General features: G+C 38.6%; 1 protein-coding gene across 5 annotated transcripts; it reads left to right on the forward strand.

Moving 5' to 3' along the window:
- Positions 1–19,938: 19,938 nt before the first annotated feature.
- On the forward strand, positions 19,939–111,975 carry epha3 (eph receptor A3). Of its 5 annotated transcripts, none has more exons than XM_076875164.1 (18): positions 19,939–20,108; positions 27,555–27,619; positions 36,656–37,316; positions 70,591–70,746; positions 75,953–76,312; positions 80,273–80,397; positions 85,511–85,673; positions 86,346–86,451; positions 87,191–87,255; positions 88,431–88,556; positions 91,602–91,787; positions 95,195–95,256; positions 97,292–97,501; positions 100,204–100,353; positions 100,590–100,783; positions 104,958–105,113; positions 107,159–107,272; positions 108,541–111,975. In XM_076875164.1, the coding sequence occupies exons 1-17, from the start codon at positions 20,015–20,017 to the stop codon at positions 107,238–107,240; spliced, it is 2,961 nt and encodes a 986-aa protein (XP_076731279.1). In that variant the 5' UTR covers positions 19,939–20,014; the 3' UTR covers positions 107,241–107,272; positions 108,541–111,975. The 5 variants fall into 5 exon arrangements, with proteins under 5 accessions (XP_076731279.1, XP_076731280.1, XP_004555622.1 ...); XM_076875165.1 differs by having other exon boundaries at positions 107,162–107,272; XM_004555565.5 differs by lacking the exon at positions 107,159–107,272.
- The last annotated feature ends 32,204 nt before the right edge of the window (positions 111,976–144,179 follow it).

Consider the following 144,179-nt stretch of genomic DNA (forward strand, 5'->3'; position numbering starts at 1 on the left):
AATCCTTGTGTCCACAACCCAAATATTACTTTCTGTTTATCCTATGGATTATAAACTGCAGATAATTAGAGATAACAAGCTTGCTTATAGAGTCTGTCAGTGTTGCTTCTATCACCGGGCAATGGTGCCATTAACCTTTCCATTTCAAATGTGAATATTTGTTTTTGTCTTAGACAAAAATGGGAAACTCAAGAAAAATATTATATATATTTTTTTTTTACTTAAGTGCTTACACCAGTTCCATTCATTTTAAACAATATATTCTTTCGAATTCTCTTTGGTTTGCCTGCTAATTAAAAGTCTCGGCGGTGTCTCTAAAGAATAAAGAAAGACAAGTGGACACACATACTTACTCACATGTGCAATCTCCTGTTAAAGAAATAGTTAGACAGGCGTAAAGTAACAACAATAATAATAAAATATGAAATTAAACTGCAATATCCAGCATGGATATAAAGACCGTTTACATGAACTTTAAGGGTTTGCACAAACTGCTTTTAAAAGTTAGAGAAGTACTTGGAAACTGGCAAAAAATAAAGCTAATTTATCTGTAATTTTCACTCTAAAAAAATGAGATTTATCACTTAAATCAAGTTTAGGTTGTATTTTGTTTAGATTTGAAAATAGCAAACAACACGTTATTTACCATATTCAGTAATATATGTTTGAACTGTCAAAAATACATGTAATTTCAACAAAATTCAGCCAACACAGGTTCTCATATTTGCAGCTGCATCAGACACAAGAGATGCTTTTATGTGTTAAACACTGAGCAGTGTTCTTCTCTCATGCTTCCCACTTGCCCCTCAGCAACAGATCCACATGCAGGCACGAAAGCTGGACTAATGTAGGTCTAATTGCAGCACTGGAGCCCTGAATCATCTCTTAGAATGTTTTTCAGAAAACCTAATCGTGTGGACAGGCAGAGTGAACTAATTATCTGCATGCTGTTTTCCCAGCCAAAGCTTGTAATTTAGCAGCAATTGACCTCCTGCAGTCTGCCAGCAAATGAAAACATGTAGGCCAGTCTGCTAACGAAGGGCCCGAAGACCCCAGGGTTTCTCCGGACCCTGCTCTGCACCGTGGACACAGAACCCCTCACTTCAGTTCCAATTTACTTCTTCACCACCTCCAGGGGAGACTTCATCGTCCTCACGCTGTGTAATGACTTAACGTGTCTGGAGCAGAGGAAAGGCCTGTTGGGAGAACAACTCAATACTGTGATTGTCTGGAAAACAGGATGTACTCCTTTCCAAGGTGGTTCACTGATGGCATGTGGCCTTAATGACTTTAGCTGAAGCGAAGACTAGCCGGTTAGGTTTTAAAGTTTTACAAATATTGATCCTTTTAGAGTAGATTTGACTGGCTGTGTGAGAAGGTACAATTGTAAAATACAACCTAAAGTCAAGAAATCACAGCACTGCTTTTGATTTTTTGAAAAGTGATCAAAGAAAAAGAAAGAAAAATAAATATAAACACCTCAGTCATTGTTTATCCACTACTTTATATCTGCAGAAAATGTTTGTCCATATGATTCTTATTGTGATATTTATCGAGTCTAAGAGGTTTTAGCTTTTCAGTTAATTATTTCTTGAAATAAGTACAAAGACAATAACATAAAAATCTGCAATAATGAAGTTGCACCGGGCATATGCCTTTGATGCACACACCAAAGTCTGCTTAAAACATGGCCCAAGGCTGTTACTGGGTGACATGAGTCATTGTTTCTTTCCTCACACAGCATTGTTGCTGTGCTTTGGCCATGTTGTGTAGACAACGTTGCACGATCCGTGTACTAACAACTGCCAAATTATGTAGAGTCAGCTAACTGGATACAGTACCAGCATTATAATATAGTGGGTGCTCTTCCAGCATAAAATCTAATGGGCTATTGAGAGGGGTAAGCAACAAGAATACTAATGAGCACAAACAGGACATCACAACACAAAAGTAGGAATGAGGCCTACGAAACTTGGCTTATACAAGCAAATACTCTCACTACTTATAATTTCACTTTAGAATACAATTTAGAGAATAAAATATAGGTTGGGACGGATTTTATAAGGCTTTAAAATGTATAATAGGTAATCGAATTCTTGTAATATATAGGAACAAGAAACATTTTTCGCCTCTTTGGTTTGAGATCACATGATTTACTCAACCAGATTCCAACTCATCAGTCTGAAAAGTACTTTGATTGCATTGCAGGTATTTTTTTTTTTTTACTGATGTACAGTGCTAAAGAAAGTTATAAGATCACCTGTCATTAAAACAAGAAGACAATTTTCTTTCAAAACTTTAAATTATTGAATTCACTAAACAGAAATCACATTTTTCACGATTTGAGCCAGCACACTGGAAATGTCAGAAATTAATCAAGCACACCATTTAATAAGTTTGTGTTATTTTAGGCTTGCACCCCTTACATTGGGCGGTGGTCTAATAATTTTTTTTAAGCACTGTATGCCTTTGAACTGCTGCCTGGTGAAATGTCTACAGCACAAATATGTTTTGATGCATTTATCTGCATTTGAGAACATAGACTATTCATGTAAATAGCCGTAAATGCCAGTTACAGTTCCACTGCCAGCAGTAAATGTCTAAGCCATAACAGAATCCAAACATGTTTGATTGATAAGGTTATGCTTTGGTTGAGTTGCTGACTTTTTTTTTTGGTTTTACTATTTCTTCAAACATCTAAAGCTATGAGCCATGTGTTCCCATCTTGGAAATTTGAACAATTTGGGGTAAAACAAAATGCAATTTAAAGGTTTACATTTCATGTTAATATTTTCATTATTTTAATATAAATGTAATAGTAATAATAATTTAATATTTAATTAAATTTAATATTAAATATGTTTTTTGTATGTTTGGAAGTAGAGTGAGCAGAACAAAACACTGTAACTCTACTAATATTTAAGACATAAGACAGCTGAATAGCTGATATTGTCTGAAAACTCAGGTGAGTTGATGGGTTACTCCTCATTTAAACTTGCATGCGGCAGCAAGACGTGGCTTTCTTCCAAATTTTTTCCTCCTGAGGTCCAAGATAAAGCCATAATAATTGTAAACCCTCCCCAAAAATAGCATCTCGTCGTAAAAGTCATGTTTGTGTCTCCCTTGAAGTGATTTGTGCTTTTTCGTGCACTTTATGCCTTATATGTAGAGTTTAACTTCATTACTTGTAGCGGTTGCTTAAGTAAACAAGGTTCTTTTTATTAAGAATGAATAACTGCACCACCGTTATGTGCTAATGTGTTTATATATCTGTGTTTGCTGTGAGGGGTGAGTAAGTTCACCACAGACACGTGGTCAATGGTACAGTTACTGTTACTACATTTTATTACAGGCAGTTTGCAATGCCAGTAACTGGCTGACACGAGAGACATCTGTCATCAACATGCAGAACAATAATAACAATGAAGGATTCATGAATAACCTTCAGACTGGAGAAAGTCATTCAAAGTCAAAGTCATTAATATGGCTCCAATCCCCTGTTTCTAATTAAAATCAAAGGATTTCTGCAGTTTTGTGACTGTAATTCTGGCAACACTCAATTACTGTATTCTGTTCATTTCTTTGGAACCATTAAAAGATACCCACCCTGTTTTATTGAAAATTTCTTTCTCGTCGTTTATCCATTATTTGTTGATTTCATACATTTCTGAGCTTTGAAGCCAATATACAGCCCCCCAGATGTTCCTTTTTGTGCACCAATAAAGTGGCTAAAACCCCTTCCTGACCAAAAGTAGGAAATTCTTTCTTTTTAAGTGATGGAGTCATACATACACTTTTAACCATCTGCCTATTATTTTATCATGTTGAATTAAATGTAAGCAGGTTACAGATAAAGTAAGGGTCAAGCCTTGTGTCACTTTACATATTGGTGTAACTTCACACAAAATATGTAATGCAATGCGATAACATGCAAAGTGATTTTCCGATGTATGAATGCTTTCCATATGTTATTTCATGTTGCGTACAGTGAAAACAATATCAGGTATCTTTTAATACCTTTTATGTTTTTGAAATTAATTTCATGAATCCCTATATCCCAACAGCATCAGTGAATGCACGAGTTATAAAACTAAATAGCTGTTTTTTTGTTATTCAAAAAAATATATATATGGTAAGCCAGTTTAGGGATAGTTGTGAAATTGATTTAACATCTGCTTACAAAGCACCTGTGGAATAATGTTTTCATTTATGTTAGTATATGCTATGGTTTATGGGAGCAGTTTATTTTATTTTATTTTTCAACAGGTGCTTGTTTTATCTATAAAGGACACTCTAAAAGAAGTGAAAAACCAAAACGGTGAAGTTGTGCAGGACAGCATAACACTGAGTTAGAGAAGGCCTCTACACGATTCAAGTAACAATTCTAAATATATTGTAAAAATAGTGCTCATAACTGTAAGACTTTCAAGGATATTAGCATACATCGACAGTGCTGTACTGCAACCATTATCATACTACTTCCTTTTTAATTGCTTATCCCAAGGTCTTATCATAATAAACAATATGATGTACAGACCATCGTTCACATTTATAATTTAACAGTCTGGAGTTAAAAGCATCAAATAGCAGTTCACATTCTACAGTTTTAATCTGCCTCCCTATAGCTTTGCAATGTGAGGACGAATGTGGATCGGTCTGTTTACTTCTGCACCGTCTCTGACCAAAACACCTCTTGAATGTTGCAAGTAACTGTCAGTAAAACAATGTTTATTTGCAGCATTTCCCACGAAAGTCATTGTTCATCATCCGCTGCTCAAAGTAAACATTTGTACACTGAAGTGAGACTCACGCTGAAGCAAACTGTACAAAGTACGGCACGCTGGTATTGTAATCAGAGGATGTAGCTGCATCCTTGTCAACCTGCGGACATATTCCTTATGTTTGCTCAGCTTCCGCTGTATAGAGCTGCCAGTCCTGATTAGTTCTGATTGGTTTCATTTGTTCCTCGGTGTTTAGACATCAATCACAGCACTTCCTTTCCTGAGATTCAGTAATCTCGGCTGCCTCCCAGCAGCAGAGATTCTGGTTATATTTCGTGTGTGAATCTGTCTGTGCATGTCTGTGTATATGCTTGGTTTGTAACCGTGCTGGTGGTCTGGTGTAAATCTATAGGTGATCAGAGAGAAACAAACAGAACATAAATGGCTATGAGGGGTGAAGGTGGGAGTCTGCGTGTTCTTAGTGGAAAGATGTCTAAATTTTGGCCCACTGTTCTGGCAGTATGCCTGCATATGTTTGAGCTTGCAAGATTTCAGCCAGCATGTCAGTTTTTCCATATGTTAAGCTAAATACCAGCCAGCTATATCCAAGAGGCTGTCATTGATTGGTATTACAGTGACTGTCATCTGATGAGCTAAACAGGAATTGATTAAAAAATGTGTCTATAAACTTGTTAGACATTTACTAATATAATTGTTACTATAGTGGTGATGTGGAGTTGTAAATTGAGTGTCAGATTTCTACTCTAACATCAATATAAGCACTGAAAATTACTCCTGCTGAAACAAAAAAATCTAACTAACATATTCAAGCATATTTTTTTCAGAACTTCAAGTTTACTTGGATTGATCCAATATTTGTGTGAAACCCAAAGAAGATATCAGAGTAACTCTGTGGCTGTTTATCCTTGAACAGGCAACACTCTGGCTGCCCTGATTGCTGTTATTTTGGAATGGGAAAAATGGCAATGCCCTTCCTTGGATGGCCCACAGTATGATTTATTACTTTGTTAAGAAGCAAAATAATCCTTCTTGAAGTTCTCGGCTCCCACTCAATACCTTGAAAGAAGGAGGGATGGGGTGTTAGGATGCAACTTTTGGCAAAACAAAGGGCGTGATTTTCCATGAAAGCCTGAGGAATGGTGAGGTGGGAGGCTGGCAGAAAAATAAAATAAAATGCAGCAGTAGTGTATTAAAGTGAGATCTCTGACGTGCAGCTGAATTCTTCAACTTGGCAAGGCTTGGAATGGCCTTGACTTTGAAGGATAGGAGGCAGTGAGGGAAGGAAGTGAAGAAAGACAGGACAAACCATGTGTGGAAAAAGGGGATGGTATTACCCTTCTTCGTTTAACCAAACAGGTCAACTGAGGACTTTTTTTTTTTTTTCGCTCAGTGCAATTACAATGCTGTTCTCTGTGAAACTGCCCGTGTGGTTCTGGCCCTGGCATACTCTCCAATGGATGGGAGGAAATAAAGGATGGGAGGACAGTGTAAGTATAACACTGGGTTGGCAAATTGAGCAGAATCTAAGTGGTGCCTGAGTACTCTGGCAGACAGCATGGCACCTCTAATCACATTGAATCAATCCTCTGTAGAAAGCCCAAGCCAACATCACTACCAAACTCCACCAGTCTCTCACCAGTGTTGTGCATGAGAGGGCTAGTTGAAGCTAAATGGGACTTCCCATGATACAGTAAGGACCGCCCCATTTTTCACTCGCCATGCATTTATGTGCCACTATTACATGCCATTACTGCATTTTCTTCTCTCTCCCATAGTGTGCATCTAGTCTTTTTCTCTTTATGTCCTTCTTTTTTCTCTTCTCTTACTGCAGGCCCATCTAAAGTTGTGATCATCACAGCCTCCAAAGCTCAAAACTGGTTACTAATGTTTTGATTATGCTATAATGGTATTCAAATCTTTTGACTTTGTTAGAATAAGCACACTGTGTTCCATGTACAACAATGTTTTCAGTTGTTGTAGCGTTCACATTTTATAACGGATTTTATATTATATTTATATAGTAAGTAACACATTTTTGAATAGCAGACCTACTTTTATGGTTTCCTTTTCTTGTGTGAATCCTATTTCTTTTTGCCAAAAATCAAGGTGTTTGGATTGTAAACCTTTCAGTTATAAACAAACCCTGGTAAGTGCCTCTCACACATGACATCTCCCTGTAAGAATGTATCTCATACACTATTAGTCTATTAGTCCAGCTGATAGCAATCAGAGGACTATCTTAAGTTTAAAAAAAAATCTTGTCAGAGTAGTTGTAACTTTGTAAAACAACATCTTTGTTGGCATGTCAACTCATTTGAAATTAGCGAAACATTGTTTTATGTGTTAATGCCATCCCTTGTTAGGCACTCCACTGACCTGAGATAATGACTAAAGAAAGGCACCAATAGTCGTGTGCATTGTTGCACAGATTGCGAAAGAAAAGAGCACATTTGGCTTAAGGCCAGCCCCAATTAATGACAGCAGGTCTGCTGAGAAGTTACAAGAAAATAGTCATTTGGAAGCAAAGTAATGGATGCCATGATGCTAAGCTTGTGTGTCAGAGAAATTGTGCCACTGGGCCTGTGTCACAACGCTTAAGTCTGTCTAACATGCATGTGTGTGTATATTAGCTTGTGTATACACGCAAGCCAGAGACATCATGCAAATTCAGTGCACTGTGTCCTGACACTGACATGAGATACATTCAGCATTCTGCATGTTTTTGTTTTAGTGCTTGCCCTTCTCTGTTGTTACCCTCTGAACCAACAGTGATGCAATGTTGCCCTTTGGGATTATAACAGGATTTTTACAGTATGTTCACTTAAGCAAACTAGGTATGCTATACACAAGGAAGGTGCTTGCACAATTTTCACATGGGAAAAGTGTGCAAATAATTTGTGTGATGGGAATAGTGCTATGATTATTGGGCCAAGTCCATAAAGACTTGCTGCTTGTCAAGCAAAATTGGAAGCAAAAGTTGGAAGTACAATTACTTAAATTACTTTGACAAAGTAGATTTATGTGTGTGTACTGAGCACATAAGACTTAAACACAGGCCTTAATAAATCTGATTTGAATCATTTAATGCTGAGGCTGAATTTTTATCCATATTTAAGTAAAGTTTATTTACCCACTAATGTTTATATAACCTCTTACCAAATCTAAACATCTAACCTGTGCACTGATTTGGAGGTAAGCTAATTAACTGTAGCCACTGAATTTCAAGCCTACAACAAGCCTAACAAACATTACCTCACTAGTTCTGAATGTGGCCTCAGTCACACAGGCCTAGTGACCTATCTGCAACCAACTGACAACCAGGAATGTCTGTGCACTTTTGAGAGGTTGCTGGCAGTCACTATGAAATCAACTACTAAAGCCCCATTCACACAGGCATAGTGACCAATGGCAATCATTAGCACCTAGGGAAAAGCGTCTAGCCCGTGAAAAGTTGGTGAGTGCTAGGAGTCATTAGCATGAAACTAGTTGCAAAGAGATGCATTTGGTCACAAATAAAGCAATCATGAGAAGGTTTTTGATGTAGCGCCTCTTTGCAACTGATTCCATCATTCTTTATAAGGTGACAGCAACCTCCAGCAACCACACACAAATGGTCAGTGTTGTCACGTTTTAATGGCACAAATAGTTCTTTATATTATTTTTGTGTTGCATAAAAAAAAACCATCAAGATTTTAGTCACCATATTGAAATCTGTGGAAAGCTGTCAGAGTGTTTTTTATATATTCATGATTGATTATTTTTTACTGGGCAAATACTGGGCAGTTGTGGCTCAGGAGGTTGCCTAGTCCACTTGCCCAAGTGTCCTTGGGCAAGATACTGAATCCAAAGTTGCCCCTAATGTATCCATCGGAGTTTGAATGTGTAAGTGTTGAGTTAAAAAAATGGCTTGGGCATAGAAAGGTGGGTGTATGAATGTGTGTGTAAATGAGGCTTGTGCTAAAAAAGTGCTTAAACTTCTTAAAGCGCTACATCAGTAGAAGTTTATTGATCATAGGCGTACGCAGCAAAGATCCAAATACCTTTTACACTGAAGTTGTTCTTAATTTTATGTAATTTAATTTACTGTGGACACCAGTAGTGCTTGGTTTTGACCATCACAAAAAGGGATCAAATTCTAAAATTTTAAGTCACTAAACTAATCACTTGTGATATTTTTTCAAAGAAGAAGAGGAGTGGAAAGCTGTCTTCCAACGGAAACCACCTTTAGTCATTGTCGGTTTCCTATCCCTGTGCATGTTCAGTAAGACATTTGGACAAGTGAAAACAAGTATGTTACAACACAATTAACTCCTCACATTTCAGTTAACAATTGAGCATAATTAACATGTCAAGAATACATCATGGTACAGCACAACTCCAAATTTTGGATCCTCACTTCTGACCTGACTATTCGCATTTCAAAAGCACTCCTTTCTAACTGCTTACCTATACAGGCATCTAATCATCCATAGAACCATAGAATGCAAAGCAAAAAATATCTCCTAATTGGGCACAGTTGCTTCATTTTTCATGTTTGTTTTTGCTTTGCAATTAGGAGCATTTCAGCTGCCAGTTGGACTGTATACTGTGTTTTTGAGGATGAGTACATGCTTCATAATTTGAATCACAGTGTATTGCAATCATCCATATATTAGAATGGATCAAACACCCTCTCCTCCCTAGAATTTCAGATATGCAAGAATAATTCATTTATGCATTCATCCGAATGAAATGAAAAACTCAAAATACCCATGATAAGCAGCTAGCTCTCAAGAAAGAGAGAGAAAGTTGTATGATTATTCTTTTCACAGAAATATTTGTAGCACCGTAGGAGGTTGGAGCCAGAAATATGCGTGTTGATAAATTTCTATGATGAGATTCAGAAACAGCTGGCTGCGCAGGGTAATTTTCTGGTTTGTTGTCTTCTCAATACTTCCCGCACTCTCTCACATGAGGTGAACGCGCACACGCTCACTCTTACACACACACATAGATATGATGCAGAAGAGAGGCGAACAAGACAAGAGAGGCACGTTGAAGTTCTCCAAAGTCCATACATGGATTCCTTCAGTGGTTTAGCTTGAAGCTATCTTGAAGCAATGTCCTGCAAAATACTCTAATCCAGGCAAATTGATGTAATCTCGGTTTTTTCTTTGTAGAGGAAAAGATGAGCCGGAGACACTTAGTCAGAGAAGCGGTGTAGGCTAAAGACAGTCAGGCCACACCTCAAGCCAGGCCAGAAACCAGACGCTAAATCACAAAGATTTGCTCAAACTCGTATTCAGCCACTGAGTGTGCTTGTTAGCAAAAGCTTGCGAATCCTTCCCCAGAATCATTTCAAAACGACTTAAACAAGACAGGAAGAGCATCAGACACGTTTTACATGAAAGAGTCACGACTGATGACTGATGAAGGTTTTCCCACTCAGTTCTCTGGTTAAATGTGCTACAAATACATTGCGCTGTTTCGTGTGTGTCATAAAGCAAAGGAGCATAATGACACAGAGTCCATTACACACGGTATTTAGAGATTAGACTAACATTGTGGTTTTGTGGCTTGAGTTGTGCTGATGGTAACCATGTGTTTCCAGAGGACATACATACTTTGACTGTGCTGACAAATAATACACTAATGCTTGCCAGCATACCTGTTCCATGATGAAGTGCCATGTGGGTTTTACGGGAACAGGCTCGGTTATGATCAGCAAAGCTAAGAGCCTTTGCCTATACTTTACTGTAGCTTTCAATAATGCCTAAATGCTTTCATGTGTCAGAACCTTTGGCAGATCATTTATTTCTTCAAAACACAAATCTGGCAAACAAATTGGTTCAAATTTCGAGAAAAGAAAATACACTGATTAGGCTTTGTTTTCAAGAGCTTAAGCTTAGAAATTCTTAGTGCAGGCACATTGAACTGGTTGTATTTAATATCTTAGAAGTGTTATTGTATAGCTAGAAAAGCATGAAAACATTCAACTCACTTGCTGTGGGAAAGCAATACGATGTGTTAATAATCATACATGGCTGTTTTTATCTGAGTGTGCAACTTAATTTGATGAGTCAGCAATGTGTAATCATGGATGTGACAACCTCTTATTATGAGTTGAGGTGATTATTTTCAACCGAACAAACACAATCACCCCCAGTCCGAGAAGCACACCAATTATTCACTTGCTCACATCAGCAGCTCAGCATCACTTTCCCTCAAACGTTTTACTTTTGAGTTCTGTGGCAGAGTTTTGCTTGCTTACGCATGAACAACTGCAGTTTCTATAAAGCTTTTAATGATCCATAACTGCCCTGTAAATGTGTGTTTATAGCTGCATTCAAAGCCCCATCCAGTATGTAAAAGGTGGAGGTTTTGCACTTTTTCGGTCAACAGCGTAGCCAAAGGCAGTATTAAATCTCATAGCTTGTTAAAGTTGTTAGATGATAAGAAAAGTTTATCTTTGCTTCTGTGAAATACCATACATACTGATTCACTGTTAAAGTGAAATATATTGTGGTTAAGAAGTTTGACTAATGAATAACTATATTGTACGAAATGTCTAGCTGGGTTTCCAGTGGGCTTGTAATTTGCATTTTATGCATAGTAGCACACTCAAGAGTGTTGCCACAAACAAAACAACATTCCCGTGAGACCTCGAGTAAGAACTTAGCCCGGACATTCATAATGTTTCAACACAGGGTCTTAGTAACGCAGTTGGGATTAAATTTGTAGCTGTGCACCACACCCATAGGCTTGGTTTTCACCAGGCGTGCCAAATTGTTACAGCTCCACAGGCAAGACTAGAAGCAGATGACAGAAACTAGGGTAGTTTAGGTCTACGGCCTTGGAAAAAGGTGTTATTATTAGGATTTTCACTTTACATTCGGTTCTGTTTTAGCTTTGGCTAGGACTCATCTGTCAAAGGGCACATTAATTTTGATGCCATTCTGTATCTGCAGCACTTTCTTCTGTGTCAGACCCCTGTTCATTTTCTTTACACGCCTAAATCAACCTTCAGTGTAAATGTTCAGTCTGCAAGAGTGTAATTTGATGAATAAGTGCTGAAATAATCATATTAATGTGATGTAATTAGGACTCACGTGACACTGTTCAGTGTCACTCAGTGCTCCAGCTGTCTTGCTTTTTGGCTCAACAGCTTGAACTGTTGTTCAGGTAACCTTATAAGCAGCCATGATTAATTAGAAAGGAACACCTCATTTTGTAGCTTTGGCAGGATTCAAGCAACACGTGTGTGTGTGTGTGTGTGTGTGTGTGTGTGTGTGTGTGTGTGTGTGTGTGTGTGTGTGTGTGTGTGTGTGCATCTGTGTATCTTCACAAGACTTAAAACCAATAGACTTGCACGATTCACCCATCTTTGTTTTTACTGATGTGAAATGTTTACTTTAACTGTGGATCACTGTGTCTTTTACATGTTTATGGTGTGCAAATATTCAGAGACACTTTGTGCCTTTGCATTTATATATACATACACGCATGTTTGAGTATTAAAAATAAAAAGCGCAGCAACAGTCTAGACCAGACCTTCCCAAAGTGTGGGGCCCGCTCCCCCTAGCCATTGCAGGGGGCGCGGTATGAAAAGGGAAAAAAACAAAAAAACAAGGCTTGGACACTGCTAGCACGGGGCGCTCACACAAACGCAAAGCAGGAGATGAAGCATAGTTGAATATGTTTCCAAACCAACTTCATTCTAAGCCAAAGACTAGAAAATATGGTGAAGCATATTTTCCCTTTGGTTTCACCTGCACAAGTGCCAAGGTAGGTCTCTTCTGCATAATTGGTTTTCCCTTGGTCGGGAGCACACGCTGGGCTCTCCAAATCACGGGCAAAAAGTATCCCACATTCTTGATTTTTAGTTCACAAACACTTGTAATGACTAACTACTCCTGACATTTTGGAGATGTTAGCTCTTTACACAGTAAAGTTACAGCGGGATACAAATAATATCAGGCTGATCCTGCCATGATTTGTTCCTCCGGTTCAAATCACAGACAAACAGTATCCCACAGCTGTTTATGTTTTTAAACCCATTTTGCACAGAGAGGCATTTTTTGAAAAATGTATTGATAGCAATGTTGAATATTATTACACAGGAAAAAAAACAATTGCACCTAAAGTAATTACATCGTGATGCCTCAGCCTTTCTAAATGGAGGGACAGTAACTGCCCATGTTTATGTAAGCATGTAAAACCTGAAGATAGAGACAAAATACTGTTAATCTGACTATCTGCCATTCTGCAGTTCATCTCATGTAAACAATAACACGGCGCACAGCGTGACGTGAAAAAGGCACATACCTTTGACGTTGCGTGACGAACTCTGTATTCCTCGTCCACACCTAAAGGCAAAAAAGGAGTTTTAAAAAATCTCAGTTTTTGGTGATTTGAAATGCCGTTTACGTGTGAACGAAACAGCTGCATTTTCAAAAATACCCGTGTAGGTGCAGACGTAGCGTAAAAGAGTTAGTAGTTTGTTTTCTTACTACCTGTAATTTATTGCAGATTACTTGTATTTGCTTAATTGTTTACTGTTTGAGGTGTGAAATAAACCGCAATGGAGCAAAATATGGGTGTGTGTGGTTGGAGGATGTGTTTGTACGTGCGCTGGGGGGGGGAATTTTTCTTGTAAAACAAAGGGGGGCCTAGCAAAAAAAGTTTGGGAACCACTGGTCTAGACAACAACAGCAACAAAGATGCACCAATGAAAGTGACAAGTCTGTAGAGCCATTAGCCAATTAGCAGCTATTATGGAAGCTGTGCAATGTTGATACACACTCACGCGCACAACTTCAGGGCCTGTACTCTATCATCTGTATAATTAAGGTGCTTTTCTCCTGAATATTTTAGTTAAGTGTCTCTGCAACAGTGCAGCAACAAGCCTTCTTTGAGCTGTCTTCTCACTGAAGTATGCTGCTCTCAGAGTGAAACCATTAGAAATCACACAGACTACACAGGCGTGATTACAATTATTCATTCGATAACATTATGTTGGTTAGACCTTCACATTGAACATTTTTACACTGAGATTTAAAATGCAATCTAACTACACTCTGAAAGAATAATCAGTGGAAATACAGACTTTTATTACTGATTCCTTCTAAATAGTTATTGTTTATTAAAACTAAATACCAGAGATGCAAAATGCTAAACTTTTCAAGTAAAGAATTTTAAAAAGAGTGGATTTGTTTAGGAAGTGGAGTGCACTGCCGTCCAGGTCTCATTTGGCATAGTTATAAAACCTGTCTTGGGGGGGTGGGAGGCATGTGTGTTGGGGTGTGCAGAAGTTTAATCCTAGCAGATGGAGGAGGATTGGTATCCAAGACAATACTGGCAGAAGGAACGCTATAGGGAGTGAGATGGGAGTAAGGACGCTGTCCTTCAAAGGTTGAATAAAACTGGTTCTAATATGAACACATTGTTGTATCAGGACAGAGCCGTCTCCGCGTAGCCCACAAAACACAACCCTTTCATTCACTTGAGCTAATTATCTCAAGCAGTATTTGGCCTGAACTCTTATGTTGCAACACCATGAAATGAGTTTATTATTACAGTAAAATTAGTGATCAAGTGCTTCACAGGAGGGTTTTCTTTTCTTTTTTTCGCCTGTGGAAACAATAGATTTTTCACATATGAAGCCAAAACAGCTTTTCAGTTTGAGTTGAGTTGGAGATAGCATGCATATGATCATTATTTTACATATTTATTTATTTTGCGTATTATAAAATCATAAAGGAGTGCAGAAGTAAATATAATTGGATTAGTTATGGATTCATATTCATTAAATTTCAAGTACATGTATCATCGGGGCAGTTTTAAACATTTACAGCCAACTCCTTGAATGTCTCCAAAACACAGTCGAGGCCGTGCGTGTGTGTGCATATGCATGTGTGTGTGAGAGAGGGAGCAGAAAGAAAAAAGTAAAAGGAGAGAGAGGAAACTTTCTTTCTGAGTTTCAGAAAGAAAGTTTCTGTCAGCATGTTTGGATTTTTGTGTCTCCTCGTGACAAAACCTCAATGCCATCAAGGAGACCATGTTGTTTCCTCGCTCTCTAATTACCGGCTCTTATGGTCTAGCCTTGTTTAGTTGTCCTACAGTAAATAAACCCTTATGTCAGACTGTTTAGTTTCGAGCAATTCTTTAGCTAAATATGCTGCCAGGTGGGACTGAGTTTTTGTGTACATTCTTTTAGAGGAAAAAAGTATCCACATGTATGTCACTGTGTTCCTTGTTGCTAACGTATACGGTAGACATACATGAGTAAAGCTGTTAGCTGTAGCAAATTCATGACGGATTTGCTTTCCCAAGGGAGAATCCTCAGGCATGTGGGAAGTTATGTGTTTGTCATTTTGCTAGTTAATTAGTTTGAAATGGTCTGTACGCAACAGCAACACAAGCCGCTCTCTGACAGTTTACGTCTGTATAAAACTTAATTGCATCAGCAAATTATTTTGAGGAAAACCAATTACTTTTTTAATGAATCTAATAACAAAATTCCTTTAACTAACATTTTCATAAAGCCACACATATGCATCAGTAATATATTCATTGACAATATCTCTTTTTACATTTGTAGAAACTTAAGAAAAACGGAATATATTTGAAATCTTTTGTCATCTTTCGGCTTGGTTAAGCTGTGAGAAAGATGTTTATATTGGCCCAAGGCATGTCTTATTTATTTGATATTTAAGATTACATTTATTTTCTTAAACATGAAGTGTTTTTGTCTCGCAAATCTAACCACTGAGGGAACTCCCAGGTTTCCTTGTTTGGTGAGAGTTGTGCAACTTGTGCACACCTGACATCCACTCCTTATCACCCCCTGCTGACAACATAACATGCCAATGCATTCATTCACATAACAAGGTTAACCAGCCAGCAATTATGTTGCAACCAAATGTAATCATAAGTGAAAAAAAAAGAAAACAAAAAGTAGGGAACAGGTTTGACCAACAATACCCACTTTGGCTATGTAGTCAGAGAAAAGAGGTGAGAAAGAAGAGGAAAGACAGAGAGAGGCGGGAAATAAAAATAAACCATTTCCACACGGTTTCATTTACAAGTAACTGTTTTTTTTTAATTAAAAAAGTTAAAAACTAGCAGAAATTCCTTGTCTCAATAAAAGGTAATTGAAATGTCATGTCTCAAAATACCGAAGGAAAGACAGAAAGGAAGGAAACTTTTGCACATGTTTACTTTATATGGGATTAAAAAATGCATAAGTGCTTCAGAGGGTTAAACACACCAGTTCTTTCTGTCTTCTTTCTGATTTTTTCTTTTTTTGGCATCATTCTGTAACTGATCTCAAACCAGGAACATCCCCTGGACAGTCCAAAGCATTCGCTTGCAGCAATTTTACAAGATTGGGCTGGAAATTGTTTATATGTCTTAAGCAATACTTTGAATAGAGCAACATAGCGTTGCACTGCAGTATTGGTCCTTTGATTTTAGTTAAAGACTTTTTGTCTAACACTGGTTTTGTGCTACATGAGTGGACACAGATTTAACCGATACTTGCACCAAAGCAGAAACAAGCCAGTCAAGAGTCATGCAGGAAAACATAGGAAATTAATGATAAACTGAAGAGCATGCCGATTTCTGCAAGAGCTCCATATAGTTTGAGGTTTTGTTGATGGGAACTGTTTATTGACAGTGTTAACAGAGAACAATAGTCACATTTAACAACCAGTCTTTTTCCTATTTATATCAAAACAAACTCACGAAACAACTGAAAAATCTGCCCCAACATGATTTATAAATTTGGCCTTGTCACCCCCACCCACTAAAGTGTGACAGTAGAGGACATGATCATGAGTGGATGTGGAAAGACGCCTTGCTCTGCTTCACTCTGTCATGGCTGGTCATTCAGACTTATCAGAGCCATCTCTCTCTAAGGGTAAGAGTGGGGGGATTTACCACATGAACCATAACCCAATTATTCATTGGTGCAAATCCAGGAAATGGAGGGGCAGTTGGGTTTTTGTTTAGTTGTGTAGTTAGACACACTCAACTGAACACATTCTTCATACGATAAGAGTGAATGCTCCATGTGTGATGCTGTAATTAACGTCTTTTCCCAGCATAAAGATTTCCTTTCCTTGATCTTAGATCACAGACGTTCACGGGGAATTGGTTGCATCTGTGAAAAACACGAAGGTTTTTATAATCAGATGCTTCGACTCCCTTTAATCAACTTTTAATAAATTTGACACCATCAGCAAATTCAAGACGGGGAATAATCCTGTCTATACTACGTTGTTTTCAGTACATTCAAAGAAATATTGCACCTCCATTCAATTTCTGATAGCAAGCTGACACATGGTACTGTCGAACAAATGTTACTTTAAAAACAAATATTAGTATTTCTCTTTAATGGATGCATAAAATTTTTTAGTTGTGTTCTTCTAGTCCACATGAGTATAATATTGTAAATAATCCTTCTAAGAAAATAAAAGGATGGGGGGGAAAGGGTGAAAAGTTGTGGTGCTGGCAATGGTAAGAAAGCCTCCGTGGTATGATGTTTGGTGTGGGGAGGATAGTGTTACATGCCAGCAGCCTGCTGGCTTCTCCTCCTGCTGTACGCTGTGCGTATGGAGGAATGTGCCGTCTGAGAACCACAGGGAGGAAGAGAGTACTGACAGCAAGCAATAATCACAGTCAGCTTTTCTGTTTGTTTGTTTGTTTGCATGTATGTTACTGCATAAGAAGGCCAAGTCTTGGAGGCTTCAAAGCTGCTTCTAAAAAACATCTGTTCTATGAGTTTGGAACGCTAAAACAGCCTTGTCAGAGCACATGATGACTTACAATTGCGGCTTTAAATCAATATTTTCCTCCATCTCATACTGGATTGTTCCACTGGCAAGAGTTCAAGATGGACAAGCGCTCATTGAGAAGGGGGGGGGGGGGGGGGGGGGGGGGATGCTGGAGTGGATAGATGGGAGGCACCCATTGCATTCTTTCAATTCACCACAATCAGAAACAGATTTCCAGCAATTAGTCTGAACTAACTTGCAGGTTTATTGACTAAAAACATAGTGACAGTGCCTCTCAGACGACCAAATGAAAACGATAACTACTAATTGTGTTTGACTGTCAGAATGAAGATCCTTTAAATGCCAAGTTATAATCTTAGTCACTTAGAACTTGAATTTGTTCACATTCTTTTCATTCTAATGGGAGTTTGCCATTTTTAATTGTGCTCTTTTGTGGCAGCAGTGACTTTGGTGTCTAAAAGAAATAAAATCCTTTCCAGATTTGAGTATAATTCATCTAATATTCTACAAACATGCAGAATGAAAAAAATAAAAGGAGATTCTGCTGTGAAGCTAAAGCCTGTAAACTGTGAGCCCAGAATGACCATCCTTTGAATTGATTGCTAGCTGTGGGGCCTCTTGTATTAATCTCGTTCAGTGTGTAATAAGTGAATTAGTGGGATGTAGAAGATGATGTATGACAAAGGCTGGCATGTCTAAAACCTGCTGTAAATCCACATGCCACAGTCACTTAATAATGCAGTCAGAGACCTCCTGGCATCATTCTTCACTGTATCCATTGACAACCTGAAGCTCATAAATTTCTCTGGTGGTTTTTTAAGCTGACTGCTAAGTTATTATTGTTTCTAATATTTAGGTTAAATATACTGCAAACTAACAACTGATTTACCGAAGGATGGTTTAACATCCTACAAGCTACATAACTCACTGAGCTCGACAGATGGCGAAATTAAAACTGCTGTCCTTGATTTGCAGGATTGTGTTATATATGCAATAATTTAATGGCGCAAATGTTATTCTAAAGCTGTGAAATCTGTAGGTTTGTTGACATCACATTTAGCTGTGTGTTCAGTGGTTTGTTTTAAAGTTTAGTTTAATTCAGTGACTCCATATTATTATCATTACTTCAACTGGGTACTATATTCCTTAGCAGCCTTATTTGTAAATTAAACCTTCAATAGAGGCTAAAACAATATTTATTTTTATTTGATTTAAGATGAATGTATGACAGGATAAAAGATATTTCATCAGTAAACTGATAAAATGATTTATATTCACAAGCAGATATTTCAAATCCAAGTGAAGCGGCATTGTTTCTCTGTGTGTGCTATGTCCTTTAACTTTTCCCATACATCACAAGCCTTCAACCCCCCACCACAACAGCTGGCGTCTCAGCAAGTGCCATGACGTTACACTGCCACCCCAGCCTTTCAGTATACGTCAAGTATTGTGGTGTCAGGGGCCCCTAATGGCCTTCAAAGTAAAATGCAGACAGTAGAACGAAATACACATACGACATATGTCCTTCAGCACAAAGATAAATAAAATTTCATCCTACTGTGGGTGAGTATTACAACATGGAAAACAGTATAAACAAATAGGTATTTTGGTTCTTCAGAATTATATGTTTATATAGTATGAATTATAGGTTAAACATAGCTAGAAGCTTAAATATAATATAAATTTGTCAATGTTATATTACAAAACAGCCGCATAATATGACAAAACAATTGTGTTTGTACCCTTATTTAATAATCCTGTGTGACTCACTGTTCTTTTGCACTTTTGCAGTGCTTTACAGTTTTTGCCAAAGCAGGATTGACACCATAACATCATACTGTTGTCTGCCTCAGTTTCCAGTTTAAAAACAAGAGGTCACTAAAAGTCAAAGCTTAAACCAAAACGAACAAATAAATTAAAGTATGGCCTTTAACCACAGACTTTATGTTATTTATATATTTAATAAATAAATAAAGTTTCTCATGGTGCTTATGTGGCTTTGTTTAAACACGGGCTCACACTGCATTTTCATTCATAATAGTAACTGAGCCAAATGTAATCCATTATGATCAGATATTTTGGGAGAGAATAAACACTCTTTAAGTGTAAGGAAAGATTTGGTAAAAGAAAACATAGTGCAGACTGTTGTTTCTAGATAAACCCATTACGTTTATCTCAGCCCCTGCTCTCCATTCGAATTGATTCATGTTACAGATTTCGGTGAAATAGACGATAAAATACGCTGAACTGCTGAATTCGTCATTCTTTTTTTTTCTTTCTTTTTCTTTTTTAAAGACGCCTGTGGTAGAAATTCTAAAATGACCTGTGATGAACTTGAACGCTGTTTTGATGTATATAAGACTCTGTAGGACCCAGCGGAAAACTCCTCCAACCGGAGGGAGACGGAGCAAGAGAGAGTGAGAAAGCTGAGTGGGGAGAAGACGTTCCCAGATTAGTCAGTGGCTTCATGGAGTTATGTGTCTCTGATCCGCCGCCATGGATTGCAATCCGCGATCACTCCTTTTCGTTTTACTTCTTTTGTTGTCCTGCGTTATCCCCGCGTTTCCCGTCTTCTATCCCCCCAATGAAGGTAAGGGAACTCAGGCTGCGGACATGTGTGTTTGTGTGTATGTGCGCACTTGTGTTTATGTATGAATGGTGCGCTACGGCACGTATCGCGGTCAGAGCTGTGCGCTCGTCGAGGGCTTACTGTCTAAATTATAGTCTCAAAAATCAAAGGACTATCCAGAGCGAATCACGGTGACACCGGACATCACCGATAAAACTGGATCAGATCGCCAGCAGATAGTAATAATCAGAGAGTAAACTTGAATCCAAATCCGAACAAGCCAGACAAGGTAGCGCGATTTCCGATAATTTGGCTAAGATGACTTAATAGTTTTCAAATAGAGATGAATAAACTAAGTGATGTCGAGACAGCTCCCAAAGACGCGTGATTGTGGGACGAATGGACGTAAAGAAACTCCAATATTTGTGTTTATATGAGATGTGCGTGTCTGTCTGTTTTACCCAAGAATCCATTTGGGGTAGACGCCCCAGTTACTGGGTAACTGTGAGCTTAACTCAGTTTTAAGGCAATAAATAGAATATGAGAATATTCGCATAGTGCGTAAAAACGTGGCTGCTTTTTTAATGGGTTCGACTCGAATAAAGATTAAGTCTATCTTTGTGATCATGTAAATCTGCAGTTTCACGACTTTTTTAAAAGTTGCATTTAAAGCCGATTTCATGATAAATGAGCGACAAAGACGTTGCACTTTATCTCTCTTTAGGTCTTGGTCGCTTTCTAGGCGAATATAAGCTTGTGGCAGTATTTTGAAGCCGGGGCAGAAAAAGGCTACGGTAGACACGTCCACTAGCAGCACAGTCATTTATTCAAACATATGAAACTAAACTACAAACAATAAAGAAAGGGAAAAAAAAACCTTTACACAACAGAGGGAGGTTTGGTTTGAACTTTGTAAATTATTGGTTTACATCCTGACATCTTTAAAACTTTAACATGTTCGGGTCAAAATGTGTGTATGTGTGTGTGTTAAGCAGGGGCAGTAAATACAAATGCACTCTGAGGATGAGCTCCAACCCTTAGCACTCCACAAGAGACAGAAAAAAATGTAATTGAGTTTATTTTTAATGTCCAGTTCTCTGTGGTTTATGTCACATCAAGTAAGGGATAATGTTTAAAGTTATTCTGGGTAAAAGTCCGAAAGAAAAAATGAAAAATGAGTCTGTAAATGTGAATAGAACCTATTAACACGATAGCCATCTAAATGGTGCTTTATGTGAATTATCAGCACAAAGGTCTCAGTTTAGGATATCCAACAGTTTAAACCTTAATGGCGAGAAAGTAATGGAATCCGTCCGTATACTGTAGATGTTTCAGTTTACACCACAGTAATTGAATGTTCAGAGACAAACCCACCCCGTGTAAACTTCCAGATCAAGGCTGATGTTGTTGGAGAAGTTTGGAAAGTTTTGGACGTTAGTTTGTAGGTCACGCCAAAGGATCTGTTTTATAATCCAACGATTATCAAACTAAAAGTTTCACTTGTCGCGCACTTAATAAATGAATTAATTCATCAGGCCAGTCACATTTCAGTGGATTTTCTTCTGACCCTATAAGTTTTGTGATTTCTTTTAAGCCATCAAGCCTAAAATCAATGTTTTCTTAACGAAAAATGTTTGTGGAATGTAAACCATTCATTTGATGCAAAAAAAAAAAAGACTGTTCCCTTTTTTATGCACAGCATTTGGTGTCTGGGAAATATATCTCCTTAGTTGTTAACGCAATGCAAGAGAGCATACGATTTAATTTATGGTGTTTGACACGAAGGCATGGGTCGGGAAAATGTGCAGTTCTGTGGTGAAGCAAAAAAAAAAAAAAATAGAAAAGAGTCAAAGCCACCCAGGCCTAATGCAAATCTACATATAAGCATTTGATTGAAAAATAAGACTGGTGAAGTTTTAGTTTGGCTCACGATGGTAAAAAAATAAGCAAATACACATTGACCCTAAAAAAATACACACAATTCCACTGGTAGGAGTGTGTTAGTATTTTATTGTGCGTTTGGAGGAAAGGGAGAAAGTGAGACGATACAGAACGCGGAGTGAGTGGGGCGGGGGATAATTTAAGAGTTTAGGATAAACGTGTAATTTATACGAGTGAATATCAGAGAGAAAAGAAACGATGAGAAGACACACACACACACACACACACACACAAACAGATAAACTAACTAAACAGTTTGCATGTTAGCTGGAACAGGGAAAGTGTCAATACAATGAAGAAATCAGGCAATTACGTTCGCCCTCCAGAGTCATAAATCAGCCAGAGAGTGTCAGTATCGAGCTGCCTCGTCTATACAGCACATTGTATAGAAATTCATATAGACTTGTACACCACAAATATGAAGACGACAAAGACGTTTTGAATCACTTAAGCGCTGTTTCTCCGGTTCGGGTTAAAAGTTAAACAGATGGAAACACACGTCTGTTTTGGTCAACTTTGACAGTCCTCACGATGAAAGAGAACTCATATCGATCATTAATTTCTACAAGTAACAAAGTAGAAAAACATAGTAATTTACTACAAACCTTAGAATGAGCTCCACACACATTTTTTTCCGTGACACAAAAGAAAATCAGAGGTATAATCACAGAGTATATATGCACTTAAAGGGCTTTCTTGGATCTTTCTTAATCTTTATTTAGATCATAAACTTTTGCTTTAAAAATAAAGCAGACAATAAACACGCTGGAAAGCTGTACCAATTTTGAAAATACTGATTTTCATAAACATAATGTGACGAATTCGAAGACACTCTTTTTTCATGATCTTTTACGTTGAACTGTAGGTCACTGTTTACACGACCGAAACATAACGTCACTTTTACAGGCTTTATTTTTTATTTCACGCCAATAAGTTGAAGGTGATAAAATCTACCCTGGCGCAGAGATTATAAAACAGTCCACTTGACCATGGGGGGCTGTTTGTACGTTTAAAACTCGATGGCCATAAAAACATCTTCTGTGACTTCGCTGACGTCTTACTGTAGTTTATATAAGCTATCAGTAAATTAGGAAATGAATCAAGTGCGTTATAACAAGTAAAGGAAAAAAAAAAGCATCAGGATAGAAAAGAAACCTCAAGTTTAAAAGGATGACGACAAACTTATGATGTTTTCCTCGCGTCTGTACTTCGTTGAATTTTCCGTCTCCGCACCGCACCTCAGCAAGCATTTTTATTTAATTTTACTGTGTGGTTTTCATTAGGTCTTAATGATCCCGTAAAACTTTAGGGAAAGTTTAAGGAAATACAGAGAAACGCCTCAGTAATAGATTTCAGCGGAGAGGATTCATTTTCACTTTGAGAAGCCTTTGAGGAGACTTTGTGCTGACATTAGCTATCCGATATCGTTTAAATTCCACATAATTAGAAGAAAAAAATATCTAAAGTTTCGAAAGTCATTAGTTTCTATGATGTGGTGCAGCATGTCCTTCTAGGTGGTGTAATGCTGGCTCGCTGCGGGACGTCCGGAGGCCTCTGGTATTTTTAGTCGGCGTTAGGGAGGCTTGGCCCGGAGAGCCCGGCTCAGCAGTCCCGCTGGGGCTAATGTGCGTCTCAGAGCGATGGTACTTTTCAGAGGGGATGGAAATGTGCGCAGACGCAAAATACCCCTCACTCCCGTCCCCATGTATTCTAAATGCCTATATTTATATGTGTATGCTGACCGAAGGGTGTCATCCTCATTTTAACGTTTCATCTTCAGAGTTAGGCGAAAAAAATCCGTATTTAGGGAGACTACATGTGTAGATATACAGTACGTGGTCATGGTGTGCAGGAGTGCTCTATGCCTTTATGTCTGTGTAAATTATATGAGAAAGAAAGAAAGAAAGAAAGAAAGAAAGAAAGAAAGAAAGAAAGAAAGAAAGAAAGAAAGAAAGAGAAATGGGAGCAGAGGGGCTGGGCAAGCAGCAGCAACATCAGACAGAGCGACTCTGCTCTTGAATAATTCATAATGGGAGGTGAACACTTCACCCTTTAACACAGACACAAGTCGCTTGCTTTGCCTGCACTGCGGCCTGCCAACCTTCAGATGCATGGAACCAGGCTGCAAAGCATCATCCACTCTTTCAAATAGCAGATATTGATAGATAAGGACATGTGTTCTATGCTATTCTATTATGGAGGAAGCTGATTCTTTGGTCATGCCCCTCTCCTTAGTCTCTGACTGACTGACTCTTCTTTCTCCCCTCTAACATCAGCTGTGAAACATGTGGCTGCAGTGGAGAACTATTTCATGAGATTTTGTATTGTACAGTTATTATTTTCATCTGAGCCGTTACTCATGGTAACACTGGCATCAGAAAAAGTACCCTTTCTTGCTTTGTTTGCTACAGTGTTCAACACATAATATGCCAAGCGATATAGGTCACCAGCAAGTGAAAAAAGGATGTCTTCCATTCCTCGGGGCTAGGGTTATGAGTGTGGGCGTTTGATGGTGACCTTAGTTTGCTTTATATATTGATTCACCTGTTTCTACCTCTGTGATGTTTTGCTCCCTCCCAGAAAGGCTGGCTGAGTTTGCTATTAATACTCGTAGTTCCCGTTTAGAGGCACTCCCTGTTGGGGCAGGGGCTATATGCTTGGCTGACGCTAGCTTGCTAACTGACTGTGTGTGTGTGTGTGTGTGTGTGAGAGAGAGAGAGAGAGAGAGAGAGATTGAGCGAGAGAGTAAAAAGACTGTCAGCAAATGTTGATGTGTGCACTTGTGTTTGCTTGAATGCGCATGTGTGAGAAAAACTGCACGTTTTGGTCAGGTTCTACAAAAAATGAATGCATACAGTAGATGTGCGTGTCCATGTCCAACTACATCATGTGCTTGCAAACGCTTTCCTTTGGAGGATTTCATGTGTTGGCATCATTTGACTACCTCTCAGTATATAGCGTTTTTTGTGTTTCAGAGTATCTCAGTTCTTCTTGCTTCTTAGTTGAGGATGCGTCCTTTGTGTTTGTTGTGCTTTGCATGTATTTGTGAACGTACATGCATTTGTGCGCATGTGTGGGTACTGATTTCTTCAGCCAAGTGCAGCTGGAGGGGGCTTTTTACTCCTGCGATATGAGAGCTGTCTAATTTTCTGCTCTCAAATTCCCTCACTCGGCTCAATTTGAGTGTTGGGCTCGGCTCGTTGAGAAATGTAAATTGGAAGCAATGGCCCTGGATGCTGAGCTGCTATTATCTGACATGAACAGATAGCTTCATTAAACTCTAATATGAATGTGTCCACTGCCACTCAACTGGCTCAGCGGTTTAGCATGACTGCAGCTCAGGTGAACATCTATTGTGTTTTGAGTCCAGAATAATAAATCTAGGTGTTTGTGTCTGCCTTTCTATGCTTCATTTTAAGGTCCTTTTATGCCACATTGGCTGATGTTTACCTGATAAGTCTGAAACAAAGAATCACTTCCTTCTCCAACTTTTTCTGTAGTACAAAACAACAACCCATTCACAGAGAAGTGAGATCGCTTCTTCTTGCAAATTTAGATCCCGGTGCTTGACAGGGGTAGATTGTGTTTGACTTAAAAGGCTTCCCTGTGAGCCAGCGGTCCATCATGACTTGATAAACACTTGATATGTGGACATTCTTGCTTACTGAAGCCTTGCACAGGAGAATGAAGGAAGAATGCATTCTTCATATTCTCACAGTGAATAGAGTTACAGCTGCAGGGCCTCTACTGCACTGCTGCTTCACTTTGCTGTATGTGTCCACTTGCGTTGCTAAGTGTTTGCTACTTGTTTGAGTGTTCAGAGCTGTCGACTGCTTTGCTCTCAACGGGATAAGTAAAAAGAGGCTGAGTCAGTGTTGCTGGAACTGATGAAGTGTATTGCTCTTTTTTTCTTTATAATAAATGGTTGTCTGTCCTTTACTTTTTTACCAAATTCACATAATCCTAAGCTACATTTTCTATTGCACAGTAACATATTAAAAGTATAATGTGTCCCAATTTAGCCCACTGTAGGTTTATGTGCTTTTTTTCTCCACCATACCATTGCTTGTCAGAAACATTATATTTAAGCATCCTATTTTTCCTCAGTACTGTTTGAAAAACAGGACTAAAAGGGATTAACTGTAAATAATTTACGTCATGAACACCACCAAAATCTTTTTGTGTATTTTATTCTAACTACATAAATTGTTGTTTGAGGTGAGAGCACTAAGCTTTATTAGTCTGAGCTTTGTGTCGCTAGACAGAATCTATTGCCAAATTGCTCGTGACAGTTTGGTTGCTGAAGTGGGGCATCCTTTGAGCATAAAGCTGCCTTCACATTCCTCACTCCATGTGTCATGACCCATGCTGACAGTTGTATTCAATGACAATTATTCACTCCACAGCCAAGTGTATACACTAAGAATAGAAAATGCTTCAGCTCCTTTTAAGATACTCTGTGTCAGAGTCAATTTGGCCATCACATCTACTATTCACAAGTGTACTTCTAATTATGTTCTGTGGAGGTAGGCAATAAAAGCGCTTTCACAAGTAATTTGTGACTTCAAAACTTCTGCACAACAGACATAGTTATTCGTTCGGTCCCTTAAATTCCATAATTTGAATCCTGTTTTGCTAAGCCAGAGCCTGCACTTGCATGATTTAACCACTGAAGCTCCTTGTCTTATTTGTCCTCAGTCATATTTCCTCTATTAGACATGGATCCCCTTCTGCTGCTTGATGTGTGTTTGAAAAGAACGAATTTCTGGCAGGAGACACACTTAAAACTGTTTTTTTCCATTCATTCTGGATTGGATTTATATTTTGATTTCAGTGTGGCCAATTGAATTTCGGACCACCTCTGAAACCGGTGATTGCATTTGAATTTAGATCCAATAGAGTTTTGCTTCACCTGGTTACACTCTATTTTCCATGGATATGTGTGTGGGTCGGTAGAATGGGGGTCAGATGGGTCAAAAGAAAAGTCTTTAAAAAAAGAAAGAAAAAAAAGGAAAAAAGACATCTGGTGGTTTTTGAAAAACTGACTGTACTTTAGTTCAGTACCTTTTCAGGATATTTTCATTGTTTGCCCAGTGAAGTTTTGATTTGATGCCTTACAAAGCAAGGATACAAAGCCTACTTTATTCACTTACCTTCAGAACAAGGATGTGTTGGAGAAGTGAGGACAATTTGACCAGTCTTAACTTTCTTCTCTCTTCCAAGAGCCCCTTAAGTGTTAACACTTAGTTTTAGAGTTAAATCGGTTTAGGGACGGGTAGGCTAAGGGTCTAGGGAATGGGTTATATCAATGAATCTCCTCACAAAGACATCAGTACAAGTGCTTGTGGTTGTGTGTATGTGCATATGTCTGTGTGTGCGTGGGGGGCAGCTGAGTAAATAGAGTCATGATCAGTGCTTGAGGTTGGTGAATCCTCCTGTGGGATTAGATAAAGGCTAATTGGGGCTAACAAGGGCTAGACACTCATATGTTTTCTTTGTTTTTCCTCTCTCTCTTCCTCACCACAGTCAACCTGTTAGACTCAAAAGCAAGCCAAGGGGAGTTAGGATGGATTTCCTACCCATTACATGGGGTGAGTATCTTCCATCTCTATATTTACCCACATCATGCCTGAATATGTTTGCATTTAGGAGACAGATCCAATAACATGAATTGAATGTCAGCTTCAACCGTGAAATCAGCTTTTTCAGATTTTTGTCGTTCTCACTATGCCGTGTTGAAACAATCATCCAATGACGATTAACCCACTTTTTTAGGCATTTTGTTCATTTTTTTATCTAGCAGGGTAAAGTATTCAGAGCTTACCATACAATCATACTGCCTGTATATGTGTTTGTGTTTTTGAATACATGTATGTATAAATAAAGATTAAACATGAAAAAGCATACATTTTGGACTTTTGGTCCAAAAACATCTGCAAAAGAATTCCAGATTTACTTCCAGCCTCCCATTAACAACTCAGATAGCGTTTAACAGGAAATTCCATCAAAAGCTGACTTGTTGCACAATGTGATGTTGCCATGTTAGTATTGTTCCTACAGTATCTTAAATAATGGTGTTAAATGGCCATCACTGACTAGACACACTGTTCTCATGTCATACTTTTAATACCTTTGTTCCAGAAATCATGGGTTTATATAATCATCATCAAATGGGTTTATATTAACCCAAATCATATTTTTGTTTTCTTAACATCAAGTAGTTTTGGTGATTAAACCAAACAAATTACATCTCAGTTATGCAGGCCTAAACACTGGTCAATGACCCCATGATAACTAGCGGTCACTTGGAAAAAATGTTCATTCCCTGACTGACTGGCGAATGGTTGTGAGATGTAGCTTTGTGTTGTTTTGTGAAATTGGTCATGAACAGTGATGCACTGAAAAGGTTCTTGTGATTGCTTTGATCGCTACCACATTGGCGCGGATGCCAGTAATTTCTTTGGAAGATGATGAGTTGTCTGCAAAAAATGCACCAATTGCTTACGGAGAGGTTATGGAATTGTGAACAGTGCAATCGGAAATGGAGATGGTGTTCTCTGTTTCCAGTTTGTGTTGCACTTTTTTATGTCTCACTATCACTCCGTGGTTACTTAGTGAGTGTTTGTGGACAAGTTTCAAGTTTCGTTGCAAACGATGGGCAGTTGTGTCATACTGCTAGTCACTAAAGCAATCGCAAGGAAGTTTTTAGAGCACCCTTTTTGCGACCGATTTCAATCAGTCAGCAACTGCTTGCCATCCGGTTGGGGAATATATATTTATCCCTAGTGACCTGCAGGTTGACAAAGGGGTCATGTATCAACCTCTAGGCCTGTGTTGCTGAAGCCTACACAAGTATTGTGTAAAATTAACAGAATGTGACTGAAAACAAGCAAAAACATTAACTTCATCTAAAAATATTAACTCAACTTTGACTTTCATAAACACATGTGTTTTAATCTATTCATTTACCACAATGTCAACTCTATGTATTTTCTTCTATTGATAATACTTCTGCCCCACAGGGCTAATGGTGCTAGTGTTTTATGGCCTTATTCTCAGAGTAGCACAGCTAGGACATCACAGCAATCTGATAGGTCAGTTCAATCAGTCGCCATGGACCAACATTAATTTATAGTAGTATAAACAACACCCACCCACATGGCAATATCAAGTAAACCTTTGATTTGCTAATCCATAATATGCAACACTTCATTTTGTCTGTCTTTCATTATATTACAGAAACTACTGTAACCTTTTATCAAGCATTTTTCCAAGTTTGTTTTATCCATTAATGCAATTGAAATTAACAGGAGCACAAGGAGGAATCACATTAATATTGTTTTTAGTATTAGCATTATTTCATTGGATGTAAAAAAAAAAAGGTCATATATCAGTCTCTGCTTCTAAAATCCTCCAATGGGCTCTCGTTCAGTGTTTATTTCTCCAACTAGTTAGACTTCTGTGCCTCTGAGCAAGCCCACTGTCTCTCTCTCACACACAAACACACACACTCATTCACACACGCACACACACACTTCCTTCTTTCTCCTTTATTAAGTGTTAGAATTACTCCTTGGCAGTGGCTTAAGGTAATCCAGTCATTTGTTCCATTGAGCTGCCAAACCTTGTTTCTCTCGGCCATATACAGAGCTGGCACCAACAGAGCACTCGGTTTTTTCATGAGGTTCAACCACAATGAAAAAATTACCCAAAGGAAAAACTTCAGGTCCTTAAAATGTATTTAGTCAAAAGACAATTGCAACCTACACAACAACTGCATGACCAGCTGACAGGCCAGATTGATGTTGTGTTGATAGACATTATTCACATGTAAGCAGCTAGGGAAATACTCATTGATACGGCTATTTGATCCAGCGCTGGACACCAGACTTTTTTGACAGAGGTTAGGCAATTTGTGCAACCATGTCTGTTTTACTTCAAGTTTTTTGCTTTGACCAAGTTCAGATGAAGAGCGTGTGGTTATATAATTCATAAAAATGCTGCAGGAATGTGAGTCAATGTCATTGTTAAATGAGAATAACTCCAGAGAGATAGAGAAGGGAATGGGGGGAGGATCAAAAAGAAGGAGACTGATAGAGGGATGAAGAGAGAGGGGTGGGGAGAGGGAGACGGAAGCAGGGAGAGGAAAGGACAGGAAGGAATGAGGGAGAGAGAGTCACACACACAGAGATATTGCTGATGATCAAGTCCTCAAGGTGAATCATCTGTAATTACTCACGTCATCCACTGACTGCGCTCCGATAAGCAGAGTGCCCTGAGAGACTCCTGCTCACAAATGATTTCTCATAATGTGGCAGTGGCACTGAGCCCTCACTCCCTCCCTTTCTCACGCACACATACATACACAGACAAACACTCATTCACATTGATGGAGAGGCCGTGGCTATTGGCCTACCGAGACACAACGTGCTCCGGTCAGAACAAATTAAGAGCTTAGCCTCCCCAGGATGTTCACTCCAGAGCCACCGACTGGACTGATGAGTGCATGAGTGTGTGTGCGTGTGTGTCTGTGTGCGTGTGATCCAGATATACAGTTATCTGTCTTGGAAGCTGGCTGATTGCTTAGCAGTGTCCAGGGGGCTTAGCCCATCACTAAAGAGTGTTAAAGATTACATTCTTGCATGCTTTGAAAGCATTCTTCAGCAACAAACCAACACCCTAGACACTGGCTGTGCATACAAAATAGAATTAATGGATAATTACAAACTAAAGTCCATTCTTCATAAGAAGGGAGAATACAATGTCCTTTCTGGTTGTACTTGGAACTTAGATTCATTGTTTTTCAAATAAATAAAGTCGCTGCAGCATTTAGACCCAAAGTGTTTACCACAAGTTATAGCTTAACTCTAGTTTGATTTTCTGATTAAATACCAAGTTTATGTCAGTTATTTGCTACATGCTAATCAGCAAAAATAAAAAAGTTTAAAACTATTTATACAGTAAAAACATTGCCTTGTAATTGTTTTTACATGGGTTCAACAGTCTACATTACTGTGTCAGACTTTAGTAAAAGCGCAGTAACATTTGTATTGTTGATGATAAAGAAGCTTGACATCTGTAGAATAAAAAGCCAGTGCTCACAGTATGTGAACTTTGCTTATAGTGTCTGGACTCGCACAAAAATTGAACCAAAACACATTCACACCTCACATTCCAATTCTCAGGTCTGGAATGAGAGGGTGAGGTGACAGGCAAATAATAGCAGGGCTGATTATGCTTTGGGATCAGGCCCACCAGTCAGCCTACTCTTTCTCTTTCTCTATCTGTCTTCTTTCATTTTGACAACTGCTGTTTCAGCTTCTTTAATCATCCAAGTGCTTAAAAGCCCCCGCGAACTGCGTCTACTTCATGTGCAAAATCAGCCTGACCAGATAAACTGCTTTAAAGGGAGAAAGAGAGCAAACCTATCCTTAAACAAGGATTAGTTTGGTAATGCAAGAGACCAGAGGTAAGGAGGAAGGGGGAGGGTAAAATGATTTATTGTTACTTTCGTGTTCCTGAGATAAGTTGGCACAAATCCTGAGGAGTTTATTTTATTACATCCTATTAAAAGTTGTATGCATTATACAACTGTACTGATAAGCACAGTCAGATTTTGTACTAAACCTCCCTAAACTATGAAAATCTTACACCTCGGTGTTACAAAGAAGCATTAGTAACGAGTAAACATATATTTTACCAGTGCAGTGAAGATCATGGCATTTTTGAGGCAAGCGTGTCTTAAAAAATGAAAAAAGTAAAGAAAAAGAACATTAAGAACTTTGACAATTACAGTACTCACATTTTTCTTTCTTGAGTACTGTTTAAATATAAATGAACAGCATTTGTGATTCCAGCATCCCCAAACAATTGCCATCAGCTAGTCTGTCCTTGAACAAAACACAAACAATGGCAAAGCTCAGGGTCGCACATAAACAAGAGATGGGATGAATACAAGGAGGGATCACATAAACATTCAGGTTTTCCTTTGGCCGGACAGAGTGATGAAATATCCTCTATTTGATATGTTGCAGTTGTTGAGCCTGTAACCCCAAAGACCTCTGTGCTCTAAGCTTCTCGACCAGCATTTGTTGCAGACACTCCGGCTTTTAGGATCACCATCTCCAGCTGTAGAGATTTAACAGAACGTTTTAATTATAATTGTTTTCTTTTTCCGTTCAGTAATCTGATATCCCAAAATCACAAATAGCCAATTTTGGCAAATGAGTAAATAAAGAGCTTATTTTAAAAGTAAAAACCAAAATGTGAACCATTATGGTTTTGATTTTAACAGCAAGTAATTGTTTTTCTCCCGCAAATTAAGTTGAAATAATTATCAAAATCTTTAAATAAAAAAAAATATTTTACATAACTTGATTAAACTGAATTATGTTATAAATTATCTAAACTATAACATAATGAAACATTTGTTATGTTAAGCTCTTGTTGAGCAAGTTAGACTTGTGATAAGAGCACGATTGAGCTTGTTTTCTTACACTTAACAAGACTTGCTTTTAATGTATTGCTGCCCTTTACAAGTCCATATACTGGCCCATTAACTACCATTGACCTGAGTGTCTTTGAAGTGGATAAACTGGTGTGCTGACTCTGTGACTCAGAGATGTGCCTGTTGCTCTAGGTATGTCCAGAGCAGATCAAGTTACCACACTTCATTTTACTGTCCCTTTAGCTACTTCACCTACAGCACAGATCAGAGAAACCAGGGGCAAGATTACACTGAACTTTGTCCCAGCTGTGACCATCAGGGGTCAGGGTCAAAGGTCACGTGGACTGCTGTAGGGTCCTAGTGTTGTTATATATCAATTAGAGGGCAGGGGGATGGGAGTTACACCCTCAACCCCTTGAAGAGAAACAAGGGAATAGCTGCTGACTAGATCTTTTTTTCATCCTGACTGACATTCAGTGTTTCTTGTGTAGGTGGAAGAGCTTTCATGTATTGCAATGAGTGAGTAATAGCAATATTAGTGGAAATGTTGGGTCTAGAAACTCATGGGTACTGTGGTACACCTCCACTGACCCACACATAATGTAACAATCAACTAAATACGGATAATGATGTTAACATATTCTCTATTTCTTCTTATTTCTTTTTTACTTCTGGTCTAAAGGACAGAGAGTTGCAACTTAGAAATAAAGTGAAGTGATTCAAGGTTAGACAAGTTAACTCCCATGATGTAATATTTAGGGACAGTGATGGGGAGACATTTATATCCCTCTCATTTACTTTGGCAGAAAGTTGCTGAAGCTGAGTCATATTCTCATATAGCGTACTTAATGCACACATGCGCAGGCACATACAGACATATACTGGATTTGATTTGAAAACCTTTCTGTGTTTGTGTTTGGCAAGCTTCTCCATAAGACAGCTTACAGACTGCCATCAGTCATAGTTGCTTTAGATTAAGCCCAGTTTGGAGCATACTGGACGAGTATAAAAAGGAATGACACAAAGCTAGTAGCTCACACTGAGATCTGCACTACTGAGAATAAACAGGATTCACACAAAGGCTGTCTCACTCCAAACTCATTACACAAAGAACTGATGGTTGAACAGGGCAGTCTGTTACCTCATTGTAAAGTACAGTAGGTAGTACCCCTACCTGAAGGGGTACTCTATGAGCCTAACTTGAAGAAGAAGTACACTGTCTCACTGGACTTGTCACCTGTTAAAAAAAAAAAAGGAAAATGGAGGAGAAGGCTGTTTGCAGAATGGTAGAAGTTCATAAACTGCTATATTTCATTCCTGTTAAGTTCAATTTAATTTATAATAATGCCAAACCACAACAACAGTCACCCCAAGGGACTTTATATTGTAGGGTAAAGACCCTCCTTTAATAGAAAGGAAACCCCAACAATTAGACGACCCCCTATGAGCAAGAAGTTGACGACAATGGGAAGGCAAAACTCCCTTTTAACAGAAACCTCTGGCAGAACCAGACTCAGGGAGGCACTGCCATCTGCTGCGACCTGTTAGCGGCAATGGGAGGGAGGACAAAAGACCCACTGAGAAAGAAATCCAGAGATTAATAGTAACCAATCTGGTATATTAAGTGGTGATAAAGACATTGTGAGTGAAAATAGGTGAGTAAAGAACAAACACTAGGCCTATTGCAGCGTAACATAGAACATTCAGGGTCACCTGATACAGCCTTTGTCCACAGTATCATCCTTTGTTAATCCTAAAAAATGTATAAAAAGTGAATAAACAGCAACTGAAAAAATGTTGATGTTTTACATGACAAAACTGTAGTTTTTCATCCAATTTTTGTAAAATAACTGTTCTTCCACTGTAATATTGAATGATATATGCTGTATTATGGGATTGATATGCTACAATTTACTCATATGCAGTATGGTTCTATCCTCAGCTTTAATCTTTTTTGTTGCCGTTCTTAGCACCTTCACTGGCACAAGTCACCCAATTTCATGTATTTTTAGACAGAACGCAAACATCTGTCACTTCTCTTTTAAGCAGGTCACCACAAAAAAAAGTTAAATTACTGGTTGAACTCTCCTGGCAGAAACACATTGCTTTAACCATGACAAAAAGCACACATCTATATAAAGGACAAGCATAATAGGATATATTATTATTCTCATGTTCACGGAAGTCTATTATCTTGTAAAATTTAATGTCAGCAAAATCATTAATCAAAGTGGGAGTCCTTGCCTTCACTTTCCTTTTTGTTATGTCAAAGTCTTTCAACATAGCTTTTTGCATGTCATCACATCATTTTTATGCTTCTGTTTAAAGTCGTGCTCTTACACCTTTGAGTAAAGCAAGGTGAAATGTTAAGTTTAGCTTTACCTCTCTATATTTAGTCCCACTCACTCCTGCAGACATTTCCCTGTTATTGTTAGACCTCCAAAGAGCTAGGACTACTGGCTGATGAATGACGTGATACCAAAGAGGGTGATGGGGGAGACTAAACACCAAAGAAGTATCGGCCCTCAGTTTTCATTTCACTTTATCTCTTGCTTTCTTCTTTTTCCTTTTTTTTTTTAGCGCTTTCCTTTATTTCCTCTTGTTTTCTCTCCCCTGTCCTCCTCATTCTCTCGCTCTCTCAGGGGTGTTTCATTAACTTTGCCGTGAGATGAAAAGTGAGTGGCTATCCCTCAGCCTGAGAGCCTCTTGAACATCAGACATTCATACATATGCTTTACACCCGCACACCCCCACACACAGGCAGACAAAAACATGTAACAGAGAACCAACTCCTTCTTAGCTCGTCATTAATTTCTGAGTTCAGCTGAAGGCACCTGCTGTGTTTGCCTGCTATGAGACTTTAAACACTTCACATGAGCTTTATGTGAGTGCGTGTGTGGGTTTATGTTACCATTAATGCTTGTGGGTGAAAGGAGCAATAATTTAGGTTCCAGTTACCACGAAATTCTTTCTCTGTATATCTCTCCGTCTCTGAAGAAAGTGCTGCTCATTTAGACACACATGCATTCTGGATTTCACCATGAGAAAATATACACAAAAGCATCCATTTACGCATTTACGCCCATTTGTTCTAATGACTGCCATTTCAGCCACTATGAGCCCGCTATTTCAGGTGTTTGTCCATTCATCATCACTCCGATTCAGCGTTGATTTGCCGGGACAGCAAAGCCAAAGCACATGATCAATGAGTCTACCCACTGTGTTGATTTCAAAAGGAATGACCCCACTTTCTTTTTCTCCTCTCCTCTCTCTTTGCTTTCTCCCAGTGGAGGGAAAATGTAAGATAGACACAAACGTTCCTGGTATACACTCTCATCTGTCTATACGTCGTAGCTCCTTTTGTTTCATAGTGGATTCAGCACGTGTCCTTTAGTAGAAGTAGTAGTGTGATGCAAATAACCAAGACTGCAGCTTGAAAGTCCTCACTTTTAGAGAAAAACATTTTAGTATAAGGGTGGAAAAAAGAAACACTATGAGATTTTGTTAATATTTAAAATTAATTAAGCTGCCTCACACAAATTTAAAAAAAATTGAAGATCACGTTTTCTAGCTTTTTTTCTTGGCGATATTTTCAGAGCCTTCTAATGTAGAAAATTTGGCTAAGCCAGCAAGTTTGCTTTTAATTAATTTCAACAATTTACAAGAGATCTGGTAGTGTGATTTTTCACCCTTAAGTGTTTATTAGATGCTTAGTATTCAGCAAGAATGTTTCTGGATCTAAATAATTCATCCCTAAATGCTTACAGGGTGGAGATAACTTTATTTTTTCTCTGCTATCTTCCCCTCCTTTCCTCTTATTCCTCCTTCTTTGACTGCAAATTCTCACTTTCCTCATTTGTTCTATCTTTAACTCACCCCATTCCCTTTACTCCCTTTGCTTCTCTTTTGACCCCAAACTTCCCAATCCCCTTGCTTTCCTTTTTTAAATCTAATATATTTTCACTTGATCCTTTTCATTACTCATAAAAAAATCTGTCTTTCCTGTATCTATGCTTCTTCTACTTTTCCTTCTGTTGCATCCATTCCTTGTTATCTATCGCTCTCAATCTTTAAATCTACCTTCTCCCCTTTTTTCTGTATTTGGTCTCTCTTGTCTATTATTCTTCCTTGTCTTCCTCTGTTTCTCCCTTCGACCTTTCCTTGTCTCTATTTTTTCCAGTGGGAGGAGATCAGTGGGGTGGATGAGCACTACACTCCCATCAGGACCTTTCAGGTCTGCAATGTGATGGACTACAGCCAGAACAACTGGCTTCGGACCAACTGGATCCCTCGCCAATCTGCTCAGAAGATCTATGTAGAGCTGAAGTTCACTCTGAGGGACTGCAACTCAATCCCGTTGGTACTGGGCACCTGCAAGGAGACATTCAACCTCCTCTACCTAGAGGCAGATGATGACCATGGCAGCCACTTCCAAGAGCATCAGTTCTCCAAGATTGATACCATTGCTGCTGATGAGAGTTTTACTCAAACTGACCTTGGAGATCGCATTCTCAAGCTCAATACTGAGGTACGCGAGGTGGGTCCCATGACCAAGAAGGGTTTCTACCTCGCATTCCAGGACGTGGGCGCCTGTGTAGCTTTAGTGTCAGTAAGGGTTTACTTCAAGAAGTGCCCACACACTGTGAGGAATCTTGCCTCTTTCCCTGATACTGTGCCCATGGACTCCCAGTCACTGGTGGAAGTCAAAGGCTCATGCGTCAATCACTCCAAAGAGGAAGAGCCTCCTCGAATGTACTGTAGCACAGAAGGGGAGTGGCTTGTGCCTATTGGGAAGTGTCTGTGTAACCCAGGATATGAGGAGAGAAGCAGCACCTGCCAAAGTAAGAAACATATTTTTTTTGCAACTATTTCTCAACAGTGCTCTCACACATGCCTTGCCATGCATTGATTCTGCATGTATAAATGCACGTGTCACTTCTCTTCTACACATTTCCCTTATTTGAACCTTTGGCCTAAACAAGCAGATTTTTTTAAAGCTGTAAAAGTAAACAGTGTGATATCAGGACTCTCACGCTTCATATCTGTCAGTCCAGAAGGTTTAATGTCAAATACACTCTCTGTGTGCATGTGTGTATATGTTTGTGTGTGTATGCATTGTTTATGTGAGCTCTTCAAACTAACCCCAAATTCCCAAGGTGCTAGGTGATTGGTCGGTAGTTATACGTGCATATTCCCATATATGTGAGTAGAGTGTTGTCCAGGTCCAGGGTGCAGCATATAGAGGTTCAATAGTAATTTTCTCTGTGACACATCATTAGCTATGGGAAGATTTTAAGCAGAGCAGAAAGATGGGACTGATAACACAGAAGAAAGGAGTGGGCTGGAGTGGATGGTGAATGATGGGATAGCTGCGGTGATTGTTGTGGGTGTTGGTGAAGGTAGCAATGAGTAGTCATTTGATGTGCTTTCAAAAGTATGCAAATCTGCATGCCTAAAATTGCCTTTCATGTCCTGACCAACAGGACTGGTCTTCCGTACTATCGTCACACATGTTATGCAGGGGACTATTTTTTGTTGCTGCTGGATGGTTTTTAAAGTGAGCTTGTCAGAATGATTGCAGTGATACTTTGGCTGCTAGAGTTAAAGAGTTGTGCTTGGCCAGTGGGGTGACACCTTGCTCTGCAACACATCTCTACATGAGAGTTTAAAGTATAGTAGAAAACATGTAAAATGCCTCTGATTGTTGTTGTTCCTCCTCACATCATTTTGCCTTAACAACTTTGTCAAAAGAAGTAAAGTTATCCATTTTGAGATAAAAAAAAAAGGGATTAGCATAAAAAAATGAAAATTACAAAGTCTTCAATATCCATGGTGTAATGCATCATAAACTTCCCAAACATATATATTTGGATCTGGGTTTTAAATCTTGTAGACATGTACACAGATAGGACATCATTACACCACTTTTTTAAATTAAATTTCCTCTGTTTTGCTTCTGTGGCTGCTATAACAGCTTTCATCAATTACAGTTACAGTACTTCATCAGTGTTTCCATGCATAAAAAAAAGAAGAAGTAGAAAGTGGTCCCTGGTGTGAACAATACAATGCAGATGTGTTCAGTTCATATAAATGTAAATGCCACTATAGATATGATTACATTATATTACATTTATACATTTTTGTTTGATTATACAAAATATAAAATAGTGGCAAACAAGACCAAAGTTAGCTGAAGGCTTCCATGATGCTCTATATCTGCTCCTCTTTACTTATTTTCTGTGAGATCTTCTCTGCTTAAGAAGCCAGACACAGCATCCATCTGAAAGCAGCCACCCCTGCACTGCGGCTGTCCCAGAATGACTTTAAAATTAAAACGGTGTTGAAGTTTCTGAAAAGGAAATCCATCTTTAGCATTCTAGGTTATTATAGTGGGTCCCAAATGGTCCCTTGTTCATCAGTTCTCTCTTTTCCAGAGCCATGCCCAGTGTTAATTAAAGATCAAAGATGGTCTCCCAGGTCAAGCTCCTGCTGTCAGGGCCAGGGGGAAGTGTTTTTTTTTTTTTCTGTTGCTGTGAACTCCAGGCCAACCTGTCTAACTGTACAGATAGGAGGGAAAACTTTTTCCACACTTGTCAGTATATTTTTCTGAATTTACTCATTAAAAGCCAAAGGTATCTACTGCTGAACCCCTTTGTCCCCGGTGATTAACATCTTCAGAGTAATTAGAATTTCTCCCAAGTGTCACCTGTGATTTTCATTTTTGGATTGCATTTATTTTGGTTTTGTTTTTCCAAATTACACAGAAAAAGTGTAATTTTTCATTTATATCTTTCTTATTTTTCTGCTTTTTGTCCCTATATTTGAAAGAGTACAACATGTCATTTCAAGAATGGGACATTGTACAGACAAATGGCTCACCCCTGTGCCCCCCTGCTCCCCCCCCCTCCTCTTACTTCCTGCCTCTGTGAATTGTGTGAATGTTTAGATGTATTTGACAATCTCTTATTAGTTTCAGAGTGGTCTAATGGACTCTAATAAGGTCTTATGTTACCATGGAGTGGGACAGCTGCACCAACAGGCCCCCACAATCCCTGCATGCAGCCGTTGGGGGCCCCATCATGCAGCTTGCTCTCCAGGCCTTCTGTGTTAACAGATAGATGGCTGAATGGGGTTAGGTCATCCCAAACTGATAGCAAAAAGAAAAAAAAGACATATTTACAGTGCTACGAACAACAAGCCACAACATTTTCTGGGAAAAAGAAAATGGAGAAGTGGAGAATAAATAGCACTGTATATTGTAGAGAGATACTTCAGTGATATTAATTATAGACAAAGAAAACTCTTCTGTTGGTAAACTCTTCCGAGGCACCCCGGTGTCCTGAGAAATTTCTGTTGGTATTTGACAAAAATAAACAAATATGTTATTAAGATGCTTAAAAACACAGACAAACATTGAACTGATGAAACATTTATTTTTTCTGGCAGGAATAACAAGGTGGATTTAAAGACAAAAATGCTTGGACTAAGTATTGTTGACAGTGAAGATTAAGCACCTTTACTGAATATTTTATGCTTTGTTTTCTTTGATAAGATGCCTTGTTGCAGCACCTCCTCTCCTCCTTCTCTACTTTGTGAGTCTGTCTGTCTGTTTTTGATCGAGTGAAGGGGGAAGAGAAAGAGTTCGCAAGCAGTTGCTTTTGTTTACACAGACTCCAAAGTGTGTTTAAGGGCTTTAATAAAGTCGACTCTAGCATTAAACCATCATTATCTTTCTGGACTGTGTATGTGTGTATGTGCGTGTTTGTGTCCATAGTCAGCAATGTTTGTCAAAGCAAGGATGTTGTTTCAGTGGCGCCTTCAAAGGACCATGTGAATTCTGTCTGGCTTAGGCAAAGGGACACGACAGTTATACGAGCATGTGCATGCTCTTTTGTGCATCTGAGTCAGACTGTGTGTCAATATAAACTTTACAATATTCCGCTATGTCTATATATATATATATATATATATATATATATATATATATATATATATATATATATATATATATATATATATATATATATATGTGTGTGTGTGTGTGTGCGTGGTTTGAATCCATGTCAGAGCCGCGACTTTTATCCAATTTTTGTTGCGATGAAACTCTGTGAAAAGATAAGATGAAGATTATAATACAGTACAATGCGAATGGACGTGTCGCTGATCGCCTGGATTACTGTATGTTTTGTGAGCAGCCTTCAGCCTTTCCACACAGAGAATGTGAGGCCAGATTTAATCTCGCTAAGGCACTCTTTCATCTGTCAGAACAGACTGGAGCAGGTGAACCAACTCCTATCTACCATCAGTGTGAAATTCCTGCAACCCTAATTTGATCCTAAAACAGCAAACGCATGCCAGTTTGTGTACGCGTGTGCGACTGTGTGTTTGCGCATGCACGTTGCAAATGCAAGCAGCTGTTCGCTCATACGTTGACGAGAGACCTAAGTTTACATTCTTGCTGGATTTATCAAGACACACAATCCTGAAACCTTCCAGTAACGTAAAGCTTATTACAATTACACAGACAAAGTATCACACATAAGCCTCAGTTGTTACTCGCCAGCATTGCTTACCGTATGCTTTCACGATAAGAGGAGGAAGGCGAGCTGTTTTAAAAGTGGTTTTAACTTCTCTTTTTAAAATCATTTGCCACTGGCGACTGGACCAACACCAAATAAAAGTTCATTTTCCCTTTCTGTTTCCTTCCTCTCCATTCATCCCAGCGCCCGATCGACTTGGCTGCCGGATCAAAGCCCATCGTCCATCTCATGTCAAATGTTTTATTTCACTCTCCACTCTTTCACTTAAGTGATTTAGCTGCTGCCCTCGTGCACTGAACTGCATGGCTTTCAAGCAGACATTCTGGACTCACATTATACATCTTTCACTGACACTGTCACGCAAACCTGCAACAGCTTGGTCAAAGAAATACTCAAGCTTAGCCTGAAGATATTCAACACCGACTTTAGCATCTTATAAGACGATTATGTATAGAAAGACAAGAAAATAACTTCTTCCCTGAAACACTTATTTGTTGTTTATTCCCAATCTACTGACTCGCTATCATGCAATTTGGATGGCCCATATATTATCACCATAACAGGAAAATATATGGCCAATCCAATTTGCATGAAGCTGGTTGTAAGAGCTAAATGCCAGCATGGATTCACTGTTGTTCTTTTTGTGACAAATGTCGATCTATTTTTGTTTTGGACTCTCCCTGCCCCCTAGTGATCAGCAATCCTTTAATGCAACTACATGTTTCATATAAAAACCCTGGATTTATAAAAAAAAAATATTACATTGTCAATGGCCCATGTATTTTATGCACACACACGTGAGAAAAATACTCTTAATATCCCTGCAGAGCTCCTACAGTTATGCTTAATATTTTTCGTGTGTGTGTGTTTTTTCCATGCTGTTGCTGTAGTGTCTTTGTTGTATACTTTTCTGTCAGACTGTTGAAGTTGAGTGCTGTGAATTCATGGAGCTGCTGGCTCTCCTCTGGTGCTTTGGAAGGACTCTGTTTGTTTGTGTTGGCCATTATATAACTGCCCAGCTCTCACAAAACATGTCACTTGTACCCGCAAATTTACACAAACCCACAAACCAATTGAAATGCACATATACGTAGCACTGCCTTCTAAACTGCATTTATTATTTCTAACCCACGACAAAACTAAAATTTGTCATGCCTTCTTTTCTGCATTCAGGTACATTTTTACACATCTGTCTGTTGTAGCACTTATGTGTCCAGTTCACTGAGTGGTGTGGTGGGACATTATTCAGTTTTCCAGCAGAATCCTCCTGCACTTCATATACCGTCCTTCCCACATTCATGATGAAGAAAGCAGCCTAGCTCAGTATAGCAATAGCCTGTACTATTCGGTATTTGGTTCTTTAATGAAGGGCACCTTTGCTCTTTGTGGTTGAGAATGGAGGTCTTTTTTAGACTATTGCCACACACACATTTAAAAATCGAATCCAGGCAATCACATCAGTTAAATCTGTCCCATGTGTCACTGTGTGTGTTTGCGTGTGTGTGTTTGGATGGGTGAATTGAGCATTATACAGTACACGGCTCTGTTCTAACACTGGTGTTCCATTGCATCGGTCTCCTCATCTCTTGTCAGTTTAGCTTAGTGGGGATGCTTTTTCTGCTGCAGCGTTTTGGCTGTGTGCTGCCTGGCATGTAGCCGCTTTGGAGCTGAAAAGAAGAAAAGAGGCTAGAGAAAAAAGACAAGGGGTGGATTGAGTGCTTCGGAGAGAAAGGTTCAAGATCATGATGCTAACTCTACATTATATGTAGTTACACAAAATTTACACCCCACCCTGATGTAGATCAAAATTAATTTTACACAGTCTTTGTTAAAAATAGGTTAAAAAAATATCGGGGGGGATTCATATCAATCGCCCTGCCACCCTTATACTAACTCTCATTTCACAGCAGCTAGGAGACTATACTGTATGTGTGAATTATGTGTGTGTTTGTGTGTTCAAGCAGGTAAAAAGGACAAGAAGTGTCACAAAAACAGACATAATTACAGATTTTATTGAGCTGTAGTGTAAGTGGATGAAAAACCTCAGCAATGATCTTGAATATGCTTATTTACTATAGGGCGTATACGGTGTATATGAGACAAAGAGAGAGAGACCACATTCATCCACTGATTCATTTGCAGCCTGAAATATAGCATCAAAGTCTCAGTTCATCTTTAAATCACTGTGTACTTCCTTATCTCTTTGTGTAGTCTTATAGTATATTGATGCATCGTTTGTGTGTGTAGGTGTGTGTGTGTGCATATGTGGCTGGCATTCAGGAAGCGGTAGCCAAGGAAGCAGGAAAGGTTTGCTCATTCTTGGTATTATTGCCTGTTTACTTTTCTCTTTATGAGCCTTCCAGTGCAGGCTGGGGGTAGCGGGTAAGCCTGTCAACCCAGAGCACTGGTGCTGTTGGGACTTCAAAGCTTTTGGTAACCACAGGCTCAGGAATTCAAGTTAACACACAGTCACAGACAAATATACACAAATGCACACACAAAACCGTGCCTGTAGCAGAAACAAGAGGGATAGATAGATGGGGTGTTTATTTGTTGGAGAGGCCCCTGCCAGTTGACCGAACCTCTTCACAGCGACCAGTCTTTGTGTATGTGTGTGATGCATGTGGGTGTTTGTGCCTGATCTGTTCACAGAGATAGAGTGTACAGGCAGTATGTGTGTCCAGACAGAAAACAAATACACAAAAAAAAAGAACAGCATATGTATAGATGGACATGCATAGCTTTGATTTTGGTGTTACGGCCATATCCACAGATGCAGCCCATGGGTGTAGCTTAATACTGATGGATGATAACTGTGGATTTAGCAATACATTTTAATCTCAGGGCATCTAGTACTCCCATTTTGCCAAAAGCAGCTCTATCACAGACATATGCGCAAAGTTTCTGTTTGGCTTCAGTGCCGTGATACATCAGCCAAAGTTGATCACTTTGTGAAAGTTTGGAAGTTTTGTGTTTGTACTTTGCTTTGTTTGACAATAAATTTCATCTTCATTTGCTTTCAGTGCTTGTACAAGTATGTGGTTAAGTTTAGGAAAATAAGCTTTGGTGAAAAAAAAAAGTTTTAGGCTACTTAAGCATAGACAAAACATTTAAATAAGAAGCCGAGGGGGCCTAAACAACAGTTATATGTTGATTCATAATTAGGATCTTCCTTACCATTACCAAAAAAAACCCCCATCATAATATTGTCACCAAATCCGCAACTGCAACAGGTTTGGCATCAGTATTTGACCACTCCAAGAATGCATGTGAGCATATGTGTCATTGTTTCAGTGGAAAGTCAAGGACTGAAGGATGGACACCAGAGTAAATGTTTAGTATACATGTAATGTAACACAGGAGGGAAACGGTGCAGTACAATACGGCAGTCACTCCATCATTTCTGATAGATGAGAAGCAAGTAGTTGGAAAGAGCTGGAGGAGGAGATGGGGAGGTGAAGGCAAGGAAGAAAGAAAGCAGCTGTCATTGGGATGTAGACCCCCGCTGTTAACTGGTGCTGAATGTCGGTTTTATGATTTATGATGTCACCGGCATTAATTTGACATCTGCGTCATTCTTTCTGCTTTGCTCCTCAAATTGTTTTCCACTTGTGCTATTTTAAAACATTTCTGCATATTAACCCATGCAGTGATTATCCACGATAGTTTAAAACAGGCAGGTGTGTCACAAGATGAAATGACTATGTGTGACATTCACAAAAGTCAGTGCATATTTAGTTTTTCTTTGGAACTGCTTAACTTATTGTAATTTAACCTATCACCTTAACATATTCTACTCAGTTGTATGTTCACTTTTTATTTAAAAAAGACGAATCAAAGGAAAACACAATATTATTACAAAAGGAATTCTAGAAACACCATTAGTAAGCAAGCCTTATCTATCTATCTATATATATCTATATATCTATATATCTCTATATAATATATAGAGATATATAGATATATAGATATATATATATACTATATATATCTATATATATAGTATATATATAGATATATATATATATACTATATATATATATCTATATATATATAGTATATATATATAGATATATATATATTTGTGTGTGTGTGTGTGTGTGTGTGTGTGTGTGTGTGTGTGATTCTTTCTTGGGAAACTGGATGCAGCATAATCAGAAGCTCTTTTGTATTTCAAATTATTTCTCCACTTTCTGCAATGACTTTTTTTTGTATATCTGTGCAACCATAACCAAGCTCCATTACCACTTTCAGTTGGTAATGGAGCTGACTGACTGCACAAAAGACATATTAGAGGACCATATAATGTCAGAAAATACTGTAATGAAACATTCATTAGAATGCTACTACTACCAATAATATGCCTACTTATACTAGAAATTGATATTCAGCCTACACTTATATCACATTCTTAATTAAAGTTATGAATAAAAGAGGCCTAATAATGTAAATCTATTTTGTGTGATCTCTGCTGTCCTTGGTGCTGAAGCTGCAACCTCAGACACTTCTAGGCTGCGACTGTCAAGTGTCTCACTTATCTAAGCCCGCACTGCAGGCATGTATAGTGACACTGAGTAGTTGTCAGAAGCATCATCTTATTGTATAGATGAGATGCGTTCAGTGGAGAGAGCCCTCTCAGTGTCATTTCAGTTGAAAAACCCTAGCGTCACCACATAAATGTCTGTCTTCGAGCAGCTGTCTGATCTTGCTGTGCTGCTGCATCACAGATGTCAGCATAACAACCTTTCCGTTTTAACAAACGCTACATTCTTTAATGTCAGCCAAGCAAAAAGAAAAAAAGGAAAAATGAAAACAAAAGGCAGTGTCTGTTTTAAAACTTCTGAAGGTTAGGGCACAGCATGGAAGTCTGGTGGTAATTCTGCAGTGAGGCCTGAGTCAGTTAATGTAGAGACAGTTACCGTTGATGTGGTGGCACATTAGAACTGATGTACTTATTTGTCAGATACCTCTGTTGCTACAGAAGCCTCCTAGACATTCAGATGTTTTATGATATCTGATATTTTTTTCTTTTCTGCATTCATATGCTGCTCTAATGCTAAGTTATGTGACACATATCAATACATCATAATCAGTATTATCTAAAACCTTGTCAGACTGACTTTGTTGTGGAAGGTTGTTGTGTAAGATAACAGTATTTTAGACTTGGCTATAGCCAGTTTAAGTCAATTATTTGTACTGCGCAATATACAAACAGGGAATCTCTATATGCTATATATGGTAAAGCAGGTAAACATCAGAGGTAAGACTTAATTAGCATACTATAATGCAATTGACGGCTAATTTGACACAGCAGCCTACAGTCTGCAAAAGCAACCACAAATGATCTGCAAGGGCAACAAGGACGGCACAATGTCCACCTAACCCAATTCCTTGTTACACAAAGTCAAATCAAGTTTAATTGTTTTATTTAGCCCAGTTTTGATTTAACCCCGTATATCCCATAGCACCTGAGGGCAGCTCTTCTAAATTCATACAATTCATTGTTTTTCTGTTGCGTAGTTTCTATGATTGTCTATGTATGAAAACATTGTTATACAGACTGTTTTTTATTCTATGTGAATAATATCAATTCTCGTATGTCAATTACATATTTTCGCAGTATTTTTCAGTTTTTCCTCCTGAGTCACCTCAAATGCCTTGATGGCATTCGTCTGTAATAAGAATAGCCTGTCAGTGTGGCATGTCTATTAACTCTTCAAGAAGCTGAAAATCTTTGTGAAAGGAGTCCAAGGAAAGGCAATGAGTCAATGGAGCATCAATTCTGTTTAGTGACAGTGATACTGAGGTGATACTTTACTGCCAGTGGTGTTAGGAATTGTTAGCCTCTGTTAGGTGGTGTTACTGAAGTGTTATTTGAAGTAAAGCTAATCCTCTCAGCAGCTGGTTTCTATGAAATTAAACTGTTCAGTGCAGGGAAAGTATGCTCTTTTTTTAGGATACTTGAGTCCAAATTATGGTCCTGGTATAATTTTAGCTTATAAACTGGTGTTGTTGTTGTTGCTATAGTTGCTAATGGTCAGCTGTCCGGAGACGATTTACTTTCCTCTGCAGGATAGTTTCACATCTCATCTGCTAACAATAACTTAGCTAAATGCAACAATGCTGTTTATGTATGGGTTTTTTGCATGCTAAAGTATTGATTGTAGTTCAGGACATGAGGCTTTAAGTAAGGAGGATGGAATGAGATTGAGATGAGGGAGGAGAGTGCCTACATAGAGGAAGGAGGAGAAGATGACAGAGTGAGCAAGGACTATTCATCCCAGGGTCCAGTTGCCTAGGTAACCCTCTAATTTATTTACTACTCTGTCATTAGTCAGTCACCAATAGCTGCGCTGGATACTTAAATCACTCACCTCAAAGTTGAGAAAAGTTTAGTGGGACGTGCTCACAGTTTTTTAAAATTATATATTATTTATTTTTTTCACATTTAGTCCTCGAATGTCTATGGTCTCTGGTCCCTGTATATCTAAGAGTGGGGCTTTTATTCCTTCTTTACCCTCTTTTGTATATTTGAATGCGCTTGTTTCCTTCTACGTGTGTTTGCTTGTGAGTCATTGACCTTACTACCGTGACCTTGGTGCTAATATTGTTTGCGTCTTCCATCTTAATCACTTCTGAAAGATGTGGGGCTTCACAGTTCCTCTGGGATCTATATGTGCTTATGTGTATAAGAGTGAGAATTAGTACGTGACGTACAGTAAGCCTTTTAATGTTACAGCGATCATTAGAGAGAAGGTGCTTACTATGACAGCAACCACTGACACATGTCGACACACACACACACACACCAAATCTGAGTCTGTTTTTACTGGTGGAGTATTATTTAATTTTTTTGTGTCTATTCATTCTTTTATTACATTTTTTTTAAATAGATGCCATAAATGACTTTCCCGCTTTATGTTTTAAATAAACCCCAGCAGAAGTTGTTTGTTTCAATACAGCACTTCTAGCCTTTAAAAAGATTTTGTTTTTGAGTTTCCAGATCCAATTTCTGTATTTCTATGCCTAAGGCGCAGTTAGTTGTATGTAATAACAGAATATGTTGCCTTTGAGAGTAGGATTAAGGCTTTGATAAAGAAGTGCCTTACTTTTCTGTATATTGAGCTGTGCTTTTAGTTAAAGAGGCCATGATTGGATCGGTTTCCATGTTGAAGCTGTACAGGAAATGGACTGAACCAGTGCCTGCTGCCCTGAATTTAGGTGTACTTTGATTTTGTTTACAAGTGTGCATGAAAAACATGTTGGGAATATGTCTGTGGTTTTATATGTATATATATTGTGCCTCTGTGGTTAAGAGAAAAAATGACTTACATGTGTTTTTGTTTTGACCCGCAAACTTAAGTTTGCTCCTGGAAAATTATAGAATTATGACGACAAGCACTGTGGAGACAGCAGTTGAAGTTGAACTTTAGGCTCCTTTAGTTGGTGCAAGAGCTCAATGAAGGTGGCAAACCTGGTAATAATATCAGGTATGTCACAACCGGGAGGTCGAACGCTGGAAAGTGGACTCAAATGCAGATAGCATATGGAGACTCGGAGGTATAGTGGAAAAAATAAAAAATAAAAAAAGATTTGTGAAGATTTATTTTGGCACATGAAAATGGAACACGCAAACAGAAGTACTAAACATGAACTAAGGGCGAGAGGGAAAACACTAAACCTCTGAGTTTGCTCAATTACAATACTAACGTAAAGCTTCACACCAGGGGACTAAGAACCTGTAACAGACACTGTGACTGGCAAGAACTTCAAAATCACTAAATATTACACAAAAGTACTCTATGAGATGCTGTGACGCAAGCAAAACTATGAAGCACTATTCTTGGCTGGAGCAATCTCAATGATAATCAAACATGTAAACAAGAATCACACCGCGAGTACAGCAGCAGAGTCCAAAAGAAAAGGTCGCTCTTAATGAACTGGGGAAAAACAGCCTGGGCTCGATACTGGGTATTTTCCGGAGCAGGCACACTTAGGTGGAAGATTACAGGGCAACACTCACTGAGTCACTGAAACAAAGGAGAGTGAAGTCAGAGCGAGCCCAAGCAGCAGTCTGGGGAGTGAGGGCTAAAATGCATTAGTCTTACTTTTCTAGGTGGAGGTGAGGCTTGGGGGGAAGAAAGTCCAGGTGAGGCTAAAACAGTTCACGTCACTCACGACGAGGTCTTGGGCAGGGAGGCAGGCAGGTGACTACGCCGAGAAAAGAAAACAAACCAGCGACTGAGAGTTGAGCAGGTTTATGACGGCGAGATCCAAATTTCCCTGAAGCTGCAGAGGGCGAGAAGACAAGTTTAGCTCCAGAAGACACACTAAAACAGGATTTACATGTCTGTGACTTTCACTGACGAGAGTTAGCTGACGTTCCAGCAACGAAAGTTTGAGAACGCTGGTCTTAAGAGCCTGCCAGCTGATTGCACACAGGTGCAACAAACGAGGAGGTGTGGCAAACCCCTGCCCAGTGATGGATTCACTGGCATGCTGGAAAATCCCGCACTCACCCAGACCATGACAAAATAGGCCGAAATGAGTGGTACTTCAAGGTAGATCTGATATTTACCTGAAAAGGTTTATTTTATCTCTTTATTTTTGGTTTTTGTTTAGTTTTTTTGACAGGCCATTTTGCTGAAAAAAATGAAAAATCAGCGAATGGCACAGACAAATAAGTGTACTCTACTTACTCATTCCTCCTTGCATTGCCTTCTTCTTTATGTGAAGAAACACAAAATAAAGTAAGCAGAGGATAATATATATCTGTTTTGGTGCCCCTGCAGAAGTTTCTGATGTCCCAGACAGTGCTGTCTTTCTGAAATGATCCATAGACTCAGACGCCACGCATCCTTGATTCTTCCTCCTCCAACAGTTGATAGAGATAAAGTAAAAGGTCTCTGCACTCATTTAATGCATACTCTAGCCATCCCCATCCTTTCGCACGAAGAAGAGTGGTGACATTTTACCTTCATCAGTGGCGGTTAACTTAAAAATGGTGTCAAATGGAACGACATGCCCGGCGGTGTAAATGTGCATGCATCTGTGTGTGTGGGAAAGTGTTCATCTGTGAGAGAGGAATGGGTCATTTGTGTGTGAGAAATATGCTGCTGCTGTGTATGCATGTGAGTGCATGCACAGTTTTTGGTGCTGATTAAAGGCAGTCAGGCCTCAGTGATCAGGCCTTCTGCTTGCACTTCGAATGCCAAACACAACCGAGGATTCCCAGTGCAGCCAAGCATAGAGTCTGCAATGCTAGACCACACTGGACAACCTTAAAGGACTGCAGCTGTGTGCATGTTTTTCATCTTTTTATTCTCCTTTATGCTCTTCACAGACAACATAAAGTTATATAGATGGGGAAAAAAAGTTTTCAAAAAGCCACTTTTTCTCCATCTTCCAATTTTCGGCATCTAAACAAAGCACTACTGAGTGTGCGAGTCTTAGTCTTTATGTATTCCTTCCTAAGCTTTAACTCTGATTTGTCAAGCAAACTTTTAAGCCATTCATGCTGTACGAGCAAAAGTTAGACTATGGGAGTTTCGACGCCACAATTCATCACCCTGACATTTAAAGGAAACGTCTGTTCCAAGAACTTGGTCAATATTAATGTTTTTGTGTTGCAAGTTCTTGCAGACTTATTGAGCCATCACAATAATATCATGATAAGATGCATGATGCAACACCTATTTCAAAATCATTCGTGCAGCCCTTTCTTTTTTTTTTCAGCATAGCCCCATAATGCTGTCTTTTATTAATCCCAGATTTGTGTGCCAGGAAGTGTTTGCACTGCCAAAAATGTTAAACGCCACTTCCCTCAAAACAGAGGTGTCTCTGTGTGCCTTTCTCTCAGCCTCTCCTCTTCTAGAGGCTTGAGTGAAGTGCCACTTATACCAGGACAAAGAATCCAACCTTTAAAGGTTGAGGGATATTGCAGAGATGACCTTTCTTACAATTACACACACTCGCTACACACACACACACACGCACAAATATGCATGGAAGGTTGGGGGTGCAATGTGAAGATGAGCAAAGTAAAATGGCAGACAGCAATGTCCAACAAGATTACTGTACTCATCATCCACAGATTTCCAACCTCCACCAATTCATTTCCTTCCGCCTCTGTCTGTTCAAATGGATGGCACCAGACATTTGTCAAGGTGAAGGTAGAGCGCCCCATGCCTCGCAATACAACCAACCAATTTTTCCATTCTTCCGCTCTGCTAGTCTTTTGCTATTAAGTGTTCAATTTCAGCACCCGGAGGTGATGCCAAAGAGCAAAGCCTCCAGGAATGTTAGAGAAATCTCACTGATTAATGCAACACCCCTGCACTCACTCCTGCCTGTTTCTAGTGGCTTTGTACTGCTGTTGATGCAAATGCCTACAGTGATGTGCACTGTGCTGATACTTGTGTTGCACAAAAATCTGTTTCGTTTTGTCCTGTCCATCTGATACATTAATTTCATCAACACGTAAACAGGAAAGCTGATTCCCTAAATTGAGTTAGAAATTAATTATGCAGTGTGACGCTGCAATATTTTTCTTGTGTATGTGTGTGTGTGGATTTAGTATTATCAGATGTCAATACAATATGGCAGAAAAGCTCTCCAGTGAGCATGTGATAAATATGAATTAATAGAATAATAGCAGCATTCAGACAATAGAACAATAATGATAATAATAATAAGAAGATATTAAAGAAATTTCCACTTTTCAGACTATTTATTTTCATTCTTGGTGAATTGCAATTTCCTGGTCAAAGAGCCTCACTCGTTGCTATGCATGTGTGTGTCAGTGGGGGTGGGCTGAGGATGACAGCTCAGTGCCAGAGGTAATTTAGGTGTATTGTATTGATGAGACCTCAAATCTAATGAGCTTTAGCCAATTAATCCATCGATTTACATGTAAATGGCTCCTGAAAGGTTACTGGCTGTGGCTGCCATCTGCATGTACTTACCATGCTAATGTTGTGCTGAGTGACACTTAACACGAATGCAGAAATTTAGGAGCTGAGAGACTAAAAGTGTCTCAGGGAGAGAGAGAGACATGACTGCTTGATCTTTGATAGATTGCGCCACATCCCATTATCTGCAAAATAGGGTGTTAATTGCAATGCCATACATCAACTGTGGGTGCACACACCTTTTAATTATGAAACAAACATCTTTGATCTGTCAATCTCCCACTAGACCCCTGCACATGAGGAGTTTTTTTAATGTAGGTTCAATATTTTTTTTACTTCATTGATATTCATAATTTGGTAAAAAAATAAATTAAAAAAAGGTAGTTATTTGAGTTTTTGTGTTTCATTACTGTCTCAAAAGCTAGAAATAGTCATAAAATTTATAATGATAAGAAATAATCTTACCTTTCTGTACTCTGTAATATCTGTGATCATGAAAGTGTCATTTGGGTGTGACATGATAAACAATTATTCTGCATTCCTCTCTTGCAAACCTATTCTAGTTTTACAGTAATTGATATTCCAAGTATCAGTTTTAAGTTTCCTTTAAGTGTGAAGAATAGCTCATCCTAGCTGTGCTCTTCCCGAGTCTTGCTATCAACTAGCATACTGGCTGAGGTTCAGCTTTAATTACGAATGTGCTCAGCTTAACTGAGATACTCAGTAAATTGTCCCCAGGTGGGGAAAGAATAGGCTCTATCGTCATTTCTCATAACTGCAGTTGAGCTAATTATGATGGTGAGTGTGTGCAAGCGGCTTGTGCTGGCAAAGCCTTTTCTGTCATCTGTGTATGTTTAGGGCCACTTGAGAGTGGAAGCTTCTACGTGCATTTGTATGTGTATGCTTTGGTGTACACTGTGTGTGTGTATGTCTGTGTATATGTTTATGTATATCTGTTTGGAGTTGTGTGTGCGAGTGGATATGATGCTTTGAAGCACTTTTTCTGTGTGTGTGTGTGTGTGTGTGTGTGTGGGTGGGTGTGTTTGTACATTCAAGCATGGCGAGACTACAATTGGCACATGCTAAAACACGAAACTTCCAAAGCCAACAGTTCTGTTAAGTGAGATGTGCTGTGTTATAATGATGCCATCTATCATTCCTTTCATCTCTCCATTCCTTTATCCCCTCACTCCTCCATCACTGTCTCTGTGGCCTCATTAATTTAGCCCGGACTATTTATGGGCCTATAAAAACAATAAGGAAAGAGAGTAAGGGTTTTACTGGCAAAAAAAGATACTTCCAAAGCATGGGAAAGATGAGGAAGCCTGTCAAATTAGATGGAGCATACCACATAATCTTCAGTTAATTGCACTTGACCCTTAACATCTGGTTAACATTGGACAATGGTTACAAATACCCAGTATTCATTTGAAAAATTAAAAGTACTTAAGTCAATATTTCATACAAAAACTAAAATAAATAAATAAATGGGAATTTACTCTGGCTATGCAGACAGATTTTTAGAAAACCAAACACAGGCTACAATGCAATAATTTGAGGTTAGAATTCATTAATATTGAAGGTAGCATTGTAGGACAATTAGAGCACATTCTTAAACTTTCACAAACTGTTGAACTGTAAACTTCATATCAATTTTAATATGAGCAGCCATGCCTCAGGTGGTAGAGCAGGTTTTCCTGACATTAGTGGTTTGATCCATGACACTCCACTCAAATGTCTTTGGTCAAAACCCTCTACCCCAAATAGCTCATGATGGCAGGAAAGCTCAATCATCTTTAGCATGTCCGTGAAACAAAGTAATTGAGAAGCTATTTTTTACTGTTTGTAAAAAGCACATATTTAAATTGTGTTATTGTGGTAATTTTTGTATGTTTACCCTTACATATACAAGTTTGTACTGGGTGCACTTACTTCACCTCTGTCACAAGTATGGTGTAAGTTTAACATGCTATAATTTGTCTTTAGAAGCTGATGCCTCACTTTGTATATTTGCAGCACCCATAACCATATCTACCCAATAGGCCTCTATTGTTTCTTCATGCCTCAAGTTGAATAAACTTCAGCAGTGAGATGTAGAACATCTACAGCAGCCTTATCTCTGTTATCCAGCTGAAAAAATAAAGCATTGTTCCAAGAGAACTGTCAACAACAACAGATAGACAAAAGTCTGGTACTGTGCTTCTTGATGATGCCAATCTGGAATTGTGTGATCAAAATAAAAGACATTAGTGTGCGAGTAAGACAGTGTTTAAAATACATGTGGGTTTTTGATTACATGAACATGACTGTTGCTTATTTTTATTTGTAATCTGTCAGTGGAAAGCTGATTGACAGCTGAATTAAATTTGTATTATAACTCACTGTTAAAAACACAGTATGATCAGAATTAGATTTGTGGGGACAAAAATAAGGTCATAGTTAGCCTGGCTGACAACTGTGCAGTTATTCCTTACCCATACCCTGTAGTCCTGGGAATGTTCTCCCTACCATTTGAGGTCCAGTGACTTTAAACTGCAAGACTTTCTGTCAGCCAGTGAACCTGGGTAACCTGTAGTGACTAACAATGAAGTGTAAAATGCACTAAAGATTAGTCTGTGAGGGGTTGTAACATGCTTGCTGGGTCTTTTAAAGCTTAAAAAAATGGGCTTACATGAGAATACATAGAACTCAAGGTAACCCTAACAGGAGGCCGCTCACATGTACTGTTGTCAGATACACTGGAAGGATGATTTTATGTTTGCTTAAGCAGTAGAGTACTCTGAAGGTTTGAAAGAAGATCTGAGAATATCATCATAACTCGGAAAATCTCTTGTCGGTGCAACTAATCAGTTATCTAAAAAGAAATAAAGAGTGTGATGAGTTCAGGAGATAACGTGTAAAGATCCTGAAGTTGTTTTCACGTTTCTATGCATTCTGCATCTGCCTGAGATGACAATCGTTCACCAAGTTTCTTTTTAATGATGGACTACCGTGAGTAGCTGTTATTGGGAAGAGTGGGGTTATCACCCTGCTGTAGAGTGAAATACCATGTGCTCGCCCAGCAGGATAACATTCCTGCTGGCCCCATGATTTCCTCAGGTCATTCATGCAGTTCTCATCCCCACTGTAATGGCATTGTACTGGGGCTCAGCTGCCCCACTAGGCCCCCCACGTTTCCCCCTTTGGCCTCCCTGACAGCACTGCCCTTCAGCTGCCTGTCAGCCACACCAAGTCCACGATGGTTGATGGGAGCTCAATGGGAGAATGGAGTCAAGGATGGGGTTAATATAGCTTTTAGTTAGCTTGAATTATTTTTTATTCATTTTATATTTCACCACAAGTATGACTTTCATAAGTTTCTGGCAAAATTTGAATTGCTTATCACAAGTGCATATTTTAGATTTCCTCATATGAGGCGTGAAGTATAATTCATAAACTAAAAATTGAGGGGAAAAGTTAGTGGCAAAGAAGAAAATCAATTGCCTTAAACTACACTTCGCTCTCGATTTGTCTCTTGATTTCATCTCTGTCTCAGCTTAACATGAAATATATGTATTAAAGTGGCAGGCACATAACAAAGGAAATCCAAACCGCCTGCTATTTTCTGAGTTAAATGCTATTTGATCCCTTTACATACAAAAGATAATTTCATGACGTTGCCTGAGCAAAGCAGAAGAATTCACAGCATCTGCTGCATTGACAAAGTGGATGTGTGGAGTGAAAGCAGAGCAAGAAGAACAACATCTGCCACTACTTATAAATTCAACGAGTATGCGTCACACATCTTTTCTCAAAGATTCTCCCTTTTTTCCGGCATTGTGTGTGTGCAAAGATGGCTGTTCATCATTATTCAAGGACAGAGCTGATTAAAGGTGATTAAGCCCTTCCCATCCATCACTCTCGCCTTTCAGCCTGTCACTAGCCCCAGTATTAAGGGGGGACACCAGCGTATGTATGCATGATTGTCTCTGTGTGTGTGAAACGGGGGAAACAGACAATGTCCATCCAGCTATGTGTTTTCCTAAATATTCGCCATTACCCTAATTGCAGACCATTTCTCAAGTAGAAAGAAACAATATACATGGTTCCTTAATAATGTTGCTTAATGCTAAAATAATACACAAAAGGATTCAAATTGTGGTTTCAGCTTAAATGGCCCATGGAAGCACATTCTTTACAAGACTCTTTAGCAACCCTATGATGAATGTCCTCTTTCTCCCTTGATGAATGATGCCAGTGAGAACCTTTCTGGCTCCTGCCATTCCTCATAATAACAACTTTAAGTAATGCTAACTAATATCTTTAAGAAGGGAAATTTTCAGGAGGAAGGATTAATTAATTGATTTACTGTTGTGGTTTCTGGTTCCTATGGAAAATACAAGAGAATTAGTAATGCCGTCAATTAAATGTTCCACAAACAGTATAGACTGTGGGAAAAGAGGAGCTTAACTAAGTTGATGCTGTCCTTGGCAGATTGTCATTGTATTCATTAATTTCACATAAGGCACTTGGGATAAGACCTTAAAACTGGATTTCTTTGTGTCTGCAACATGTAACTGTTCCCATGGCAGGTAAAGCTTCTGAAACGGTTTTTAGACTATCATGACGTACTATAAGTCTTGAGCTTTTTGAGATAGAGTGAGGGACGTTTTACACAGTGTGAAGTTCATTGTTGATTGTGTATATGCATTCATGTACAATATGTTTGTGTCACTAGATTGTATTTGTAGGGATGCAAAAATGACATAAGTGGTGTCTGGAAATGTTGTATTTCTTGTCTCAGTTGCCAGTTCCATCAGCGTGACTAACTGGCGACACAATATACATGATTGAGTTTATCAGTTAGTGTGCAAGGTTTGTATGAGTGCCTGTAAGAATGTAGGATCCAGAGCAGAGCATATTTTGTAATTGTCATTTAACATTTGTGTCCCATTGCAATGTGCTGGAGCTTCACAATCTCCCACTAACATTAGCTCTGCAGGGCGCCACACTAGAAATACACTTTTGCTGAACCTGCACTTCTCCAAGTATCTCAGCCTCACTATCACCAAACATCATCTTCTCTGCATCCCAAGGGCACAGAAAGTCACCGAAACAAAAGTTTGGGAAGGCATGATTGTGTCAGTTCTGAATAAATGAAGGTGAAAAGCATTTCAGATTTTTGATTTATTAGCATTGTTTAGGATAACTCTTTAGTCATGGATACTTTTATAACCATATAAAGCACACATTAATTACATTTAATATAATAATGCTCTATGATACAGCTTACAGTTTTTTCAGTAATCTATGGCTCCGCCTTGGTAATTAAGTCTACATTCCCCATGAACCTACCAGGTATTGCAGCTATATGACAATGATATCAGTTAAAATATGCTAGTGTAGCTCTTCTTTCATATTTATAAACTGCATATATTGTTCCTCATCCTAAACAGTCTTTGCATGTTTAATAATTAAGGTTTTGCCATTATTTCAATTTATCTTAATTTGTTTCCAGTGCATTGTTTCACAGGGCTTTTATTCATTCCCACAGCAACTGTGGTGGTGTGCGGTTTATCTGTGTGCGTGTTCAAGGAGTTTGTTTTAAATGGACTCATGTGAATTCTATCTATGAGTCAGTGCTGACTCATTATCCCAAACCCACTTTCCACACAACATCTTGTTTACACACTCAGCAGGATTTTGTGCCTGTCTTTGTATGTTTGGGCATGTGCCTTTAATTTGATTAAAGCGGGTGTGCGCTCATCTGAATACACATGCGCTCATAGGTATTAAATGTCACACACAGTAACACATAGGATGGTGTGTAATCACATGTGAAAATAATTACAAATGTATAAAAATAAGCATTACTCGCTGACATTAACTCACCTTACATGTCTGTACGCTGCGCCAGCCGAGGGTGATGGGAGACTGAGAGTAGGGGCAGAGAGAAGAGCTGGGAAGAAGAGGGTAAGACGAGAGTCCTGATGTGTATTTTGATCGTGCCAGGATGTCTGGCCCTGTCTGTGGTTCACCTGCGCTGGTCTGTCACTCACACAAGCCCACACACGCACACGTAACCTCATAACACTGATAGGAATAGGCAAAGCATAACATACACACATCTCAATCAAAAGTTTCTGTTTCATAGGAAGGTTTTAGAGAGGTTTCTCCTCATTCTGTCTCTCTGTCTTTCTCTCTGTGTGACCCAGTAACCATTGCCCATGAGTTTTTCTCTCTGCCTCCCTCCCGCCGTCTCTCTCTCTCTCCTCTTTCTTAGCAGCAACACATGGTGGGACACCCGTGGTGAGGTGTGTCATTTGAGGAGTGATTTAGTGCTGTTCTACCCCAACCACTGCTGAGCCACCTGCCCCAGGAATCCTGCTCTATACACACACAGAGACACACATTTACACACAGATGCAAGCATATGATGGACACATACTAACAAAGTGGTTAAGCACTACCAAAACCTCTAAATGCTCTGGTCTCTACAGCCTGATTAGACCCCATTGTGCTATTTTCACAAATTCTTACACACCAGCTCTGAGTGGATCATGAACTGAGGCATTCTTCTGTATATTCCCCATTTTTTACTAGCTAATTAATCTTTTACAAGGGGACCTGTAAGTGGCCACTGTCCAGTTTCAAAGATGTTGAAACACTGTTCACTAATTATATGGCAACAATTTATTCAAGCTCCTCTAAAAGTAATCCAAAATATGTAACAGCATTTGTACGTTATTTCCTTGAGGAGATGTGTTTTTCCATTACAGCAGTATAATACAGTTACTGGCTGTAATGGACAGCATTAAAAAAGCTTGATTTTGCACATTGTATATAATGGAATAAAGCATAAAACAACACTAATCTGAATGGTCAACACTGTAAGTAGAATGGGCTTCAATGTTGGTATAAAGCTGAGAATTTCATTATTATTATGTTTATATGAAACCTTGATTAAATTGCCTGTTATATTCTCTGCTACATATGGGGGAATCTTATTGGCCCCCTCACGCCTGCACTGTACAAATACATTCTGACCTTCCTGTCTTTGTCAGAAATTTGTTCTGTTGTTCACTTTCAAGGTGAGAACTAATGAGGTACGTGCAACATATCTGATTTAATGTGATTTTTGAGATAACATTGCAATGCACTAGGGTAATTAAGTCTTTAAAATCAGGTGCATCCTAGCTTTAGATGAAGGACCTTTTTTTTTACCATTTCTAAACTCTTGAAAACAACAGTTTTCTACTCAATTTAAATTTCAACACACATGGATGTTTATTTTCCTTCCAAAGTCCAAGACATGGCAAAACACACTCTTAGGAAGCATGATCTAAGAAGGCTCTCACTGAAGCCCAAGTGAAAAAACATTTTTAGCTTTACACAGTGGAAACTCAAAGTGGATACAATTGCTTGAATTATATCCCTGTTTTTACAGTAGTTTATGTTGTTTCCCTTAGTAACAAATGAAAACCAGATGTTGGGGTGTCAGATTACAGAACGCCAGTGTTGTGGCTATTTGTTTTCAGAATGAAAGACTGCATAATTGACACATTATTAAAACAAGAAAGAGTGAATCGACACTAAGTGCTGATCAGATTTTAAACTTATATGTGTTAACTCGGCAATAAAGCATATCAAAACTGAGAAAGCAACCCCCAGGATTTACCAGTTTCCAATAAATATTTCTCTCTTCTATTTAAATTGTTTCCCAACAACCCCTCGTCAGTACTGGTTACATAGATCCCATTGAGAGTAACACTGTGGGCTATATGAAAACCAGAGTGTCATATTGTCTGAAGTGAAAGGAGCCCGGGGGCTCTTTAGCATATGGCAGCAGCTACATTCTGAGGCTTGTGCCTGAGGTGCCTGTCAGCATAGTCATATGCGATGTGTGTTTATGTGCGTGTTAGTATGCATCTGTCTGCATGTTTCCTTCAGCTGTTCTCAGGTGTTCTGGCAATAAAGTGTTCTTTACTCTAATTCCCCACACACGCACCTCAGCAGGCAGAGTAACATGTCCCCGACTGAGGCTCAGTGTCAGCAATCACATGGATGCCTATTAATCTGAATTACAGTACTGAGGGGACTTTAAACTGGAGTGAGAACGCATGAGCCATATTTATAAGACATCAAATAAATATAGATATAGATGTAATGTTGGGGAAGCCTTTAAAATAAAATTTGTATCATCATTAATTTTAAACAAGGAGAAAATATTTGAATTACATTTAAACAGAATGCCTTTTTGTAATCACTTCCAGTACACAGTGTGATAGTGTAATATGCATCATTATTGTAGTATTTCAATATTGTAGTCTTGTGGGCAGGCAATCATCACATCAATTACTACTAGTTGTTAAAGTATTGCCGACTGAGTTCATTCGGTGAAGTGGGTCACTGTCATTGCACTTTCATTGTGTGTGTGTGTGTGTGTGTGTGTCCAGCAGCAGTGCAGCTGACCTATTTTCTTTTAAAGAAGAGAGCATGTCCTCTGCAGCACTGGTCAATAAAACTGCCCTGTTGGAGCTTAACTCTAAAAACAGGGGGGGACAAGCAAGGATTTTTTTTCCCCCTATACACACACACACACGCACACACACACACACACACACACACACACACACACACACACAAACACACACACAAACACACACACGCATACACACACACACACACCCAAGCAGACATGCAAATATGAGCACATTTCCTCATTTTATTGAAAACTGCACTACAACTTGAGTATGTTTTTCAGTTTTCCCATTATCCATTCTTTGTTATACTCTTTATCTGTCTGCATCTTAAAAAATATTTTTCTTTCCTGTTAAGAACCCCCAATACGCATAAAACATACAAAAAAAATATCGTTCATTAAAAACAGTTTCCGTTTCTCGTATTCGCTCTTACAGTAAACGATTTCAAATGATAAATATGTTTGGCTTTGAAGTATTTCTTCAGAGAATAACAGCGACACAGAATGCTTGACATGCACTTAAAGAGAGGATGTTGTGAGTTTCATCATCTCGAATAATGGATTGCTTATGCTCAGTACTGTTATTATGAAGTTTTTTTCAATAGCGATAATAAAAAAAAAAACTTTCTGGAAAAATAAACTAGAAAATAAAGCAAGAGATGGGAATCTGTCAACTACAGATCAGTTTCTCATAAACAAGCTTGCAAATAGTAATGCAGTTGCCATTTGTTACTACTGCCATAAATGGGTTTAGGGTACTATAGCCTGGCCAGCTAAATCAACAAGATGACGACATGTGTACATGACTGGTTATCGCTAGTGTTAACAGAAGCACAATAGCCCTGTAAAGCATGAGGGGAGACAAATGGGTTTAAATGCTGATTGGGTTGACTGCTGTGTTGCCAGGGACTGTAAAAGTGGAATGTCTATGTATGTGTGTGCACTTGCATTTGGGCAAGTGCGAGGGCAATAAGAGGCCAATGTCTTCTTCAAACACAGTGACTGCATACAAACAGATAAACACCCCACATGTGTTGAATTTAAAAACAAGGACTGTTTTTTTTTTCTTGTGTAGTGGATAAAGGCAGAAAAGTTAATATGATGATAAAGAGTATGATATCTAGAAATGAGTTACTCACTTTTTATTGACAAGCAACATTTCCGCAGACATCAGGACAATGAAAAAAAAGGGCTTATGTAAAGTGTAGAAATTTCTTCATGGGATCATTAATATAAGACCTAGAATCCATCTGTTAAATGTACACACTTAGTAAGTACACACTTTTTATTATTTGCAGCGAGCAAACTCAGTGATGTAGCATGCAGTTAAATAAATGGTGCACTGACTATAACCTGTATCATAAACGTTTAAACAAGAATTGAATCCAGGTTTTGGGGGGACGCTCTGCACTTTAGCAAAAGTCAACCACTCAGAAATATTTTGAAAAGGTTTTCTAGAAACAAGCATTAACTATAAAGTAAAATGCCTATATTGTTTGGTATATGCTCATAAAATGAGTACAAAGAGGTAAAAAAAAAAGGGGGGGAGTAATTTGCTAATAACATTGTTACCCTAAGTTGTTCAACTGATATCTGTCCACTCATTTTCAGTAATTAGGGAAGGTGAAATCATTTGTGTCTTTGGAATGAGGTTAACCATAATTCATTGTTTATTGATATATAACAAGCATTTCCTTCCTTTAATGCTAGAGATGGAAAATTTAGTCCCCAGAGTCTATGTCTCTCACACTTTTATGCCTCGTAGTATGTGTGGCAGGTACAAATTAAAATCCTGAGCCAGTTGCAGAATAGAAACATCGGAAAAATTTTTCTTGGTAGAAAAACCAAAGTATATAGCAACGAAAAAAAAAAGGTGGTATATACTTTCTCCACTATCACTCCATCAAGTGCAAGGTTAAACTTCTGCCTCCTTACAGTCACATCACCCCTTTATTATTGAAATTAACATAACCTCACTGTGTGGGTGGGTGGGTGTGTAGGGGTGTGGGTGTGTGGGGGTACGTGTGTGTATGTTTCTGAAGTTTGTTCCGGCTGGTGTGCCGGTTGCCCTGGATTTTCTTACTGACCTGGCTAATCTCTGGAGTGTGGAGTGTGTAGGAAACAGTTATTGCATCCTTGATGGATACAGCAGGGAGTTGATCCATGCCTCTGCATGTGTGGGGTTAGTAGAGTCCTTGCCCTGTTTTGTCCCAGTTTATTGTCCTTCACAGCAGCTTTGCACACATACATACGCACACATGCTATTTTAATAAAAGTGCCCTTGTCAAATCAAATGCAATGTGGAGTAATGTGACTTAGAGTAGCTTTCATTGTATTTGCTAATAATAAAATGGAAAAAATAAATTAGCAAGACATTTTAAATTCCTGATGATGGGGAGATTTTTTTGACCTATGTAATTTGCGCAGATACAAACAACAAAAATGTGAAATTTACTATAAATATGAGATTCAAAACATGTCGTGTTTTCATCTCAGTGCTTTTCTGATTTAAAAATGCTACGCTGATTTCACCGTGTAGCATCTCAGTAAACAATATATTCTAATTGGCATCTGTTCTGTTGATTTTGATCATTTTCTCTCAAACTGAAGCTTTTGTGAATATGAAAGGGAGGGGGGGGGGAGCTTGAGTTTCCTCTTTTTATTAAATCAAGAAGATTAGACTGATATATGAAGGCCGATACTTGCTCCAATTAAAATCTAATATAGTGCAGTTAGCACACTGCTTGTTTTATGATTACATTACACTAATTAACATGATTTTAATTTGCTGGAATTAATGAAGTTTAATTTCAAAGGCTACATCTGGTGAATCTGCTTTTAGAAAACACAAAGAATGATCCGTTACTTCACATAAACCCTGTATCATATAATTTGCTTTTATATATATTTAAAACAAACACATATAGTATTTGGTTTGTTACTATGATGATGTGCCTTTGAGTATCTAACTTCAAAAATATATGCTTTTTTTGCTTGTGTATCAAAGTATCAGTAGTATAAACTGTCCTCCTCCTCTTCATCCTTTCTTCAACTCATCCTATCCTCCTCCTCCTCTTCCTCCTTTCATCCTCCTCTATTTCCTTTGGTCCTCCACTTACCCTCTCATCAGGCTGCTTTATTATGCAAATCATTGTTGGACCGCATCACTTAATTAAGCTTTACTATGCCAGTTTGCGTGTGAAATCTAACACACATGTACAAAGCACACTCTCAGGCACAATAACACATACTCATCCTAACTTTTAAACAAACATTAAAGGAACTGGGAGGTTTAATGATTGGTATTCGGAGTCTGAAATCATGCTCACAAACACACAAGCGGTCCCTCTGTGCAGCAAAAGCACCTCTTTGAGTGAGTGCAGATAAAAAGACTTGAATAGCAGGGTTTTCCCAAGTCATTAGCCTGCAGTTAGTATCTATACTCCAATCTGGCCCTCCGCTGCTCACCTTGCAATGCCAACTGCTTCATTCCTATTGCTCCTAAAAGTGCTACTTATGAGATTGTGGTGGCAAAACTAAATAGCATGGTCTGAAACTGATGTAGCATGTATAGGTGCTCTTGACAGAGCTAGCTCATTAATTAATATTAGTGAGGAATTTGAACTTAGTCTTAATTAAATACAGCAATTCCAAAGTTTTTCGATACAGATTGGTTTATTTACTGGTATTAAAAAGTAGCAAACAAAAAAATATATATTTATAGTTTAAATCTAGCAAAAAAAAGAAAGAAAAAATAAGAAACTGTAATAAACTTGTTGTCACTTCTACATCCCCTCTTCTTCTTGCAAGCTATGTGCAAACAAGTGACCCAAACAAAAACAGTAAAAGGATCAAAAAATATGACCCTGAAAGTTTAGAGTCTAATAAAACCCTTCTTGTTATTCAATTGGCTTCAGTAGCTTTCATCCCATTTACAAAAAAACAAAAAACAAACCTGAATTGGAGGCACTGTTAAAATGAATTCTTGCTCCTGACCTTCTGGAGGCTTGAAAATGCAGAGAATAACTTCTGCATTGGTCGACAATACTGACTACTGACATCTGAATATATTCTCACATGTCCCTGTAGTGATTAGCAGGGTAAATGACATGATAATTGAACATAAAGAGATAAAAATGTGTAGTGATTTGCCTTGAGACACAGCCTATCAATTCTGATGATTGTTTTCATTTATATTTCTGACAAAATTAATTTGGTTTATTGGGTTACAGACATATTAACTTCAGCAAATTGTTTGCAATTCAGCGCACTGGATATCCATGTTACTCTGTATATCAGAATACTGAGTTATATATTCATAAATTAGTTTTTCTTACCTCAATAAGACTTTCTAGGGTATATTTTGCAGGTTTTTTTAAGGTAATAAAAATGGCAATATTAGTGTATTATAGCCGCTTATATCTAACATTTCATGCCAAACTGAAGTGCATTGAAAAAACTTAAGATGGGAGATCATAAAATAACAGCAAAAGTGCACTTTGAATATTAAAAAAAAAAACGTGTATTTTTATGCGTTAGTCAACAGTTTGCTTAACATGTTTCTACATCAACCCCATTATTAGGAAGACAAAAAAATCCCACCAAAATATGCCACCCTTTCATAAAAGACTTTGACCTTTCTGAGATTTCTGTAACTTGTTACTGGTTCTGCCTGAAGCAGGATTTCATGGCAGGGGGCAAGATGTTTACTGTTGCCATGTCTCCAGTAACATTACAAGTGGCTCCGGATAAGACCGCCAGCCAAATGCCTAAGCTGTCAAAGTAAATAACTTTTCCATTTCAAAGAGAGCTATTCCAATTAAGGAAAGAAAGTTGGAGCAAAAGAATGAGAGGGAAAAGCCGCAGAAAAGAACTCAAGGAGGGAGTGCAAGATGAAGGGAAGCGGACATGGAGGGAAATGGAAGAGGAGGAGAGAAAGAGTGAAAGTCATTGCAATCTTATTGGAGTGAAAAAGAGAGGTGGTTTGGAAACAGGAAATCAATTGTTGGGCCTGCGTTTTGGTTTGGCTCTGTTTGCAGCTTGACTTAACCTTGAAGTGTGTCAATGGGAGAAAGCACTATGCTGGGATCAAGACTGAAGCATGATGCAATGATAGGGAGTCAAGGGCAGAGCACTTTCCCACTTTCCCACTGTAAATTGATTGTTGTAAATTGTATCAATTTGCAAGTTATCTTCAGGGGTTAAGACACTGATCATGTGACAAGTAACATTCTGAATGTCATCACATTTTGATAAAATTATCACAAGGTAGTTTAATAAAATGAGCTTAATATCTTTTAATAGTGTAGTGATTTGGATTTTCCCAGTTCTTTACCTTGTAGCTGAGTTTTGGCGACCTTTCACACACAGACTGCAGGTGCCACTTGAAAGCTGTATATCACAGATTTTCTACTTAAAAAAAAGGGAAACAGCATCAGCGTAACAGGATTTTTCTTCCCCTTGAGTTCCTTTAATGGAAGATGATAAAGACATTGAACGGAAGTCTTGTACGAAATGAGACCTTCCATCCTAAACAGCAGTCAAAGCATGTAGAATTGTTGAAGTACTGGACTGGACACCAAATTATAATAATGATCACTACTGGTAATGGTCACTACTAGTAAAAAAAAATCAAGGAACTAGATCCACAATCCAAAGACATGTAGTTAGTGGGAATAGGTTAAATGGAAATTCTTAATTGCCCATAGGTGTGACTGTGGAAGTGAATGTGAGTGTGAATGGTTGTCTGTGTCTATGTGTTAGCCCTATGACAGACTGGTGACTTGTCTGGGGTGTAGCGGAAGTGGATGGATGGATGATGGCTAGACCATCTAGTACAGCAGTCCCCAACCTTCTTTCACGGACCAGTTTATGTCCGGCAATGTTTTCACGGACCGGCCTTGTGGATAAATACAACAAAATGAAACCAATGATCTAGCACTTATGCTAATTATTGGAAAGGAAGCCCCTTCTTGTTTGCAGTGGTCATGGATATGTTGATAAATGAGGTCAGGCAGGAGACTCCATGGACTGTGATGTTCGCAGACAACACTATGACCTGTAGTGAGTGTGAAGCGCAGGTGAAAGAGAACCTGAACAGGTGGAGGTATGCTCTGGAATGAAAGTCAGTAGAAGTAATGCAGAAAGCATGTGTTTGAATGAGATGAAGAGTGGTGAACAGTGAAGATCCAAGAAGTAGAGGTATTAAATGTACAGAAGATGAGATTAGATACCCAATGTCAACCAAATTCAAAGCAATGGACAATACACAAGAAAGGTGAAGAAGAGAGTGGAATAGCTGGAGGTGAGTGTCAGAGGAAGTTTGTGTCAGAAGAACAGCTGCAAGAGTGAAAGGGAAGGTTTACAAGATAATAGTTAGATGTGCTGTGATGTACGGTTTGGAAATGATGGCTTTAACAAAAAGACAGGAGGCTAAATTGTAGGGTAGCTGAGTTAAAGATGTTAAGGTTTTCATTGGAAGAGACCGGGATGGAAAAAATTAGAAATGAACATGTCAGAGGCACAGCTCAGGTTAAGCATTTTGAGACAGAGTTAGACAGGAAAGGCTGAGATGATATATTCGACAAAGGATGCTGAAGATCTAGGCAGGACAAAAAGAGGAAGACCACAGAGAAGATTCATGGATTTAGTGAAGGAGGACATGCAGAGGGTTTGTATTACACAGGAGGATGCTAGGGATAGGGTGAGATGGAGGCAGATGATCCGCTGTGGCGACCCCTAAAGGGACCAGCTGAAACAAGAAGAGGAGTATTGATTGAGCAGAATGCATTCCCAGTTATTTTTCAACCACCATGTCATGTGGCTTCTGCAGCTGTGTATGTGTACACGTGTGTACTTCTGTGCGTGTATAACTGCTGTTTCAAAGTGTGTAAAAGGATTGTTCCATCTGCTGATATGTAGAAAGTAAAAAGACATCATGTTATACCTTTATGTGTGCGTGAGTATTTAAGACCATCAGTTGAACGGCTGTTTATATGGTTAAAGAAATGAGTACTTGTAGGAATAGTGACAGAGCCTTTGCACGCTATTGACTGCGAATAAATAAAAGATAATTAATGGTGGAAAACCTTCATATTTTTCTCTGAATGTCAGTGTAACACTTCCTGATTGGATGAGGAGTTAATCCCCTCGGTACAAATATGATTTTACCATCAGTCTCTTTTAGAGCGGCTTTTTATTCTGGCAGACCTATATTATCCGTTTCCAGCAGTTGTAAAAATATGGTTGTGGTCATGAAAAAAATCTGTACACTGACATATGAAAAATCTCATACTGTAAGTAGAGATTTTGTTCTCTAAGATCCTCTCGGTATCCAATAAGTTTCATAGATGTGTTGAAAAGTCTTCAGTGTTGACTCGCCAGAGTCATTTAGTATGCCCTGCAATGGACTGGCCACCTTTACACGCTATGCCCCGCCTCTGGCCCTGTGATGAATAGGATAATGACACTGTAGCAGTTAAGAAAATGGATAAATGGATGGAAGATGTGAAGTTCATTTAGTAGGTGCAGAGGTTAATAAAGCTACTCAGTAATTTAATTTTAGTTCCACAAATTTATGAAATTTATAAATGAGCTCAAGTACTTAAGATGTGTATCAATCTATAGCTGGAAATAGTCCAAGCTAATTTGCAATGCCTTATTGTGCGAGCAAGCTTTGCTAAAAAACAAAAACAAAAACATGTATATATATACATGCCTTTTTTTTTTCTATTTCTAACATGTATGCAGGGGAAAAAACAACTTGATTTACATTCTCTGGCAATATCCATGCAAAACTCTAAGCTATGATATAAATGACTTGGAAAAAAATCTGCCACATGTGAAAAATAGCTTCTCCTATAAATATGCATGTGTCTGCATAAGTGATTTGTTTCTACCCTTGAGTGAAGTTGGTATAATACGGTACCTAAAAGAAAACAGATCTACTTGGACTTGAGCCCAGTGACTTAGCTGGCCAGTATATATGGTAAATGCATCTTTGTTTGGTGTTATCCAGTGGTGAATTGTTAGTGGCATGCATACTCTATCAAAGTCTGCTCATGGCTAGACTAATCAGTCTCTCCCGCTAGTATGAGACTAATGCATTTTAACTCTTGCCTATTATCTATAATTCTCTTTTATATTCCACAATTCTGTTAACCCAGCAATTTCCTCTGCTTCTGTTATACGATTGGCTGTCAGGTGTAATTTCCTGGCGTGTCCTCCAATCAGGGTGGTCTGTTTTCTGTGTGTCAGCAAGTGTTGGGGTTGCTCTTCCATCAGTAGGATCATACTGGGGGTGTTTGAATCAGCTTCACATTATATTACTCTCTCACACAAGCATGCATGTACCCTCTCTTACAGACTACCACATTGTGGAGGAGAGGTAGTATTTAGTGCAGCACAGGGACCTTGGTGTGGCAGTGTCAGTGATGGATATGGCAGTAGGATCAGCAGTCTTGGCTTTTGCAGAAGTGTGTTGTCCACCACTGGGATCTGTCAGATCTGTTCTGCTGAGCCCACACATTCTGCTGGCTGGCTGCTATTGCTGCTAGCTATTTCTTTAATCGCTTGTGTGTGTGTGTGTGTGTGTGTGTGTGTGTGTGTGTGTGTGTGTGTGTGTGTGTGTGAGTGAGAGAGAGCGAGAGAGAGAGAGAGAGAGAGAGAGAGAGAGAGAGACAGAGCGCAAGCTTGTCTGAGTATGTGCACAACACTGGGTTTACAAGGAGCATATATTACAACTGCAATTGGTTATAAATCCAGCAGAAAATAAAAAGGTCATCAAATACACCTTAATGGCCATAAAAAGACAAACACAGTAGCTGTTGGTTTAAACTTTTTCATAAAAAGTGAAAAATGCACAAAATAAACATTTAAACCTGATTACTTCCTTGCCTCGATCTTTCTGCACATGGACTCAGTCTTGGAATACATTATGCTCTTTTTTTCCTTCCAAACAAAGAAGACTTGCAAACTGATATTGTCCTCTGAGACCTTGTTTTTTTACTTTTAATTTATAAGCTGTAAGAGATGAAGAATTAAAAGCAGTACTACGCTAAACAGATGATAAATATCTGTCTTCAAAGAGCTGGTGAAACACATGCCTAAGAGATCCATCCATAAAAGCATGCCATAAAGACACACCTGTGAGCTGCCATAAGTAAAAATCGTACTATATTAACATCATATTAGCACATCCCATCTAGACAGCTTATGCACACTTAGCTGAATTGATTTTATAATCACTTTGACTTTGACTTGGATATGTTTAAGAAAATGGATAGATGGATAGGACATTCATACAGTATTCCAATTCTAAGATATAAAATTTCTGCCATTTTTGTGGCAGGAACTGGAGGAATGGTTATAGGAGCTTGAATTTCCAGTTACTGTGGTTCGGCAGTGGAGATACTGCTCATGCTTGGAAATACAGTACTGTTGATGGTGAACTCTAAATGCAGTTGACCATCATGGAAAGAGACAGTTTGTATGCCTAAATGCTTTTTATCTCACTATAACTCTGGATAAGTTGACAGAGGTTTCAACCTTTGGTGGTGGGAGAAAAGGGGAGCACTGAATAAAGTAGAGTGGAACTAAATATGTAGAGAAAGGAAGAAGAACAGAAAAAACACAAGGGAAAGTCTTTTTTTTAATCTTCCCCCCTTGATCTTCCATCCTACACAGAAAAACAGACACACATACAGTCTACTTTCACATGCAATATACTTTACACAGGTAGAGTGTCACCCTACTTGCACAGATTGCAACAGATTAGTGGTGAGTAGGAGTTAAAAGAGCTGCTGAGTGCACATTTAATACCACAGATATTTAAAGAGAACATCCCTTTTATCTGAGGGGACAATCTGCATTATTCATGCTGTGCCCTCTGAGAGTTGAAGGGAGGAGGAAATAGATGCAAATACATTTCAGAGAATTATTGTTTTTACTAGCAGCCAACGGATTCCTGTTACATTAACAGGAGATATACATTCTGTCTCCTTCCAGCACTTTGTTGGTGTCAGTGTGTCTGTGTGTTTGTGTGTGTGTGAGAGACAAAGAGAGTGCATTAAACATGTCCAATCTTTCATTTTTTGACTTGCAATTGTTGAAGGTGCTCTGAAGAAGAATGCAGCTATTACACAGCTGCCGATGTGCTGGTTCAGCGCGATGCTCATGTATCTGTCTGTGTTGTTTTTGTTTTCAGCGTGCAGGGCAGGCTTCTACAAATCTACTCTCGGGAATATGGAGTGCTCAAAGTGTCCACCTCATAGTTTCTCTCACCATGAGGGGTCTCTTCACTGTGGCTGTGAGAAAAACTACTTCCGTGCTGAGGGAGATCCTGCTTCTATGGCCTGTACTCGTAAGTGTGCATTTTCCCCCAGTGTAAATAGCACTAACATTTCCTGGTGAGCTATCACATGGTGAGTCAGTGAGTCTCATATGTTGCAGTTTGTATTTTGTGTCACTAATATAAAGGTTTCCAGACATTTTAAACAACTTATTGTTTTGCAGTCGTCCATGTTTGCCCATGAAAATAAACACCTTCAGCACAACATTGGAATTCCAGAGATAACACACTGGGAAAACAGTGAATAAGTGGACACAGGAAGATAAAAATCCCTCATTTTTTTAAAAGGTCACATTTTCTACCACCTTTTGCACTTCCTGTGTGAATCTGTTTGCCTCCATCTCATGCAAATGGATTGCAGATGCAGACGACTCCTGCAAGTATTCAAAAATGCATTCTCTCTAAACCAATAAATCACTGCATTCCCTGATGTCAGATTATTGATACATCCGTTACTAACGGGGCTAGGAAGAAAAAAAAACTGTGTGGGGAATGGTGGAAAATATAACGCCCGCAGCCGCAGACAGAATGCTAATTATAACGACAATCACAGCAGGTCCCTGTTGTGATTATCTCAACATCATCTTGTCAACTACGCAAATTTCATCTCATTGGGACAAACTGAGCAACGCTAGAGCTGAAAATGAATAGATAAGTTGTTAGGAGATAATAATCGTGATTATCTCAGGAGAGGTCTTTTACTGTTAGCGGTGTGATAAAGGTTGTTTCAAGCTGACTTTGGAAATTTGTTGGCAAGAAAATTTCAAAGGTCAGAGGGAAGGTTGAAGAAAAGGAGAAAATGTTTCTATTTTGTTCTTCATTCAGTACAGGGAGTGCAGAATTATTAGGCAAGTTGTATTTTTGAGGAATAATTTTATTATTGAACAACAACCATGTTCTCAATGAACCCAAAAAACTCATTAATATCAAAGCTGAATGTTTGTGGAAGTAGTTTTTAGTTTGTTTTTAGTTTTAGCTATTTTAGGGGGATATCTGTGTGTGCAGGTGACTATTACTGTGCATAATTATTAGGCAACTTAACAAAAAACAAATATATACCCATTTCAATTATTTAATTTTTACCATCCATCCATCCATTCGCTTCCGCTTATCCTTTTCAGGGTCGCAGGGGGCGCTGGAGCCTATCCCAGCTGTCATAGGGCGAGAGGCAGGGTACACCCTGGACAGGTCGCCAGTCTGTCGCAGGGCTAACACATAGGGACAGACAACCATTCACACTCACATTCACACCTAGTGGCAATTTGGATTATCCAATTAACCTATCCCCACAAGTTGCATGTCTTTGGACGGTGGGAGGAAGCCGGAGTACCCGGAGAGAACCCACGCAAACACGGGGAGAACATGCAAACTCCACACAGAAAGACCCCGGCCTGATGGTGGAATTGAACTCAGGACCTTCTTGCTGTGCGGCAACTGTGCTAACCACCGTGCCACCGTGCTGCCAGTGAAATTTTTACCTTACCAAGGCCCCACAAGCTCATCTTTGATGATACCAGCCCAAACCAGTACCCCACCTCCACCTTGCTGGCGTCTGAGTCGGACTGGAGCTCTCTGCCCTTTACCAATCCAGCCACGGGCCCATCCATCTGGCCCAAGACTCACTCTCATTTCATCAGTCCATAAAACCTTAGAAAAATCAGTCTTGAGATATTTCTTGGCCCAGTCTTGATGTTTCAGCTTGTGTGTCTTGTTCAGTGGTGGTCGTCTTTCAGCCTTTCTTACCTTGGCCATGTCTCTGAGTATTGCACACCTTGTGCTTTTGGGCACTCCAGTGATGTTGCAGCTCTGAAATATGGCCAAACTGGTGGCAAGTGGCATCTTGGCAGCTGCACGCTTGACTTTTCTCAGTTCATGGGCAGTTTGGTTTTTCCACACGCTTCTTGCGACCCTGTTGACTATTTTGAATGAAACGCTTGATTGTTCGATGATCACGCTTCAGAAGCTTTGCAATTTTGAGACTGCTGCATCCCTCTGCAAGATATCTCACTATTTTTGACTTTTCTGAGCCTGTCAAGTCCTTCTTTTGACCCATTTTGCCAAAGGAAAGGACGTTGCCTAATAATTATGCACACCTGATATAGGGTGTTGATGTCATTAGACCACACCCCTTCTCATTACAGAGATGCACATCACCTAATATGCTTAATTGGTAGTAGGCTTTCGAGCCTATACAGCTTGGAGTAAGACAACATGCATGAAGACCCAGGAACCCTGACAGAAGAGGATGATGTGGACAAAATACTCATTTGCCTAATAATTCTGCGCTCCCTGTATGAATCATTGCATTATTGCTATTATTAAAATGTAACACATGTCGCACAGTACCACTTACATATGACGTTAAAAAATTATAGTATGTTGCTGTTCATCTTGACTTGACTTTTCCACAACCGTATTGTAATGTTGACCGACTAATAATTAGAGATTAGGGCCACTTTTTCCTGCTTTAGCTGACCACTTCACACATTAGGGTTAGGCGCTTTGCACATGATCATGACCGTGCCATTGCCGATGACCGATAGCATTGCTGCAGGGCAGCAGAGGAAGTTAAACTGCACAATTATGGTAGCACCGTTCATGACACACAAAGTGTGGCCCACATGTAAAAAGCGCAGAGGTCAGAGCTGACCATAATTAGACAGATAGCAGCTGAACAGCTAAAACTGTATTAATTCATCACATTTTCTGGCTTGTTACTTTTTTAAATTAGACCTATAGTATAGCTGTCCTACAGTTCTTTTTTTTGTTTGTTTGTTTAGGCGTTAAATATTTCATCTGTCTTCCCTTCGGTCTTCACCATGCGCTGCATACACACTGTGGAGAAAAAAAAAGTTAACAAGATAAGCCAGCATCTGCAAATGAAAGTCACATAATGGGGTTTTAAAAATCCATCCAGCAGTCAAAAGTATCTTCTTCTGTTTTCTCTCACTTGATGCTGATGATGGATTAGTGTAGCTGCTCCACGCGCATTAACTTCAAAGCATACAGAATTCTGGGTGTAAACTTGTGTTTGCACGCCGCTGCATGCCCAGACATGTCTTTCTTACAAATATTGCTTATATGTGAAGGTGCTATTTGAAGTTTATTATGAACCTTATAATAATGATATTGATTTCATGCACCAATTGGTAAATGAAATAAAATTCACCTTGAGTTATGAGCTATTGCGCTTACTTCGATCATTGTTGATCCACGACATCGTCGCTCATCAGCACAACCCTATCACACAGCACAGTTGCAGACAGGCAGGTACGCAGCCCCTCTCCTTGCTAGCAGGTAAGGTAGCTGACCTTCAGAACAATGAACAACACTGAGGGATTTGGAGAGGTCACTGATGCTCCCGTTTATACATCACGGAAGCATTAAATAGCACATGATAACGTTTGTCATTTAACTAAGGCGTTTACTGGCTAGCTACTATATATATAATAAAACAATAATGTTAATGGCGCAGCCCAGCGCATCTGTAACATTAATAAACAGTGTTAGTTTAGTAGGATAACAAACTAATTTGTGTTCAAAAGCAGAGGCACCACTGTTACTGTATTTGTGGATAACTCTGAGTATTGATCTGAGTATTTGAGTATTGAGTATTTTCATGGGTGTTAATTCTGAGTTTGAAGTTCTAAGTTGCAGTACATGCAGTACACAGCAAAAATGTACATTGCTGAAAGTAAAATGAGTTAACTGACTTCTTGGAGGAATTTAATTTTCAATGACGAATCCAAACTGTTAAAGTTAAAGAAAATATAAGTGACTGAAACTTCTTCCACAGTAGTTTTGCACCTTTAGCTTTAACACATTGTGTTTGGTTTCACGTGCCAGTCAAGATGTGTTCAATCATTTTGACTTTTACTTTAGCTTCCCTGTATGCATGTGCATACAAGCAGTGCAGTGCATATACATGTATGCACATATGGGTGAAGCTAAGCTGAAATGCAGACTCAAAACTCTGATGTGGTCAGTGGATGTTATGTTAGTTGTACATTTTTTTACTGATGTTTCAGACCTTTTTTTTTACCACTTAGATATTTAAATGACTGACTTTTAGAAACTTCTTGTGTGCAACTGTATTTAGAGTTAAAAAGTTTGAATCATGTAACTTGACATGTAATTTCACATGTCTTTCAAAGTTAGATTCATGAGACTTGCAGTTATCAGAACTTCTTTGCAGCCAAATCGTGTGTGTATTTTTCTTTTGATTTCTCTGGCTCAAGCACATAAATATCTGCGATGCAGATAACTGAGACAGCCACTACGCATAGTTTGGGAGTGAAGTAAATTCAGCAAAACAAACTAAACAAAGCGTTTTATCTCAAGACACAATCCAGTAAGCCCATTTGAATCTTTTTTTTCCTTCCTCTGCCTTCTCAGTTTCCCCCACTGAGCTATTTGGCAGTTTTGCTATGTCCCCCATGTAATTAGTCATAGTTTTTCATATGAGTATCTGGAAATCTGTTTGTAATAAGACAGATTTTATGTTAGTCTGAGTGAGTCAGACTCACTTGCTCCGACTGTGCCATGCTCCTCTTATTTCTTACGGAATTTGAAAGTGAGATGTAAACACATACATACTGTAGTAGATTCACCTATTTACATTAACATAACCCTAGTATTACGACAACTCATTCACTGTATAGCACTCATAGTAAGAATTTTCTTCCATGAAGATGTCCAAGTAGGCAAATAATGCATTGTGAAATATATATATATATATATATATATATATATTTTTTTTTTTTTTTTTTTTGCTTTTTTGTGAATTGTCTTCCTTATGAAAGAAAAAGGAAAAACTTTGGGAAATTTAAGGAAGAATAAACACCAAATCCAGCTATAAATGGGTGATTTTTCACAACCCTGCTCCAATTCTCAAAGAGAAAGACATAACAGCAAAGAAGTAAAATGACCATATAGTTAGAGTTAAAGTTCATGTTACATGTTCTGTGTACTACACTTAGCATATGACTTTGCTGTTAAATGTAATTCAGTTTAATGCCAGTCTACTGACTGATGTTAATATTGCTTTTCGTCTGTTATGCTGCTGCATTTTCCTTTCTTTGTGTTCTTTCCTTTCAATCTGCCTTTTTATACTATACTAATCAGTTTTTGTGTGTTTTTTATACTACTAAGCGTTCTGTCCTTCTGTAAATCCAGTGACCTGCCTCTCGATCTCACCTCATCTCCTTCTGTCTACCAGGACCTCCTTCAGCTCCCCGGAACGTAATCTCTTCCATCAATGAGACTTCTGTTATCCTGGAATGGAGCTGGCCTGAGGACACCGGAGGGCGCAGGGATATCACCTTCACTGTCCTTTGCAAACGTTGCCGTGCTGTTGCTGCTAATGGCAGCAGCAGTGGGACCCAGCGCTGTGAACCTTGCCGGAGCAATGTTCGCTTCCTGCCAAGAGCCATGGGACTGCACAACACCACAGTGACGGTTGGCGACTTGTTAGCCCACACTAACTACACATTTGAGATTGAAGCACAGAACGGTGTGTCATCGCTGGCACCAAAGATGAGACAGTACGCTGCCGTCACCATCACCACCAACCAAGCGGGTGAGATGTCATGATGTATGGGTGGCTAGCTAAAGATATGAGCTGAGACGATTGACTATACACAATAACAGCAATACTTTTGAACCATTTTGGATATTGATTGAAAGTTGTCTGCGTATAATCAATAAAAAAGATAGATCACTGATGTAAAAAACATAGGCCCATTCTCCAACAACAAAGAAAAAATAGCCTCTGGCAGATCTTAGGTTAAGCAGGTTGGTCATCTCATGCAGGTTGCAAGATTTTGCTTATCTCTATTTTTAGCTGGTCTGAGGACTGGGAACTATGGAGTGGCTGATTCATGCATGAAGAAAAGTGCATTTAATACAAGTGTATTATATGTGTAATAACAAGTACTGTGTGTAAATAAAAAAAATAGCTACCATGTTGATAACATACACAAGCTTCTCCTCCTCCTCCCCCTGTGCTTCTGAATATTCTCATAAAATAATACCCTAGCCTATGGTTTATATACCTCAAACATATGTACTACAACCATCAACCCTGGACATTTACAAGGCGATCCCAGGCCGCTATTCTCTTGTTTAACGACCAGGATCGAATGTCCTCCTCCTTTTCCAAAATATAACTCCTCCTTTTAACATACTCTCTTAACGTGAGGATGGGCTCCTAAAACTCCCATCAATCTTTTTATACAAATATCTCTCCACACATCCAGTTCTTACAAGAAAAAGACGGCAAAGGAAAGCAGTGCCGTGAAATTCCAAGGGTAAAATAAATCTAGCTGCAGCAGAAAGTGCCAAACCTCAGAAATCCATGACTCTAGCAAGGAATGTGCAAAGGTCCCAGTCTAGTTCATCAGCTTATTTTCTTCTTTTTGCCATTCCTTCAGTGTTCCCCTACACATTTTGCCTTTGTGTTTGGAAGCTCAGCATTTTTTTCTCAAGCAGTGTGGTTCCCTACATCCCCCCCACCGCCCTACCGACCTCCTTTACTTCTACCTGTCATGTCCCAAACCAACCCCACACCCAGTTTTTCTGTGTTCCTCTATTTTTCTGTATGGCTCTTCTTCTAAACCTTGAAGGTTGATTTAGCACCTGGAAGGGTGTTTTTTTTTTTTTACAGACCAGACAGATGCGAATTTCTCTCATAAGCTGTCATACAGCAAGGTCAGACTCCATCACATTGATGATGATAGGCAGATGGCAAGAGCAATGAATTTAAACAGAGTCAGAGTAGAGATGCCTTCAAGCAAAATGCAATGAAACCTTTAGTACTTCAAGTCTTTTGCTTGTTTTAAAAGTTACATGCAAATGTCGAGTCTTGGTGCCTCTGCTTTATGAATGAAAGAGACGCTTTCTCTCACAGGTTACAGGGTGTACTGATTATTCTTAGTATCAGTATCAGTAATGTAGTCCCCTTGGAATTCACATGCCTGTAAATCAGGAAAGCTGTGTGGAGAAAAATGAAAATCAAGTAATGTAAAATGTTAAATATTATAACAACAGATCCAAAATTGTAAAAACAGCCTCACACCTGTGGGTACGCTAAACGGGAAATACCATGAGGGTTGGATTGTATTGGATAACTGATTCAGATCTTGCTACTTGCAGCAGTCTTTGTGAAATGTCGTGTTGGGCTGACTTGGTGACAGGCTGATTTTCTTGTGATAGAAAACATGCATGTACTACAGCATGTAGTTTAAGGTTCAGAGAGTTCCAAGAGGGAGACTCAAAAGAGGCACTGCATAGAGTAAACAGTGTACTTATGGAAACTAGACACACAAATACAAATGCAGGAGCTTTGATATATATAAACCACATACCATATAAAGAGTCTGCTGTGTGTGTGCCTTTTAAGTGACAAAATAGGGATAAGCGTTAAATGTAGATTTTAAGTGTCTTTCTGGGTGCTCGTATGTTTAAGTGCACATGCATCAAAAGTTCAGATTAAAGCAAAATTAAAAATATACAAATTTGGACAAAAAAATAAAAAAATAAGCACATTTTTAGTAAGCATTATATTGTAAGTATGTAGTTAGTTAGTAGGATTATCTCTGCAATCTGAATATATATTAGATTTGAAGAGGGCTTATCAACACTAAGAGATCTGTGTGTGCACAGAATATCAAAATCCATCTTAGTGTCTAAGTGATAATCAGATGAAATGAAACTCATCTTTACTTACCATTTATCAGTGTGCTCACATAGATGCAAGCAGATTTACACACCGAGAAGGACAACATACACACCTCGGTACTACACCCTCTGTCCCGGCTATTCACACTTACAATCCCCTCTCTCTTTAACAAATATCTCAGCCTGCAGCTGCACACTCTCCATCAGCCCTCAGAGTTTACAAGGATTAAGTATGTCAGTGCACTTGCCCCACCCGTCTATATGCTTTCCCTCGAATAAACACACATACTTACACACCAGCACACACGTATAGATGCCAAAGCTGTTAAAAGCTGGATTAAGTGTTTCCCTGGAAGGAGCAGTGTGTCCTGGTTGTGCTGTCAAGGTGCTGTCAGACAGTTCTCCTCCTCTCGCCTCCTTTGCCCTCCACTTATTTCATAACTATGCTAAGAACAGAGTAACTGTGATTCAGATGCAGAGTAATATCTAGTTGCATATCTCTAGTGATATGATAATATGGTTGGTGATGATAGCTGTTAAACAATGAGAAAGTAAAGGCAAAGTTGTATATTTTCTCTCATTTGGGCAATGATTTTTGCCATTGAATAGCATCTTGTTTAATTTAGTTTCCAATAATAATTACTTCTAACTGTGTGCCAGTGTTGTAGAGGTCACTGTTTCAACATCTGCAGCATGGCCCTCAAATTACGAGTGAATGACAAAGAAGGACAGTTTTTAACACCAGTACAGGCCTGGTATACTGTATCAGTTATGCCTCAGACAAAAAACAGAGTGACAGCAAATTAAGTGCTTAGCAGTAGACATGCCGAGGAAGATAGAAAGGGAAGCAAGGCAAAGGAAACAGAGGAGTAGAGGAACTTGAATCTGCCTCTAAGCAACCCAGACACAGTAAATCATTACCACCATAAACCACAGAGCCAATAAAAAGCACAGCCTCACCCCACTATCAGAAGCAGAGGGAGAGGAGAAGAGGAGGAGCAGGGGGTATAGAAACAGATTCTCCCCATCTGGATTCATTACAGGAGAAAAAATAACTTCCCGCGGAATACACACGAGTAAATGTACACACACACTCAGACGCATTCTGCAGCCATATAATCACAATCAAGAAAGGCTTGAACATTTCAAAGACAAACATGTTTTTTCCTGTGGTCTAATAAAATTAAAAGTCGATGCCTCAGATGCCGAGCTGGCCCTGGAGCTGCCTGGCAATTAGAGAGCAGTAAAAAAGGGAAATGAGAAAGGGAGTGAGGAGAGAGACACAGAACGAGAGAGGGGTGCGAGTCTTGATAGAAGGAGAGATGTGCTGAATTACTAGATTGGGACCATGTGAACTCCCTGAGGCAAAGCGGTGCATGGGCAAAGGATTGGCGAGGAAGATTGGCGAGAGAGAAAGCGACTAACCAAAATGGATGAGGACAGCAGAGAGGAAATTGTTTATAGTGTTTTAAATATAAGTGATGGAGGACAAACTACTATACTCTGATCAGAAATAGCAGAAATGATCGTGCTTTTGCTTGTTTTTGGTACACATGTAAATCTTACTGGTCCTAATCTTTACTTAAAACGACAAATATCGATACACATTTTGATAAATTTAAAACCAGTAGAAAATTCCGATATGTTGATCCAGTGCAGTTTCTTGTACATTACTTCACACGGTCTTGTTCCACTCACAACCCTGGGCCTTTGCTTTAGAATGCCACCCCACCAAGCAGCAAACTGAATTAGGCTAACAGGAACTATAGACAATTGCCAGGATTCAACACTGTGGACTGAACTTCCACTGAACCTTACACTAACGGAACTCACTCTCTGACTGTCTATGTCTCCTGCCCAGCTCCCTCTCCAGTAGCAGTGATCAAAAAGGAGAAGACAACTCGAAGCAGTGTCTCCCTGTCCTGGCAGGAGCCAGAAAGACCCAACGGTATCATCCTTGACTATGAGATCAAATACTACGAAAAGGTTGGTTCAGTATATATCACTGTTAAAGTTTTCCTTGTGTGCATTTGCATCATAAAATGTGCCTCTCTAAGAGAAAAAATATCTAACCCTAACTCATTTGGGGGAGTACACCTAAGATGGGAAGATTGTAAGCATTCTCTAAACGTCTGGTAAGAATGATGCTAAATTCAGAAGATAAACGCACATGGCATAGTAATTCGTGAGCCGCTTGTGAATAGATTCTAGTATTTTATTATTTCAATCCAGCTGTGTCTCCAATTTAGGCATCAAAGAGAAATAAATACCCTGAAAACTGGTCACTTGAATTTCCTGAAAATATTTCTCACCAGGGGAATAGACTGAAAAGGTTTACTTACATTTCCACCTTTTTAGGTCCATGTAGTATATCCATCAGTCTTTCTCTAACATTTGGAAGCACATCCTGGACTTATTCTCTGGCCTAGTAGACTGAATTTCTGTGAAAATAATAAAATTTAACTCAACTCTAACCCTTCTAGTCTTTGTAAATGTTATTCGAACTAATGCGAGTTGTAGTTTTGGGTTTTCAGGTACAATTTAAGTTAATATAAATTAAAATGAAATGAAAATGTAGTTGTCGTTATGTTGTGCATAATGTTTTATTTTTACAATAAAAGAAATCTCTTCATCAGAAGACCTCCCTTTCCACCATGTTTTCTTTTTCATGTGACAATTTTTACATTCGTCCTTTCTTTTTGCTTCTCTTCTCTTTCTATCTATCCTTCCATCTCTCATGCTGCCCTCCTCTCTAGTCCACTCCTTAATGGAGACAAGTTTTATGGCAGACAGTAAATGCATCTGTGGGGTCCCTCATTCTTCTGTGAGGGAAATTAGTGCAGAACGAATTACACTGGCTTTCAGCACCAATGCTGGGCTATGGCTGACATTTGATGGTGAAATTAGCCGTGGATGCAAGTTTAATCACTCTGGCAGATTCAGTGTGTGTGTCTGTGTGTTTGTGTGTGTATATGTGTGTGCCCCAAATCAGTTTGCTTGAATGCCAACAGTGGCCCCTAATCTCTTGATTAGTAGGCTGACAGAAGCTGTTTCCTCTCTAAACTCTGGTCTCTGCTCAGCCATCCCTACCTAAGATGTTAAAACAAGGCCGGAAAACAGTGAGAGGAAAAGTTAATGAGTGATGCTGGGTCAGAGCTCACTGCAGGTCTTATTCTCAGCTGTGGTTTTCCAATTGCACACACATGCTCACTTATCACCAATGCACGCTCGTTCAAAAAGGACAGGAAAAATATGAGGGTGGAGCTAAAGTAAAGCATTTTGTAATAAAGCCTTCTGGGTATTTTGCTTGGTAACCGCATTATCTTTCAGGAAGTGCTGGAGACACAAACACGCATACCCACAAAGCAAGTTCCCATAGGATTCTCCTCACTAGACATACATACCCAGGGATTTTAAACCCCTGACAAAAGGCTCTTCCACGCAGAAGAGCAAACTTGGAGAATCATGGTAGATCCCAAGACGAATGCCAGACAGAGGCCTCTTCTTGTTGTAGGCACAGGGACACTGAGGGCAACTAGCATGCCAAGGATAAAGGCCACAGAAGGAGAAACACTGGAACACGAATTCCCCACACCAAGACCACACCATGACTCACTTATGAGACAGAAAGAGGCTTTTAGAGACACATGCACAGACACACAGATATAATTGCACATAGACATAAACAGGATGGTGAAACAGAACACAAAAACAGACTAAGATTAAAGAGATTAAAAGAGAGAGCTTTTACCAAGGAAGTGATGTTCAGGTTTACATCAACAGCCAGACTTTTTTTTTCTTTTTTTTGCTGTGGTTTCCTGTCTGGATTTAAACAAGTTTAAAACAGACATTTGCAGTGAGAAGAATTCAGTAATCCAGTAGAAATTTACCAGCGACTCCAGCCTAGCATCTGTCACTGTAGAAACTGCAGTCATATCAAAAAATGCCGAACATATAGTGCATAGAGTAATGGATCCTCAGTGGACCAACATTTTTTGGGGGGGTTAACCCACTGAAACCAGAAAGGAAAGTTATAAAATTACAGCCTTGTTGTTTTTGTTGGGTGATAAAATCAAATACTGTTTTATATAAACACTTCATAGTTTAATTTTGGACCATAACATATTTCACTGGTAAAATTTAAAAACAGGAGTTCTCTACTGGGATGTTAATGTGAGGCAAAACAAAAATGTTATTTGTCACAAGTCATTTCATCTCATATTGTGGGCTACCGCTCTAAATCCTGTGATTATTGGCCTTCCTAATGCACCAAATTGCAACGTATTTTCTGCTAACTGATAAAAATGTGTATTTTCCAGACATCTGTGTAAACTTAATAGACCACGTTACTTCAAGATAAAACCACGTGAAGCTAAGGCACTAAGTATAGTGTTAGCGGCTTGATTAAAAATAATCATATTCCTTTGATATCCAGTATTCAACAGATGTGAAATTTTATATATAACATAAGTGAAAAAAAGCACTGGATACAAAAAAGTGTTTTATTGCAGAATGGCAGGAATAATAATAAAAAGAGAGATACTTTTTTTTAATCCCAAAAGTTGAGGTTAGCAGCAGCCAAAACCTAACAAAAACAAACCAAATAAAACCCAGAGCTGTAAAAAACATCGCAAATATTGTGTCAACATAGAACTGTTCTGAAAAGTAAAAAAAACAAAAACATTAAAGAGAGGCCTCAATAAATCACTATACATTGAGGAGCTTAAATCTAAAATGAATACTACCTGGGAAGGGTTATACCAGACAAACAAGCCAACTCATTATAATTAAATGAACCACAGCTAACCAGTTTTCTACCTCTGGCTTTGCTCACTTTGCTCTCGCTAGCACACTTGTAAAACTGATGGGTCAGAATGTCTGAATTGCAGGGGCTGCACATTTTATGTCCCATATTTGGGGATGGGGAGGTTTTGTAATAATCTTGGGAATTTCCAACTAGAAGGCTTCCCAGAAGAAGAGAGGTGTTTCATCTTTTGGAAATCCCATGGTAGCTCCATGCTCTCCGTGTCCGTTAAACAAGCTAAAGGGCAGACCGATAAGACAGTTCCTAGTGCACTTTGTGGAAATCGAATTTGTGCGAATACACTTTGCTAATTATTTTTGCGTGTTTTATCACTATAATCTAAAGAGCCGAGAGCCGAGAGAGAACTCCAGATAAAATTAATTTAGGCTGTTTATTTAGTCTTAGACAAAAGGGATTTTTACTAAAACAATTCACAAGACTTCTGCTGTACATCACCCATCTTAGGATCTGTATGTTTTTTTGCCTCTGTGTCTTGTGTGTGTGTGTTTAAGCTATAATTTACTGCAGCTTTGTTTATGTTATCAAAGCACAATTCAGCACTGAGACCATATTAAATCCTTACAGCGTTCTGGTGTTCAACACACAAAAAAGTACATGGAGGCTCATGCACAGAACAGAAAGTACACATGCACACCCACACATACACACACACACACACACATCTATCTATCTATCTATCTATCTATCTATCTATCTATCTATCTATCTATCTATCTATCTATCTATATATATATATATATATATATCAGAATCAGAATCAGAATCAGAATACTTTATTGATCCCTGGGGGAAATTATTTTTTGTTACAGTGCTCCATTTTAAACCAACATTAAGACAAGACAGACAATACGCTAACTAAGAATAGTACAATATATACATATATATACATACATACATACATAAGTCACTTATAAATAAATATTTGGAAAAGAAACATGTGTAGTTGTAGCAGCAAACAGTGTGTTAAGTGGATGCGTTGTACAGGGAGATGGCCACAGGCAGGAATGATTTCCTGTGTCGTTCAGTGGTGCTTTTCGGTAATCTCAGTCTCTCACTGAACGAGCTCCTGTGACTGACCAACATGTCATGGAGTGGGTGGGAGGTGTTATCCAACATTGTCTTTATCTTGGATATATATATATATATATATATATATATATATATATATATATATATATATATATATATATATATATATATATATACACATACACACACACACACAAAGATACTTGTGCCACACCTGTGTATGATTTTCAGGGGATGACATGCTGTCCTGAACAATGACAAGCTGTAAGAGATTTATAGCTGTGATGAAGGGTTGTTCCAGTGCAGGTCTGGTGTATCAGTTACTGCCTCACACACATGCCCGTTTTAAAAAGCTTTGTGCACCATAAAACTCTGATCTAGTCCATTAATAAGCATTAAGTTTCTTTGGGGGACTGAATTTTTACATGCCAGGGTCTTTGAAAAAAGAGAATATGACAGTGTCAGGAATTTTATAACATTGGCTACATTGCAAAACATGTAGCTCATTTTTAGGATTGCTGAAGTCATCCCTAATAGGTTGTCATTAATATTAACAAGTGGCCTTGTGCGGTTTTCCTCTTAATCCAAAGTTTGTTTTATACCAGAACTGGGTCAGCAATAATGTGCCTGCAGTCCTCTGTGGGCATGGACAAATCTAGCAAATTTTACTCAGGACAGTTGAAGGCTATAAAATACAGAACTGTGTGCACGTGTATTCTATTATACAATGAGATCTTGTTTTGTACCTCTGTAAGATGTACTCAGTGTTAATTAATTTCATAGAGTGCTACTTTCCACCATCCCACTTTTTCTCTGCCCTCTCTTTTCTTTCAGTTTGTTTTTTTTTTTTTCTCTTTTTTCTTTTCCTTCCACATCTGGAAACAATGTGTTGAATACAGACCTGGTGTGTAAATCCTCTTGTTGTTTTATCAGTGGAGATCAGTAGGAGAGAAGTCATAAAACGTAAAGGGCATAATTTATCAGATTTGCAAGAATGCTATCAAACTGTCTGGGATGTTTACGCATTTGCATCAGTACAAAAAGAGAGATACATGATTATACTATGGAAAACTTTATGTCTATATATATATATATATGTACACACATTGTATTCATTATTAGTTTACACTACTGCGTCTATAAATTACATAGTACTAAATCAGTATGTTAAATAAATATTTAATTCCTCAAAACGATTTGATTTCTCATCTGTCATCCTGTTTCTTTTTTCTCTTTTTTCTACAGGAGGAGCAGGAGACCAGCTACACAATCCTCCGTGCTCGAGGTTGTAATGTGACCCTGAATGGTTTGAAGCCCAACACTGCCTACTTACTTCAAATCAGAGCCCGTACCGCAGCAGGATATGGAGCCAGCAGCCCCACTTTCCAGTTCGAGACCAGCCCTGACTGTAAGCTCAGTAGAGATTAAAATGAAATTAAATTATATGATAGTCCATTAGCCTTTTACATACAATTTTTTATTTTGAATTGTGGGGTTATGAAACCTCTCTGGCAGGATGTGTGCATGTTAATTTTTTTTGTTGGAAGACCTTATGTCCAGTTGTGTAGCAGCTGTTTCAAACATGTTCGCTGACAAGAACAATTTTCTTTCCTTTCTTGCTGTTGGTGAAATTTAGATATTCATGCAGTAACTTTGGCAGAATTTCAGAAGTGAATTCAACCATCACATTTTTTATTGCAGCAAACATGCAAGTGCTTTGGGGAAAATGTGAAAATACTGCCCAAGATTTTTGCTTTACTTTGTGTCTGTTACACGCCTAAGTTGTTTCATTTAGCTGTTACTGTTCCATGGGATAAAAGCTGTGAAAGCACATTATTGTTTATATCAATTTTGCTGCCAAATATGTGTAAGTGTCTCTAGAGTGAGCTGAATCACCTTTACCTGCTCTTGTGGGAACTAAATACAATATCTTATTGAATCAAAGGTATATTTATTCTTGATGTGCATGCAGTACGTTGGAATAGGACTAGCAGGTAATTGAAGTTTGTATTGTGATGTGCTGTAATGTTAACAAAACAAAGTTAGCACTGCTTATTACTTGTTTCTTTCTGTCTTTCAGCAGCCTTCTCTATCTCAAGTGAAAGCAGCCAGGTTGTTTTGATTGCCATTTCTTCTGCCGTAGCCATCATCCTGCTCACTGTGCTTCTCTACGTCCTGATTAGCAGGTCTGTCCACCAATCACTTGCCTGGATTCTCGCCTTGAGCATTGTCTCCTTTAGTCACACCATCTGTACTCTCTCCTTTCAGTTGATTCTGTGTGCACTTTTCCAAAATGTACTTTCAAAAGCTTAGAAGAAACAAGTTAAATGATGTGCCATAAAAGAGGGCAAATTAAAAAACACCAGTTAATAACCAAAGGAACTTTTACCGCTGTGGTTTACAAGGTGTTTTAACCTTGTTGATGATTCCTTGTAATTGTAATGCTATCATTATTCATTAAATATTTGAGAACGTGTTCTAAATTTGTTCAAAGAAGTTCTTTTTAGAACAGCTTCGTCAGCTTTCTCAGGAAGTACACATTCTGATAGCCTGTATGGTCCTTTAAAGTCCAGATCTATACACACTTCAGCTGAAGTTGCTCTTGGCTTAGTTGCCACTCAATCAAAAAACATGAGCATCTTCAATAAATGGAATCTTTTCAGTGCGTTCATGCACAACACGGGCGTTTGAATGCCAATGTGAGCACGGCTGAAGTTGGTGGTCAGCAGGTTTCAGGAAAGAGTATAAATCCACATCACATTATAAGACTTACTGATACTCTTTTGGGTTATAAGAGCCAGAAGTATATACACACAGACATAAGTATGCACACATGGATCTTGGTAGCGTTTGGGCTGGGCTTGTGGGCGAATTTTTATTGAAGATGTGGCACTACTTCTGGTCTTTCTCTGTTTGCATTGGCAGGTTTTGTTGCCGGAGCAAATCCAAACATCCTGATGAAAAAAGACTGCATTTTGGCAATGGACACTGTAAGTACTGGACTTTGTTTATCTGAGAATTGGCTCTGTCTCTCCTTGCCATACTTTACTAGTCACTGAATACAGATAGAACTAGCTAGTTACATAAAAGATCATTTGAGGGATGTTATTCGAATATGCATGTCCTTCTGAGAACCTTTTGACCAATAGCGGTTGTTTTAGAGTAGATATGTCAAAGCTTGAAGTGGATTTCCCCTTTAAGTTTAGATATATCTTTGTTTTTTCATACGAGAAGACAATAATCAAACAAGACCATGTTATGACCATGTTTTTGGCCCATTTAGAAACAAGTACTTGAGGCTTCATTTAAAAGGAGAACAAAATAACACCGTTTTCCAAACCAGCCAAGTGAAGTGGCTAAATCTGCGCTTTAGTTTCTACTTTCCAAATAAAAAAGTTTCTTGATATTACTTCTACTATTAGAGTCAGTACTAAATAAATAGTAATTTAATTTTCTTTTCATGCTACTTCCTCATCCCTTTATTCCTTGTTTCTTCTCTCTTTCTGTCTTTACGAGATGTTATTTATTTGAAATAGTCCTACCTTTAAATTTGACCTAGGCTTCTAGAATTCCTCAGGGTACTGCCCACTGCTTCATGAGTAGTTTGGATGGGTCAAACCCAGAGCATAAATTTTAACACACAGGGACTACTAAAATACAGCTGTGTTACATATCTTCCCTTTGTTTTCAAGTTTATCATAAAATAAAACATATCTCTGAAACATAGTGTTTCTTAAACTTGATGTGTTATGAAGGGTATAATTCCTCTTTTTGTTATTGTTCCTCCATCAAATCTCAATAAGAGAGACTCTCTGGGGAAAGAGAAAAGAGGGAATTGTAAAAAAAACTCTTTCCATTAAAACAGCTAAAAGTGTCTTCATATCCATTTGATAAGTGACTGTTGCTTTAATGCATAATATATTAAGTGAGAAAATCTCAGCCCTGCCTGCTCCTTGAGGGAAATTCTTCACTAAAATTCAATCATTGAAATACTCAGGACTATATCGTCTTCATGGTTTTGGTTTCATTGTGCAGGGTTAGTTGGATCTTTTGCCACCCTGTGTGTTTCCTAGACTCCTCTGAAAGTGCAATATTACTGTAAGCTGTGCTATTTTGGAGTTTTTAACTAGTTGGTAACCAATGCAACTTTCCTGTGCTGCTGCAGTGCGTCTGCCAGGGATCAGAACCTATGTGGACCCCCACACATATGAGGACCCGAGCCAGGCTGTGCACGAATTTGCCAAGGAACTGGATGCCTCCTGCATTGCCATAGATAAAGTGGTGGGAGCAGGTGAGAATAGGCAAAGGAAAGTGTATGGCCAGATGCTGCTGCTTGTATAGATTCCATATAGGTTTGGCAACTTTGCAAAAAATTCATGTCATTTCTAATATTTTCAAAACAATAATCAAAATGAGCTTGGTGGGATACATAAAAAAAGGGAAATCAAAAAAGACTTTTCCCACTTTCGTATCAGTTACTTCCTTTTACTTTTGCACTCTTTCATGCTCTATTTAAATGACAAAGACAAACCAAGTGCACAACCACTTTAAGGAAAATGGAGTATATACAGAGCTCCTATACATCTATATTTTCATAGCAGTGAGCTAGTTATCTATGCGTCATGCTGCACAGCCGGGAATGAGAAAGCATTCTGTGCCCCAGCTTGATGTCTCTTCTTTCCAGCCCTCACCTAGGATGGAGGGAAAGGTGGTGAAATGAGAAAACCTTCAGTTGGTTCATGTCTCCTTTAACCCTTTCTTTCCTTCCTTTATTTTTCTTTCCATTTTCCGTAGCTTATGCTCAAGTTCGTAACTCCCGATGTACAGTAATTGCAATAGTAATTGAAGCCTTGTCTCCTCTTTTCCTCTCCACTCATGTACTCCCTGATAACTTGAGCAGGAGTGCAGACGGGAGGGTAATGCATTATGATTCATGTCGAGTGCAGTCAGAATAGATGGAGACTAAAGCACACAGCACATAACAGCAGACTGGTCTCCAGAGTCCCACCGGCCCTTCACACTGTAAAACTGTCAGGACAGCCTGAGAGTCTATTACCTGAGTATACACTGGACTCACACTCTGCAGTGCTAACCACAATATATTTTTCATACATAGCAGACACAGAGCACAATGATTTTCACAGGGCTGCAATGGTACATAGGAGATAACTGTTTATATATTAAAACCACATATAAAAAACAAAATCAGCTGTTCTCTTTTAATATAATAAAAAATGTGGTACACATTTGTCCACAGTTCACTGTGGCTGTCATTTTGATTTTACACAAGCATGAACTTCTTCAAATCTGCATGACCATTTGCAAGAAATGCACACAAACTAATGTCCATACTTCATTTAATATTATTAAATACATGCAATTTGATGTTTGAGGCATGAAAAGTGAAACAGCAGTGAAACATAATCTATCGAAAATGCAAATAGATGAAGAGTAGCTCCAATTTATCATCATTCTAAACCAGTATTAGCTGACTAATACCTTAACCCATAGTCGATTTACAGCAGAAAAGTCTATACTGTACTATACATTTTTAATGTGTACAGTGCACAGCTGATTCAAAGTGTATTTATTTTAGTGTTCTTCCATAGTAACACAAAGAAGGGAGAGTGCAACTTTGAGAACAAGTTCTGGACAATATAAATAAAATGACAAGTTGACAGGGTGATTACTTTTGAAAAGCAACTTAGTAGTTCAGAGCAGTTTAATTTTAGAAAGATGGACAGAAAATCCCTGAAAGATTTTCAGATAAAAGCCAGAAACCTTATATGAGAAAACCATAAATTTACAGATCCAAATGTGAGATGAGAGGAGAAGAAAGGGGACTTTGGCCTGCTCTTGCTAATCTATTTTAACTTCATAAAATGTGAACCGAACACCAGAGGTGAACATTAAAGCTCCAGCCATGATGTAAACATTTTTGTCCGTCAGCTTCAATGCACCCTGCCACCCATCTGTGTGATTTTTATAAAGCCACATAAGCACTCTGAACAATATACAACATACCTTCTCTTTCTCCATTCCTGCCTCAACTCCATCTGTCTTCATTAAACACGTTAAAGGGACTTTGATCCTCTTGCCAATCGGTGATTGTGTGTTAAAAGACATGAAACACATGCTCCACTCTGCTTACATGGGTTAGACTTTAACATCAAAGTGAGATACCTAGCTCTACTCATAACAGGAAAGGAACGAGTGTCCCTAATCAAGCCTTATTAGACGAAGATCTTCTTTCTCTGAGTGACCACATAAAAAGGTGCCTTGGCTTGACTTGCCTGTCCACTGCTCAGGACAAGAGGTGCAAAGCAGAGAAGGAAAGAACAGGGATGGTCTGGGTATTTAGACAGGTTATAATTATTCAGGCTTAAGTCCTTCCAGATGCCATTGCTTCAAGTCCAGGATTTGACCCATGCTCTCTGATCCAGAGCAGCTATGGGACATGATTGTACTGGATGAAGAGTGAGATCTGCATATCTTAGTTCTGACATCACCATTCTTGAGCACACTCAGCATGCATGTACGTTCTGTTCAAACACCTACATTCAGTACACACACACACACATACACACACATATATATATACACACACATATACACACACCCCTCATCTTCTGCAGTCCAGCCAAAACTCTGTCTCCAGGACTGCCTTTGAAGTGGCCAGCATACCTACAAAACTTACAGTACCTTCTGGATAGCTCCCCATTGCATGCACATACTTACAAGTAGTAACTGAAATTCATGCATCCCCTCACCAGCGAAGAATGCTAATTGAGCTCTCCCCGAGTGGATGTTAAGTAATTTTGTGTTTTAATTCGACATATAAATGAAGCTGAAAAGTTGTATTGGTGTCTATTCACTTTGTTATTTTGGCTATGGGTACACGCTATGCATTAATCAGGAAATGCTGTTTTTTGTCCAACATCAACCAAAGCATTTCCTGATTAATTGGAGTTAAGTTATTACAGATGGAAATTTTAAGATCCTTCATGATCTGCAGCTTTGTCTGAATGAATCACTGACAGGCAGCTGTAAAAATCACATGTTGTAACACCTTAAAACACATCTGAACCCCTGTTGTACATCAGAGCAGTCAGGATTTTCTGACTCATGCTATGCTAGATGCTGGGCTCTCAGTTGTGAAGCTGACCTAGCCGTAGGTTTAAGGAGTATCAGCATGCAACCTGTCTTTGTGGTTTTACTGCTGATCATGTACTCTGGTACAAGAGAGCTAGTTAAGTTAGCCATATTCACTCCAAAATGCTTTTCATGGCAATGTCATAGACATCATACATAAAACTTGCCTTTATTTTATCTTTAGGTGAATTTGGAGAAGTCTGCAGTGGTCGCCTGAAGTTGCCCAGCAAAAAGGAGATCTGCGTGGCCATCAAAACTCTCAAAGGTGGATATACAGACAAACAGAGGCGGGACTTCCTTTCTGAGGCATCAATCATGGGACAGTTTGACCACCCTAACATCATCAGGCTGGAGGGGGTGGTAACACGCAGTAAGTTCCACGACAAACTGAAGAGAATTGAATTACCAGGTGCTATTTTGATAATTATATGTTACTCTGGTTCTTGGAGAATATTAATCTATGAAGCACTTACTTTTTCAGAAGCATGATGTTTCAGAGAACACAACAATTTTTAGTCACATTCCATAAGAGAGCAGGCTTCTCCTGAGAGTCTTTTTACCGATTCCGGATTTGCAGTTGTCTTTGACAAATGGCTCTAAAGTGGCCGACACTTCTGTGAAAGAGCAAAGGAGTTTTATTGAGTTGCCGTGGTGTAAATCTCTGCAGATCAATGTGCTCTGATCAAAGCCTGTGTCCAAAGCAGGCATAAATCCATAAATCCATATCTCTGACTAGCTTCCCTCTGGGCCTCTTTATAAGACTATCATTAGCACACAGAAGGCCTCTTTAAAATGGAATGACTGCAGAAAAGGGAAATAATGAGTCTGAACTTTGTCGCAAAGAAACAGTCCTGGCCTCTATATTTCCCTGCGGCACTTGGCTTGTTAAGTAGTTCTGCCAGTATTGTTATTCTAAAGAGTAGAATAAAATACCAAGTGAACTTGCCTTCTCTTTATTATTCTGGATTTTAGGTTCTTCTGTTCCGTCTCATTTGTTCTTTGCTTCCTCGTCTCCACCTTGTCTTACATCAACTTGTTTTACCTGCTTCCCTAACTTATCTTCTTAGCAACTTACTGCCGTGACTTGTAATCAAAAACTGCCCAGTCTTACAATGTAATGTAATTTCCAAACAGCAATGAACTGGGCATGTAAACCATATTGTTCTGATTATGCTTCATCTCTACAAAGAAAGAAGGAAAAAAAGAAAAAAGAAGGGAAGGAAAGGAGGGAGGGAAGGAATGAAGGATGGAAGGAAAGTAGAAAAAAGAAAGGAGGGATGGAACGCCAAAAGAAACAAAGGAAACAAGGAAAGAATGATAGAAGGCAGGAAACAGGAGGGAAGGAAAGAAGCAAAAAAGAAGTTAAGAAAGGAACAAGAGAAGGAACAAAGGGAGAAAGAAAGTAATGACAGTAGAATCAAATAAATAAATAAACAAACAATAGAAAGGATGGAAGGAAGGGAGGAAGGATGGAAAAATTGAAAAACACAAAGAAATAACACAAAGGAAGCAGGAAGGAAGGAGGGATGAAGGACAAAACAATAGAAGGAAGACAGAACAACACCAGTTAATATCTTATAACATATCATTTTGAGTCAACAGTGGCACAAATTATGCTACTAAACTGTCACTTATGCAGTTTTTGTAGGAGAAACTTGTTAAACATGCTAATACGCATGTATTTGTAAAATAATGTCAGTAAATAAGGTCAAATAATAGAAAACAGTAACCAGAACAACAGAAGCTAATCATACTCCTTCATCCAGTTTTGTCTCTTTTAGAATAATTTTTCAGTTAGAACGTACGGCATGGTTCTGCACTGTACTGATGAATGAAATCAGTCCACTCTGAAAGTGAAAGTCTGTGTGTGTGTGTGCATGTGTGTGATCCCTCATCACACATTGTTTGCCTAATACATCTTAAACCACTCTTCCTGTTAATGTCCGACCTGTGAGAAATGCTGCAATAACACAAGACTGCGGTTTCATTTGCTGGTTTGAGACTAATAGGGGAGGCCCCAAATTCACTACTTCGCACATGACATTTGGAGAGATGCCCTGAGCACATGTGCATAAGTAGGAGCAGCATGAGTGCAGGGCATAGTTTTAGGAGGTCCATTTGATATGCTCCCACACACAGACACACACCTACACACACACAAACACACACACAAATGCACGCTGCTGTCGGGTGATTTATTAAGCTGCTCCTGTTAATTCTTAATAATCCTGAGACTTTCACACCCCATTTACCTTGCTGCTGCTTTTGGCTGATCCACAGGCTGCATATTTGCAGGAGCACACACACACGCGCACACATGCACACTTCTTGCTCAAGTTCATACATCCACACTTGCACACATACAAGTACACTCACACTTGGGTCCGCAGAACAAAGGGGCTTGGGGGCCTTTATCTTTGTTGCCAATGTTGAAAGTAGAGAGAAAGAGGGGAAAGGAAGGGGCGGAGGACAGGAGGGAGGACCGGGTGCGTGCATGCCTGTCTGCAACTATAAAAGCAGTTCTCTGTTAAACTGAACAATCCATCACAGCCTTTTTGGGACAGGGTGTGGGTGGAGGGTGTTGTACTGGTCCTGTGACGGTGTTTAAATGATGAGAGATTTTTGCTAAGTGAAATTGGTGCAACTTTCCTGAGACATGCTGTTCTGTGAGTTTAATCTCCCCCTTTTTTTAAAAAAAAGGTTTATTTTATTTTGTCAACGTCACATTTTTAGCTACGCTTACTCTGGTAAGATGTAAATAAACAGAATCAGTTGAAATAGATTCAAAATCTTTCAGAGTCATTTCAAGCTGAAATTGACAACATCTGTTTTGTTTAAATGTGCTGTGATAAAGAAAATGAATTACCAGTGCAATGCAGATTCATGAAACGGCCCTTTTCTTAAAATTTCCATTGAGTTTAATAGATTTGCTTCTTTTCGCAACTAATTCCATCACCCTCTCCCTTCAGCCTGCGCGATTCCTGAAAAAAAGTCCCTTTCTTTCCAGATGTGGGGTTGGTTCACATTAATACATGCAAGAGGGATGGAGATGAGAGGGAGGGATGGGGTGATGGGGAAAAAGAGGCAGGTATGATAGAGAAAAGGTAGGTCAGGAATGAAAGAGGAGGGAGCAGGGCACATTAATCAGAATAAAAAATGGAAAAGAAGAATATGGCTGGTGGTAAGTCAAGAGTGAAGCTGAGAGAACAAAGCCATCTGGGGCACAAACAAGTCCTGACACGGATGCTGTTCATTTAACCATGGCTGATTTAAAGCTTTCTTAAAGAGTTTTTTCCCCCCCTTTCCCCCCTCTGTAATAAACTTTGTGCTGGCCACAGTCTGATCAGGTACAGATGATAGCAGGCAGCATGGATTTACAGCCAGATCTTCCACAGAAATAAAGATGTCACACTCTGACAGGTGACCTGCTGGGACCCTAAAACTATGACTAGGATCATTTCATTCTGGTGTGTGTGGGCGTGTGTGTATGTAGGCGTGCATGTGAGTGTAACTGAGAGAAAAGAGAGTACGTTCAGCCTGGTCACTCTCAGGGTCTGTGTACGTCTGTTTAATGTCGAAGTACAGCTCTTAATGTCCACTCATTATTATTTTTGCTTGTTTCAGAGAATAAATCTAAAATCAATACAATACTGGCACAAAAGAGGGTTTTCTTTCGTTGTTTTTTTTTATATAAGTATTCAGGATGTTATTGCACTAAATTTTTTTAGTCCTGTTGCTGGTATGATATGGGAATTTAATGAAATCTTCCTGTTGTAGGTAAACCTGTCATGATCGTCACCGAGTACATGGAAAATGGATCTCTTGACAGCTTCTTAAGAGTGAGTAATAATTAAAAACACACTTATGAAATTTTAATGCACTGAAAACCCAAACCAGTTTTGCAATGAACGATTAATGGCTAGTTGAAAATTAAGAAACATTCAATGTCAGCTTTGTCATAGGTTCTTATTTTATAATTTATGTAAGTATTATTTATATTTTATATATGAAACGAATTAGGACAGTCAGCTAATATAGTAAGTTTTAACACTACACTATAACACATTGCACTGTATACACTATAAAGTACCTGAGATATGCTGGCTTTAGCAGATTTCTTTCAGCTGTACTCTTCTTACACCTTGTCAGCGAACAAAATATTTTGAACTGCTCTTTCAGCCAGGACTGAATGTGATTCTTGCCATGCCTCAGTCTCTTACAGAGAAATTGACCTGCCTTACTGAAATTACCCAAAGCACGGCAGCCAAGCCGCAACACTGGCATGAAAGCATGTGTACTAATGCCTGTTTTAGCCTTTTTCCACATGCGTCTGCAACACACATAGACAAATCCAGGACGTGTAGCTGTTGTCTGCCGACGTTTTGACAGAGGCCTGCACTTCATCATTGAAAATGTGTCATAAACACACAAGCACGCACACGGAAATTCATAGCTTTGCACTTTAGCTTATGTCTGTGTTATGAATCTACAAAGCTTTGAAGTGACTAAACCAGGTGTCCTGGCCACTAATGGTTCAAAATGAAGTGGAAGGTCTGGTTGGTTTTTAGAGAAAAACATACTTATCATACACTCAGAATAAGCCATTTCATGTGAAAATAAATCTTTATCAATGTAAACAGACAAGCCATACTAGCTAAAACGAGCCTAATGAAAGCCTATTGATAGATAGTTTAGATAGATAGGTGGTGGTCAGAGGGCCCGGTGTCCGGCAGCCTCGCCTCTGTCAGTGCGCCCCAGGGCAGCTGTGGCTACATGTAGCTTGCCATCACCAGTGTGTGAATGTGTGTGTGAATGGGTGAATGGCTGAATGTAGTGTGAAGCGCTTTGGGGTCTTAGGGACTGAGTAAAGCGCTATACAAATGCAGGCCATTTACCATAGTTTTGAACGAAAAATGTAAAAGTTACTTCAAAAACTGTGACCATGCAAAATTTACATAACTTGCAGTTACTTGGAAGAGATGATTATTTAAATTGAATTTATAGAGAAGACTGGACGATTGCCTTAAACAGACAACACAGACACATAAACCATAGGATAAGAGTATTTATGCTCAAATTCTGAATGGAATGAATTTGACAATGCAGGGCAACAGAAGATACAAAGAGCAGCAAGAACAGACAAAATGAAAGCGCTATGGATAATGAGCACAAAAAAAAAATTCATATGGCTCTCCTCATGTTTCCTCAGTTTATATTTATCTCATATTCAGATAGTAGCAGCAGATCATAGAACATATATGCCTAGTTATGAACTCTCGCCAGTTTGAATCAGTGTAAACACCGCTGCTTGCCAATGCAAACAATAAAATGTGCTTTGTGTTTACATCTCACCCACTATATGTTTGACTGCTGCAACTCAACACCTGGCAAACATTTGGCTATAAAAATCCATTGGATAATGTGCCATGAAAATGCATTATATCCCTTTTTTCCACATGATATGATTTTCTGATGAATATACAGCATTCAAATATATATATGTGGATGCCAGTGTTCATATTGTCTATGTGTGTCATCACATATGTAGCATATGAAAACTGCTCCACAATAACAGCAGTGATTTATTTAAAAAAGAAATTCATTTTTATGGTCTAATCCTTATTTCCATACATTACTCTGTATTTGGCTCTGGGAATTCATAGTTGAAACGAAAGATGAGGTACATAATGTCAAAGGTGATTTTTAAAGGTTAATGAAAATCTTGTGGACAGTAATGCAGAAAAGTTTCATTTTATGCAAATACCCCAAAAGGTCAGATTCCCTTTGTGTACTATATAATGTATGTTAACGTGTAACATAAAGGGAAAAGCACGCTTTTCTTTCTATAATTATTTCTTTTATCTCCCTTTTTAGAAACATGATGCCCAGTTCACAGGAATCCAGTTGGTTGGCATGCTGCGCGGTATTGCTTCAGGCATGAAGTATCTGTCAGACATGGGTTACGTTCATAGAGACTTGGCCGCTCGAAACATTTTGGTCAACAGCAATCTGGTGTGTAAAGTGTCAGACTTTGGCTTGTCCCGGGTGCTGGAGGATGACCCGGAGGCTGCTTACACAACTAGGGTGAGTTGGAATACAAATACAAATAAAACATTTAAAGACAACACTGTTTTATATCAATTCTATATATATCCTCTCCAGCAAAAATAATCCCCCCACCAAAAAGCAACACACTCCATCCTCTTCCGGTCTTTGTTTTTGTCATCACACATACACAGATACTGTGCACCTGTTCCCCTCACATATCACAGCAAGGGTGAACGACACATAAAAAACTAGTTGTTAAAGGGCAGACATAAATCCACATATCCTAAACTGGAAGGTCATAGGGAAGACCATTAAAGCCCCATGTGCCATAAGACGATGCGTCTCATTGAGAAGAATATTGTTGGGCTTTGCCACTGTCATTTGCTTTCATGATGTATATGACAGAGGTTTTTACTTCTTAGATTGAACTTTTTTCAGATAACTCTTTGAGGTATCCTGCATAATCTGTTGGTGCAACAATGGCAGGAACTGCCTCTTGAGGCTGCTAGCTAGTAGAGAAGGCATCTACTGACCAGATCTATTGGGCTGATTACAACTTATAAAAGCCGTTTGACATGCTAATAAATTCTGAATTGGTTGCTTTTTGGTGATACACAGAAGTTGATAAAGTTCATCCTTTAGGAGGAAAAGCACCGATACTTTCAAAAAGTATCATGTCTCGCTTTTAGAGGCATAGGCACACATGCCAAGAAGACAATTTCAGACATTTACAGTGCTTCTTACGATGATGGAAAATCTGTGTTTCAACTTACCTTGGAAATCCACTTAGGATACTTCCCATAACAATGTAATAATAGCACATAGGCAATGGAAAATTAGTATTATGAGAAGATCATAAAAATGGAATCCTACAGATGGTCTCCCAGTAAGTTTGGGCAATTCAATTTTTCAGAAAGAAGTGTATGCATGTAATTAGATTTGCACACCTGTGGTGAGAGAAGCTCTAATTGCTCTGTTTGTGTCTTTGCATCTCTACATCCTGAAGAAGCATAACCTGGTATGCATTCATGTATTTTTAATGTCATTAGCCCTGTGAAATAAAGGCCCTTGATTGCTTTTTCAAACCTACCTTGAGTACCAGAACCTGGATGTTTTATGCCATTTATTGATTTATTGATTTCTTTCCACCATTTCCATTAAAGTTAAAAAACAAAAAATATTGTAAAAGCATTTTTTATTTGCCTTAGCATTAGATGCTCAAATTGAAACACACCCAGTAGGCAAATTATGATCCAGACACTGATCTTAACCGTTGGAAGTGTGTGCGTGTGTGGCCATTCTCAACTGAGGAATCTGTGGTCTTAACCGTGCGTGCAGCCTTTTAGACAGAGTATAATTTTCTGGCTGAGAATGGCTTGTCAAATAAACAGTCAATGTGCCGTTTGCCTTTCTCCCAGAAATTCATAATCTGAAATAATGAGACAGAATAATAAACTCTGCCGCATTAAAGTAACTGACAATGCTAGCACATGTGGGCTTCAGTGGATTTTTTTCTCTCCACTTCTTTAGTCATTGTTTTTTAGGAAAAAATCAAAAGTTTGTGGTCGTATGTGCATGTTTACATGCATGTGCGTCCCACGTTTAAGGGTATTTCTGCACATTTTAGACTTTAATATCTTTGTGCAGCAGCTGGGTATAGTATAAGTGCAAGAGCAGAGTGTATTTTCTTGTTTGTATTTATAAAGTGTTTCTTTGTAAACTGCTTTATGTGTGCCGCCATTTGTTGGCTGTCTGCATTTCATTCTCACATACATTCCCCATTATTTCCATAACTTCAGTATGGAAATAGTAATAGAGGAATGTAAAGTTTAGAGTGTGACTGCACAGCATTGGGCAAAACCCAACTGATTGGGCCAAGGTTTCTGTTAACTTTGGCTACCATCAGCCTCCTACCCTATGATCCATTTTGTTCATCTGTCTTGATTTTTAGCTAAAATGACAAATACAGCTACACACTGTAGTATGGGGTTATCCAGGACACCTTGGATTACAATTTGATGAATGGGTTTTCTTTCTGGCTTCAACTTTCTTTAAGACTGATGATAATCCATTTTGATTAAATCTTAATATAATGTGTTTTGTTACAATAAAGTTCAATGTCCCCTTATGTGACAATTTTAAAGTCTTTTTTAGAAGTCTTAGACTTTTTTTTGCCAGTCTGGGAAAACAAATTAATTAAAGACAATGAAATGAAAGTGAAAGGTAAAAAAAAAGCTTATGCATGGTTCACCTTTCTGTGATGAAACATGGACTTTAGACTCTTCCAGACCAGACTGGAAAAAATAATAAAAATATTATTTTTACAATTGTTACAGTTTTGAATCTGAAGCTGTGATCTCAAACCTTAAATCCAAACCACGAAGACCACCAGGATTTAGGGGTTTCAGAACACCCTAAATAATATTCATAAGAAATATTCTTGCATTGGACACAAACCTGCACCTCAGATCCAAATCCTGGTTTTCAGAAATTTTGCTCAAGAATACATCCAGTTTTAAATATTTATATCCACGAGCAGTACTAAACTTTGAAATTCTATTTTTAAAAAGTTTTTAAAGATTTTAAGATGTAATATTAAAAGGTTTATCCAAAAAAAACCATAATTTTAGGTAGAAAATTAGTTATGCTCAAGAATTATTGATGTTTTTCAATGACAGATTGAATGACTGAAATACAAAATGAGCTCAATGAATGACCTCTCATTGTCTGTATTTCAGGGAGGTAAAATCCCTATTCGGTGGACTGCTCCAGAGGCTATCGCCTACAGGAAGTTTACATCTGCCAGTGATGCTTGGAGTTATGGCATTGTGCTATGGGAGGTGATGTCATATGGGGAACGACCATACTGGGAGATGTCCAATCAGGATGTAAGTTCTATTTATTTGCAAAGTTGCATTCCTTTAATAGCTACACATGCACATCTGCAGGGCTACCACCTTTGCACATCTGAATAATTTCTGTATCTCATCTGAGATACAGAAAGACATACTCTAGTAAAGTATTCTTACAAAACTGAGAAAAAAATCACTTACTATTACAATGTATTTTGTTTTGAATATTATCTGCCTTTTTTCAAATGCTGTCCGTGTTGTTCCTCATAAAGGTAATAAAGGCTGTAGATGAAGGTTACCGACTGCCCCCACCCATGGACTGCCCTGCCACTCTCTACCAGCTCATGTTGGACTGCTGGCAAAAAGAGAGGAACAATCGACCCAAGTTTGAGCAGATAGTTAGCATCCTGGATAAACTCATCCGCAACCCCAGTAGCCTCAAAATCACAGCGAACACCACATCCAGGTATCAAAGCTATCTTACGTGTATTTGTTTTCATTATTATTTTTAGGTGCTTGTCACTTGCATATATAAAACTTTACACTTAAGAAAATACGAAAAGAAAAACCCAGAACTGGTGGTCAAAACCATGCAAGGCTGGTGAATGTCTCTTAGTCTTGAATGGTTTCTAAGTTGTTCTTTTTTTCTCTTCTTCTTTTAATTTTATTGCCATGTACTAGACAATCCAGTACTGTATTTTAGGTCATATAAAGTTCTGGCTGGTGATCACTAGATATATTATCAGCATATTTATGAAAGTTCTACTTCTCAATAACATAATTTAACATTTTTAATGTCATGAAAATTTGGGATGGGGAAGTTTCTTTCACTTGTTTTACCACCTGTACACAAAGGAGCTCAATATAAACACCGCCTATTTTTTCTGCTTGTAAGATTTAAATGCAAATTAGCACCACTAGAAAATGTATCAGATCTCTTTTCTGATATTTTTACAAATGTTATCTTATTTGTTTCTCACATTACTTTCTTTTTTGCCCTTGTTAATGCTTTGTTCCTTGCCTTTATTGAATCAGTCATTTTCTCCCAGGGGTGTGTGGGTAAGCAGGGCAAGATACACTTGTCAGTCCTGGGCAAGAAGGAATACAGGCATTGGGTCTGCAGCAGACGGCCATGGTATTATGTAGATGTCAAAGCTAGTAACATTGACTAATGATTTCTTAAGAAAGTGAAAATAGGTCCCTTGGAGTTTGCACGTAATTTTCCTGATTGGCTTTTAACACTGGGTGAGCACAGGCTGGCCGACAGAGGCTGGTGCGTTGATTTATGAGAACTCTCTGTGCGTATGTGTGTATGTGTGTGGTGGCGGCGGCAGTTGCACAGCGGGAGCAGCTGCACTCAGCTCCACACACCTCGTTTGTCTCAGGGCTGTCCTGGCTTGCTAATGCAATACCCCCTCCTCCACAAAGCCCAGAACAAAGCCTGTGAACCAAGTAGAGCATCTGGAAACTTCGAGGGTGGGACCTGGTCAGTTTACTCTTCCTGCATATGGATGATGAGAGAGTCAGAAGGCCAAGGTTGACTGTCAGGGGCTAATTATGGGCCAACTGGTGTCCAGTAGAGGTTAGCAGCCATTGGGTATCTGACTTAACTTTCAGGGTGTCTAAATTACGTGAGATTGCTGCAATCGCACTTTCTAAATCAAAGATAGTTTTTTTTCTGCACAACAAAGCATGCCAATGGCTGCTTACAGTATTACCTTTAAATACATAACACTCAAAGTTTTATCAAATCTAAAATATTTATATAGAGAATGTCTCAAATATCAACCTTTATCCAGAGAGGCCAGGAACATAGGTTGGATAAAAGGACTTGGGAAGCAACAAGGATTGGTGCCTGGTCTATGCTTGGCAATTGCAATGGGCAAACATTCACCTGTGAATGGAAACCGCCTGATAGTAGAAAAGAACACAGGCATTTATCACAGAGAGGTATATGTTGATGAGAATATCTAAAAAGTCACAAGTATGAAAAACTGGATAGAAGTTAAATAGAATAGTTTTATAATGAGCAATACTTCAATTCAGTTACCAAAAATTCTTAAACTGTTAGCTCAGACACTACCAAAACTTCAGAGTGAAAATAAATTGAACAAAGAATTCGGAGCACAGTCACGTATTGTTGCTGAAATCAAATCAAAATGTCAGTTTAGCTTTCCTCAGCCCACCAGAGTACTGGTTAAAACTACATGATATCATCCAATTTGGCAGTGGCAGCAAAGGGCTGCACCTGAAAGGGCTAATATTACCCCTAAATATCAGTCTAAACTGTCCTTGAATTGCCTTGGAGCTGTCACGCTGAAAGGTAATTTCATTCCCTTTTTTGTGAGCTCAAAAATCAGAAGATTATTTGGAGATTAAAACAAGGAGTACAGAACAAAAGATGAAAAAAGGGAATATATAACCCGACTCCCTTTCTCTCTGATGTAGTCATATTTTCATCTATATTTTCAAGTGGGTGTTTTCTGCTTTGCTATATAGTATTAAGTAGACATTATACCCCCCCGCCCCAAACCCCAAGTCTCAGACAGATGCTTTTTTTATGATTTTCCAATTCATCACATCTCTCTGTTTCCTCACCAATCATCGTGTCTCTTGAGCTGCAACAAGATGTTGCTGAAAATGTAACAACAAAGGAAACATTGAAAATGATAAGGGAGACGAATCAAGGTCATCTGCAGTTTACCTCTCAGTGGAGACAGCAGAAGGGAAAAAATGAGACAAAAAGAGGAAAAAAGATCAAAGATAGAAAGAAAAAGGGGTGTAGGAGGGGAGGGAAGAAGATCAATAATCCTGAAAAAAGAATTTTTTTTTATAGCCCAAAACTTTAAACGGAAGATAGTTATCTTTTATATGTCTTAATTGATTTTTCCTGATTTGTTTTCTAGCAAATATCAGCAAAAATCTCTATTGATTCCTCTTCCTCTTTTTTCAAAAAGAAGTAACACATATTTAAAATATTTTTTAAATGGGTTTCTACTGTCAGAAGATTCACATATTACTTTATTTTTGTGCTCATGCAAACCACCCCCTCCATCTAGCCCTCAATTCCCTCCTTTGCAGACAAACCATCTTTCCAGGGGGTCCTGGGGGCCCTCAGCATTTTGACAACCCTCTGATCTGGCAGGAAAAGACTCAATCACTGTAACAGCACCCACTCCACCACCTCAAGTGCATCTTTTTTTCTCCTTCTTTTTCTTCTTTTCTCCTGTCACCACTTGGGATACCATCTCAATAATCTCAATGTGCTTAATATTTTGTTGGCTTAGTGTGCTGTTTCTGACACCATTAATTATATTATATTGATTTCATTAAAGAAAATCAAATCAATAAAATACATTTTAATTAGAGCAGGTGACGAAAGCACGTAACATATTATATGAAATTAAACCTTTTTTTTTTTGTAGGTACACAAACCCTGGCACATTTAGAGTGGCTTTAAACTTCCTTGCCAATTTCCAAGTCAATTAGGCAGAGGTGGACTTTCTGGTATTCTAATGAGTTTGTTTACAGTGCTATAAATAGTTTTCCCCAAGGGAGCGCTATCTGTTTTTTTTGTTGTTCTTTTTTTTTTGACCTGCTTTGCTGTTTTCCTTTGAGTGCCATACATATCTTGGTACAGGTGTATTTATCTGATCTTTGTGACAAATGCAGTGTGTCCTTCATTTTTGGAACCCAGTTTTAGATGATACTCAGAAAATCAAAATGAAAATGCACAGTGTGCTACTAGTGGATTGATTATTGTGTTATGAGCTGTAGTTTGACCTGATATGGTTTGGCTTTGTTTCCCGTTCGCTGCACTAATGTGCTCAGGTTTCACAGTAGCTGAGGGAATCACATTTGTATAAACATGAGTTGCGGTATCTGAAAGTCGCCATTAATAAAGCACATTGTTTCCTTGGGCCCTCTGCACTCTCCAGCTCTAATGTACCTTTACTCTCTGTAAGTCTTTTTACCCATCATTGTTCCTCAGCCCCCCCTCCCTTTGGCAAACATCAATCAGAGCTAGTCACAACAGTGCCTGCAGTTTTTCCCTACACCCTCTACAGTTGACTGAGCATTTTAAAGCCCAACGCAGAGCATTTAATATGATTTGATCCAATTGAAACCATCAAGTCTAATCAAATCTAATGTTACGTTCTGCTGCATGGTACATCTGCTACAGGAAATAATGATGGAATTAGCCAGAAACATTGCTAGCTCAAAATAATAAAAAAGGACAGTGAAGCAATGACTGCTGATGATAGCATGAACAATGAACAAAGGCTGATGTCTGTTGTGAAAATGCAGTTGCCAAACTGTTTCTGAGACCGTAAAGCATGCAGACCATTTTGCACACACACTCTGACATGTCTGACATGCTTCAGACTCTGTAAATGGTGCAATAGTGTATGCTTGAAAAGACAATATACATAGTTGTAGGACTAGTTCACTATGACATCAGCTGGCTGTAGATAAAACAGAAACTGTGATACCTGGTGGTGTTTATTCTCCTGTTTTCCTTAAACTACAGTATGCTGTGAACTCTAATGACATCTGGGACACGAAAATCTTACAAGTGGTTCATCATCACTTATTGATATGTTTGCTTCTCCCTTGACTATTCTTCTCCTCTCTGTCAGGCCAGCCAACTTGTTGTTGGACAGAAGCAGTTCAGAGGTTCCCTCAGTGGGAACAATGGGCGACTGGATGGATGGAATGAGGACCTTGCCCTGCAAGGAGGCCTTCTCTGGGGTCAGCTACAGCTCCTGTGACACACTGGCCAAAACCTCCACAGAGTAAGGCAACAACACACAGAGACACACACATTAGGCTTCTTTGCCTATTCATGTCAGCAGTGTTTACAGGGCCCAAGTATCAGAGGTAAGGCCCAGGAATTTGAAGAGACTCTTGGTGAAGAACAAGCACACACATTCTCTTGTTCTCACTAAGTAAAGAAAGCTATAGAGCCATTACTAAAGGTGTCCAGATGAGACTCATGGTAACTCATAAAGACAGGTCTTTAGCTATGCTTTCAATGCTGCAAGTATGACCAGAGGGGAAGGTGAGAGCATTGAAAGAAAGAGAAAAAAAAAGAGAAACCAAAAAAAAAAGAGAAAGAGGGTAGAAGAGTTGTGAGTTCCATGAGGGAAAGGGAATAAGAGAGACGCTACTGAGAGAGAGAATGAAAGGGGAGATTTGACAAGATAGCGAGAGGGGCCTTTGAAAGAGAAAATGAAGGCATAGCTGTCAAGTAGGTGTGCAAAGACATGGCATTCTCTGTGCTGTAAAGCATTAAAATGCAAAGAATAGAGCAAGGATAGATTGCTAGAAAATTATTTGGCAGCCACATCCAGAGAAATCACAACTGGCGAGCACACAATATAGGACCTACAGTATGTTCACTTGGTAAGAAAGTAGGTCCTACAGTGTGTATTGTTGTTCGGTCCCTTTCTTTCCCTCTCCCTGTCCTCCTTTTTCCTCGCTCTGTTGGCCTGCTGCTAGTTTAATTGATGTGGAATGTGACAGAGTAAATAATTGGACATTTCTAATCATTGTGATCAAAGCAGCCATTCTCTGCGTTGATAGCAGTTGCGGGGGCAATTGGGGACTGGTGGTCAGTACTACAAGCAGTTGTAACTCAATAACTGTACAAAGCAGGGAGTCATTAACTGTGTTGGGCTTAATATGCTGGAAAGAAGGATTGTGTGTTGTGCATGAGTTTAAACTATGTTAAATTGGTTGGAGCTGATATTAAAAAAAGCTGTTGTTTAGCAGACCTCCTCACAGTGCCAACTGTAGACTTCATTGACTTGTAACTGGAACAGAATAGTTTTTCCTGGAAATATTATACGTAATGCTCTGTACTACCTTAAGACAAGCTCAAGTGTGTTTATTTTCCACACAGAGCGCTTAATTCTGAAATATATACTTTCAGCTTCCTGTAATTTTTATTATGGTTCTTTTCTTATGTAGGAGTACTACACAAAATGTTTTTTTCTCTTCTCTTATAAGTCACTATCCAATGTGACAAATGAATGTGTTTAATCTATGAAAAGGTTATCTTAAAATGTTGTATTTAGTGCACAGACTAGGTGGAAATCCACAATCAGTATTGACAAAATACATCAAAGACAAATTGCACTGAAGGAATCGTGCACTAAACATAATATATTGGTCTACAATGCCTTTTCAGTGGCTAGATGCTAAATTGGATCACCGCAGTATTAATCCACTGAAGGCTTCATCTAAGGCACCTAAGCTCAGCTACAAGGCAGAAGCCTTGGCTCAGACTATGAATTGCACTGTATAGATTTCTGTATTGATCTGTACAGTCTTAATCTAGTCCTTGATATTCAGCACAAGGCCTGGCAATGCTCTGACCTCAGAGGAACAGTTATCATACTCGGCCGCAGTGTGCTGAGTCATCTGTTGGAGTAATTGATTAATCCTTTTTCAAGAAGAGAAGATGGACTGACATATAAATACTGCATCATTTGGAGTATTTTTTTTTACCTTTACACTGTCAATGTCAAAATGTTTTCAAATCATTTTAGGATCTTTTTTTTTTTTTTTTTTAGATTTTCTTTTACAATGTGATAGACACACACACAAAAAAAATTAAATCAGCATACAATATAATCACAATCTATACACTTTATTTTTATTGCCCGTTAAAGAAAACATTCTCATTGCAGTGGCAGACAAGTCATCATTGGTGTCTTGTCTGCCACAGAGGTGAGATAAGCAGTTTGTGTTTATTCTTACAAAATGTGCTAATACCACCCATAACAATAATATCTAGTTTAATGTGTTAACATTGCTGGGCCTGGCTGTTTCTCAGTAGAGTGGTTCTGACGGAGGTCCATGTCACACAAGCCACTTGCCCAGAATGGGAGCCATCCATGGGGATCACCACTCTCTAACACCCAGCTCCACCCTACTCAAGCTCTGGATGGTGGGTGGAGGACCAAGGCCTAGGTCTAAGATCAATAACCTCCAGAACCACTGATGGGATTTTACTTGTCTGACCTTTGAAGGGATAGTTAGTTTTTATTGAGTGGTAACTTCATCCCATTTTAGGCTGTAATTATAAAAAAAGAGTAAAATGCCACATGTTCTAAAACAGGGCTACTGATTTGGTGCTCAAAATACTAATACAGTGTAAATGTTGATTAGTATTGCACACATAATCAGCAGTAGATGCTGGTTTCAGCCTCTTTTGCATGCTAATGACCAGAAAACAGACCAAATAAAAAGCTTATAAATTACAGATTAATTATTTATCTTTATTGTTGCAAAGGTAGATAGTTGTAAACCCAAGTATTGTGCCAACTTGACAACAGAATAATTTGTATAATCAACACTGAAGCAACTATCCCTTAAAATCGTCACACAAAGTAAGGCAGAATCTGTAATTTGGATCACTGTCAGTTTCTGGGTTTTCAAATTGTATCTGTATTTTTTTTAACTCTATTTCAAACTAAACTTTCTGCTTGCATATGGAAAATAAAAACATTGTTTTTTTGTTTTTTTTTAAAAAGCACTAAATGGCTGAAAGAGTTTCTTGCAGTAATGCCATAATCCCACTGCTTCTACTAATACAATACACTATTTAGGAGAAAGGAGTCCTAACATGTGCTGTGATTGCTGTGTGCTGTAAAATCAATACACTGTATACAGTGTAAACTGTAGGTTTACACTGTATAACACTCTTAACAACTGTATTCTAGTTAACTCAAGTGGTCTTTTCTTTGAATGCAAGTAACCAACCTTCTAAGAGCTTTTAAGAGTATTAACGCTTTAACAGAAGCACTTTATGAACCAGTGTCGTGTTCAACACATGTCCCTGTGCTGCTCCTCTCCACAAAATTAAGTGTACCTGTCAAAAAAATCCAGCTTAATGCAATGCAGAAGAGTAGTTCTGTTCTGCCACTGTGGCCCTTGTATTTTATTGTTTTCTACCCTGACAGGGTCATAATGGCAGCTGTCAGTGAAGCCTTCTGGGAAATGCAGTCCTTTGCAAATGACAGGCGCACAGCGAAGCGAAGGGAGCAACACTGGGAGCATGCCACTATTGTCACACGGATGTCATATTTACTATCACTAACGCACACGTTTCCATTTTTTTCCTTCCCATCTTTCTCTCTGTCTGATTTTGTCCCATTTATTTTTCAACCTCACTCTGCCCCTCTCTCCCCCTTTCTCGCTTTTCTTGCAAACCAGGGATCTAAAAAAGGTTGGAGTGACTATTGTAGGACCGCAGAAGAAGATAGTGAGCAGCTTGAAAGCCCTAGATTCTCACAACAAGAATGGCCCAGTACCTGTTTAAAAAAATGGACCCGACAAATGAAAACCACCAGAGACCTATCTGTTGGTCTGTGTTGACAGACTGTGTTTGCTAATTGCACTCTAACACAGTGGCTGCATATTCAGACTGAAAATGGCGGAAAAATATGGCATGATTCAAATGATGTCTTTCATTGATTCATTTGAAAGATGTCCCGGCAGAGAAGTGGAGAAGAGCTCAGTTCAGTTCTACCTGCTAGGTAACTGGCTGACTCAACCCTCTGCCCCTCTGTGCCCATGTTGAGCTGCCTTACAGACTAAGAGGGGGGTAGAGAGCAGAGAAAAGAGAAGAAGGTCAGAGAGACCTGATCAGGAAGACAAAGGAGAACTGTACTGGGATGCAGGGCAAGGACTGCATTAACATATAGCCGGACGTCTCCATGATTATGGCTTACCCACAGCACGCCCGAGAATCAGCCTGTAGTCCAAGGCAGTGAAACAACTGAAACACCTTGCCAAGAAGGGTACGACGGAGAGCAGCAGCTGACCCACTTGTAGAGCCCTCCTGGAGTGAGGAAGTCTGAAGCGTGAGATTTTGTTGCAACTACCTTCATTTACCGTCTCTATCCATGTGAGATCTCAGCTGGAATGGACACACCGAGATGCTGACCGAGCCATTTTACTCTGTAGCTCTGATCTATAGCATTTGCATTCAGTAGACATGTCACTTAAAAGCAATAATGATATAATCAGTGGAATAATTTCATTGTATGGAAGCCATGAGTCTATCACATGTAAAATGTATTGAATGCTGTGCTTTAAAAATAACAGGGGCCATAAATCACTTCACCCACAGATTTTTCTTTATGGTGACATCTGTGTTCTGTGTGCTTATGAACAGATATTGTACAGTTTTAGTGCAGTTCTCTCTGTAACCCCTTTGTGTGAAATCTCAGGATGTATACTTCCTTATGTTTTCTCAAGCAAGGACAAACTGATGGGGAAAATGGAGCAAACTAGAACTGAGAATTCAGGTTAAGATACATGTGCAAGAAAAGGGAAAACAGAGAGATGATGATGAGAGACAACAAGTAAAATCAATGTCAGCCCTCTGCTACTGCTGCTGATGTATTGCAGAAGTGTAATATACTCAGAGCTCACGTTTCTTCTTTAAGGAAGACAAGTTAGCATCATCAAACTCTCACAACTCTCGTTTTCTTTCTAAAGAGTGTAATTTTTGCCTGTGTAAGATCGGTTTAGTAGGTTGAGATTAACACTGCCTATCTGAGGTTATAGTCCAGTAACTTAGGTTTGAATTCATAATTTATTAATAAAAGCCATTTAGGAGTTGTCATTTTGTTTGATTGGAAAAATTTGTGTAAAAAATAGTTTGTTATATTGTAAAATTAACTTTAACTGATTATTTTTGGTGTGTTTAATGCAAAAAAAAAGTTGAGTGCCTCCTGTAGTTGGACTTGGTTTTGGTTTGACGTCAAGAAAGTCTTGGCCTTCTTTCTCTGTTCTCTTTGGGATATAGAGTTGGTTATTACCTAAACTAACTAGATTTTGCCCTGGAAGAGATGCAGCATATCTAATAGATGATTGCTTTCTGAGATAGTATCCAAGTGCGTCATATCTCCAGTATGGGCTTTCCTAAAAGCACCTTAGAAGACCTTTGTACAGTGAAGTACTTTACGATGCTAGTCTCCTGCTTTGATGTCACCCAGTCAATCCCTCAGTGCAACATGTACCCAGATTTTTTTAACTGGCACTTTGGTACTTTGTGCTTTTGGTTGGGTAATATGTAACAAGAAGGATGCAATATTTAAGTTTCTTCAAGCACTTAGTACGCAGTATTGCAGCACTTTGAAATTAAATGTTATTGCCTTGGCGCTAGATTAAACTTGTCTAACAGACGGGGTGATTTTGGTGCTTTTGGGAAACCCAGCCTTGGTCAGTCTGTCAGTCCTGTCTTCTTTTCTTTGGTCTACCTGTGGATGCTACTGTTGCTGCTATGTGTTTTAATTAGCATGTACATAATGTAAACCATTGTTATTATGGCAACTAGCACTACAGATCCCACTATATGTACATGTCCATCCCTTTTTTGTACAAATGTTTGTATGTATAAAAGCCTGAATAAAAATTGTGCAACATTTTTAATTAAAAAAAAGAGAAAAAGCATTTGTATTTTATTTTATCTTGTTTTGAATTATATTTGTCAGCTTTGTTTTTTTTTCTACAATAAAAAGGCAATTATGATTACGTTATTTATTTGTTAACATTATACAGTGCATTGTTCGTTTTTTGGGAGGGTGGGGGGAGGGGCGTAGAGTAAATACTGTGTCAATGCTGTCTGTGTTTTGGTTCTAGACTTACTTTATAAAAATGACACAGCTGAGAGAGCAATACTGTTATGAGCCCTATATCCAGATTCCTAAATTTATGTTTCAAGTCTGATTCGAGTGTCTGTGTGAGAGTTTATGTGTGGAAATGTAGATCGCCTTGTCTACTAATGTAAAATGATTTGTAGTGGAAACATTTATATTTTTATAATAAATATTCTCAAAATATTTTCCAAAAAACGGATGATGACAGACCTGCTCCTGTGTTTTTTTATTTGATCATGTCGTAGTCATGCAGGCCGACAATTTTTATTACGAGCGCATGATTCACATGTTAAATAGATCACAAGTGGAAGTTGTTGTTTTTTTAATCTAAAACATTATTAAATGTCTTTCTTTTTTATAATTTTACACTCAAGAGAATTTTTTAATAAGAATTCAAGCAATCCCAAAATTAACATTTGAAGTATATAGTCCAAATGATCACTGATAGGCACCATCAAAAACCGCACTCATGGAACTGGTAATAACAATGTAGGGTACTTTACAATAAGAAAATAACTGAACCTTCATTTTAAACTCTGTATGTTTGTGAAATATAAATAAAAAACAGGTAATTTATCATGTAATTAAAATACACAGAATCAAAATTCCAAATGAAAGAAATGATTAGATCTTAGAGTTTAATGTTATTTTATTTAACTTGGTTTAGCTTGTTAGTTAAATAACCATTTCAATTTAGTTCTTATAACCATGATGTCCTATCTACCTCCCCTCACCCCAACTGGTTATGGCCCATAGCTGCCTGTCCCTGATCCTGGTTGTGCTGGAGGTTTCTTCCTGTTAAAGGGAGTTTTTCCCTCCCACTGTCGTCAAAGCACTTTCTGAAAGGGGATCGTGATTGTTTGGGTTTTTTCTGTCCTTTGTTCTTTGTATTATTGTAAGATCTTTACCTTACAACATAAAACGCCTTGAGACAACTATTGTTGTGATTTGGTGCAACATAAATAAAACAGAATTAAAGAGAGTACACGTGTGTCACATTAATTTTCAAGAAACTTTCTTTAACTGCTGGAATGAGTTCAACATGATGTTATAAGAACATATTTTACCAGCAGGTGGGGTATCAGGATGAATAATACCTTTATTGGAATGGTTAACGAATAAATCAGTTTCAAAACTATGACTGATTGATTGCAATTGATTTAAAAAAAGACACACAGATATATGCAAACATGCCTCTGCCACTTAAATAGGAATCTCAGATTGATAAAACAAGCCAGCAATTTTGTAATTATTCATATTCTGTCTTTGATGTCTACCTATAAACACTTACCAGGATAAAAGAATAACTCCATGTGTGTATATTAAACAAAGTATTAAGATTCCAAAATTCCCCAAACTAAACCAAATGATGTATTTTTCCCATTGTATCAATGCACACCAACTTTTTAAATAAACAACTTTTAAAAAGCTTACATTTAACATTGAAACATTTTGTCATTAATTTGTAGTAATCTGTCTTTTACTAACATCCTGTCTGTTATAGGTTTGTCACAAGACACATTCCAAACCACTTATTACTCTACTCATCCATGCTGGACCCAGCTCTTCCACATCCTCCACATCTGTTAACCAGCTTCCCACCTCTGCCTCTGTTTTTAATCTCTTCCACTCTCCTCCTTGTGTCCACAGCCACATCTAATAAAGCATTTTGCTTCCGATCATCCATGGTTAAAGTTGATTTGTTTCATGACTTTAATGCGGAAGATCTGTGTTTTCTCTCTATTTTTTCCTCACTGGGAGGAGATGAGATGTGTCAGAGAGGGGAAAGAGTGATGGTTGCTCTGCTCAGTGTTGAATGCTGACATTATCCAGATGGTCCCAGGCAGATGTGCACAGTGAAATAAGAGGACATTGCCCTCCTCAAACAATGAACACAGTATGCTTGACACCGCCACCAATTTTTCTCTTGTTTTTTATCTGGAAGACCTTTGTGGCACTGAAATTGCAAGGGTGATGAGAAAAAACAGAGGGAGAATGAAAGTGGGGGAGGTACAGAGAGTGAATGTTAACAGATTATGAAGCCACAGACCAGAGGATAGAAGGCAGGTGTGCTAAACACATGATGCCGGTGGTAGTTCTGCCTAAGCAGATAAGAACTTTTCAAACAACGGCATACTATCACGGAATAATGCAAGAGAAGATTAGCCAACAGTATTCATCACCCTGCTTGGCAGATACAGAAAGCACAGTTCCAGTTGGAGAGTAATGATAATGAGAAAACAGAGTCATGATGTGTAAAATGAATTTCTCACTTTGAGCAGGGGTAACATGCAATCATGAAAAATACAGCTTTACAGTAACATACTGGTCCTCTTTCTAGGATCTGCCAAACACCACTGTTTCCGTTTGGCCTCAGACATTTCAGAACAGTCAATGAAACTGTTATTGCTGTGGTTTTCAAATCATCTCCCCAACCCTGTGTGTTAGACACCAGGACAATGAAGAACAATAAAAAAAATGTTTTATGTTGACTTGAGGCCAGTGTTTTTAATCTGGTGTCAGTCATTTTTCCATCATCTTCAAGGGTCCGTAGTTTGTGTTTAGATTTTCTGCTGAAGTTGTGGTTAATTCTTGAAACTTGTTGGTGTACACATCCTGTGGAGCTTTTGTAGCCACATAAATACGGCTGATGGAAATTAACCTGATTCTTATGGAGAACGAGTCCTATCCTCCCCATGTAGAGATATCTCCTTCCTTTGAACCCTGTTCTGTGGCCTACCCTCATCGCTCTGTCTCCCCTATCTTCCCTTTTGGTCTTTGGTAAAAACAGGTCTCCAGCTGTGTGCAGCTGCTTTACAGGGCCTGACGACATGTTGCAAACTTCTGTTGCTCTGGTGAGCCAGTTCTGCTGTGAGGATGACATCCTTGTAACTTTACTTCCCGGATTTAAACTTCACTGAAAAGGAACCAGGGTGTCATGTGTTAATTATCTTTGTTTCACACCAGGTTTATCTGTCTGCAGCAGCATATTATGAATAAATACAAGCTGTGTACCTCCAGTGTTCTTCAGAATGTGCAAGAGCACACACAGAGCGGGGCAGTGCTGACACAACGGAAATCTTATATGAAAACATATACACTGCAGGGACCACTAAGCTGTCACACACGTACCGGTGCACACATTCAAAGATACTGTAGATGGATGTTTGTTGGTGGCTTTGTAATGTCTGTGTTCTCTATGGAACCTAAACACATCCTAACTCTTCAATCATTTTATTACCACATTCTGCGCTATCATCACAGCACACACTAACACACAGGTCCCAGGACTACAGTGCTCAGACTGCTTCTGTCATTTTAACAAATGGCACCATCACAAAGGGAAGTGAAGCTATCATCACAGCCTCTACACCACTACTGGATATTTGTCTTTTTTTAAGTGGAAACTACAAGTAGGTGTGCTTTTTGATCAACTTGGGCCCCAGGTGGAATCACTGTCACTGAGTCGTCTCAAATGAAATGACCTCGAAAAACTTTTTGTTGTGTTGTTTGATTGAGTGCATTCTCAGCGCAAACCCTGTCTTATGATTTCTTTTTGGATTAACGTTAACATTTTAATGTTTGTATATGGTTTGATTTTTTTGATTTCAAATGTTAGAATAGTTCTCCAAAAGGATTATTTATGCGGGTGAAAGCCAATTTAAAAATGTGTTCTTTATAGACCTGAATTTATACCTACATTAGAACTACATTAACCTCTTAAGCCCCAAGCCTACCTGATCTCCTGCCTTTTGCCCCCATATCAGGGGGCGTTGGGGCTTAAGAAGTTAAAATAGTGTTTTTGTAAATAACTGCATGAATACGCTTACCAGTTACTTTGTTAGGTATGGCTGTTCAGCTGCCCGTTAACACACGTATTTGATTAGCCAGTCACATGGCAGCAGCTCAATTCATGTTCAAAACAACCTCTTGAAGTTTAGATTACGCATCAGAATGGGCAAGTAAGATTATTTAACTGACTTTGAATTGGACATGATTGTTGGTGCAGGGCAAGCTGGTATTTCAGAAACTACTGATCAGCTGGGATTTTCTCACCCTACCATCTCTAGGGTTTAGAGAGAACAGTCTGAGAAAGACAAAATTTGTAGTGAGGGCAGTTCTCTGGGTGAAAATGCCCTGTTGAAAGTGAAAGTCGGAGGAGAATGTCCTGCCTGCTTTGAACACTTAGGAAGGCAAGAATATCTCAAATGACTCATTACAATAAAGGTATTCAGCAGAACACCTGGCAACTTGTCAAACCTTGAAGAAGATGGGCTACAGAGAAGACCACACCTGGTGCCAGTCTTGTCAGCTAAGAACAGGAAGGCTATAATTTGCACAGGCTCATAAAAAATGGTCAAAATGGTTATTTGAACATGAGAATTAGTTCACTGCACATAAATGGCCACCACAGTTATCAAATTTCCAACAGTGCACCTTTGTTAAATGATGGAGTGGGAGATATGCACATGAAGAAAAACAAAAACCTGCAGCAACTGTGTGATGCTATCATGTCAGTATGGGACAGCATTTCTTCCCAGCACCTTGTTAATTAATGCAGTTCTGAAGGAACTGTACTAGCAAGGCATACTTAATGCCTATGCAAATTTTTGTGTTTAATTTATTTATCCCAGCCTGTCACCCTTAGCCTCTGTCGTATAGAGTGATGAACTTGTTTTTTTGCAGTACCATTGGTTGTTGCTTATAGAGATTATTTAGACTGAGGTGTTCCATGCCTGCTAAATAATAGGATATGCTAGACTACACAGTTGTATCCCTTTTGCTTACAGGACCTCAATTGTCGCTAGAACCCTGCCATATTTATATTCATATTCACGGTCTTTTATGAAATAATCACACTATATAATTTTGATTACTGATTTGGGATATTTAACAAATCAGTATGGGGTTAACCTCTAGAGAAGGTGTTATTACCACTCTGTCTTTTAGTGTTAATGGCAGAACGAAGGCCACAGAGGGGCTGGTCTTGCCGCCTGCTGACACCATTGTCCATACCAGGGAGAATTGATTTTCCATGAATGCTGAATGATGTGAAGGGACTGCTAGCCCTCTGATGTCAGCACTCTGTCATCTCTCTCTCACTCTGCATTTTCTTTGTCATTCACCATTCTCCTTTCAGTTTTTCTTCTCCCCCATCTTTTTACCCTCCCTCTCTTTTCCTCACTCTTCTCCTCGCTGCCAGTTTTCCTCATGATTTTCCTCGGCTTTCCTCTTTCCTGCTCTCTTGCCTTTCCTCAGCTTCTTGCTTCTCTCCCATCACGTAGTAAGTTCCATAGTCAATTTATATATGAACAGCTCATTAGTAATAATTTTATTACAAAGGAATCAGCTATAGTAATGCCTTTCATGCCTTTTCCTTTGCTGTGTGATATTACAGAGATGCTTTTTGAATGCCATGATGTGGTGTTAAATGGCACTCCAAATCTTTAAGGCTGGGCTAAGGGTCGAGTCTGAGTTGTCCTTAGTTGACACTACACTGTGCAAACTGGCAAGTAAAAGACAAAAACACACAATTTCATCATACCATGCTGGTCTCATCTCTTTTTCTTTCTATAGCAACAGGAAGGGTGATTACATGACAAGATCATTATCCTAAAAAAAGAGTCATATTTCCACTGTTGTCGTATTTTTGCATCATTCGCTTAATTTCACACAGTTGAGCATGGTAGTCAGTTTGGAACAACATGGATTTTATCTAGTTCATATTCTCCTTCGACCTTCTCCTTTATTGTCCTTATTAAAAAACATTTGTTGATTTAACAGTAAGTAGTTTGCATTTTGTTGGACTAAAATGAAAGTATCTGTTATGTCAATAATGGCTGAAATGTGGCTATAATGATTATACTTGTGTTTGTTATAAGTAGCTTAATAAATTGTTTCTTTAATAATCAAACTAAAATGTAATGACAAAGGAGGAGCACATTTTTTAAATGCTATTAAGATTTCCTCTGATGTACGAACACTTTTGAAAAAAAAAACCCCAAAACAAATAAAACAATCAGTGTGCCCTCTGTCTCTCTCTTCCTGTCTACTTTTATTCTCTTCATTGCGCCATGCTTCCATAAACATATTAAAGGCATATATCACCAGGATCAAAATCAGTGTGTGAGAGGCAGCAAAGGGCTGATTTACTGCTTGGTTTCCTCTGTGTCTGCTAGTTTTATGACTGGGGTCGAGGGCCATGGACACAGGGATACATTTCTGACAAGGTCTCTCTATGACTACTGGTATTCTCGCCACTTTTCATGCCTTTTCACTCTGTTTGACCTCAGTGAATTGCAAGGCCACATGTTAATGCTACTATTGACTTAAACAGCTGAGTTTCAGAAGATATTGGATCCAAGGATCACCAGCTGCTACTGTGGTTAAGGGATGGCCATATTTATTCTTTAGTGGGTTGCCATAATGTTGCAACGCTATTTCTAAATGTACTTGAGAGAAAACATGTAATGTACCAAAGAGTATGGGTCAACATCATGATTTCAAGATCTATCAAATTTGTATTTTTACGGTACTAAATTTACACTAAATTGTTTCTGCAATATTATGTTATTTTTAGTTTCACCAGTTCTTATATTATCTAATTATTCTTTTTCTACTGCACAAAGATCAAAGGGCGTGTTTTCATTTATATACAAAATCTGGAAATGATTTGTGAAAAAGCTGGAGAAACACAGTACATATACAGTACAAATACAATAATGCAGTATAAGAGGGATAGCACACTCGTGGTTAAGTAATAAATAATGAACTTGATGATAACAATCCAGTCTTCTAACTTGTTTAAAAACACTTTATATGTTGATGACACTGATTTATTTTGGCTCTCTGAAAAATTTAAAAAAACATTCTGAATGCAGTGGAAATTGAATTGAAAGTTTTAATAAAAGTGTTTGACATACACCAACTGCCAACACCAGTGTTTTTTTTTAATCAGAGCTTATCTTGGAAGGCTCATATAAACCATGTAAAAACAAAAATGCCCATAGAAAAGATATTGAATCTAAAAATATTATCCATACTCTATTGTTCCCTAATAGCTCCATATATGTATGGGGAAACATACAAAGTAAGCAGTAATCCAGTTTATATCCTACAGAAGAAAGCTACGCATATTCTATATGGATCAGATTAATAACAAGCCAATCCACATATGAGTCATTAAACTACACATCTTAAAATGTAATGATTTACTTGATTTCACTGCACCAATAATGTAAAGCACAAAATAATTGCCTTCCAAATTGTATTGAGAGGTTTTTTGAAATTAGAACGATAAAGTTTGAGCATAAACTTCCACAGGAAAACGCATGTTCAAAAAAGCATTCAAAAGAAATATAAGAAATTTAAAATATAAAAAAGATGTGTATCTGTAAAAGGGTCAAACTTAGAGTAACTGTGATGGGGAATTAATACTCAAATTTAGAAAGCTGCTTAAAAATCAGGTGGTAATCAAATGCACAATGGAACTATATTATTATCACTGTTTATGGTTTTTTTCTTTTTTGAATATTTATTTATTCTTTTTCTTTTTTGGTCTTTGTGGGGTTTTTTTGTAAAATGTAATTGAAAAGTGTTGACATTTATAATAAACTTTATGGGAAAAGATAGCTGTAACAAGCTAAAACTTATTACAGCCATTTTTAACTTAAGTTTTCCCATCTAAATTAATTATTTGTTGTCATCATCATTATCATTTATTTTTTTAAGTTAATATTGACCCCAAATTTAAAAAAATCCCTAAGTCCCTAAGCACAAACAGTTACAGGCTAATCATGACTACCCCAGAATGACTAATCCATGAATCACGGTCTAACCAGTGAACATTAGATCTGTGCTTGCACACATGATAGAAGCAGTACGTAAAGAGCTTTCTATCCCTGTGATTTATTGTCTTTTTTATTCTTTCTTTCCTTCATTCATTTTTTCCTCTAACATGTTTCCATGTTTGGTAAAACCATATGAAGTTCTCCCCTGTCTTTCCTCAAAGTAAGTCAGTTTAACACACTCCATCTGTCAACCCTCAGTTAGTCCCTTAAACATCAGCCATATCATTCACAGTGTGATCACAGTGAAAAAGAAATTGTGGAAACTTAGATATAAGTGTAATGGCATGTATTTTGTTGAAAAGCCATAAATGTTACACGGTTCACATGTGCGTAATCTGTTTATATAGTCAAAAAGTGTAATTGTGAGTAATTTATGTGTAATGTTTGTGAGCATGGATCATATTTCATTTACAATCCGAATTATACAGACTTGATGCTATGAAACTAGCCGATGACTGACTTGCAGAAAGCTGTGTCCTCTGGCTCTGCTATAATGTTTTTCCCTTGTCCCTGCTCACATATACATGTAAGGGAGGTTAAGCTATTTATTTTTGTGTTAATTCTGCCTGACATTTACAATTACGACTGTGTTTGGTTGCAGCCAGCCCTGCTTGAATAGGGCTGTTGACTGTCAAACTTGGTTAGATCTCCTTAGATCTCAGCCCTTCTTTCATGGGGACCTTATTGTTTTTGTGTGCGGAGGAGGAAGTACGTGTGCGGAAATCCTTGCTCCTAAGTGTGCTCTTTATTCTATTCTATTTTAGTTCTAAACGAATGTGTAGGGGCAAGTCTGGCCAAGCTAGATCTGCTTGTCATTACAACTATAGGGGTCATTGTATACCTAAATCTACCAGTGGGCAAAATGTAGTCACTATTCCCAAGATTTCATAGGTGCTTCATGCTAAAATAAGCAAAAATGAAAGAAAAGTAGAAAAACAAGGTTTTTTACCTGCCATGATCTATCAGTATAAATGGACAAATTGTAATAAAGCACATTTTTATACTATAGCAACAAGAGCTGCAAAACAATTTTAACCAGAGGCATTTTATGTTTAGTGGGACATTTTTCAGTGGACCTTTTGTCAGTCATGTCAACATATGCACCTGTATGTTTGTAGTCCCAGTGAGGACCTGCAAAAGACCGGATGCTTCTCATGGCTTCAATGAGAAATGATAAAACCTTCCCTCTTCCGATGATTGTCATAAAAGGAAAAAGACATTAACAAGCTAGGCAGTATCAGCTGGCTTGTCATGCTCTCTGATTCTGACTTCCTCTCTAGTTACAGCCATTCGTGCAGTTCAGGGAAGTGGCTGCCATAATCCACTAATGACATGAACAGTTAGCTGAAGGACAGATAGACAGACAGACAGACTCTTGGGGACTGTCAGAAATGTCTGTATTGATTTGGTAATATGAAACTTTTTCCTAATGGAGGCATTATAATGTTATTATGTTATTATTGCAGGCCACTGGAAGAGCAAACCTAACATTTAGGGGTAAAGAAAGACTCTTTTTGCTTTAGTGATCCCCTATCGCTCTTTCTCTGTGTGTGTGTATATATTGACGTTTATAGGTCATATAGCACTGACTCATTTTATTTTGGATTTCTATTTCAAATTCCCAAAAGATGGTTGACTTGGGATTGCCTTGGGGTTCCCACAGAAGAGCTGGAGACAGTGGCTAGGGAGAAGAAGTTCTGGAAAAATTTGCTTTGACCTAGTCCCCCCATCAGTGGCACAGAATGACAAAATGAATGCATGGAATAGACATTCTGTTCTGCTTCATTTAAAGGTATTAATAAGTAATAAGGAGAAAAAACGTAATTTGAAAAGTGAAACAGAAGTGTTAAGAAGCACAAATGTCAGATAAAACTGTAAAAATTAAATACTGAAAGGGGCCAAACTGGCAGATGAGTCACAGACAACCCGAGATGCACACACACTCGGGGCACTTTGCCTACTTTCCCCTATACCAGCGCTATGGTTATCAAGGCTCTTGTAATGATGTGATGGTCTGCTAGCACCCCAGCCACTTTAGATGGAAAATATGAAGCGATCCTCCAAAAGGTCCAGCTTGATCAAACGCACGCATAAACTCTACCTCCTAGTCTCTCTCTGCCTTCTATCCAAAATGAAAGGTGGCAACATCAGGAGGAATATTTTCATTGTATTAAGAGGATTCATTTAGATACCCTGGTCCTCATCAAGCCTGTAAGCTCTAGGAACAAAATATCTAAAGGGATGATCACTTCATCCCACTGGAAAGCCCTTCCTCCTTCCTCATAAGATGGAAGAATACTGTCAGTGGTGAGGAATGTGAATCAAGGTGGACAGCATGAGCAAAGGTCATCAACATTTGGTTGTCATTAAGGCTGCACCCAGCTCTCCATGACAACATACTAAGCTTTTGTTACAGAGAAGATGCAGTATATAGTGTAAGTACGATGGATGCTTAGATCCGTGCTATAGGTCACTATGTAAATGTGAGGTGCTCCAACACTCTAAATGGAACAGGAAAAAATATTTGATGAATTCATTCCTATGAGATTTAATTATTTAAAGTAACAAAATTTGAATCTTTGAAACTAGTCATACTTTTACATAATTATAGACTTAAAGCTCTGTCTGTAGAAGGGTTGAAGTTGACATTTTAATTTTAAGGTATTGAAAAAAAATGTGCTCAACAGGTTTCTTCTACACTAAAAAAATACATATTAAATTGTATCAAAATGTATTCATACTGTACATTCTTGTATTTTTAACATTCTGCTTTAGGAGATTCCCACAGTTTCAACCAGTCAAGAAGTTAGGTTTCATGCAGCAAGGGATTGCTGTAGAAAAAACAATTTGCTGTAAAAAACCATGAAGTCTACATTACAGCTTGTCACTCTTCACAGTACAATTGTGATTATCTAAATAAAGCTTCTCTCAGGAAATCGGACCTGGGCTTTTATTTAACGCCAACAATTTCAAACTGTTTTAGACATCTCACCTCTGCAGAAGTTGGGAATGTCATCTGACAGCCTCCATCCCTATCTGGGTGAGATCAGAAAGTAGTCATCACATCCCAGACCATCTGTTTACACCAAGACAAGCCGCAGAGCTCTGACTCGGGGATACCTAACACCGCCAGACAACGCAGCTGAGTCCCAGTGAAAAAAGCAGACATTGTGGGGTGGCTGCCACAGCTTTTTAGAATTCTGATTGCACATAGTCTAAACAATACAAATGGAGAGGGGCGCTGTGGAGGGAATAGTTATGGATAAGCTGTTACAATGTTGCCTTACTGAGACAGCTTTTCCCTTTTTTGAGGAATATGTAATACAGTTTATTATTATTATTATTATTATTATTATTATTATTATTATCACCACCTTATCATGGTGGAGAGGTATATGTTTCTGCATGGCTGCAGGAGCTATGGTGTAATTAACCCCTAGTTAGCGTCTTTTTAGGCAAATTGGTCCTAGTGCCTCTGTGAAGGGCCAGACTAAGAGCCATTAAGAAAAAAAAAAAAAAACTCCCATGATGAAGAAGAAATCAAGGGACATAGCTGCCCTGTATGGAATAGAGTTACTGGGGCCCCACCCTAGAGCCAGGTCCAGGGGGGAAGTGTTTGTGGGAGAGTGCCTGGTGCCTGAATGGTTGGGCCTAAGCCTATGAAGCCTGGCTGGGCACAACATACACTGTCTGGAGGGGCCAAAGGGGTCCGGTGTTTAGTGGATCAGATACCAGGAGCATGTCTGTGGACCTCCTAGGTTTCAAGCATGTCCTATCAGGAGAAGGCCCTGGAGCAGACCCAGGACATGCTGGGGACATTTGATCTCTCAGCTGACTTGAGCCTCTGTTTCACTGTGGATGAGCTAGAGAAGGTAGCTGGGGAGAGGGAGGTCTGGGCATATCTGCTCTGACTTAGACCCCTAACCCAGATGTGCAGCAGAAAATGGATGAAGTGGATTGTTCCTCTTCTTGTTTGCATCATTATTATTATTATTATTATTGTTGTTGTTGTTGTTGTTGCTGTTGTTGTTGTTAGTTACGACACAGGTCAGAATTTTGTGTGTTGTTTTCATTCCTCCACACCTGGGGGTGGCATCGTACATTATTCATGTTGCATATGTGAGTTCTAGGTGGAGGCCAACCATTGGTTGAAGACTGTGTGTGATGAAGTATAAGAGGTTGTTGAGTATATATTGTAAATGTTGTAAAGTCTCTTTTGTTGATTGATCTGGTAGCTGTAGGGCAGTGGTTCCCAAACTTTTTTTGCTGGGCCCCCGTTTTTTTTACAAGAAAAATCCAACCACACACACCCTTATTTTGCTCCATTGCGGTTTATTTCACACCTCAAACATTTAGTAAACAATTAAGCAAATACAAGTAATCAGCAATAAATTACAGGTGGTAATAAAATAAACTACTAACTCTTTTACGCTACGTCCACACCTACACAAGTATTTCTGAAAACGCAGCTGTTTCGTCCACACGTAAACGGCATTTCGAATCCCCGAAAACGGAGATTTTTTAAAAACTCAGTTTTTGCGTTTCCGTGTGGACGAGGAATACAGAGTTCGTCACACACCGTCAAAGGTATATGTGCCTTTTTTCACGTCACGCTGTGCGTCACGTTATTGTTTACATGAGATGAATTGCAGAATGGCAGATAGAGACAAAATACTGTTTCTGTTAATCTTACTATCTTCAGGTTTTACACGCTTACATATACACACGCAGTTACTGTCCCTCCATTTAGAAAGGCAGAGGCGTCACGGTGTGATTATTTTACGTGTAGTTGTTTTTTTTTCCTGTGTAATAATATTCAACATTGCTATCAATACATTTTTCAAAAATGCCTCTCTGTGCAAAATGGGTTCAAAAACATAAACAGCTGTGGGATACCGTTTGTCCGTGACTGAGACAGAGGGAACAAATTGTGGCAGGATCAACCTGATATTATTTGTATCCCGCTGTAACTTTACTGTATAAAGAGCTAACATCTCCAAAATGTCAGGAGTAGTTAGTTATTATAACAAGTGTTTGTGAACTAAAAATCAAGAACGTGGGATACTGTTTGTCCGTGATTTGAACAGCCCAGCGTGTGCTCCTGACGAAGGGAAAACCAATTCTGCAGGGGAGACCTACCTTGGCACTTGTGCAGGTGAAACCAAAGGGAAGATATGCTTCACCGTATTTTCTAGTCTTTGGCTTAGAATGAATTTGGAAACATATTCAGCTATGCTTCAGCTCCTGCTTTGCGTTTCTGTAGGCGCCCCGTGCTAGCAGTGTCCAAGCGTTTTGTTCCCCCCCTTTTCATACCGCGACCCCCCCCTGCAATGGCTCTGGGGGGGCGGGCCCCACACTTTGGGAAGGTCTGCTGTAGGGGTTGTTTAGGTTAGGGAGACAGGTTAGAGGCCTCTATTTTCTTTTGGATCTTTATAATAGGTGAGTTAGTTCTGTTTCCTTTCTAGAATGTTTTGTTTTTTGGAGACTGCTTAATATTTTAACCACCTTTACTATGGAACAGTGACTATAAGAGTTTTAGTATTGGGAGTTTTGTTTTTGTTTGTTTTTATTTTCAGTCTCAGTTTTTCCTGCTCTGTGCTTGCGAGTATCTGCTTGCGAGATATTGCTCAGGGAGTACCCAGTTTTGTATTATATTGTAGGTATTGCTGTAAAAGGGTGCATAGAACACCCACAAGGACAACTATGATGTTGTTAACTGTGTTCCATTCAGCTGGAAATATTGGCCAGCTGAGTGAGACTTTTATCTCTGGTAGAAAGACTCATTGGTCTTTTTATTGTAGAGTCTCACCCAATGGTGCTTAAGGAAACCCAGGAAATCAAGTTAAGTCGTGAGAATGTCACTTTCAACAAAGATGTATGTTCCTGGACAGGATTTTCCAAGAACAATATTACTACAGCAAGGGATTTATTGTTTTTGTTTGTTTTGGGTTTTTTTGTAGTGGTTTGTGTGTTTTCCCCTATTTTTCCAGCACATCTCTCTTCCAGACACACTCCTCCATATTATCCGAGTGGTGAGGTCATGTTCTCATTTTCTTGCTCAAATCAACAGCATGCTTTCAATCTGTACCGGCACGTTGTCCATGTACAGTTTATGGTAATTTCCAGTAAATGTTTTACTTTGAAAAAAAGTCTTACATTAGTTGGGATATTTCTTGTTTATTACACTTATTTCTAAATTTTCCAACACATTTATTCATTTTAATATAGCTGCTGTATGACTTCCTACAACTGGTTGCATCTGTGAGTGTTTGTTGGCTCAATGAAAAATGTTTGTATCAACTCTCAACTGCATTGTCATTGAAAAGAAATAACATATTTCATGATTGATCATCACATGACTTGCTGCAGACATAGCTTGTCTGAATATAAAACCTTATAATAAACTAATTTCCACTGGGTCAGCCAACAAAAACAGACATTAGCAAGCTATTGTCTCATTCTCTAGCTACATTATTCCCATATACTGGGTAAATCCCCCTTTGGTGTAATTGCATGTAAAAGCCATTATCATCTGGGTCCATGCTAATCATATTTTGAGGCTGGGCTCTGGGGTAATTGTTGAACTTTCTGTCAATGTGTGGAGATAGAAATGCAATCCTGGCACTGGCATAGCTGCAGCTGCTTCCCTTTTCTGGTCTGAACCCCTAAACCACTACAGATTGCCTTTCATTCTGCCCTACAGCAGACAATGGAGTAGAGTTAGGTTCTTCAGATCATTTGGCGTTTTATTCTTGTTACTGTACCTTGAGAGTTGGCACCTCATTCCTTGGGATGAAAGATTGACTCCATCATGTCTCAGCCACAGTGGAAAGAGAAAGAAAGAAAGAAAGGCCAGTAAGAGGAGAATGAAGGGAGAGAGAACAAAGGGAGTGGAGAGCGAGATGGAGAGTTTCAAGTTAACACTGTGTATGGAGACAGCTGTCTCGGAGCAACTCACTCTTTGGAAACACTTACAGACTCATCAGTTTAAAGAGCTGCACCTGCAGCTATGCTTGTCTTTGACTGTGTGAGAGAGATGTACTCATGCACATGTGTCACTGTTAAAGTGTGTGGAGCCAAATTTGTACGCAGGAGAAATTACATTTTTGGAAACACTGACTAATCTGTATTTACATTTCTGCATGCACAGTTTACATCTGTTGGACGAGTACTATTGTATACTTTAGATTTCCTTTCACTCAGCCTCAACTGGCTGTTTCCAGAATGCTTTTACTGATCATGTTATAGGCTGATATAGTAAAGGCCCATACAAACAATGAAATGTTTGACTGATAATGCCATTTCCTGACATTTGTTCAAATATTCTTTGGACTTAAATGTTAACCAGGAACTCAATGTTTTGTTCTCAACATCATTTTTGGTAGGGTTACAAAAGCAGCAGCAACATTAATCATAAAATGCACATAAGTGAATGTAAATGAAAACATTGTTATAAAAAAATGTTTTATATTACGTTTTTTGCTTTGGTTAACATAAGAATACAGGTGTTACCACTGGCTGGACAGCAACTCAAATGTAAATGGTTACAAAGAATCCCTGTAGAACTTTCAATAATTTTAATATGTACATACAAAATGTGAACAAATATATTCATAACCACCAAGTCTCATGAAGCATTCATCACAGGGAAAGGCGGTAATGATTCTGGCATCGCATAGCTTGGGAAAATATATGGCTCCTAATTACTATGCCATCAAGCATATTTGGTCTCTCAATTTTTCATACATAATATGGGCTTGAATCACAATCAGAGGCAGGTTTGTGCTTTGTCACTTTCTCTGCTGATCCCAGAAAAATATTTAAACCAGACATTTAAGAGGAAAAAAAATCATTGGATATTCTGAGATTTATTAATATATGTCAGCACTATATTCACAGCTACAGAGGGTGATATTGTTTAATGATTTATAGGTATACTAACTCTTGCTAAATGTTTGCTTTAATGTATGTATCTAGTGACTAACCTTCCACACAGGCTCACAGTCATTATCTACATACATATATGGTCAAGTAGTAATTGGGCGATTAATCAAGACTGAAACATAAAGTAAACTTAGCACAAAAAGTAAGGAAATTTATGTTTGGTTGATTATTTTTATGCTTCTTGGCAAGAAATCTTTTACTGCTGGAAGCCCTGTGTATTTCCACTTAAATGGTGCCATGTTTGTAGAAAAATGCATTTGTGGATTGACCAGCAGAGTTGAGTATATGGGTTGCACCTAGAAAAACTTGCCAGATCTTGTCTGTCAATGCCAAACAGTTCATTCTGCTTTTTAGTCTTGTTTTGAGTTTCTTGGTGCTGACAGTCAGGTGCCTGATTAACAGCACTACTCTAAGCATGCCACGTTTGATTGATCTGGATAGAGGCCGTGCATAAATTTCGAGCTGGTGGTCCATAAAACCAAACTGCAGCATTATTTGGAGTGAGCCCTAGCCCAAATTCAATGCCAAGTTCATTGTCAGAGACAAAGTGGGGATCCCATGAAGATTCAACTTAAATTCAATTTTATTTATATAGCACCAAATCACAACAACAGTTGCCTCAAGGCACTTTATATTGTAAGATAAAGACCCTACAATAAGACAAGATGACGCCACAAGAAAACTATTTCTTCTCCCTGCTAGCAGAGACTGCACGCAGTTCATCTCTGGTCTCTTAGGGCTGCCAGGAATCCTGAAATGACTGCCCTTAGCAATCGGTTTTGTTTGCGCTGGTGTCAGGGCAAACAAAACTGAATGTAGAGAAATGTTATGTTGAACAGTGAGTCCTGATTCTGCCTACGGTACTTGGTTCATAGGGTTAAATTGTGGAGAAATCATGGAAAATGCTGCACCCATAGGGTAACAACTTTTGGCAGGAGTATGACGGTGTGGAGTGGCATCTCCCTCACTGGAAAAACAAGGCTTGGCATTGGAGGCAATCTTAATGCAGAGATGAGATTTTGGAATCAGCGGAATATCTCAAAGATGATGCTCATTCCCATAAAGCAGGATTTTTCAGACACTACCTCCAGAATTTGGGAGTGGAAAGGATGGAATGGCCTACCTGTAGTTCCTGCAGAACTGTTTATGCCAGAGTGACCAACACAAGCCCAATGGCTGAGGAATGGGATGCCACAGCAGTGTGTAACCAAGCTGATCACCAGCTTGAGGAGGTGGTACTATGCTTTTGTAGCTATGTATGGTTCTTCTACATGCTGGGACCTACTTTTGATAAATAAATACATTTTTAAATGACCAATATGTCTTATTTCCTCAGATTTCAATTGTCGAATCCAATAAACAACACCAAACAAGAGTCAATAAAATAAGCTACTTGGCATTGTCTGAGAAGATCTGGCCAGTTCTTCATGAGTGCAATCCACAAATAGGAAATAAACAGGCTTTCCAAATGTTTTTTGCCAAGAAGTTACTGCAAAGGAATAATGTACGAAATATTAATTTAGTTACTTTTTGTGCTAAGTTTATTTTTTAAGATTTTAACACCTATTTACATATCATATCTTATACAAATAAAAGACAAGAATAAAATACAACTGTGTGTGTGTGTGTGTGTGTGTGTGTGTGTGTGCGTGTGTGTGTGTGTGTGTGTGTGTGTGTGTGTGTGTGTGTGTAATCAAGTGATTTACAACAATGGCATAAACTTCCCTGTGCTGTATATGTAGCAAAATGGTATTGTAAATTGTTTTACCGGTTTAACCCATGAAATTACACCAACTGTCAAATAAAACTCAAACTGGAACTTGGAATTATATATATATATATATATATATAATCTTGTAATGAAGTATTTGTGTTTATATTTAAACCCAAAGAAATGCCAACCACCCGATAAGGTTTATTCCCTTCTGAGTTGGTTCCCTCTTTGACCTAGTGGAGGGGACATTAGCAGTGGTGTAATAAAGCATAAAAATAATATAGGGTGAATTTAAATTTCAATATAGATGCCTCAGTATTAATAATCAGAAGGGTTTAGAGTTTATGTCTTCCTACACACGCACAAAAATCCCCCCAACTTAAGGGAAAGAAAGAGAAAATAAACCAAAACAAAATACATGGCAGGAATATTTTCAGATTGGTTACATATGGTCAATGTCTGCTATACGAGTCCATTGTGATTAGATGCACTGCATGCATTTATTTAGGCAGCCTGAGACATTATTTGACAGTTAAAAACTCAAACAACTGCAAGGTTTTCAATGTGCAGTAAGTCACTCAAAGAACTCCAAAGGAACTTCAATTTAAACTTCTATTAAATCCCCAGTGCATGGACACACACACACACACACACACACACACACACACACACACACACACACACACACACACACACACACACACACACACACACACACACACACACACACACACACAACCCTGAAAAACAAGGGGCAGTCACAAAAATCAAAACAATGTTGGGTACCTCTTTTTTTACTTTGTCATGCAAAGGTCAATTTGGAACCCTATAAAAGAAAATCTACATCACATGAACTTTGCAATCTGCTTCTGATAATTCAAATTAGCCAGCTCTCAATTACTACCAGAGTTGACCTACAAACTATTGAGCAGTGCAGTCTAATCCTTTACTTTTAAAAAGATGAGGACTTGATGTATGTACTTGTCTGTGTGTGTGTGTGTGTGTGTGTGTGTGTGTGTGTGTGTGCGTGCGTGCGTGCGTGCGTGCGTGCGTGCGTGCGTGCGTGTGTTTGTGTCTAAGTTTTGGTGGGGGCTCACTGGAAGTCTCTTTTTTTGACATGTTTAGATTCTGTCACCAGGGTGGGGTTGTATGAAAGTCATAATATCTTAAAGCTAATCTGCCGAGGTTAGTACACTCAACAGGATACACAAAGACCCACAAACATACTCATACATTTAAATAATAGGCTGGTCATCAAGAGGCTCCAGGAAGCTTCCACAAACGTTACACAGCGCTGACAGACAAAGTCTAACCAGATGACTGGAAATGAGGCTGCATGAAAAGCTCTGTTTTATAAAGACTGCATTCCCATACAACAAAACGTTCCTTTAACTAATCCTAACAAAACACTGACTGGAAAATTTATAATAAACGTTCTGCAATCCCAAATCCATTAGGGGAAAGTGTAACATATGATATGAAGACTATTAGTGATGCTACATCAAACTGAAAAAAAAGTCATACTGCTGCTACATTTGTAGTTGAAATGACACTAATTTTGAAAAAAAAAAAAGGGGGGTTTTCATAGACTGTATGCACTCACCTCAAAAAATAAGGATACTTCATCATTTGCTAGCTTGTAGGACCACTTTTGGAGTTTATCAGTCTCTGACATAAATTTTGGCCCACTCTTATTTACAATGTTGCTTCAGTTCATTGAGGTTTGTGGGCATTCATTTGTGCAGAGCTTGTTTAAGGACCTGTCACAGTATTTCAGCATTTCAGGGCCATTGCAACAGCTTGATTCTTTTGTTTTTCAGCTGTATTGTTATAGATTTGCTCTTGTGCTTTGAATTATTGTCCTGCTCCTTTACGCAATTTTACCCAAATTTAAGCTTATTCTCTATTGGCCCTTACATTTGACTCTAGAATATTTTGGTAGACAGACGAGTTCATGGTTGACTGCATGATGCCCTGGTCCTTTTGGCTGCAAATCAAACCAAACTACAGAACTATTCTGTCGGTGCTGTGCTTTTGGAAAACGAATTTCCCAGAGGAACCCACCCGAGGGATTAATAAAGTTTTATCTTATCTTATCTTAGATAGTTGGTATTAGGTGTTTTTGCACTGGGGTCCACTGTGGTGCTGTGGCTAACACTGTTCCGTCACATAAATATGGTGATGGATGCAAATCTAGTCTTGGACCATTCTGCATGGAATTTGCATGTTCTCTCCTTGTTTGTATGGGTTCTCTTCAGGTACTCTGGCTTTTTTCCAAAATCTAAGAACATGCATGGGTGTCACGTTCTGGGAGGCAGATCGTCAGGAGAAGAAGGACTCGGACCCAAACGCAAGCACGGATGATAGCGTAGCTGTGAGAAAGTTTATTAATAATGAAAAGCAAAATACAAACCAAAGCAGAGCATCGCTGGGAACTACGCTAACAAAAACCTAAACTGGGAACAGCTACAAAATAATAATGAAAGGAACAAAAACCTGCAACGAGAAACCTGAAACATGAAAACCTGAGACGTGAAACCTGGAACACGGAAAAAAACACAGCAGAAATACAGGGAAAGACGAACCAGCAACTAACAGAGGGAAACACAAGGCTTAAATACACAGAGGGATAATGAGGGAATGAGACACAGAAGGAGAACACAACTGGGAGTAATCAGTCATGACAAGACCAAGGGGAAGCAAAACTCAATACACTGACATAGGACACAGACTTTCAAAGTAAAACAGGAAACATAACAGACGTGGACTTGACTAGGTGAGACAGCAACCATGGAACACCGAAACCAAAATACTAGAAAAGACAAACAATGACAAAATTAAAGTTCAATAGTAATACAGAAACAAAACACTGGGCCGTGACAGTGGGTTAGGTTAACTGTTGATCCTTGTGATCAACTGATGGCCTATTCAGAGTGCACCCTGCCTCTTGTCATGTGGATATGGCATAGTCACAAAATTACACATGACCTGTAATATACACTTTAAAAAAACATGGAATTTGTCAGTAACCATGTAACTGAAGCGCTCCACAAAATTGTTTGGTGTTAACATTTCCAAGAAGCTCTATAGGAAAGCAAGACATATGTTGCTGAACTTTCTGTTTCGGCAGGATGAATTGTCCCACTGGCTCGCTGAAGGAATATAGTGCTGGATTACAGGAGTGTACAGGCCTGGTGTTAATGTTTAATGTGTGCCTCAGGGCTCAGTATGCTTATTACAGAATGGTCAAAGCAACTGCTGCATTTCAAAAGGACTGGTGTGTGGATAGAGCTGTTTATACTGTACTGCAAAATCTAAACTGTATAGCCATTACAGAACGTTTGTGGCTGATGCAACTGGCATGATGTCTGCTTCTTTAATGTGTGAAGAGTTGGCTTGCTGGATTTTCTTCGGGTATTTTCTGATTTTGCTTAGGCTGCTACCCCCGCGACCCGACCTCGGATAAGCGGATGAAGATGGATGGATGGATGGATTTTCTGATTCATTATTGGTGTTTTAAGGCTGCCGGTTGCACATATAAAGTTGCAGTTGTTGTGCATATGAAGAACTTGGTGGCAAATGCATGCAGTCACTGAGAAAGGGAGCAGTGAACTGAGTTTGCAATCATTTACACTTGTTGTACAAAAAGATATTAGAGATATTTAAAAATGTTTAGTACACCAAACAAAATGACATTATTAAAACATAAAAACAGTGTTAATTAATTAATCCAGCAAAGGTTTGTATGGAGAAAAGATAAATATAAAATGTAATTAAAGCACTGATTTTGACAGAAACAAATATCAACTTTGTTGCAAACAAAGTGTAGTGAAAACAGCATTTAGCATCTGCTTTAGGCTTCCAACACTTTGACTGGCAGACAGACGGTCGTATTTTTACTGGGGGCCTCACGCCTTTCAAAATCAAAAAAATCGAAATCACATCATCATCAATCATCAGTTCTTACCATCTGCACTTACTCACCATCATATGATGTTTATCACTGTGATATACAGGCATTTGAAGACTTTTACAGAAAGAAAAGCAGGGAACATCTTTTTGCTGAATGAGTAATTTTACTCTGGATACTTGGAGCACAGTTTGTTAGTAATACAGCTTATGTTTTGTGAGTTTTATTGGTACTACTGCTAAATAAATTGTCCTAAAAATGCCTCCACCCATTATTATCCTCATCATCATAAATAGTAAATATTCAGAAGATCGTTAAGGTCAGCTACCATTTGTGCCCAGGAAAGTAACGTGACCGTTGATCCTGATTTTGTTGAAATGCAAAGATTATCTAGTACAAAATAAGACAGTACTTTAAAACAGTAAAAGGGCTTACTACATGTATATATGCTGGTGCATGCAGTGTATAACTAGTTTTAATTTTGTCCCAAATTGGGCTTGGTTTCATTTGTTAACATTCGTGAATATTCAATTTTTAAGAAACCTCATAGTAGAGAATTATGTGGTGTGTTAGGTATTTCCCTCATATGGAAAAGCAAAGCTTGAGTGAAACAATATTGATGATGTTTGTTTGAATAAAATTCTAAACATAAACAAAACTGAAAACATGTCATGCACTCAGCTGCCTGTTTAGTGTGAGCTGTCATTAGGTGATTTGACATTGTTTCTAAATATGCCAGGCTTGGCTCTTGTTGGTTATAGAGTAAATCCAACCAATTCTTACCCTGACCATATTAATGACTGCCATATGATTAATAGAGGCAATAAATGATGGACCACCATGACTGAGAGGCTGAAACTGGATAGAAGTTATATTAAAAAGTTTTATCAAGATTATTTTTGTTAACAAGTAACAATGACAGTGGAGTTCTGTATTTTACCAGACGTAAGTAAGAAGAAAGACCCATTACTTTTCTTTACTTTTCCTTTTTGTTAAATAATATAAACTGTGGCTTTTTGGAAAACTTGAATTTAACATTGATTGTTACCCATTACTAATGGCTGTATAGTATGTTAACGTACAAAAATGATCAACTGACCATGTTTTCTGAATATATCATGACCATAAACATTCATTAGTGTGAATTTTATCATACTATATATTTTTAGGTTTTCAAAGAGGATATATATATTGTATGTTGTCAGATGTACACAAATTCATTTTTACATGAATCAGTATCTTTGCATATTATGGAATGTTGTTTAGGAATCTCTCTCTCTCTCTTTCCGTCTATCTATATATATATATATATAGATATATATATATATATATATATATATATATATCTATATATATATATATATATATATATATATATATATATACGTGTGTGTGTGTGTGTATTACAATTAAAGTCTGAATATATAGAATGGAACTTGAATATATGGAATCAAATGAAAATATACTGAATGTATCCAAAGTGTACACACACACACACACACACACACACACACACACACACACACACACACACACAGACACACATGTATGTGTTCTTTCAAGGCAAAAAGTGAAGTAACTGGCTTGTTTGACTTATGAAAGTTCAAAGACACTGTGGCAGGGAACAAAATGAACCAGGGGAGCAGAAACACAGGTGAATAATTTGCTGATTGGACACAGGTGGAACACAAAACCAAGTCCAGATTTAAAAAAAATAATACAAACAGCACAAATAAAACACCAAGCTAAACATAATTTTAGAACCATGACAGAGAGGTTGAATCGAAGTTGGAGGTAAGTCAACACATCCATCAGTCTTTGTTTTAAGTGCACCTCTGGGAATAGCTTCACGAGTGGGTCTTTGTTTTGTTTTTCCCCTAGCTTGGTGAACAGTGTAATTTAGCCCTATTGATATGAAATGAAGCATTGATAAGAAATGAAGTTGAGGGTGAGACACCCAAAACCTTCACCCATGATTATTAAAATCAATATTGAAAACATTTTAAACATCCCCCATATGTAAAGTTTGCTGTTTCCGTGCTCATGGGGAAGATAAACATAGGCAAAGAGAATGAGTAACTGAGTGAGTGAGATGGCGTGTTCATAAGGTACTGGGCTTTGCATCTAAAAATATAATGGCAGATGGATGAAGCTAATTGGCTCCTTAAAAATCTAAGAGGAATGAAATGATGGAAATGGCACATGGTCCTGTCAGCACACAATGTGTTTAATCCTCTCTGCCAGATAAACAAACACGCACACAAGATTAAAACTGCACTCTGATAATGTACAGGAGGAATGGACGTCAAGCTAATCCATGAAGATTGGCTTTTATCTAAATCCACAACTTCCCCTATCTGTTCTCTGGAGTATTAATGTCTACAGGTTCTCTCTGTGTAAAAAGTTCAGCCTGACAAAAACACGCACACAAAGTATCTGCAACACAAAATCTGTGTTGCAGATACTTCTCTGACATTTTTGTGTGTGTGCTTTTAATATCTGTACCCCAGATGCCTTTAAATAAATTGCAAGGTTCAGCATTTTCCTTTTTTAATAAAAAAAAAAAACATATAATATAATTATACATTTTATGTTGATATACTTTAAAGGTACCAGTCATTTGACAGTATGTCCAATACTCATTCATTCATTATTTCTGACTTTAGAGCAACCGTACAATTTTATTCGGCTCAACAATGTCATAATATTTTGTACGAAAAATAAATGTATGGATATTGACTGTATATAGTTAGGATGGGCTCCTGACCCACCATGAACCTGAACTGGACAAGTGGAAAAAGATGGAGGGATGGCTGGTTGGCAACAATTCCCAAAGATCAACAGCCGCTGTTTGTTTTGTGTCTGCCAGGTAAGACGAAACCCTCTCAGAACACCACACTGAGTATCCAAAATATCTCAGTATGAGATGGAGAGGGAGATATACATAAAATTTTAATACCCTCAGCTTGTAAATTGGTTTCTTGGTGCACAGAAAGTTTTCACTAACTGCACCAAATACCTCCTTCCTCCCATCCCCTGCATGTCTATGATGATAAAGCTGCAAACATAGACATAACTCTCTTGCAAAACACTTCTAGGATTTCTACATGTTTCCCACATGCCCTTTGACATCACTCTTCAGCTCCAGAACACTCCTTCACTAAATCACCATTAACCTAGGGTACAGGCCTGGTTCATGGGATTGTGAAGCAATGCATGGCCCTGTTGACCTTTCAATGCTCCACCGTCCTGTGTATCGGTAAATCAGTCTAGCGATGCTTTCCCAAGGCTGCTCTGACTCTGAAGGTCAGGGACAAGGAGGATGTGACCTGAGGAGTCATAGGTCTTAGGAAATCTAGTTTAGGGACCTGGATCCCACTGAGAGAGAGCGACCAAGAGCCAGCAGGGAAAATGAGTGATGGAGGTCTAAAATAAAAAAACTGTACAGCTAGGAGATGTTGTTTTTGCAAGTTCATTCTTCTATTCAACACTCATCTCATTGTTGTTTTTTGGTATGAAAAGGAGATGCAGGGTCATATACTGGGTTAAAAGTAAGGTTCAAAGACCTTTTCCACCCCAACTTTAAAGCCAAAAAGCAATGTCATAATATCTGTTATGATTTATTTACATTTTGATGCTCAGAAAATAATAATAACGATGATGATAATAATTTAAAAAAAATACTTGCAACTTGTCTGAAACCAGTCCATTTTAAATCCCTCTAACATATGTGGATTATAGATATCTGGAGACATCCAAACTTTAATAAAAAGCTGACTACAGGAAACTTTTTTACATGTTCAAGATCTATTAATTTTACACACACCTGGTGTTATTCAAGCTGAGCTGTTCAACTAAAACTTTAATACCCTGTGATCGAATCTCCCGGCTTGCATGAATGGACTATTATTGGAGAACTCCTACTGACCTAAGATACTGCCCTCACAGATTGAATAGCTTACCAACAGCTCAAGAAACATTGAAAGGAATCAAATGGGTCTTTAACATGCACAGTCATTTCTGCTAATGCAAAAGAAAAAAAGTTCACACAGTAATCACCATTTAAAAACAGGTTGCTGCAATATTTTTAATGTAAAGATAGTAAAGGAGTTCTGCTTTATTCAGTCATTCTGTGAGATTTGGAATATGCCTTGAGTTAACTTAAGTCTTATCTGGGTTTCAGGCACTTTTAATACAGCCCTTAATACAAAGAAGAGTTGTTTTAAGGCTGATATCAGTGGTGCAGCTCTGGGTGATATTTTTAGTAAGCACATTTACAGGGATTGCCAAAACATTTACATATCTGCTCCTAATCTGGCTTTTTTGAATAGTCACAGTTTTACAATATCATTCCCATTCAAGTGACCTAAAATGACAAATCAATGAATAAATAAAGAGTTTCTGATCAATCATTACAATATTTGCTATTAACATTTTTTTACCATTACCTTCTGCATTAAGCCTCACCACGCAAGGAACAGACTCACAGAGCTGCTGTTACAAAAAAGGACAATAGTTTTGCTTCAGGTTTACTACTCAGTAGTAAAGATTTTAATCAGCTTATACATGCAATATTACACAACCTACAGCACTCCAGTAGCTCTATAATTGCGCTATTTTGAAATGGCTCAAAAACTGTGATTTGGCAATGGGAATCTGTGAAATTTTGGGTTGCATTGCAGATACAGAGTCAGTTCTTATGCTCTGTTCCATTCATCTATGCACATTTCTGTGATCATAGGAATAGAAATAGCAAAAAAGGGATTGCACTGCAGTAGATTAAAAAAAAAGAATTTGATGGTACAGGTGTAGATGATAAACTAGTAACTTAGTAATTAGATAGCCTTGGTTGTATGAAAGCAATCTCGGACTGAAAATAGACTGAAAATAGAACAGAGACATGGAAAGACATGCACACACACACACACACACAGAAGACAACACAACACACAGCCCATAGCGAGCCACTTCTGGCCCAGAAGTGAGGTGAAAATAGTATTTTCTTCTCATCTGAGGCTTCATTGAAGGTTAGCCAAGTGAGAAAGAGCTTCCATCATAGCTCAGTCTCATAGCTATGTGTCTTTCAGAAAGGTTGAATATTGACTCCTCTACCTCTTCGTTTTACTGGGGAGTTTTTGATGGCGTGCAGTGGGAGATCCTTGTTGTTTGAACTACTGTTTATTCAGCTTGTGTGAGCAGCGTTAGTCTAGTGCGGTAATTAAATATATTTCACAGAGTTGTACATTGTCTCGAGGCTGGCAGCTTCTGAAAAGAGAATGGTAGATCGCTTTGTTTGTATTTTTTCACAACTATACATTCTGAAAAATCATACTGTTCAGCAGAAATGTTAAATCCAATATAGATTTCAGTGAAGGAAGTAGTTAATAATTAATAATAGCACACAAATAATGTGGCTGTATTCTTTTAATTGTCCTACAAAAGCTATTTAAAACGCTGAATTATGAGCAGATCAGTTGTAAAAGAAGGCAAACAAACTGTTAGGAACCATTTATGATTAACTGAAAGATACAAAAGAACAGGAGTAACAAGATTCTTAGTTTGAATCTGGGAAAACTGGTGGCCTATGACCAATGTGGAATGTACTATACCTGAAAAGATAACTTTAGTGCACAACAAAGTAGAGCAAATTAGCTTCTTCAGTAAGTATTTCTTTTAATATAGCATGTTTCTGAGACGCCTTTTGTCCTGAGCCTTTGTTCCATTTCTTCTTCATCATTGTATCAGCTCTACAGTCAGTAGAGCAATATCTCCAAACAGACAGCTCAAATGAGTGATCCTATCAATATCTGTGTTCCCTCATCAGCAGTTTTATAGCGGCTTTCCTTGGCAGTGTGTGGATGAATGTGTGTATCTCTGTGTGTCTGCACAACAGATGGCCTCTGTGGGGAGCAAGGTGTGTATGTGCCCATCTCCTGTCATCCCCCCAGGACCTATAAAGCATGTAGAACAAACAAGCTCATTAGTCCTCTACACACGCACGCACACACACACACACACACACACACACACACACACACACACACACACACACACACACACACACAGTCATGCTCATTGATGCACTGCATTCATAGTAATTACTGTAACAGGTTATATATAATATGTAAAAACTATATACGCTTTTTGCACAGCCATGATGTGACGCTCCTATTCCACCACATCCCAAAAGTGCTCTATTGGTTCTACTGGCGTTCATGTTGTTTACGCCACATTCTGACCCTACAATCAGAACTTCACTGCTGAAATCAGAGCAGGCAATATTTTTTCCAATCTTAGTATGTCCACTTTGGTGAGCCTGTTTGAACAGAAGCCTCAGTTTCCTCTTCTGAACTGACAGGAGTCACAAACCTTGTTTGTAATGAGTGGTTATTTGAGTTACTGGTGTCTTTCTATCGGCTCAAAGCAGTCTTGTCATTTTCCTTTGACCTCTGACATCAGCAAGGCATTTTCAACCAGAGAACTGAATATTTTCTCCTCTTCAGACCATTCTGTCTAAGCCCAAGAGATGGCTGTGTGGGGAAATCCCAGTAGATCAGCAGTTTCTGAAATGCTCAGACCAGCCTGTCTGGCACCAACAACCATGACATGTTCACAGCCACAAATCACATTTCTTCCCTATTCTGGTGATTGGTTTGAACTTTTTTTCTTTTCAACCAACACACATATTCCTTTTGACCAACATTAAAGAAATGATATGACCTATTATTTCAAAAAATTTAGTTTAATATTTTTGTTTACGCATACTGTACCCTAGATGTATTTTTGCAAAAATGTGACTGGGCTTGTAATTAAAACAAAACAAAACTGTCCAGTTAATCAAATTACAGCAAACACAAACATCTTAGATAATTAGAGCAATAGAAGAGATTTCAGTATAGCTTTATAAACAAGTGAAAAAATAAAGATAGAATAGCAATAAAGTGCAAACACACACATGCAGCACACTTGTGTAACCACAATACATTTGCTATAAATAACAATGATCGGTGAGGCATTAGACATAATGTAAGATACCGTAGTCATAGTGTCTGTTTTCTCCTTTTGTTGTGACAAATGCTTGGGCCAACAGCTATGATCCATCGGATATATGGGAGGCTCATAGGCGCTATGCTTATTCAAGCACAACCTGAATTATTCAAACATGTCAGGGTGAGACACCAAGGCTGGGCTGCTGAAAAATAAGAGAAACTGGTCAATGTGTGTTTGTTGTTGATTGTATGTCAGCGCATATGTCAGCATTTGTGTGGCTGGCCTAAATTTAATCCCAAACACATCAACAGCACAAAACAAGCACATTTCTAGATTTCACTTTGGTGAAGGAAATGGTAAGCATGGGGATATACACAGCTTTTAATGTATAAACTGTTAAAGAGTTATGAGGGTTACAGCCTCATGAAAGAAATGTTTTTGTGGATATGCAAGCTCAACAAAAGACATGTTGTGTGTTTACATGTGCATGTGTGTGTGTTTAGCCATCCCTTAAACTCCCTTTTGTTAAGCCCCTATCATGGACCTCCAGTCGTCAGATAGGAGCTAATCTGTGCAGTGTTGGTCGCTACCTCTGTCTTTGTCTGACTTTTCTGTCGTGTAGTGACCATATGATTGTGAACATGCAAGGCTGCATGTGTATGTTTTCCACAGGGTGAGGCTGAGATGAATGTGTTTGTCAGTGATGGATTTCTTAAATCTGAGAAACACTGGTGTCCTTGAACTTCAAGGTCTGCCATATGCTGCCCGGGACAGGGCCAGGGGAAATTGTGTGTATAAATGAGTGTGTGTCTGTGTGTGTACATGTAGTAGCAGTAAACTGAGTAATACCTTGGGCAGTTCTCACAGTATAGCATTATTTCTGGTAGGTGCCATGTGCTTTGGATGGTCATCAGGTCATACAGCAAAACATTTAATGTAGTTCTAATGTAGGTATAAATTCAGGGATTTGTAATTGGCACATTTTTAAGTAGATTTTGCATTTAAATCATAAACCATGAATTCAAGCATTGCCTATTTTACTGTTCTATACTTTTATCTTCTGTCCTTTACGTGCTTTACAGACTGGGACTGCTTCGAATCTGTTTTTAATAATAGTTTTCTTGTCAGGGGACTAAACCAAAAACTGAATGGACCTAACTAAGACATCGTTAGTGGCTCTTGTTTCTCCCTAGCACACTCTGTCTGATGTGTTTACAGTTTCTACCTTCACACTAAGTAAAAAAATGAGGAAACAGGCTCTTTCCTTGCAAAACCTCTCTCCAACCAAGTCTTTGATTATGACAAGGAAGAAAGGACCTTTAGAGAGGCACCCATATCCAGGGTCAGCACTTTCCTCAGGAGATGGATGATAATGTAACTTATCATCCAAACTCTATACAGGCTTGAAAAGAGCCATAAAGGCACACACAGCATATACAAAGGTTTACGTGTTTAGAGTAGAGCACAAGTAGGGTTATTTTCATCAAACTTATCCTAGTAAAGGTTTATTGCTATGGAGAAGAAACCTTATTAAATCAGAAGATTAGGTGTGTGTATATATATATATATATATATATATATATATATATATATATTAAAGCATACATATTTGTCTCTGTGTGTGCAAGACTGTGTGTCTATGTGGATAACACACAGGCTACTTGCCAAGAGGTTGAGTGTAAGGCAGGGAGTATAGAAACAGCAGGCTTTTTTCTCCCAAGTTTGTTTATATGGAACATAATTCAATTACTTGTCCTCTCCTCTTTCAAGTCTTGAGTAATTGCACTGAACATGTAAGTGAGTCTGTCTTTGTCTGTGTATGTCTACGGACATGAATTACTAACAGAATGTATGAGTTAATGGAGCGCGGCCAGTAAACACTGTGTTAAATATGTCCACAAGCTGCAAGCTGCTAAATAAAATGATGACATTGTCTCTTGAGCTTTGGCTTGCCTCTTTTACTTATTACTAATTTCCTTAAACATTTATTTCTTTGATTATTATTTATTTCAAAATTCAAATCCAGTTTGTGAACATGGTTTCGCATGTGTTTGTGATGTTATATTTTACTATTTCAAGAGGATGAATTATCTTAAAATTGTACTTGCTTACTGTATGATTATAATTTATCTATGTCATATTTACTGCTTTCCTTTTTTTCTTCCTTTATTTAAATATTTCACTTCAGAACACTCTTAGTACTAAGGGGAGTTTTATGTAAAGTAAATATAGTCTGCTGCCACCACAGTCCTGGCCATATTCTTCTCTTCTTTAATCTTTCAGATGATCCCATTATCACAATTTCAAAGTTATTATGAGCATTTCTCATTCAGCCTGAAATAATTGCTCGGTAGAGTTATGATTACAGTAATTCCAAAGGGTATTTGAATGCAAATGACAGCTATGAATTTAAAATCGCTGCATGTGCAAAGACACATTAGAAAATACAACAGAAATCTCTATCTTGTTAATGGTGATAGGAGTCAGAATCACTGATGGAAGAGATGAACTTGAATGGGGCTTTGCTAATTAAATAGCCGCATTATATTCCATCTCTGCGATATTCTCTCTGCTTTTCTGTCGCCACCCATCTCTCTCGCTTTCTCAGAAACACACACACACACACACACACACACACACACACTGGTACAAAGCCGTGTGTGCAGCAGAGCAGGAGGTCTCAGAGGCCTAATCTTGGAGCTAGCAAGGTACAGCCATAAAACTGACAGGCCAACTAATTACCCCAAAAATTACAACATCTTAATGTTTGCGCTCACAGCAATGTTCACTAGGACTGTGTGGGTGTGTGAGTGTGTGTTTGTGTGTGCATGCTTGACTATTTTCTTGTTTTTTGGTGTGTGTGTGTGCGTGTGTTAGAGAGTGTTTATTATGCAGACAGCTGGAGGTGGTCCCCTGCATGTAGAATAGAGAGGACAGATGTGTGGTGCAGCTCTTTGTTCTTGTACTGCAGTGCTTACCCTTCTCACACAATGAAAAGCAAGAGTTGAGTTCAGAACCCACCAAAGTTTTAAAAACAAATCTCTACTCAAATTTGTGGAATACCTATTTCAAAACCTTGAAAATATCATCATAAAAGGTCAGAAAGCTGCTCTGTATTCCTCTGAGTTTGCTTCCTCTCTTTCCTTTGGTGTCTGTTGCATGTTGCGATCCCTGCGTAATCCTTTGGTTCGGTCCTTGCCTGATGCCCTGTAATGTTCACATCTGTTCCTGATCTTGCTTTTCTGTGATCAGCTGAGTGAAATCCAAACCTTTTTCAATTGACTCTTCTGATGAGACAAACAAGCTATCTTTACACATTTAAACCAAACACAGAAACCTAACAAATATGTTCTGCGCCTCATATAGAAAGATAAAGGAAAGAAGAAAGAAAGAAAACAAATCACAGAAACCACCGCTGCTTCCATCACTGTCAGCTATAAGCCGGAGGTGAAAGTAATCCTTAGGTTTCTATGACAGTAGATAAGCAACGTGATAAGAACTGTGCAAATACCATCATCGATTCACATGTCGGCTGTGGCTTTAATACCCTGTCGGAAACCAGACACGGGATTACAAAAGGGACAAAAAAGGATTTACCCCGATCTCATTCTGCTCCTGACACAATACCACAATAACATGTCAAGCGACAATATTACCAGAGGTATGGCTGTAATGATTACAGCATTAACATATCTCTGCTGTAAAAGTCACCATTGTAACTTAGGACAGATGTACAGAAAGGTAGTGACAGCCTTACAAACAATCAAGCAAACACATAGCAGCTTGGTACTCTGCTCCACCTCCAGATAGAAGTTCTCTTTTAATCCGTGTCTGCTTAACTGTGCCTTTAATAATTTTTTAAAAAACATCGTGGGACAGAGGAAGAGCTTTCTGTTTCACCTTCCTACACAACTGGACAAACTAATGGAGCACATACACATGCGCATAGAAAATAAGCGGCAGGTGTGAGTCACACTGTTTTGCTAATGCCTCAAGGTCATTAACTCTGTGCCTGATTAGTTTGGTGAAAAAAAAGCAAAGCGAGAGATAGTTCATCCAGATATATGAATAGTGCATGAGAGTAATGGAACAAAAGGTTTCAGGGCAAGCTTATTTTGAAAGTCCAATTCATTTTCAAGTATTCATTTCTTCTTTAAAGTACTGCGCACAAAGAAAAAACTTTTTTCTCACTGTCAAGAAAATCTGACTCTAGTCATTTTGGAAGAAGAGATGAGAGAAGAGAATGGAGATAGAACCACTGATGAATGGAGATTGGCAAGAGATAGGGAAGAAGATAGAGAGAGGGAAGAAGGGTGGACATCTGGGTCACAGTGATGGAATGGTAGATTGATTTGGAACGAGTTTGAGGAGTTGGTACAGGTCAAAGTCACCATCTATATTACTGTCCCAGACTATTCATCTCATCTACTGTTAGCCTGTCTGTTCATCGGAGAAAAGACGAGAAGAGACGAGAAGGGAAGATAAAAGAAATGATTTACAATTACAAGTGGAGAGCAGAGAAGAGGGCTGACAGAGGTGAGGTCTGTAGAAAGCTGTAGGCAGCTGATAGTTTGTTTTCCTTTTTTTCCAAAATCAGAAGACACTGTTTCCTCTTAAAATCAAACTTAAAGTGTAATTACTTTTATTTGATATTTATTGATTATATTTCATACTATCTGTCTTTAAAATGCTATTTTGCGGTTATGATTTTAATGTGTTTTCCTGGAAAATGTTGAGAAATGGGTGTACACTAACTTTTACATTAAAAATGGTATGCC

The sequence above is a fragment of the Maylandia zebra genome, linkage group LG16 (assembly GCF_041146795.1).
Source record: "Maylandia zebra isolate NMK-2024a linkage group LG16, Mzebra_GT3a, whole genome shotgun sequence".
NCBI classification, from domain to species: Eukaryota; Metazoa; Chordata; class Actinopteri; order Cichliformes; family Cichlidae; genus Maylandia; species Maylandia zebra.

Excerpts from the sequence above, each read along its gene's own strand:
- epha3 (XM_004555565.5), top strand. The coding sequence starts at position 20,015 with ATGGATTGCAATCCGCGATCACTCCTTTTCGTTTTACTTCTTTTGTTG. Across the intron at positions 100,354-100,589 it reads GGGAGATGTCCAATCAGGAT|GTAATAAAGGCTGTAGATGA; the intron begins GTAAGTTCTATT and ends TTCCTCATAAAG. Across the intron at positions 100,784-104,957 it reads ACAGCGAACACCACATCCAG|GCCAGCCAACTTGTTGTTGG; the intron begins GTATCAAAGCTA and ends CCTCTCTGTCAG.